This window comes from Pantherophis guttatus, chromosome 2, assembly GCF_059756535.1.
Source record: "Pantherophis guttatus breed Tessera chromosome 2, ASM5975653v1, whole genome shotgun sequence".
Lineage (NCBI taxonomy): Eukaryota > Metazoa > Chordata > Lepidosauria > Squamata > Colubridae > Pantherophis > Pantherophis guttatus.
In genome coordinates this window covers 197,105,346-197,234,667 of record NC_142064.1, presented here as the reverse complement: position 1 = coordinate 197,234,667, position 129,322 = coordinate 197,105,346, and the positions used below count along the sequence as shown (strand labels likewise).

Below are 129,322 nucleotides of genomic sequence, written 5' to 3'. Positions count from 1 at the left end.
AATAAAAAAAAAATTACACCCTTGCCTCTACCAAGAAAACAAGACGTGTTTTTAAGCAGCTCCTGCAATGGTTGTTTTGAGGAAGGAATCAAATATACCCACAATGCAGGGTTATTATACTTCAACCTTCCAAACAGAAGTCACTGGAGAGATTTGTTTATGTAATGGCACCATGCAAAACAGTTCCCTGAATCAGTTACAGTTCTTTTCGTTTTCCCTGTTAGAGCCAGTCTTGAAACAGTATTTTGAAATTAAGCATCTATATGCCCTATTAGTGCTATGAAAGCACAAGCATTGGCCAGCTACCAATCAACATTTATATTTGAAATCACAAGTCCTTACCACCAAATCAGTGCATGCTAGAACTTCACGGGGCTTCAAATCAAAGCAAAAGGGGGTTTTGGAGCATGAAAGAGCAGACTGTTGTTTCAGGGAGGTGCCAGACATGCATCTCCATACATTCTAAAACACCTTTTTTGCTATTAAATCCAAAGTGCTGCACTGTTCACCCTCCTAGCAAAACTTGTTCTAACTAAAAAGCCAACAGTGGACTATGATACCCCCCAAAAAACCTTGCATGGCCTGCCCAGACTCAACCTTGGGGTAGTTTTCAGTACCTATGGATGGCAGGACTGTGCAACTTTCAAGAGGTTGCTGCAAGCCATGAAATTTTGAGGACCACAAACCCTTTGGGGAGGGCTTTTCACAGATTGGAAGATGGATTTCTTAAATCATCTGTAAAATTTAAATCATCTCTTTTGTCCCTTAAAGCAACACTCAAAATGGGGGGGAAAAAAGAGTCTCATTTGGGAACCATATATCGACAACACAAGAGATACTGATAGCTTAGCATGAAAGTAAGATGAGAAGCAGTGGTGTAACATAGGGGCCCTTTGAGTATTTTACAGCAGCAATAAATAGGAATAAATTAAAAAATTGACTTTATCAACTCTCCCATTATTTCAGCTGACTGTGGGTAAAGAGTCAGGAGGCACTTGGAATCCTCTGACCCTATGCCACCATACATTCAAGAGAGCACTTCATTTCTCTGCTGTTAAATGATATGGGCTGGGGAAGGGAAGAGTAGCAAGGATTCTGCCCTGAAAATCTACCTACCCTACCTTGACTAGCTCTGCTGTCAATGTGTGGTCAAGCATAAGGCTGGGGGGGGGGGTTGCCATGTTTTTATTTTTTTTATCCCAACATTATTTCTTCCCACCCGGTACATGAATATAGGTTAGTGTCCCTTTAAAAATAAACAAAAATTATCTGCATGGCCCTCTTCCATCCTTGGAAGTGATTGGAGCAATCCTGAGGCATCACAGAAAGGGAACCATATGAGGACATGGGTGAGATTTTCTATCTTCCTAGAACCACAAATGCGCAATTCTGGGCAGCATATAACAGAGATAAAATAGTTAATACACTAAAAAATATATATAAAAATCATACTAAAAGAAATAATAACAAATGGATGCTAATAATACAACCATCTCACAAATTCAATCATGCCCTGGAGTTCCAGGCTTGCTGGCACAATCACTTTTTAAGAAATGGTTGGAAGCTCAACCATTCTACCTCAGAGGGTAGAAGATTCTACAGTGTGGGTAGCAAAAGCCCCACCACATGTGGCTCTCTAGGTAACAGAACCTGTAACATGCTCTCTCTGCTGGATCTGACAGGATGGGCAAATGAAATCAGGAAGAGGTGATCTCTCAAATAACCAGATCCTGTGACATAAAGGTATTTAAATATCAACACCACCACTTTGCACTGGACCTGAAAACAAACTGGTAATAAATGCAGCTCATGAAGCAGAGGTGTGGTATGTTTTCTACCAGAAACATACATAACTGCTCACACAGCTGTATTTTATACCTGCTGAGGTTTCCCAGGTATTCTTCAAGGGCAGTCTTAAGAGTGTGTTTTTCCCCTTTTCCATATATTTCCCCTTTTCACATCTTCTATTAGGTAGCTAGCTATAGAATTCAGTCCGAGGACTTTTATCATTATGAAGATTAAACATTCAACAAAGGCATACAACGTAGTAAAGAAAGAGTCAGGTTGGCAGATTGGTTAAGGCAGCATCCAAAACCATGTGTTCTTGTGCCACCTTAGGCACAAAGCCAGCTGGGTGACCTTGAGTCAATCACTTTCTCTTGGCCCTAGGAAGCAGGGAATGGGCAACCTTCTGAAAAATCTTGTTAAGAAAAGTGCAGGGACTTGTCCTGAGAGTTGCCAGGAGTCAACATTGACCTAAAGGCATACAAAGATATGACCTACTGATGTCTCCCTCATCTCTTCTGCAATAAGCATCTTTGGACAGAAAAACTTGATCTGCCGCATTGAGAAATTATTTCCTTTTTCTTTGCAGTTGATTTAATATTTGTTCCTTTAAGTGAGTCAGTTCTCCTTAATTTGTTCCTGGAAAAATAAATAGGGAAATCAAAATTATTTTTTTCAAAAAACCCCTCAATTTTGGAAAGTTGGTTTAAAAAAATGGTAAACCTGGCTCAAAACTATATACTGAGATCACCATTGGTAATGTACATAAAGATGTCTCCCTTTCCTCATATTTCATTCAATGATCACTTATCAGTCAACTCCCTATGTGGCAGATTCCCTCCCTAGGATCCTGGACATCACCGCGAGGCTAGTAATAGAGTTCCCCAGGCTTATACTGTAGTTCTGGCAGACTTCAATCTGCAATCCCTGGGTGTGGAGTCAGAGGTAAACTGGGATTTCATGGAAACCATGACTTCCATGGGCCTGATCCAGATTATCCAGGGCCTAAGAGAGCAGTGCCTAAATTGGAGCAGTGCCTATATGACCTGGAATTGGTGGACCTGTCTTTCATACCCCTGTCATGGTCAGATCAGTTGGTGGCAATGAGTTTCTTGAGAGCTGTATCCCCCTGCAAGGAGGCAGGACCTATTAGATTGGTCCACCCTTGGCAACTAATGGATCCAGGTGGGTTCCAGAAGAAACTGAGGATTATAAGTGCAGATCTGCTGCACAGTCCAAATGGTTCTATGAAGCCCTCAGATCCTTGTACGGACCTCAGCCCTCAGGGATCTCCCCTCTACTGGACCTCAGATAGTGCAACTCTCATTTATGAGAATACTGATTCTATAGCATTCGGTTGAGTGCTTCCAATCCATACTGAACCGCCCATCTTCCATCAACAATGAGCCAATTGACAGAATGCCCCAGGCAGATAACTACAGACAAATAAGTGATACAAAGACATGCTGAAAGCCTCCCTGGCACACCACCTCCTGGGATACCCTGGCACAAGATCAATCATCATGGCACACATTGATCCACCAATTTGAAGACAGAAGGACAACCATAGCACAAGAGAAGTGAATACTCCACAAAGCCAGAGCTGCAAATGCTGCCCAACATATGGCAGAACATTCCGTGCCCATATAGGCCTTACAGCCACCTGTGGGCTGTCCATGGTGTGTCCGCAACTCATTAGATGTCAAGGTCCTCTTCAGAAACAATGGATGAACATCATCTCCCTGCAGGGAGGCAGGACCTATTAGATTGGTCGACTCTTGGCAACTAATGGATCTACTCAGGTTTCAGAAAAAACTGAGAATAGTAATTGCAGATCTGCTGCACAGTACTGTCAATCTCTTAGTCACTGTTTAGAAAAAGGAGGCGACTGAGGGTCTGGATAGGATTGCACCCATGCAACCTCTTCTAACACATAGACCTCTTTGTCTTCTGTGATATATAGAGGGAATTGGATAAAAAGGACGAAGAGACTTCTAGACCATGTCTTGTGCAAGACAAGGGATGAACTTGATCAAATGGCTAGAAGCTTCTATTAAGGCCTACCTTGTGGTGATTTGGGTGGCGAAGTATAAGTAATTCTCCACACTAATTAAGTCTGCAGATAATTGACCACAAACCCTCTTTAAGGTGAGCCACTCCTCTCTGGGAGGGAGAATACAGAGGTCACCTAATGGAGCACATTGAGGAATTTGCTGATTTTCTGGAAGACAAAATCATTCAGCTTCATCCCCACTTATATGCCAGCATTGTTGCTGGTCCAGCAGAGGCACCTGGGGGAAGTTCCTCACCCTGTTATTTGGGAATGATCTGTTGTTCCTGAGGAAATGAACATTAGGGAATATTAGCGCCAGTACTTGCCTTAAATCCCATGCCCTTTCTGACTTGTGAAAGCTTCCTGGGAGGCGACATGCGCTGGGTTATGGTGGTGATTAATGCTTCCCAGCATTTTAAGAAGCTGTGGTCCAACCTATTCCTAAGAAGCCATTGCTGGATTCCACCCTGTTGGATAATTTTCAACCTGTCTCCAATCTTTCCTTTTTGGGGAAGGTTGTTGAGAAGGTAGTTGTTTGGCAGGACTAGATGAAATCCATTTCATCCAGAAACCTCTAGAGCCTCAGCAGTAAGGATTTAGGCCTGGATATGGGATGGAAACTGTATGGTTTGCGGACGATCTGGTTTTCATTCTAGAGGAACCATTGCAATCGGGTTTAGGTTTATGGAGGTACTGGAGGAATATGGAGAAGTAGCCGAACTAAAAGTAAATAAGAAGAAAACTAAAATGATAGCTAAAAATATGACAAACAGAAAGATGATTTGACCAAGGGAATAAATATTCAATTACTAAAAAAGGTGAAGTATCTAGGGATCTATTCGAAGGCAAGGTACACATCGATTAAGGAGGATATTTATACTAAATTATTAAATCAGATAAAGGCAAAGTTGGGAGAGATGGAAAACCATCAAATTCTCTCTTATGGGTAGAATAGCAACAATTAAAACGAGTGTTCTGCCAAAATTACTCTTCTTATTCCAAAATATATGTATAAAATTAGAAAGTACTTTGATAATTTGAATAAAATTGTGTTGAAATTTACAGTATATGGCAGGGGGAAAAGTCAAGAATTAAACTGAAACTACTTCAGGAGGCCAAAGAAAGAGGAGGGTTTGGTTTGCCTGATTGGGAATTATATTACCAAGCAGCAGCGATCACCTGGGTCAAAGAATGGATAACCGTAAGAAACAAAAGATTATTAACACTAGAAGGTCACGTTATTAACAAAGAAAATACTTGATTGTGCAGAATGTGATAGACTGATGCTAGAACTGAAAAATAAAGGAGACAGAGAATACTATGAGATTTGGAATAGATTTTATCAATGGTTAGATGTAAGGAATGGAAGTCGGAACAGATAAGAACAAGAATGTATAGATCAAAATAAAATGCAATATATGTAATATATTATGTAATTGTAAGCATGTAGAAGAGGTTAAGTATGTGTATATAATCAAGTAGTAATGTATATTGAATACATAAGAGACTTATGATACTTTTTGCATGGCATTGATATCACCAAGATGGTTCCACCATGCCCAACTTTTTTTTAACAATAAAGATTTTTAAAAATTTAAAAAAGAAAAGAAAGAAACTGCATGGTTACACTTTTTAATGATATCTGGCAGGACCTGGATGAAAGTAATGCATCCACTCTTATTCTACTTGACCTCTCAGCCACCTTCAATACCATCAACCATGATATCCTTCTGGAATGGCTTCAGGGGTTGGGAATGGGGAGCTCTGTGTTGTCCTGGTCTACTTCCTTCCTCTGTGGCCACTCTCAGTTAGTGTTGCTAGGAAGCAAGAAGTACAGCCCAGGTCTACTGCTTTGCAGGTTTCTGCAGGGCTTTGTAATCTTTTTACTTCTTTTTAACATCTACATAAAGCCACTGAGTGAGCTCATCCATGGACTGAGGTATCATCAATATGCTGATGATATTCAGCTCTATGTCTTGGCCCATGGTGAGTTAAGCAATCCCATGACCTCCCACTCAAAGTACTTAGAGTCTGATAAGGGCTAGATGAGGAGCAACAGGCTGAAACTGAACCCTGGCAACAACAAGCAGCTCTGGGTTTAGGGTTCTTTGGTCCAGGGAGAATTGTCATCTTTGTTCTTGGATGGGGTGGCATTGCCCCAAACAAACCCAGTGTGTAATCTGTGGTTTCGCCTGGATTCACAACTCCTGCTTGAGGAACAGGTGGCAGTCGTGGACAGAAGTGCCTTTGCAAAATTGCAGGTTGTGCACCAGTTACTGTACACCCTTTCCTGGTCCAACAATCCCTACTCATGGTTACACTCTAGTTACCTCTCATCTTTGATTATTGCAACACGGTCTACATGAGAATATTCTTGGAAAAAATCTGGAAGCTCCAGATGCTTCAAAATGCAGCAACCCACATGATTATGGACAGACCCAGATGTGCATATATGTCACCTCTCCTGCAGGAGCTGCAACGGCTGCCAATTTGCTTCTAGGTGCAATTCAAGGTGCTGGTATCACCTTTAAATCCCTTCATGCCTTGGGACTGTCTGAGTTATCTGAGGGACCATCTCTTGCTAGTTATATCCACCCAACCCACTAAAGCAGGAAGATAAGGAATATTGCAGGTCACATCACCTGAGGTGGTACATCAGGCAGGGCCAAAAACAGCCTTCTCCGTGTGGCTCTCTCCCATTAGAATACCATCCCTGAAGAAATTAAGTAAAATCATGCGGCCCAATTTCTTTTGAGCACTCAAGATCTACCTTCTTTCTATGCAAGGCTTCATTTATTGTCAAATGTCTATTTCCAGAAAAATTACTCAATTTGTGCAAAGGTTTAGAGAAGTGGTAGGTTATTCCGCATAGCATCATAGTGAAAACAAATTTGCTGGACTCCCATTGGTTTGGAATTTAAACATTAACACAGGACAGAAATAGCATTGAGTACTTTGTGTAATGACCTTTGTCGTCCCTGGATTGTGCCTTCACGGTCCTAGACCTCTCAGCAACTTTTGATTTCCTGCTGACTGCCTGGAAGAGCTGGACTTGGAGACAGTGTATGATGGTGCCTCTGCTGTTTAACTGGGCAATTTCATTCCGGGAATGGGGGTGGGAACAGAGAAAGAGTGGTAACATATGCGGTTTTCCCAATGTCCTTTTCCATGTGCTGTTTAATATCTACATGATGCTGCTGGGGAGTGAAATATGCTGATGACACCCAGAACATTTCACCATTCTATTTAAACAGGAAATGCTATGTTGCACTGTTCCTGGCGATCATAAAGGCTTGGATGCATCAAAATAAGCTCCAATTAAAATCTCTGCAGGAAGAGTTTGTGTTAGCTGACAACAGATCTGCTTGAATCAGGCTCCAGCTTTGCCTTTGGTTCTGGATGGAACAACATTTGAAACAGATCTACAATTTGAGGTCTTCCTAGATTTGGCCTCTTGCAGAACATGGTAGTCATAAATCAAGGGATCTTTCCCCATCTCTGGCTGGTACACCAATTATGGGCCTTTTTGGATTGAAATTAAGCAGAAGAAAAGTCAATCACTAATTCACTAGGTCTGCCCAGGCAATAATCCAGCAGACTGACTTGCTAGATATACTGTAAATATAAACTGTACTTTGGCATTAATATTAGATCTCAGAAAACCTCTAAGACACACACTCAATTGTACAGTCATTCCCTCCATTCCACCATGAATGAAAAGAGGGAAATGGAATTCTGAGTGTCTCAGCTGTATGAATTTAGGTTCCATTCATTGGAATCCTTAACAATGTAAAAAGAGGTACATTCTCTCAGGCATGTTTATCTATTCCTTGCTCAGTAAGGAAGGAAGAGAAGAGGAATTGTTCTGGTATAGATTTGTGAAGAAACAACCAGACTTGACCCAGCTCCTACCTCTCTTTATTCTTTTTAGCTTGGTGGATATTGAGTACATTTCATACTTCCAAGATCATTTCATACTGAGAACATCAGTTCATGTCAAATCCCATTTGTCAAAATTGTGTGCCTAATAACAATATAATCAAATATTATTAGGTCTCAAAGACCAAAAGTCATGTTAAAATTTATGGCACAGGCACAGTTAAACCAATGATTCCCAGTCTTTTCCTTCAGGCAGGCCACAGCATCATTAAAAATTTTGGAGGCTCACCACAGATGCCACAATTGGTATCATAATGACTATGGGTGGTATAATACATATGAGTTTCTTAGGTGATGTCAGCAAGGAGCCAAAAAAACCAAATCAGATATTTTTTTCTAAATAAAAATGTGACCTCCCAAAATTTTAGTAAGAATAATTTTTTGTAAGAATTCCTTATAAAATTTGAAGAAGTATTTTCTAAATCTCATAATTTTTCAACCAAGAACAATAAGAGCCACTGCAGAATAGTGGTTAATGTGAACATACCACACTGGCATGTGCAAAAAAAAAAAAGCAATGTAGTTCCAGGCTCAAGTCCACCTTCATCCACAAAAATTCTCTAGGTCAGTGGTCCCCAACCTTTTTAACGCCGCGGCCCGCTGAGCGCGCGCAGGGGTGGGGCCACGGCCCAGGAGCTTTTGCGCACGGCCCAGTGCGCAAAAGCGGCCGGGGGACATGAACGCTGCAGCGCAAAGGCTCCTGGGCCGTGCGCTGCAGCGTTCATGTCCCCTGGCCGCTGCGCGGCCCGGTGCCAGGTACTCCACGGCCCGGCACCGGTCCGCGGACCGGGGGTTGGGGACCACTGCTCTAGGTGACTTTGGTCCAGTGACTCTTTCCCCTCAATATTCCTGACAGGGCGATTGTGGTAAGGAAGAATAGTTGTGGAGCACTCTAAAGCTATTGTATAACAAACAGCCTTTCTTTCCCGAATCATCTGTTGATGAACCATAGCAACTTTTGGTTAAATAGCTAACAAAATTCAGATGGTACAATGTATGTAAATATGCATTTATAGGAGTTATATCCTGACATTCTTATTCATTTCTGAACAAATACCCATAATTAAAATCTGTGTAATTTTCTTAGTAGAGTAAGTGCCTACATACAGAGCTGCAAGTCCCTTGGCTTCTTGAAACTATCATTTCTTTTCAAATGGCCATTATTCCACCTTTCAACTGTTTGGAAGGGCCAAGAGAGGTTTGGTTTTAAAGGAAGATCCCTCATAACTTGTAAAAAAAATGGTTAAGTATACATATCATAAATAAAACAAACAAGGTCACTCTAAACAATCATGCTTCCCATCCTCGACTTCCCATTTTCAGCTGCTGATAATGCTGAAAAATTCACCCAGGAAGGTGAAGCGTATTGTTACCCTATGTTTTTGTGTCCTTTGTTCCCCATCTTAGCCTTTACTCCCACCAGCACAGTTTGCCATAAATCCTCTGTGACTCCAGAGGAGGCTATATTATCATAGCTCGATCTTTCCACAAACTTCACATTTCATTTTATCATATAAGGTAGGGTTGACATCAACCCTCATTGCCCATGAAAGCTAAAAGAGGTACAATCCAATTGCCTTGGGGTGTTAGTTGGAGACATCTCAGTCAACAGGAAGTAGTCATCCCTGGTCATCACAAAGTTAGCTCAACAGAATAACAGAACAATAAAATAGGAAGGGACCTTGGAGATATTTTAGTCCAACCCCAAGCTCAAGCAGGAGATCCTATGTCATTTCAGACAAACAATAGCTATTACTTCCTGCCACTGGGGAAAAAAGTGATGGCTTAGCTGGGATTAATACTGTCATAGAGGAATCTTAGCCTTGTTATTAAGTGGTAACATTTGGCTTTGCTGTGGTTCAAGTAAAGCTTTTGTACAGGCCACACTTCTCATGTTTTAACCAACCCATAAAACTGAAGGGAGGAAAGGAAACTATAAAATAGAGCTCATAGAATTTATCTGTGCTGGAAGCAGGAAATTCTTTTCCCCTGTTTGGATGATATGGTAGATTTTAGAGATTTGTCCATAATGCATGACAGAGCAGCTCTACATAATGCATAGTCTAGAGCTCTATAATTCCCAGTGATAAATTTCCGCATACTATCTGTTCCATTTGGGCTGTTTTCACCTTTCTTCCAGAGACGCAATTGGGTCGACCTCAAAGTTGCTACTCCTCATTTATTCTCAGTGCCAAAAGTCTGGTTTCACTGTGGTTCACGCAGAGGTTTTGTACAGACCCTGCTTGCACCCCTGGTACTGAAGTTCCCATGTCTGTTATGACCAAAACTTTCCACTCAATTTCCACCTTTTTTTCTGTGCACTGGGAGCCCTTGGCTCCTTTTTTCTAGCTGGGCATATGAGACAGGTGGCATTTAATTTCAAGTAAACATTCACCTAGAGATGTTATTTCCCTCTATTTTGCTTCTAGTATTGGCTACCAAAATATACCTGTATCAGTGTATCAGCAAACAAGCCACCATGTGGTATACAGTCTGCTGCAAATTAACCTCTGTCATTTTAATAATGTAATAATTCCTAGGAATTCCTCAGCGTCCCAGGAAGAAGGGAAGGGCAGATTCACCCATATTCATTGAAAGATGATGTAATACCACCTGAAGATATAAGGTTGAGGGATGATTTTGGGGGGAATCACTATTCCACATATTTGGGACCTTACTTCATGCAGTATTCTCCACCTTTGGCATTGGCTGTTTGTTCCTAAATAACTAAGCAAGTTTAATGAGTATGTTCTGAATTATAGTCTTAATGTAGGCCATGTGCCACCGACTTGCCCAGACAGTGAAAACATCCAAAGATAGTACTGAAATATTAACCATTTTGGGGTGGGGGGGGAGATAGCTCTAGAAAAATTGAGAGATGGTGTTGTATAAATTTATATACTGTATTTTATCCCATCATATTCAAAATGCTCAGTGGTTTACAATCTACTTTGGCTGCTTTCCACCCTTCAATTCTTCTCTTTCCTATGAAGTTGAAAAAGGAGAAAAAATGAGGTATGGAAAAGTTATGGAACTCCTTTTTCTGTCATGTTTTCTATCTCATGAGGGTCACTGAAGCACTACAACTTGATTTTACCACAGCATTAAAAAAAAAGATTTTTCATATACAATGTATTGTTTTAAATGTGCATTTCTAAATTTCTCTTCTAATCTACAATAGTCTAGAGCTGAAGCTGCACATGCTAGCTCTGACCTCAGCCTCCACCCTGCCAAATTCTCACATGCATTGCAGCCATGTCCAATTATATGACAGATCACATGCATCAGAGCCTAATATAGATTTAACCTCAGCAATCCAGATTGTTCCAATAAACTTCAACTATATTCAGTTGTATGAACAATCATGAGCTTTCAGATCTCTTGAACATATGGTGGTTAGGTCAGGACAAGTAGACACATTTTGCACAGATAAACACATGCCCTCCCCCCTCGGCTGCATATTGTCTCTAGGTGAGTGCCTGAAAAGGAGGTGCCATTCACAAATTATCTTTTCTGATTGCAAATACAAGCCAGTACTATTGGAACATGATTGAATCAGTCTTTTAAAAAGTATTTTAAATGGGGCCTCCTTGAGCTGTACCCTCCTCTCTCTTCCCTTCTACTGAGTGTTCATGACACATTCTTTCTTGCTTGTTCTTTTTTTGGAGCTAGAAATTTCCTAACTTGTGGTCTTTTTCAGAAAACGAGAAGTATCTTCCTCCAACAAGCAACCAGGCACAAAGAATACACAACTGAAGGATTAGCAGCCTTTGTTGCCTCATCCTTTGTTTTCCACTAAGGAAGATTCCCTGAGCCAAGGCACTGGCGCTATTCTCCTAGCACACCACACCTGACTTGTGCTGGGTGGGATACCTTCACTCCAGGGCAAATGGGCCCTATTTTGGTTCTGATAGCGGCAGCTATCTGCCAAGGTAGGTCTTCTTGTTCATTCCATTCACACATCAGTAAACTGTAGCAACTGGGAAGAACAGCAACTTTTTCTAGCTGTAACCAACCAACCAGCCTATAATGGATTACAACTGTCTTCAGTCCCCTTCAGCCTTAAGGCCGTTTGCTATGTTGGTTGTTGGGATGGAAATTGCAACCTAATATCTCTAGAGGGTTCCAAATGAGGAAAGCTGGGTTAGAAAAGTAACAGTTCTTTGGTGTTTTTACATGCAGTGCAAAAGGATAAAGGATAAAAACATGTTTTTAAAATTTCTGTTGAAGGAAACTATATGGTCAGCCAAATCTGTTGTTTTGATTGGTATGGTTGCCAGTTTGATACATCCAATATTGCATTAACGCCTACAGTTTTACTTTTAAAACTGATCATTTTCTTCATTCTTTTTTTTGAATAAATTTACTAACGTGTTGAGTATTCAAGTGTAATGTTTATTTTGTTTATATACAATGCCCGTTTTGGAAAAAATAAGCTTTGGACTTGGGTATTTGTGTTTTGTTTTGTAATCTCAAGTGATAATTTTTTGACTAGGATACTAACAAATTAAACATAGAAGCTGAAGCGGTTCAGTTAGGAAAAATGACTAGTTTCTGCTCAGAAAATCTGTAATGTGTTTATTCCATTTGGAAGTGAGGAAAGTTTTTCTCCACCAAGAAGTATCTATTTTAATTTTTAGTTCATAACTGATTTTTAAGTGTACTTCATCAGTCCTTCAGCATTTAAATGAAGATTTGATCAAAATATTTTAAAGTAAGGATAAATTTTAGAAACATTTTACTTGACCAAAGCAGGTCTGTAATCTTTTCTTAAGCTTTAACCACAGGAGGTTTCCACCATAAATGGTACAACTAACTTGTACTATGATTGTTAGTCTGCTTTTTCTGGTAAATATTTTAACTAAAGGGAAGGGAGAAGAGTGAATTTTCAAGTATGTTCTCCCTAGTAAATTGGCAGCATCAAAAGTATACAGCCACACTGGGGTTAAACTGGAAAAATTCACACTGCACAAAAAGTTGACCGTACTTCTTTTAGTTTCCAAAAGTCAAGAGGAAGAAATTTCATGCTCATGCTTGGTGGAAGAAAAAGACAATATGCTTCAAACTGTAACTGAAGGTCACTATTATGCAACACAGTGATGTGGAAAAACCAGAGGCCAGTTGTTACTGAAAATATGAAGGAAGTAAGCCAGGATCCATCTTGGCAATGTTCTGAAACTCCATGCAAAGCTTCGTTTAACTCGGCATTAGAATTGGCAAGAGAGATTTTTCTTTCGTACTTTGAAGAAACTGAAAATTGGTTTTATATCAATAGGGTTGCATCAATGGTAACAACCATAACTAAAAACTAGTAATATAATTGAATATAAGAGTAATTGGGTTTAGATAATAGAGATGAGTGTTGCACACTTGATTTTGCTATGCTGCCACTGATTTTTGCAATCTTCATGCATTAGTATCAAGTACTATGTTTTATTTAAAATGTGCCAAGTCTACTGCCCTTTGATCCATTTCTGCTGTGTTCTTGCACTCAAAACCTCACTTTGGTAAGAATAGAAACTGTTCCAGAATTACTTCTATCACTTTTTCTTTGCTCCCTTTCATCTAGCCTCAACCATTTCCTGCTTATGTCTTCCAATCTTGCCCACAATTCATGAATCCCTTGTTATATGTGTAGCTCCTAACCATATGTGTAGCTCCTAAACTTTTGTCTATAAGTGTAGGGAATGATACCATGCCTATATAGGAATATCTTTTGAATATGGGAGTAGTCCATTATTTCTCTTGGTGGAAGACTACTACAAGCTCTCAAAATCTTTCCAGTTAAACATGGAGTATTCTAGTCAGCCATTCACCCTCGGGGAATTTACAAGAGGTAGCAAGGCTTTCAAACATGATAAAATAGGCTTCTCTGTCTTCTTTATCAGCTTGGAATTTTTTTTTTATTTGTATCCTCCCTATTTTCACAAACAACTCAGGGTAGTGAACATATCTAACACTCCTCTCCTCCTATTTTCCCCACAATCACCACCCTTTGAGATGAGTTGGGCTGAGAGTGACTGGCTCAAGATCACTCAGCTGGCTTTTACAAATTAGTTGATGTATTCCTTTAAGTCTATCAGCCCCCCTCAATTCCTCTCTTATCTCTTGTTCACTCTTTTCTTATTCTAAGAGTATAGAATTACTCCTTGCCTTCCTCCAAAGGCATTCTTTCTCTTTAACTAGTCAAAGCATTTCCTTTTACTATTGAGCGCTCCTTTAAGTCTATCAGCCCCTTCATCTCTTCTTGCCTGTTTTCTCATCTTAGCTTATCTTTACTTTCTGCCTCCCTCCAAAGCCGGGGGAAAAAGTGGGGATAGCTTTAGTTAGTTGAAGCCTCTCTTCTCTTTAGTTGAAGCCTTTCATTTTGCTGTTGCTTTAACATTTCTGAGACGTTGGCCCAAGTATCTGAGTCCAGCTCCATTTCTGGCTGGTCTATCTTCTTTGTTTTAACTACAAGCAGAGGTGGATACCTAAGGTAGTAGTTTTTTCTAAGGGAGAATCTATCCCTTCTACCTCTTTTCCATGTCTGTGTGGTGTAGGTTCTGGTTAAGAGGTCTGGTTTCTACAGCCAGGATTGCTGGTCATTTCCTGCAAAGTCTGACTTCTGTGAGGACCAAACTTTGTTCGGTCTTTTTCTTGATAACTTTTGTATCTAGGGTTCATTTTCCTTTCATGGAGTGTTTAATGAACTCCTTGTGTTTAAGACATCTCCATTTGTGTGGTTGCCACCCTAAATTAGCTATCCCCACTTTTTTTAACAGATATCCTACCCAGCTTTCCCCCCTTTTGTCATGGGTTCTTTTCAATATACCCATTTCAGTGGGCTCCAAACAAGCCAACAACAACATAGGTCCAACACACACAAGCATTCATAAGCTATTATGCACTACTACTCACCCCTACTCCACTCTTCCCCACTTCTATTCCTACAGCAACTACTATTCCTTCTGAAAACTACTACTCCTGTTTCTTCTGAGTATTGCTAAAAAAAATTATACCTCTCTGGCTGCTTTACTTCCCCACACACAAACAGAAGCTTATTCTCTCTCCCCCACAAACTGCACTCTGAGCTGTCTCTCAGCACAGCTTTTATAATCAAGGTTGCCGGCCTGGCTGGGGAGAGGGCTTAAAGAGACAGGCGGACAGCAACACAGGTGCTGGCCATTTTCTAGGCAGCTTGTTTCTTCAGACCTGTAAGGAGAAGATGAAAACTCAGAAGTTAATCACCCAATTCTCTTTCTCTAAGAAAGAGATGGAATTTTCTTCATGCCTAGCTAGTTTTGTTGTACAGATATATTATATATTGTTATACAGAAATATATTCCCTCTGCTGCTCTAATTTTCCCCAAATTTTACACATTCCCAGAGGATACTGTGGCAGCAAGCAAGCTTTAAAAGTCAAAAACAGGGTCTCATTTCAAGTTTTTGTTTCGTAATTTCTTCAATCATTGTTTTAATTTGTTGCCAGTATTGTTTTGCCCTTCGGCATAGCCACCAGAGATGGTAGTATGTCCCTTTCTGTGATTTACATTTCCAACACATCGAAGATGTATTTGGGAACATCTTGGCTAGACGCGCCGGTGGGAGGTGCCATCGGTAGAACATTTTGTAAAGGTTTTCTTTGTAGGGTAAGAGACCGGAAACCTTTTTATTGGGAATCATCACAGCAAATTATACCAAAGAAATAAAATATCTAATCATTCATATCCTCACAGCAGCACGTATACTCTTTGCCCAGCATTGGAAATCTGAACAGTTACCTACAGAAGACAAAATAATAACTAAAATTACAGAATGTGCAGAATTAGATAAGCTTACAAAAGAAATACAAGAGAAGGATGATACTGATTATTATTTAGTATGGCAAAAATGGTACGGCTGGCTGGAGGCAAAAATAGGAATACAAAGATAGTTTATGACTAATCAATAGAAATGTATAGAAGTAAATAAGGAATCAATTATATATATATATATATATATATAACCGTGTAAATAGATGATTATAGACATTAATATAAATACAAAAATGGAAAATACTCCACCGTTATAGTAACTTCTAAGAGTCAGTCATTGGACTGAATCGATGTTTGTTAGTTTTGTATGTTATTTTATGTATTTATGTTGGTTTTGTTTTTTCTTTTTATTATTAATAAAAAATTTTTTTAAAAAAAGTCAAAAACAGGGTTGACAAATGGACTTTAAAAAAAAAAGTTTAAACATTTTGTTCTTCTGTTCACCCCAAATTTCGGAGCTTTCACCTTTTAATATCAGCGATAGGGTGATCTTTGGGAATCGTGGTTTATTGTGTGCTTTTTTTAAAAAAAACAGACCATGCGAAGACCTTCTTTTTAATGAGAATATCTGAACACTTACTTCAGTGTAAGTGAAAATTATGGAACTAGGTATTGGAAAGGCAGCCCAGTTCATACCTCACAGACCATCTTTCCTTCCTCTTCAGATAAGCTCTACTTAATATCTTTTATAGCTATTACTATAGATAAACTTGTGATGAGAATAGATTTGATGGACAGATGGATAGAGAAAGCTGAAGCATGGAAAAGGATATGTTGTTCCCATATCAGTGTACATGAAGGCAGGAGAAAATCAAAGACAACATTAAAACTGTCTGGCTCTGCAGTCAGTAGCAGCTACCTACCCATCCACTTTTTTTACATTCCCATCTTACTCCACCATCATAACCTAATTCTATAACATTTTTGGACATGATGAAATGATAGCTGCTTTGTAGAAATATCCTGTTGCCATCCAGTTGATTTGGGGGGGAGAAAAGAGCCAATAGGAAGCCTTCCCTCAAGACCCAGAGGCAAAAATTCGTACCAGTCTATAACTGCTACTGAATTCGTTAGAGAGATTGTCACCAAAAAGTTAGCGTGTGTACCTCTATAATCCTAATCTGGTGTACAAAATCTCTAAATTGACAGTAGGTTCTAGTAAACCTTACTTCAGAATAAATGCAGAAATTCAATTGATGGATGATGGGGAAAGTTAGGTAGCATTTTCTAGGATATTTCCTATAAAGCAACTTCAGTGCTGATAAAAGATTACATGCAAATGTACACGTCTCCAAACACAAACACAAACCTCTTCTCTTTGAGTTCAGATTTGTTATTTGATCTTCATTAAATCAAACATTATCCTCCCCAACACCAAATTTCTGTGTCTACATGAAGAGGTTCTATATGTTACACTAATACTCATGAATATAAACGTCTGCTATGAGTCTTTTAAAATCATGTTTTATTAGATTGTTTTCTTTAAATCTTGAAGCTTATTTATTTATTACCCTATTGCTGTCCAAATATGTTCTTAACCATTTTTTTTATTATTATTATTATTTTTAATTTGATTTATATGCCGCCCTTCTCCGGAGACTCAGGGCGGCTTACAGTGCGTTAAGCAATAGCCTTCATCCTTTTGTATATTTATACAAAGTCAGCTTATTGCCCCCACAAACTGGGTCCTCATTTAACCTACCTTAGAAAGGATGGAAGGCTGAGTCAACCTTGAGCCTTGGAGAGATTCGAACCAGCAGTAAATTGCAGGCAGCTGTGTTAATAACAGGGTGCTTTAAACCACTGTAGTACCAAGGCTCTTTAATAACCCTTTCCAAATATAGCAAACTGATGTTGTTAGATAACAAAATGAAATTCAATGCAGAGAATGATAAAGTCTTACCCTTAGGCAAGAAAAACCAAAAGTACACATAAAGATTGGGTGAAGCCAGACTTAATAGCAAGCGAGAGGGATCTTGGAGTCTTAGTGGACAGCCAATTAAATATGAGTTAGCAGTGTGCGGCGGCAGGCAAAAAAGCCAATGCAATGCTAAATTGCACTAACAGAGGTATTCAATCAAGATCACGTGAGGTACTAATACTACTCTATAAAGCCTTAGTAAGACCACACCTAGAACACTGCATCCAGTTTTGGTCACCACTCTATAAAAAAGATGCTGAGACCCTAGAAAGAGTGCAGAGAAGAGCAAAAAAGATGATTAGGGGACTAGAGGCTAAAACATATGAAGAACGGTTGCAGGAACTGGGCATGGCTAGTCTAGTGAAGAGAAGGACCAGGGCTGACATGATAGAGTGTTCCAATATTTGAGGGGCTGTCATAGAGAGGAGGGGGTCAACCTATTTTCCAAAGCACCTGAAGGCCAGACAAGGAACAATGGATGGAAACTGATTAAGGAGAGATTCAACCTAGAAATAAGGAGAAATTTTCTGACCTTTCTGAGTTGTGGGTGCTTCATCACTGGAAGCTTTTAAGAAGAGACTGGACAGTCATCTGTCAGAAATGATGTAGGGTCTCCTGCTTGAGCACTAGATGACCCACAATATCCCTTCCAACTCTGTTACTCTAGTCTAGTCTAGTCTAGTTTATATTGCCAGTTTTTTTTTATCTCTGCTCTATTTTATCTGCTATACATGATAGCTCTACAAATTAATCTGTTGTATTCTAAGTGTCAATCCTGATCCAAATATTTGTTGGATTTCAAAATTAAACTGTGTCAGATTGTTCAATTCTTTATCAAAGAATCAATCTAAATTCAGTTTTTACTAGCTTTGTGATTTTCTGGACTGGTCTGAAAACTCAAGAGCTTTTTGGAAGCTGAAGAAATCGAGAACAAATTTCCCTAAATTTCCCTAAAAAATAACTTAAATGATTCTTATTGATGATATTGCAATGACTACTGCAATGCTCTCTACATGGGGCTCCCCTTGGGGTGCACCCGGAGGCTCCAGTTGGTCCAGAATGTGGCCACGCGGGGGATTATGGGAGCGACGGGGCGCTCCCATGTGACACCTCTCCTGCGCGAGCTGCACTGGCTTCCTGTGGTCTTCCGGGCGCACTTCAAGGTGTTGGTGACCACCTTTAAAGCACTCCATGGCTTAGGGCCGGGGTATCTACGAGACCACCTTCTGCTGCCAATAGCCTCCCACCGGCCAGTTCGCTCGCACAGAGAGGGCCTCCTCAGGGTGCCGTCGGCCAGACAATGTCGGCCGGCGACCCCCAAGGGGAGAGCCTTCTCTGTGGTGGCACCTGCCCTCTGGAACAACCTACCCCCAGAGATACGCACGATACCAGACCTCCGGACTTTTCGTCGGACCCTGAAAACACATCTATTTCATCTAGCCAGGCTGGCTTGATCCCATCCTTGCGGTTTTAATTTGTAATTGGTTTTAACTGGGTTGTTTTAAATTGATGGCCAAAATTATTTAATGTCTTTTAAACTGCTTTTAAATTTTATATGTTGTGTTTTACCGTGGCTCTTCACCGCCCTGAGTCCTGTTGGAGAAGGGCGGTATACAAATAAAATAAAATAAATAAATAAATAAATAAATGAATGAATGAATGAATGAATGAATGAATGAATAATAAATAAATAATAAATAAATAAATATATATATTTATATATATAGCCATTGGGGACTGTTCTGTTCCACTTCAGTTTACCAAGGGTTCCAAGATGACCTGTCGTTTTTTCTCAACAATCCATGGAATCTTAAAATGAATTAAGTGTTCCCTGGCAAAATAAATATGCAAAGATATAAGACTTGAAATAACTGAATGCGTAAGGTACCATTTAGGGTTCTGGTTATTATTTGTTCTAAAATTTTATATAACAGATTGGACTTTGCGCTTCGTTCAACTTGCTCAAAGAAAGATGCACCTGAGTTTTTAAACACCGAGTAACATTAAATGTTCTATGCCATGATTAATTTATAAATTTAGAGGCAACAATCTATGCTAGTTTTGGTTTCATATAGTCGTACTTCAATTTCAATTACTATACAATTTCTTTTGCTTGCTATTTTTTGACAGTTGGCAAATATGGTGATTATTTTTAATCTTGTATTATTGAAATATGGAAATTTGAGAAAGGTGCCTTGTTAATGTATCAGTTTATATGAACAAGTATGATCTCTGTTTAAATTCTTGCCTGAGTAGATTATTTGTATTGATTTGATTAGAACTCTATCAAATATTTGTTGTTTTAATCTGGAGATGAAGCAATTTTAAATGATGCAAAATATTCCAGTATTCTTCTCCTGGGTATTATCTGTGTTCTGCTTGTCATTTCTTCTCACACTAATCCCAATGATTTAAAAAAACATAAAATGAATGTGTAGGTGTCATAGAGATATCTCCGAATTGGTTATGTGATTATATCATGGAAATAAAACAAAGCTAAGTGTTAGTGTGGTCATCTTCACATATATACTTCCAAATTAAGACAATTCCATTAAGACAACTAAAATAATTCCAAATTAAAACAATGCCATTAAGACAACTAAGATAATTAAATTAAGTCAAGCTTGGAAGCCCAGGGAATTGATCTCTGAGATATTGGCAGAGAACCCACAAATTTTGGTGTTGAGGGATCTGGGTTCTAGGAATCCTGGCTCAGGAATTTATGTATTCCATAGCAATCATGTAATCTTGAACTCAACACATGGTCATTTATTGGACCTTATTTTTGTCTCAGAGAAGATGTTAGATGATGTGGAAATGAAGGTGATTTCTAGTACTCCATTGCCATGGTCAAATCATGCCTTGATCAAGTTGCAATTGTTAGCCACCCATGATTTCTGCAGGACCATATTCAGATAGTCCATCCCAGATGTGTATTGGATCAAATTGGTTTTCAGAGGCAAATTTTCCAGTGTTCTAGCAAGCAGTTCCGTGAAATATCTGAAGAATAACTGATAATGGGAGGCAAATTGTGTGCTGAACAGGATTTTTCATCCCTCCAAGCCACCTTTTTCTGGATCCCTCTCTCAGTTGGTGACCCTTTGAGACATGAAGCACCAGAAATAACACCTATAACACTGGTGGAAGAAGATGAGAAGTAAATTTCTGGAACATCTTGGAACAGTTCTTGCAGTTAGGAGATGCTTCCAAAATCTACCTCCTTACAATTTGTCTGTCTGAATCAGGCACCATAATTCAGGGCAGTCACGAGATATTTCACTTTATGCACCACATCACTTAATAACGGAGTTGCCAGTTCTAACTGTGGTCAGTAAGTGAGGACTATCTATACTGTATCTAGTTTTGGTTGTCACAATACAAAATGGATGCTGAGCATGGAAGAGCAGGCTGTTAAAAAATTGCAGGCACATGTTGACTGGAATATCCATAGCTTCAGGAAGCAGGCAGTTCAATGCCTTAGTAATTCTTAAAGTCAGGACATTCTTCCTTATTTCAGGTTTAGATGCCTCACTATAAAGCTTCGACCAATTGGTTCTTGACTTCCAAACCATGAAAGGATATCATAGGGAAGAGGATGTGGATTTATTCCAAAGAGTATCCAAAGATAAGAATTTTTTTACTGTTCCATCACTGGAAGTTTTCAAGAAAAGATTTGCCAACCATATGTCCAGGGCAGTAGGAGGATCCTTACACTGGGCAGGGAGTTGGATCAGACCTCCAAGATTCCTTCCAATGCAGTAGTGGGTTGCAAAACCTATCACTACTGGTTCGCTCATGCACGCACAGACGCTTGCGCACATGCGCAATGCTTCTGTGCATGTGCAGAAGTGTCTGGCATGGATGGGTGGAGCCTCCCGCCACCACCACTACTGGTTCATTGATCCGGGTAGAACTGGTAGCAACCCACCACTGTTCCAGTGCTATGATTCTATGTTGCTTTCAGCAGGCTGAAGAGCAAACAAACAAAAGCTGAAAGCAAGGAAGTGTTACTTGCTAAGATATTTAATTATAATTCCAATTCAAAGATACTAACCAAGTATATCCAGTTAACCATGTAAAACAAAATAGCGGAATAACAGAGTTGGAAGGAATCTTGGAGGTCTTCTATTCCAGTCCCCTGCATGAAACCCTATATCATTTCATAAAAATGATTGTCCAATCTCTTCTTAAAAACTTCCATTGTTGGAGCGCCCACATCTGTTGGGGACAAGTTGTTCCACTGATTAAGTGTCAGGAAATTTATCCTTAGTTGTAGGTTGGTTCTTTCCTTGATTAGTTTCCATATGTTACTTCTGGTCCTGCCTTCAAGTGCTTTAGAAAACAGGTTGACACCTCTTTGATATTGGCAGCCTCTTAGATATTGGAAAACTGCTATCACATCAGCCCTAGTCCTTCTCTTTGTTAGACTAGGCATACCCAATTCCTGCAACCGTTCATCATATGTTTTAGTCTCCAGCCCCCTAATCATCTTTGTTGCTCTTCTCTGCATTCTTTCCAGAGTCTCAACATCTTTTTTATATCATGGCAACCAAAACTGGACATTTTCACCAGTGGTGAGGTTCAAAAAATTTAACAACCAGTTTGCCCAGGGTCAGGTTGGCTGTCGTGGGAGGCGTGACCCATCCCATCCTCCAACTCCACCATACACCTCTCATGACAGCCAACCTGACCCTGGGCAAACTATAGAACCGGTAGTAAAACTGGCGGGAGGCTCCGCCCACTGACCCTGACATCATAAAAACGCTTCTGCACATGCGCAGAAGAGCACATGCATGCACGAGCAAAGCAAACGCACACGCTTGGCCCCGTTGTGAACCGGTAGTAAAGGTAAGTAGAACCAGTGGTGGGTTCCTCCCTGTTCGGCCCGGTTCAGCTGAGCCGGTAGCGGTGACGATATGACATCACCGAACCAGTTCTGCCCCCCCGCCCACCTCCCAGGTTATTCTTACCTTTTATTTGGCCCCACCCCCAATCTATTGCTGCCTCCTGAGTCCCAGTTGATGGCTAGAGGGAAAAAAATTGTTTAAACTCTTGCGGAGGGGCTTCAAAGGGCTGCCCTACAGCTGATCCGTGTTAAAAGAAAACAAATGAGTAGACCGGTGCCTGCAAAAATAAATGGGTAGACCCAGTGGTGGGATTCTACTTCCGTAGAACCGGTTGTTAAGTAGTTAACATGGGGCTCCCCTTGAGGAGTATCACATTAAAACCACATTTTTTTTCATTGGATTGCAGCCATGACATTCTGAGAAATTTTGTTTTTGCAGAACTTAAACTAGGGAATTTTGGTGTCCTCTTTGACACTATGTGAATCAGAGCTTACACATTGGTCAATGCTCATACTTATTCACTCTTTAAAAAAAAATATTGTTAATAATTGTAACTTATGTGTTTTACTTTTGTCATCAAAAAGGCTTAAGACATGTCAGGATGCAGTCAAAGCTTAATATGGACATAAATAATAAAAAGATCCAGCTGTTTTAAAAAAACCTTTTAAACACTTAAAAAGAAAACTAAAGAGCTGAAATCTATGGGGACACACCCACCCCTTGTCCCAGGTAATAGCAGAATTCATTTCAGGGGACTGCCATGAGCATATCATAGAGGCCCATCCCACCCCAGTCAAGTACTAAAAAAACAGAAGTGAAAGAACAGCAAAATTGAAGAGTTAAAATGGGGAGGGGAGGATGAGGCAGGGGAGACAACCACAGAAGAAGGATAGAGACCACCAGTCTCAATGTGTTTCCTCTGTTGCTGAAAGGGACTAAAAAGTTTGTTTTCTCTGATGCCTTCCTCAGCAGAACTGAGTCACTGAAATATTTCTCACTTCCCCATCTTTTTCTTATAAATATATGTGGCGATCAAAAAAATCACTGACGCTGCAAAAAAAAAAGTGCATGTTTGCGGGAGGGAGGAATAGTCTTTCGGCTCTTATAAAAAACTTGAAACCTTTTCTTCCTTTTGTTTCTTTTTTAACAGCCATTGAAGGTTGTCATTGATATTTTGGAATCTGGTATTTTGTTTCATTCTTAATGCTCCGTATACAATTTCAATTTTCCTTTCTTTATCTTTTTATGGGACACTGTTACTTAAAACAATGTTTTGCAAACTTGGCCACTTTAAGATATGTGGATTTGAATTCCCACAATTCCCTAGCCAACACACACATCCCGAACATGGAAGACCAGTCCCTGTAGCCAGAAAGGTTGTTGGGGGGGGGACACGCTGCTTTACAGCATTCTCTGAGTATATTGCCCCCAACAATCTGGGTCCTCATTTTGACCAAACTTGGAAAGACAGAAGGCTGAGTCAACTTTAAGCTGTTCAGGATCAAACTCCTGACTGTGAGCAGAGTTTGCCTGCAATACTGGATTCTAACCACTGCGTCACCACGGCATAGTAATAGTAATAGTAATAGTAATAGTAATAGTAATAGTAATAGTAATAATATATAACTATTTTATTTTCTTGATTCCCCATCTTGATTCCCCTTGATTGTTCCATCTCTCATTATCAAGCAAATTTATTTATTTATTTATTATTTTATTAATTCAATTTGTATGCCGCCCCTCTCCGAAGACTCAGGGCGGCTCACAATGCATTTAAAATCATTATAAAAAACATTTAAAAATTAAAAACATTAAAACTCATTCACACCATTGATGGCCGGATCTCGCCGGATCGCAAGAGCGAGATCAACGGCCCCAGACCTGCTGGAGATCTGTACAGCTTTTGACCAGGATTGTCCCAGAGTTGTCCTCTAGTCCTGCTATCCTGGCCACTCCCCTAGTCCTGGGGAGTAGGGATAGCCAGACCTGCAAAGAGAAAGGGTCAGGATCAGAGGTGGGTTTCAGCAGGTTCAGTCCAGTTCTGGAGAACCGGTAGCGGAAATTTTGAGTAGCTTAGAGAACCAGTAAATACCACTTCTGACTGGCCCTGCCCCCATCTATTCTCTGCCTCCCGAGTCCCAGCTGATTGGGAGGAACTGAGGATTTTGCAGTATCCTTCCCCTGCTATGCCCACCAAGCCACACCCACAGAACCGGTGGTAAAAAATTTTGACTACCACCACTGGTCAGTATATAGCCATCCGTTACAAGAGCTTTCCCCTTTGCCTGCCCAAGTGAACATGTGCATCATCTCTTTGCCCCTGTTTAGAACACCTGGGCAAATAACAAGACTTGGATAAGGGGAAGGGTCTTCCCAGACTGCCCCCCCCAGGTCTGTTTCTCACCTAGCCTGTCAATAGTTAAATGAGTCTCTGTCTTTGAGAGATAAAGGGAACTTCCTGTTTCTGGAGTCTTGCATCTCCCCCTCTTTTTAAGATGTAGTTAAGATAGAGCATAGAAGTGAGGCTTTTTTGTTCCTGTCCATTTTCTAAGAAATATTACTTTAAATATAATGGATGTCTTTTAGTGTTCCATCCCAAATGCATATTTATCAGCTTAGTCTAGCTGCCAATAAATGCAAAGAAAATAGGCAGATAGGACGTATTTTTTTTTAATGGACTATTTCTATTTTCATTTAACCTTTGGCCAACAGCTGCAAGCAAAAAAATAAAGCACAAAAGAATGTGCCTCAGACGCTTTTTATCTTTGAAAGATTAGAAACATTAAGCTCTTTTCCAGAAATTTTTGGGCTTTGGCAAGTTCTGGAAATGCAAAAATTCTCCGGACACAAAGAGCAAATAGTTTGGGAAGCCCAAATACAGAATGTCTGCGTATGTATGAGAAATGCGAGAGAGGTTTGGGACATTTTTTTTTACAAAAAAAATATATATATACAAAAATATTCTATTCAGAACCATAGGCTCTATCTATATGTCTGAAATAATGTGATCTTAAAGAATGTAGGCTACACATACCTCTCAGACCGACAGAGCCAAATTTGTAATTTAAGAAGGCTGTTGAAAATAATGAAGTTATTTCAAACTTAATTGTTTTCTTTCTGATGTCTCTTCCTTCATGAAACAAACTTTGCTATAGAAATAGAATAACAGAGTTGGAAGGGACCTTGGAGGTCTTCTAGTCCAACCCCCTGCCCAGGCAGGAAACCCTACACCACTTCAGACAAATGGTAATCCAACATCTTCTTAAAAATTTCCAGTGTTGGAGCATTCACAACTTCTGCAGGCAAGTTGTTCCACATATTAATTGTTCTAACTGTCAGGAAATTCTCTTTAGTTCTAAGTTGCTTCTCTCCTTAATTAGTTTCCACCCATTGCTTCTTGTTCTACCCCAGGTGCTTTGAAGAATAGTTTGACTCCCTCTTCTTTGTGACAACCCCTGAGATATTGGAACACTGCTATCATGTCTCCCCTAGCCTCATCAAACTAGACATACCCAGTTCCTGCAACCGTTCTTCATATGTTTTAGCCTCCAGTCCCCTAATCATCTTTGTTGCTCATCTCTGCACTCTTTCTAGAGTCTCAACATCTTTTTTACATCGTGGCAACCAAAACTGAATGCAATATTCCAAATGTGGCCTTACCAAAGCATTATAAAGTGTTATTAACACTTCACGTGATCTTGATTCTATCCCTCTGTTTATGCAGCCCAGAACTGTTCAAGCTGTTCAAGAAAGCCTGAATTTGGACCAGATATATCCAAAATATATTAGCAGGAATCCCATATGGGAACAGAAAAATTCCCATATGGGAATAGAAAAATTATCTGAGCAAACAGAATATTTCTCCTTTTCCTTTTCTCTAAGAAAAGGAAGAAAGAAACTGAACTGTAGAACTGAATCCCTATATCGTGGTTGGACATGTAACTGTCACAAAAAGGCATGAGATTATGGTTCTATCCACTGGAAGAATACCAATAATGACCATTGGCTTTTTTTGGTAAAAAAAATAAGGACAGCTGTGGCCCAGCGGCCATAAGTACTGTAGATAATAATATTTTGCAATTTCCTATCTCTAGTATCCAACCAGCACTATTATGTGAGAACATACAAGGGATAGTAAGTTGAGGTAGGGTGCAGAAGTGAATTTGCAAGAAGCAATAGCTGGGACAGCAAAATAACTAATGTATTCACGGAGATCTAGCAAAAGGAGCCCCACAGGCTGACCAAAAGAAAAGAGATACAGGAACTGTAGACCATATCCTTTGGCCATATCAAAAAGGAGCCAGTTCACAAAGATGAGAAATAAAATCAGACAAGAAGGAGAAAGATGAAACTGGACAACGTGTGGAACTGCTTGCTAGAGGAAAAGTCATTGCTGGCCTGAAGATGCCAGCACACAACAAGCTTCAATTAAATGGATACATTGATGAGATCAGGTTGATCACAGATCTGCAGGGGATACCTGCTCTTCTATGGTGGTGGAGCAATTGTGCCTATGAGAAGCAAGCCACCATGGCACTGCCTATCTTAAAACTGGCATTTCCAGTTGTTCTTGACCCTGACATGGTTTAATGTTTTCCAAATGTGGTAATTCAGAATGGTTGTGTTGAAGGTAGGTGGCATGGCATGTTCACATTTCATTCAGACAGTAATTGGTTTAGACTGGTCAGTTGTTCTCAAAATTTCCCTCAGACAAATCTCCTATAATCAGTCATGTCTACAGCCTTCTATAGCTTTGTGACCGAACAATGCCCCAGAGATTCAGATGGCCCTGATCCTTTTAGCCTTTTGACCCTGAAGACCTGACTGTGTCCCCAGAAGGTTAAGGAAGCTTGGCTGTTAATGTCATTTTAGGATTGGATCATTTACCTCATGAGACATTGCTTTTAAGTTTGGGTGTTGTTGTTTTTTCATCCTTGATTGCTACCCATAGTCACTATTGTGAGAAGGGCAGCCAAATTGTGTCTGTGTGTCTATATGAGTACAATAGCATTCCAGCCATCCTCACGTACTTCTCAAAATGAAGAATTGCAAAATCACAAAAAACAATATCAGTCTTTTTCTTCATTTTAGGATCAGCTTCTCCCACCATTTATCCTAATCTTGACATTCTGAGGGTGAAGAAAGGAGATTCAGTCACATTACTTTGCTCAGGGAAATTCCCTGTTGAGTGGATCGGAATCCAGAATGGGTCCACCCTGATGGTGTACGACAATGGAACCCTCTACATGCCTAAGGCTAGTTGCAACCAGATGGGAAACTACCAGTGTGCTTATATCAACAAACCAGAAGAGGAGATTAGAACTATATATGTGGCTGTGACAGGTAACCAGATTTCTCCTTATTATCTCTCATATGCTCTGAAAATAAATCATTGCAAATACTAAATAAACACTGACTGGGAATTGTGTTCCCCATACCTCCACTGTCAGCTGACAGTGTTTTTACCTGATGATGGAGGGGTTGTAAAGTGTGGAGTGTGAAGCCTGCTGTAGATATGTTAGCATCTTGCTCCATCAGGTAGTAAAGACACTTGGTGGAAGATGAAAAACCTAGGCCAGCAGGATTAGAAACTGACCCCTTGTATGAGTATTTTTTTTCCAGCAAGGCTTAACTATATAAATGTGTTTTTTTTTTCATATATGAAACAAAGCAATCATGGGAAATCCCTTCTGCAAATTTGTCTAGTTCAGCCATGGGAAATTAGCTCATTTGGATGACTCATAAAATGGAGTCCTTTCAAGCAAAAGAGGCAGTTGTTAATTCAGATGCCTACAATCATAGAACATTATCAACTTTGATTCTTGGACAGATTGTGTCCCAAGGAGAACATACCTGCAATTTGGGAATCCTTTTCATTTCACATCTGGAAGATTTGAAGGATAAGGTTGCCAAGCAAATTGTCCTAGGGAAAAATCTATTGATGTGTTTTTTTAAGAGCCAAAACTGGCCTGATGGCATAAATGACTCTGGATTCACAACTCCTGCTTCATGAGCAAATGGTGAAATTTGCTCTTGAAGACCACGCAGGGACTTTAGCTGCCATAAAATTCATTACTGCTACATTGCATTGCTGCTTTGTAGCTATTGCCTGTTACCTGACCAGGTAGCTATTACCTGTTACCTGGTTGAAGATGCTAGTTATCACATATAAAGTCCTATAAGTCTTGGAGCTTTGGATCAATTTAGGGCCTGTTCATTCAATGAGGGAGACCAAAACATGCTGAAGAGCCCTTCCTACCATGAAGCACATTGAGCGGGAGCTTTTCTCCTGAGGCAAGACTGACTTTACCAAATATTAGTGGAGTAATCACACAAAGCTGCTTGATATTGATTGGCTATTGTATACATTATCTTATTTTCTTTTACAAATGAAGGCAAATGTATCTGCCTCAAGATAATGTTGCAGGATTCAGTCTGGGTCACCAGAATGTGAGAGAGAAGCTCCCTGAGGATAGGCTCCAGTAGGAGTCCAAAAGCTCAGTAGACTAAACCTCTGTTGCTGGTGACTGACCCAGATTGGATCCTGTTATTACTTTTATTATAATTAATAGCTATACCTTGTCTAGAGTGTATGCTGGGTTGAGGCAAAGGATATACTGTATCTCATAAACAAACAAATACACAACAAATACAACAGAGGCGTCTACTGAGAGAGAATACCTGAGCTCAGAGATTTTGCACTCACCACCAAGTCAGCCTCAGGCAACCTTATTTCAGATTAATTCCATCTGTTTTACTATGCATGCCAAGCTACCAAGATTCCTAACATATTTCTTCTGTAGATCCTACAGATCCTGACTTGGTGTGGTGTGGCCTTAGTGATGTATATCCTTCTGTGGAAAAGGGCAGGGATGCCTTGATTCCATGCCTGATTGCTGACCCAGGATTCACAGGCAACATGATCCTCCTTAAAGATTATTCTCCAATTCACTCAAGAGTCTCGTTCAGTCCTAAGGAAGGAATGTGGATTCACAAAGTAGAGCTGAGTGATAAAGGGTTCTATGAGTGTAAAGCCCAGGTTCAAGGAAAGTGGGTGATTTCACGCAGAATTATCCTTTTGGTCTATGGTAGGTTGGAACTGCTCTTTTGTCATGACTTGAACATGTATTTCCAAGCCTTTGGGGATAGTTGTTGTGGCAGTACTTAGACAAAGTGCTTCAGTGCATGTGGTTCATTTTTTCAACATAGAGAGTGTTAGATCGGCGCAGGGAAAGCAAGACGCGACCAGCTCTGGTCCAGTTCAGTACTTTATTCAAGCACAGGAAAAAGACGAGCGGCTGGGCTGCCGGAGCTCCTTTTATACGCTCCGGCAGACTCAGCCGCCCACTGACAGTTATTTGAATTTCCCGCCGGAGGATTAGCCAATCCCCGGCGGGTGCCCATATAAGGATATAACAGAGAGGTTGATTCCAAATTCTCTATATTCATTCTGCTGTGCAGTGCTGGATCAATATTAATCAACAAAGAACAATTGTCCATCCTAGCAGGAGAATGAAGAGCTGCTTCAGTACACCAGTTGTTCTTTACTGTCACTGCCAAACTGGTTTCAAATAATGTAAAGTAAAATGGGAAATCCTCTCCATGATAACTTTTCAATCCATTGTGTCAATATTGCTGAAAAAGATACTGAAAGGTTTGGATAATAAATCATCATCAAGCAGAAAATAGGAAAGGAACAACATAAAAGATGGTGAAAGGATCAGGAGCTTTAAAAAAATACTCAGCCATTAAGCAGAAATAGCAAATGGATAATATAAGAAAAGATGAAGATGTTTGGTTTGTTTGACTGACAAGCCTTCTTGTTCAGTCTTTTCTGACAGACTCTTAATAGACTTTTCTGACTTTTCTTAGACAACGATCAGCCTTTGACAGTTACTATTGGAGGACTAGCAAACCATCTGCGGTTACAAGGAGAACCATTCAACATTTCCTGCAGAGTACAATATCACTCTCATGAATATAATGGCAAATGGATCTATCCCCTTACATCCCCTGCAAATGTAAGTCATTTCTAAGGGTTTTAGATGTGAGCCTTAGCTTGCATTGTTTGTCTTGAATGAGCTCAGAGTTACTTGTGGCTTGTATAAGCCAGTTCATGCAAGGACTCAGACGAGTCTTCCGGAGCTATTGAACAACAATGTCTACCATCCCTAACCAGCAAGACATTCAATGATCATCCAATGATTTAATATTTGCTGCAATGTCACAATGAAAACTCTGCTCCTTAGATAGTTGGGTGCAACATAGTGACACACAACTAAAAAATGACGGCGCTTGCAAAATGACACATGTGTCATCATTTTGGCATCATCATGGCTAGGTGCAGGCACCGTGAGGCTATTGACTGGCTGGGATGTCGGGAGTTGTAGTCCTCAGTGATTCAAATTGAAGAAAGCTGCTTCAACTGCATGTTGCACATTAACCTTCCAGTTCTCAAGGTTGATTTGCTTTTGCATTCTGATCGTTTAATCCAGCTTGTTTTTTAACTACTTCATTACAAGATTCTCTTGAATCTTCAAGATGCCTTGCAAACATAAACCTCAGTCATTTCTAATCAATAAGAGTAAGAGACAGAAGCAAACAAAGGATATTAATTTATCAATTAGATGTACTGCTGAATCTTATTTCTTTCTTTTCACCTACTTTAATTGCTTGTAAAAGAGTTTTTCTACTTAAGTAGACTTTTATATTTCAATAATACAGATGTCCTCATGGCTTATAATTTAGGAACTAGCATAATCTTAAATATATATGAATCATGAAATAACATGAACAACTGGTATTAACAAAATATAAGTAGTGGACCAGTGGGTTCTCAGCCCTATTCAAGGAAAAGCCCTAAAGTGTGGTAAAGGTTTAATTGGAGATAATGGCAATGAGCATTAGGGCTCATATTTCCCAATCAGCCCAATAATATCTGTCTTTTCTTACCACAGGCCAGCTTGAATTCAATGGATTTAGATACTGGATTATCTCAGTCATATGCCAGTGATTACAGCCTATTCATTCCAGCAGTGCAGTTACAAGACAGTGGAATATATACTTGCCTTGGGGAAGCTGCACAATTACGTGTAAATGTTTCGGTTACTCTCCAGGTGCTAGGTAGGTAAGAACACAGGGAAAACCTCCTGACCCATCAATAAAAATATATTCTGTGTATCCAAAACACCCCACCAGTTTATAAATAATATTGTCTTCTTTCAGTTTCTGTGGAATTTTTACATTGTGTTAGCCAATTAGAAGGCTTTTATGGATAGAAATATGGAATATTAGTTAAATCAATCAGAAACGAATAAACACAGTGCATGAGGACAATTACCATAGGTTGTCTATAATTTAGTATTCTAGTCTCTCAGTAATAAAGGTAAAGTAATAATGATAAAGACAGAAATTCTTAATATTTTCCGGAATACAAGTGTGTTATATAAGTATGTTTCTTTATGCTTCAAGAACTATAAAACACCAAAACTCAGAGTTGCTTCTCATTAATTAGTATAACTACTACAAAGTTTTCAAAAGAAATGTAGCATTGCTTTCTACTCTCTTTTAAAATTCATCAAAATAAGAATAAAATTTCTAATACTTTCAGAATTAGATGTTTAAGGACATGGAAGGCAAAATTCCATTCCAATTCTTTTCCCGCATCCCATATTTCCATTCATATCTCTCCACCATTTTGAATGACAAGATTTCTAGTAATTCAGCTATCTTGCTCCTGTTGAATCTTGTCCATCAAATCCATATTGGGCTTAAGTACAACATATTTACAACCAACTTTCCTTGCTTTCCGCATATACCTAAGGGAAATCAAATGCTTAGAAGCTCCTAAAGTAGAACTGAATTACCCCAGAAATACGAAGTTTATATTTATATTCTGTCCCAGCCCTTTTTTCAGTTCATGTTTGTTTCTTTTGTAAGCCCATTGATAGAAACTGTCTTTCTACTGGATTTTGTAAGCCATCTAGTACCCCCATCTTTGGGGTTAAAGATCAGATAAAAACTCTTTCTCTAACAGGGTACCTTCCAGTTGTATTGACCCATAATTCACGTGGAACTTTGGGAGTAATTGTCCAATGTATTTCAAGGCCACCAGGATGGAGATATGGTTTTGAATGAAGTCCTGTTTGTGGGATTTTTAAATTCTGCACACAAAAGTCACTATTTGCTGACCTACATACAAACATCCACGAAAACCTCAGAAAACAAATATATATATATATATATATATATATATATATATATATATATATATATATATGTAGGTCTTTGGTTATTCGGGTCTTCTCCCACGTAAAATTGGAAGTGTCTTGGCGACGTTTCGACGAAGTCTCATTCGTCATCTTCAGGCTGGTGTTCCCGGCTTCGTGCTTCCAGGAGCAAAGATTTGAGACTTCGTCGAAACGTCGCCAAGACACTTCCAATTTTACGTGGGAGAAGACCCGAATAACCAAAGACCTACATACAAACACCCGCGAAAACCTGAGAAAACAAATATATATATATATATATATATATATATATATATATATATATATATATATATAATATGTATGTATAAGCATGAATTGAATACATAAAATGAATACAATTAAAGGGAACATTAGGACAGGGACAGTAGGCACCCTGGTGCTCTTATGCACGCCCCTTACAGACCTCTTAGGAATGGGGTGATGTCAACAGTAGACAGTCTAAGGTGCTGTTTTGCTGCAGGACTCCTCAGTCATTATCATCATTATAGCTTCCACAATGGGGAACTCTACGAAGAGCCTAACTATTTTCCTCAAGGAAAAAAAATTCCCTTTACTTCCTTATGGATTAACTTTGTACTTTGTTTTCCAGAGAAAGGGTATCTGCGCTTGTCCAGATTACAGAACAGAATTCAGGAGATAAATTTGCATCAAAGCCTGAATCTTCAGGTGTTCATTGATGCTTACCCTAGACCTTCAACGTATAGATGGATACATGTGAACACATCAGGAAGGTCCATACTCACCGGCCACATGATTTTTGATCATCAAAGGTAAAGTCAATGCGGTGTCTTCCTTTCCTTCAGAGTTTTTTTCTCCTCAAATTACAGGTTTGTTTCCAGTCCTAACTTTCAGGGAGAGGTAGACTGTCCGATGAGACTGTCCCGAGGGGAACCTGGACTTCCCCATACTGATGCAGGACTTAATGAAAAATTTCAGGCATCTAAAACTCATTGATTCTGTCTATCTTCAAAGTTGATGTGACTTTCTGTTTAAAGTTGGATCTATAATGCATGAACTGGAATAAGCAGATAACAGTAATACATGAAATTACCCCTGCTTAGTTGATTATTCAAGGGTCAGTTTTGTCTTCTTTGCTTTTATGCATCTATGTTAAGCCCTGGGAGCTTAATGGTTCTATTTGGGGTATCACACACAATTCAATTGTGCATCACTAGCCCCAGCCATGAGGAGATGCAATCAATTTCCTTTCCTGGTGCTGGAAAGTTGTCAGGGTCTGGATGGGAGACAATAAACTGAAGCTCAGTCCTCACATGTCAGCGTCTCCTGCTACCACCAGGGGTATTCCTTGATGGTCAAACACTACCCAGCAAGAAGCAGGTTTGCAAATTGGGGGTCCTTCTTAACTCAGGCTCTTGTTGAATAAGCAAATGGAAACTATCCCTACAGGAACCTATGCCTAACTCTGGTTGATGCATCAAGTGTGCTTATCTTACCTGGGGCAGGAGGACTTAGCTACTGATGCTGTCATTCTCATCTATTTAGACTAGTGCAATCCACTTTATAGGAGACTGCTTTTAAAGAGTATTTAAAAACTACAGTTGGTTTCAAAATGCAGTGGCCTGTATAGTTTCAGCTTCAACATTGGGAGCACATAATATCAGTTTTGCAGTCCCTGCATTGTTTGTCATTTGGTTTCGCTGTCTAATCAAAAGTATTGGTTTTGAACTACAAATGCTATCCATGGTTTGCCAGATACTGCCAGGACTTACTTCTCCACCCAGTTTTGACTCTACCAATTAATTCTACCAGGAAGAAGCTCTGCAAGTTTCAATACAGTGTGCCCTGTATTAGTGATACATTGGAAGGTTATTTGATAATCATCTTATCTTATTATTTGAATGATGCTTTCTTTCACATTTCTGTTCAATGTATTTTGGAAAGCTAACATTGCTCAAGATAAAACTCACAAAATAATCATCTGCCGCTATGGAGATCCTGTATTACAATTGCTTATTAACATTTTTACATGCATATTTGTTCTCTCTTTTGGCAGAGACAACAATACACTGAGTCTGAATTGGCTGGAGATAAAAGACAGTGGCACATATACATTTTTTGCAGACAACGGGGAAGCCAGTGCATCTATTCATTTTCATGTCTTTCTGAAAAGTATGTTCTATGCTGCTCATCTTTTGTAACAGCATGTGGGAATGATCTTGGGAGACAGAGATGCAGGCAAGGAGATGGATAGATAAGTCTATCCAGGGGGGGGGGGAAACCCAGCAGGAATGTGGATAGGGCAAGCAAGTCAGAAGGGACCCTCCCTAGTTTCTTGGGCTGTAAAGGAGATAGGGGGAATGTGAAATTCTGTTAATGTACAATAGCCTTACAAGTAGTGTAGCATTGGTTCATCTGGCGATGCTTCCTGTATTTCTGAAAAGGCTGACGTTTTCCAACTCAGAGTGTTAGGAAACTCAAAAGCCACATTAAAGTCTTTTTAAGGGAAATCCAGTTGCCCTTAAAACCAAACATATCCATGGCTGCCCTTAACTATATCTGATCTCAGGGTAGGTAAGCAAGCGGAAATTATCTTCTTTTTTTTTTTTTGTGGCAAAGCAAACACCAGCTGTACATTTTCCAAAACCCTGTATCTTATGACTGTTGATATCGTCCTAGAAGTAATCCTGAATTCTTATCAGTAGTAACCTTTCCTAGTCACGATTGAATCAATTCACTCAGATGGAAAAATAATTTGACTTTATGCCCCTGTATAGAGAAAGAGATAAGCTGAAAAGAGAATATGCTGTTAACCTCTTTGATTTACTGCAAGTGAGATCTGCTCCCACCCTCCTAACCTTCCATAAGGGCCTGAAGACCTGACTCTAGTCGGCTTGTGGTCCCAATGGAGGAGTATCATGCTGGAGGTGGTTGGTGGACCAATAACAGATCCCACCTCACCCCCTGTCCACACTGTTCCATCCCTCCCTATCTCTTTTACCATTTTTAAGAACAAGATCTTTGTTGCTTATCTAATAATAAAACCCCACATAGAGATATAATGAATTTAGTTCACCCCAGATTCTATGATCCCATCCCTGTGCCTGTAAGGAAGTGTTCCTCAGTTTGATCCTTAAGAACTGAAGAGCAGTCCTGTTGACTCTGATCCTGAAAGGCCCAACTGGTTCATCACTTTGTTCCCACACTGACCAGTCAAATGCCTAAATGAAACCACAAACAGGTCCCTAGGACAACAAAGCAGTTTCTATTCATGTTCCCAGCCATTGATAGTTTTATCCTTTGTTTATTTGTGATTAATGTCCCTTCCAAGGTGGGAGGCAGTACCATTTCTCTTGGATTGCCTGGAGGAAGAAATGCCTCCTTTCAACTGAATTTTTCTGCAGATATTAGGATCCAAAGGAAGAAATCTGCACTGCATTCATTAGCTATATCGGATGGCATTTCTGTAAAATAGTTGTAGCTGCACAGATCTCAACCTTTTTGATGTCAGATGTGAATACAAGGAGGGCCCTATAAAACATGTCTGATATAATATTCTAATATTAGAGTATTAGGAGAAAGATTCTCCTATCTATTTTCTTTGCAGCATCGTTAATGTTGCCCATTTCAGTATGATCTCCTCTTGCCTACTTTTTTTTAAAATAAAACTCTGAAACTTTTCCTCACAGGGAAGTTCTTCCAATCCACAGATAATTTTGTTTGCATATTTTCTGCCCCTTTTTAAGCTGTGAAATCACTTCTGACAGAACATGTACAGCATGTCAAATGTACCTACACAAGTAGATTTTCATAAAATCATTGTGATTTTGAAATCTGATCTTTTGTTTTCTTCTTAATGCTCTACACTCATGATGCCACTTTTCCATTATCTTTTTACTGAACACTAGAATTTGACAAGTTTAAGATATGTGGATTTCAACTGTAATAAAATGCCCACTGAATGATGAAGTGACAATTGCTTTGCAGGTCAAGGACCCACTGAATTATCTGGGTATGGACTCCAATTTACTAAGTGTTAGTTATGCACAGCAAAAAAGGACATAGAGTGGTTTTTTTTGTTATGGAACTAAGAAAAGGAAGAAAGAAACTGAACTGTAGAACTGAATAGCGTATCGTGGCTGGATATGAAACTGTCACAAAAAGGCATGAGATTGTGTCTCCATCCACTGGAGTCCATTGGCTTTCTTTGATAAAACATTAAGGTTACCTGAAGACTAGCAACCATAAATAGACAATATTACTTTGCGATTCCGTCTTTAGTTTCAAACCAGCACTGCCATCAGAGAACTTACAAGGGATAGTAAGTTGATGTAGGGTGCAGAAGTGGATTTGCAACAAACAACAGCTGAGCCAGAACCACAGTTAAGATATTCACAGAGATCTAGCAAAAGGAGCCCCACAGCCTGACCAAAAGAAAACATACAGGAACTGTAGACTTAAGGACATATGTTCCCAAACAACTGGTGAGAAATAAAATCAGGCAACAAAGAGAAAGTTGAAACTGGACAATGTGTGGAACTGCTTGCTAGAGGAAAAGTCATTGCTGACCTAAAGATGCCAATATGTAACAACTTTCAATTAAAAGGATATATTGACGAGATCAGGTTGATCACAGATCTGCAGGGGATACCTGCTCTTCTATGGTGGTGGAGCAGTTGTGCCAGTGGGAAGCAAACCACCATGACACTGCCTATCTTAAAACTGGCATTTCCAGTTGATCTCAACTCTATCATGGTTTAATTTCTTCCACTTGTGGTAATTCTGCCAATATAGGATGGTTGTGTTGAAGGTAGATGGCATGGCATGTTCACATTTCATAAAGAGACCAATTGGATTAGACTGATCAGTTTTCTCAAACTTGCAGCCAGGTTATAACAAACACAAATTTCCTATAATCAATCATCTCTACAGCCTTCTATGGCCTTGTGGCCCAGAGATTCAGATGGCCCTGATCCTTTTAGACTTTTGTAACCCTTTGAAGGCCTGGTTGTGTCCCCAGAAGGTTAAGCAAGCCTGGTTGTTAATGTCATTTTAGGACTAGATCATTTACCTAGGGCATTATGGGATGTTGTTTTCAACTTTGGGTTTTTAAACTTTGTTTGCTACCCAGAATCAATATTGTGAGAAAGGCAGCCAAATTATCTGTGTTTCAATAAATCAATAGCTTTCCAACAAGCTTGACTTACTGGTACTTCCCCCCCCCAATGTGTTTCTCAGTACAAAGAATTGCAAGATCACAAAAAACAATGTCAATCTTTTTCTTCATTTTAGAATCAGCTTCTCCCACCATTCATCCTAATCTTGACATTCTGAAAGTGAAGAAAGGAGACTCAGTCACATTACTTTGCTCAGGGAAATTCCCTGTTGAGTGGATCGGTATCCAGAATGGGTCCACACTGATGGTGTACGACAATGGAACCCTCTACATGCCTAATGCTAGTTGCAACCAGATGGGAAGCTACCAGTGTGCATATATAAACAAACCAGAAGAGGGGATTAGAACTATATATGTGGCTGTGACAGGTAACCAGATTTCTCCTTATTATCTCTCATATGCTCTGAAAATAAGTCATTGCATATGCTAAATAAACACTGACTGGGAATTGTGTTCCCCATACCTCCACTGTCAGCTGACAGTGTTTTTACCTGATGATGGAGGGGTTGTAAAGTGTGGAGTGTGAAGCCTGCTGTAGATATGTTAGCGTCTTGCTCCATCAGGTAGTAAAGACACTTGGTGGAAGATGGAAAACCTAGGCCAGCAGGATTAGAAACTGACCCCCTTTTTGTGTATTTTTTTTTTGAGCAAGGCTTAACTATACAAAAATAAATAATTCATATATGACACAAAGCAATCATGGGAAATCCCTGCTGCAAGCTTGTCCAGTTCAGCTGTGGGAAATTAGCTCCTTTCAAGGAATAGAATAGAATAGAATAGAATAGAATAGAATAGAATAGAATAGAATAGAATAGAACAGAATGAGTTGACAGGGACCTTGGAGGTCTTCTAGTCCAACCTCCTGCTTAGGCATGAAACCCTATACCATTTCAGACAAATGGTTATCCAATCTCTTCATAAAAACTTTCAGTGTTGGAGCATTCACGACTTCTGGAGGCAAGTTATTAATTCAGATGCCTTCAATCCAAGGACATTATCAACCTTAATTCTTGACCAGATTGAGCCTCAAAGAGAAGACATCTGTAATTTGGGAGCCCTTTTAGATTCATCACCTGAAAATCTGAAGGATGAGGTTGCCAAGCAAATTATCCTAGGGAAAAATCTAGTGATATTTTTTAAAGAGTCATAATTAACTTGATAGTATATAATAAATGACTCTGGATTCACAATTCCTGCTTGATGAGCAAATGGTGGCCATGTCCACGACATTTGTCCTTGAAGACCACACAGAGACTATAGGTACTGTAAAATGTATTACCACTACATTGCTCTACTGATTTGAAGCTGTTACCTATGCATTTCTGAGCAAGGTGCTAATTATGACATATAAAGCCCTGTAAGTCTTGGAGCCTGGGAACAACTTAGGGCCTATCCATTCTATGAGGGAGACAGAGACCTGCTGAAGATCCTTTCCTCCCATGAGTCACAATGAGAGGGAGCTCTTCTCCTGAGAAACAACTTGCCCTCCTGAGGCAAGACTGGTTTTACAAATATTGGTGGAGTCAAGCTACATGATATTGAATGGCTACTGTATGCATTATGTTATTACTTTTACAAATGAAGGCAAATATATGTGTCCCCTGATAATGTTGCAGGATAATATTGCAGGATCCAATCCGGGTCAATAGAATGTGAGAGAGCAGTTCCCTCAGTTCCCTGAGGATGGGCTCCAGCACGTGTCCAAAAGCCCAGAAAACTAAACCTTTGGTCCTGGTGACTGACCCAAATTGGATCCTGTTATTACCTTTATTATAATTAATATCTGTACATTGTTCTAGAGTCTATGCTGGGTTAAGGCAAAAAATTCAGATTAATTCCAGCTATTTTTCATAGCATATTTCTTCTACAGATCCTGACTTGATATGGTGTGGCCTTAGTGATGTATATCCTTCTGTGGAAAGGGGCAGGGATGCCTTGATTCCATGCCTGATTGCTGACCCAGGATTCACAGGCAACATGATCCTCCTTAAAGATTCTTCTCCAGTTCACTCAAGAGTCTCGTTCAGTCCTAAGGAAGGAATGTGGATTCACAAAGTAGAGCTGAGTGATAAAGGGTTCTATGAGTGTAAAGCCCAGGTTCAAGGAAAGTGGGTGATTTCACACAGAATTATCCTTTCAGTCTATGGTAGGTTGGAACTGCTCTTTTGTCATGACTTGAACATGTATTTCCAAGCCTTTGGGGATAGTTGTTGTGGCAGTACTTAGAAAAAATGCTTCAGTGCATGTTCATTTTTTCAACGTGGAGAGATTGATTCCAAATTCTCTATATTCATTTTGCTGTGCAGTGCTGGATCAATATTAATCAACAAAGAACAATTGTCCATACTGGCAGGAGAATGAAGAGCTGCTTCATTCAGTACACCAGTTGTTCTTTACTGTCACTGCCAAACTGGTTTGAAATAATGTAAAGTAAAATGGGAAATCCTCTCCATGATAACTTTTCAATCCATTGTGTCAATATTGCTGAAAAAGATACTGAAAGGTTTGGATAATAAATCATCATCAAGCAGAAAATAGGAAAGGGACAACATAAAAGATACTGAAAGGATCAGGAGCTTTAAAAAAATACTCAGCCATTAAGCAGAAATAGCAAATGGATAATATAAAAAAAGATGAAGATGTTCGGTTTGTTTGACTGACAAGCCTTCTTGTTCAGTCTTTTCTGACAGACTCTTAATAGACTTTTCTGACTTTTCTTAGACAACGATCAGCCTTTGACAGTTACTATTGGAGGACTAGCAAACCATCTGCGGTTACAAGGAGAACCATTCAACATTTCCTGCAGAGTACAATATCACTCTCATGAATATAATGGCAAATGGATCTATCCCCTTACTGCAAATGTAAGTCATTTCTAAGGGTTTTGGATGTGAGCCTTAGCTTGCGTTGTTTGTCTTGAATGAGCTCAGAGTTACTTGTGGCTTGTATAAGCCAGTTCATGCAAGGACTCAGACGAGTCTTCCGGAGCTATTGAACAACAATGTCTACCATCCCTAACCAGCAAGACATTCAATGATCATCCAATGATTTAATATTTGCTGCAATGTCACAATGAAAACTCTGCTCCTTAGATAGTTGGGTGCAACATAGAGACACACAACTAAAAAATGACGGCGCTTGCAAAATGACACCTGTGTCATCATTTTGGCATCATCATGGCTAGGTGCAGGCATCGTGAGGCTATTGACTGGCTGGGATGTCGGGAGTTGTAGTCCTCAGTGATTCAAATTGAAGAAAGCTGCTTCAACTGCATGTTGCACATTAACCTTCCAGTTCTCAAGGTTGATTTGCTTTTGCATTCTGATCGTTTAATCCAGCTTGTTTTTTAACTACTTCATTACAAGATTCTCTTGAATCTTCAAGATGCCTTGCAAACATAAACCTCAGTCATTTCTAATCAATAAGAGTAAGAGACAGAAGCAAACAAAGGATATTAATTTATCAATTAGATGTACTGCTGAATCTTATTTCTTTCTTTTCACCTACATTAATTGCTTTTAAAAGAGTTTTTATACTTAAGTATACTTTTATATGGGGACATGGTGGCTCAGTGGCTAAGACACTGAGCTTGTTGATCAGGTCAGCAGTTCAGCGGTTCGAATCCCTAACCCCGCATAACGGAGTGAGCTCCCGTTACTTGTCCCAGCTTCTGCCAACCTAGCAGTTTGAAAGCAGATAAAAAATGCAAGTAGAAAAATAGGGACCACTTTGGTGGGAAGGTAACAGCACTCTGTGCGCCTTCGCTGTTTAGTCATCCCAGCCACATGACCATGGAGATGTCTTTGGACAATGCTGGCTCTTCGGCTTAGAAACAGAGATGAACACTGCCCCCTAAAGCTGGAAATGACTAGCACGCATGTGCGGGTGAATCTTTATTTTTACCTTATACTTTTATATTTAAATAATACTGGTGTGAACCCATTGTCCTCATGGCTTAATATTTAGGAACTACCATGTTTTCTCCGAAAATAAGACCCTGTCTTATATTTTTTTAACCCTGAAATAAGCACTTGGCCTTATTTTCCTGGAGGTCTTATTATTTTGGGGTGCATGGAGCAAGATGGGGTTCCTCTTGCCATCTTACCTGATTTCCAGCTCTGCATTTAAATATTTTTGGGGAGGGCTTATTTTCAGGGGGAGGCTTATTTTAGCGCATGCACTCAAAAGCCCGGTTGGGCTTATTATCAGGGGATGTCTTATTTTCGGGAAAACAGGGTAGCATAATCTTAAATATATATGATCATGAAATAGCATGAACATCTGATATTAACAAAATATAAGTGGAGGACCGGTGGGAAAAGCTCTAAAGCAGTGGTTCTCAACCTGTGGGTCGCGACCCCTTTGAGGGTCGAAAGACCCTTTCACAGGGGTCGCCTAAGACCATCGGAAAACACATATTTTCAATGGTTTTAGGAATAATTTTATGGTTGGGGGTCACCACAACATGAGGAACTGTATTAAAGGGTCGCGGCATTAGGAAGATTGAGAATCACTGCTCTAAAGTCTGGTAAAGTTTTAATTGGAGATAATGGCAATGAGCATTAGAGCTCATATTTCCCAATCAGCCCTATATCTGTCTTTTCTTACCACAGGCCAGCTGGAATATAATGGATTTAGATACCGGATTATCTCAGTCATACGCCACTGATTACAGCCTATTCATTCCAGCAGTGCAGTTACAAGACAGTGGAATATATACTTGCCTTGGGGAAGCTGCACAATTACATGTAAATGTTTCGGTTACTCTCCAGGTGCTAGGTAGGTAAGAACACAGGGAAAACCTCCTTACGCATCAATAAAAATAGATTCTGTGTATCCAAAACATCCCACCAGTTTATAAATAATGTTGTCTTCTTTCTGTGGGATTTTATATTGTGTTAGATGACCAGAAGGCTTTTATGGATAGAAATATGGAATGTTAGTTAAATCAATCAGAAACGAATAAACATAGCACATGTGAAGAATTACCAAAGCTTGTCTATCGTTTAGAATTCTAGTCTCTTAGTAAGAAAAATGCATGATAAAGACAGAAACTCTTAATATTTTCCAGAATTCGGAGTGTGTTAGTTTTGTGTGTGTATACACACAACTATAAAACACCAAAACTCAGAGTTACTTCTCATTAATTAGTATAACAACTACTACAAAGTTTTCAAATGAAATGTAGCATTGCTTTCTACTCTTTTTTAAAAAATTCATCAAGATAAGAATAAAATGTCTAATTCTTTCAGAATCAGGGACGTAGAAGGCAAGATACCTCCTTTTCACACATCCCATATATCTATTCATATCTCTCCACCATTTGGAAAGGCAAGGTTTCTGGGGTAATTCAGCTATCTTGCTCCAATCAAATCTTGTCCATAAAATCCATATCAGTGCTTAAGTCCAACACATTTATGACCAATGTTTCTGCTTTCCGGATATACGTAACAGAAATCAAAAGTTTAGAAGCTCCCATCCTAAAGAAGAGCTGAACTACCCCAGAAATATGAAGTTTATATTTTGTCCCAGCCCTTTCCTCAGTTCATGTTTGTTTCTTTTGTAAGCCCATCGATAGAAACTATCTTTCTACTGGATTTTTTAAGCCATCTAGTATCCCCATCTTTGGGGTTAAAGATCAGATAAGAACTCTTTCTCTAACAGGGTACCTTCCAGTTGTATTCCATAATTCACATGGAATTTTGGGAGTAATTATCCAATGTATTTCAAGGCCACCAGAATGGAGATATGGAATTGAATGAAGTCCTGTTTGTGGGATTTTTAAATTCTGCACACAAAAGTCACTATTTGCTGTGGCAAATATTGAATCATGGGCATGCAATAGTTCATCATGTAGCATCATGGTTGTTCCATGGTTGTGAATGTTGCAAGAATTAATTGGTGTTTGGTGTACCCTCCAAGATATACATGCCCCTTACAAATATTGAACCTCATTGGACTGAGTTTCAATAAACCATGAATTCTTGAACTCCCTTGTATAATATATGTCCGTTCCTAAAAATTACTTCTGTGATTCCCTGTAAGCCCAAACCAAATACATTCTAGTCATTCTTCCTTTCCACAGTCCAAACAGGCACTTCGTCGTTTCTCAGGAACTGAATTGAAGAAAGGGAATATCAGCGTTAAGTACCGTACTTTATTTTTGCTTTGGAATACTGCTGGATTCCTCAGTGATTATCATCATTATAGCTTCCACAATGGAGAACTCTGCTAAGAGCCTAGCTATTTTCCTCAAAGTAAAAGTTTTTTTCTCTTCACTTTCCTAGACATTAACTTTGTACTTTGCTTTCCAGAGAAAGGGTATCTGCACTTGTCCACATTACAGAACAGAATTCAGGAGACCAACATGCATCAAAACCTGAATCTTCAGGTGTTCATTGATGCTTATCCTAGACCTTCAACATATAGATGGATACATCATCAGGACTTTCCATCAGGAAAGTCCACAGTGTCTGGTGATATGAGCTTTGGCAATCACAGGTAAGGACTATGCAGTGTCTTCCCTTCCTTCAGTTTTTTTCTCTTCCAATTATAGTTCTGTTGTCAGTCCTAATTTAGCCTTTAGGGAGAGGAAGACTGTCCAGTAAGGTTGCCCCATATTATGCAGCAAATCCACTATGTGTTTTATTGAGTCTTTCTCTGAGAAATACCCCTGCTTAGGCATGATGCTTCAAGCATCAGTCTTATCTTCTCTGCTTTTTCACATCTATGTTAAGCCCTGGGAGAAGTAATTCTATACTTCAGTTTGTGATATCGTGCATATGTGATAATACCCAATTGTACATCACTAGCCCCAACCATGAGGAGATGCAATCAATTTCCTTTCCTGGTGCTAGGAAGCTGTCAGGGTCTGGATGGGAGACAATAAACTGAAGCTCAGTCTTCACTTGTCAGCATCCTCTGTTACCACCAGAGGTATTCCTTGATGGTCAAACACTACCCAGCAAGAAGAAGGTTTGCAAATTCTTAATTCAAGGCTCTTGTTGAATAAGCAAATGAAAACTATCCCTAGAGGGAGTTATGCCCAAGTCAGGTTGGTGCATCAAGTGTGCTTATCTTACCTGAGGCAGGAAGACTTAGCTACTCATGCTGTCTAGTTGAATTAGTGAAAGTCATAGTAATAGGAGACTGCCCTTAAAGAGTATTTAGAAACTACAGCTGGTTGAAAATGCAGTGGCCTGCATAGTTTCAGCTTCAACATTGGGAGCACATAACTAGTTTTGCAATCCCTGAATTGTTTGCCATTTGTTTTTCTTGTCTAACTGAAAGTGTTGGTTTTGAACTACACATGCTATTCATAGCTTGCCAAATACTTATTTCTTCACCCAGTTTTGACTCTACCAATTACTTGCATGCATATTTGTTCTCTCTTTTGGCAGACATAACAATACACTCAGGTTGAATTGGATGGAGGAAAAAGACAGTGGTGAATATATATTTTTTGCAGACAACGGGGAAGCCAATGCATCTATTCATTTTCACGTCTCTGTGAAAAGTACGTTCTGTGCTACTCATTTTTTGTAATAGCATGTGGGAATGATCTTGGAAGACAGAGATGCAGCCAAGGGAATGGATAGATTAATGGTGAGATAAAAGAGAAGCAGCAGGAATGTGGCTAGGGCAAGCATCTCAGAAGGGACCCTCCCTAGTTTCTTGGGCTGTAAAGGAGATGTGGGGGGGGGGGGTGAGATTCTGTTAACATACAGTAGCCTTACAAATAGCATAGGATTAGCTCATCTGATCATGCTTTCCATCTGGAATTTCCAGAAAGGCTGATGTTTTTCAACCAGTGCTAGAAGACTGAAAAGCCACAAAAATCTTTCTAAGGGAAATCCAGTTTCCCTTAAAACCAAATGTAACTTAACTGTATCTGATCTCAGTGTCTGTCTGTTAACTTTAATGATTCCTTTGTATTTGCTTTTTAGTTAAACCAAAAATTACAATGTTGACCAACCTTTCCAGTAGACTCCAATGTGAAGTAACTGGCTATCCTCCTCCACATATTCAATGGTACAAATTCCCCTCCCACGTTGATAGGTGAGTTAACAGAATCACAGCACAATCCAATGCATTTCTACTAAAAGATGCCTGCTGAGATTTAGGGGTGTAATGGCACTGCAGCTGTCAGATATCACCATTTTCATTATGGAACTGATACATCTCAGTTCTCAATACGTTGACTCTATTAACAGCTTAGAAAGGGCTGTAAAGCCCTGTGAAGCGGTTGATACTGTGTGTCTAAGTGCTATTGCTATTGTTATATTTTATATATCTATAATGAAGGAAATCCACTGAGCTGATTTGTTTGTTTTGATTTTGGTTTCTTTTGAAATGCAGCTTCCTACTATGTAATCTCTGGGGTAGTTAATTTACACTGAATTAACATTATAGAAGCAATCAATAAAAGACAAAAGAGCATAGGAAAAAATGGGTTTATGAAGCTGATTGCCATAAGAAACTGTTGCTAATTTGCAGATCATGCTTATTTGTGAATGATTCTCATCCATTGGTTGTTTCTTTTGGAGTGTTATGTTCATTGCACAGTTTTGGAATTGTGATGGTTGCTGCTAATTCAAATGATCTAAAGGCCAATGTCAGTGAGATCAGGAATGGTAGCGCCTAACCCATGTGTTAGACCAGGGGTCCCCAACAGGGGTGAAATGCTCCTGGGTGGTTTGGAGAACTGGTAGCAAAACTCCCTGCTCCCCCCCGCATGCCCAGCTGAGCCGCGCGATCATCAGAGGCTTTTTTTTATTTTTAAAAGCATTTTTTCCACAACCTCTTTGGCCAAAAAAATGCTTTTAAAAGTAAAAAAAAAAGCCTCTGATGATCGCGCGGCTCAGCTAGGATCGTCAGAGGCTTTTAAAAGCATTTTTTCTACAACCTGTTCGGCCGAAAAAATGGTTTTCAAAGTTAAAAAAAAAAGTTGGCCACGCCCACTCAGTCACATTACCCCACCACCACCAAGCCACACCCAGAACCTGTAGTAACAAATTTAACATTTCACCACTGGTCCCCAACCCTCAGGCTGCAGACCAGTAAAAGCACGCAAGCAAAGCTTCATTTGTGCATATGCAGCATCTAAGTAGTGCACAAAATCACTCTCCCCATCCCACCCCAGCTGGATCTATGGAAAATTTTCTTTTCCACAGAACCAGCCCTTGGTGCCCAAAAGGTTGGGGACCACTGTATTGGACAGTATCTCTTTGATGAATTAGCTATTTCCCCTGTTCTCATCATTTGGACAAGGGCAAGAAAAACCTCTGATACATCAATCCTTAGAAATTCCAGCAAATAAAATTTTTATCCATCTGTCATACTAATATCTCTGACATTTTTGTTTGTCTATCAGATGTGGTCAATATGGGGCCCTGATTTTGAATGACTCCCATCTAGAGATCATGAGTAAAATTCCCTTTGTCAGAGTGTCATTGAAGAGTGTCCTTAAGGTGGAGACGGAGGACAGTGAAACCATTTGCTGTTTTGCAGTTAATAGTGCTGGAAATGACTCCAGTTTCATTAAATTTTCTGTTGATAAGATTATTGGTAAGATCAATCTAAATATTCATTTGATTTTTAAAAAAAGTTTTCCTGAGTTATTTCAGTAATTTTTCAATATACTCTGTGTGATTTCACCACCATATTTTTTTTTAAAAAAAATATCATTTTTCCATTCACTTAAAGCAAACATTTGCTGCTATAATTTGGGGGGTTGGAGGGTTTGAGAAAACTAAACAAGAGTAGATTTATTCAAAAATTCAAATGTACAAAAAAATAAAAGAAAGAAAGAAAATCCAAAAAGGAATGGATTTCCACCTGAAACTTACACATTTTGGTTCCTTTTATTTCTTGTTTTTTGGTAACTTATGATACATTTTTAAAAAAAACTATTGGAGGTTTTTAGCAATAAATGCACATTTTCCATCTTTAATTTCTGCTCTCTGGGCTAATTTTTCATCTTTTTATAAAGGACTAGTATTTTCAAAAATTGGGGGAAAGAGCGACATGGTGGATGAATATTTAATTCCACCTTCCCCAGCTGTTTTGGAAGATACATCTCTACTACCTTATTGTATTGCACCAAAAGGAATAGAAAGCCAATGCTTTTCTTTTTCTTTTTTTCCCTTGTCCTACACTTTTCTCTCTTCTCTTTTCCTCCCTTATTTTCACCATATTTTCATTTTTCTGTATTTTTCTGTATTTTATATTTTGATAAACTAAAAAAAATACTATAAAAAAGGAATACACATCTCATCACCCCATCAATTTGTGAATTATTGTCCAAAATACCTGGATAAATTTTCAGCATGAATTAACTCAATACCATTCATAAAGGTATAAAGCACAAAGACAGATATAATAAATTTAAAAGAGTAGTTTGATTCATACATGCCAAATGATGGTTTGTTCAATTAACCACAATAGTCTCAGTTGGCATAACATGCTGTGCCAGAAACCAACAATTGAGTTCATTTTGCAAATTCAACAATATTTCAGACTGCTAGAGAAAAACTCTGGTGCATGCTATTGTCATGTTGTGATTATATTTACCCTAGTTTGACAAACTGACCACAGAACCTTCTCCTGTTGGTCTCAAGGATGTTGGAACTCCCTGCAACTGTTCTCTTCCTTCTGCACTTTGTTTTTCCAGGAAACGAGAATGAAAATTCCAAACTACTTTATGCAGGCTTTGGAGGCACAATGGGTTTTCTTCTTCTGTGTATCATCTTCTTAGTCTATAAGTATAAACAGGTACGGTTTTTTAAAATTTATGTATAGAAGGAAAAATAATCAAGAATTTGTCCAAGAAGCCAAAGGAGCTCTGAAACTCACATGACTTGGTGTCATTTGGATATGTTTTGAACCACAGTCTCCATCATCCCCAATGAATAAGGAAGCTGAGTGATTGTGGAAGTTGCAATTCAGAGAAATAATGTTTCTTTAAAAACACACATATGCCAATAGGCTGAAGGAAGGAAAAAAATAGAATTTTTCAATACGTTTCTTTCTACCACCTCCCAAAAAAGAGGGAAGGGAGAAATATATTCTGTGTGAAACTCAATTAAAGCAAACAACCTCCTTAAGATTAAGATTACAATATATAAACAGTCATTAGTACAACACCAGAAGTAAAATGTATAGAACAGCATGTTTGTGGCAAAAACAGGTTTTACCAAAGCCAGCCTAATTTCTTTTACTTGTTGCTTAAAAACCACAATTGGCCCTGCAATTTTGATCATAACTCAGGGCATAAGAACGTTACACATGACCTAACTCAATTTTCTGACCATTTTTTCCAACGGTCGTAAACTGAGTCACCATGATCATCAAAAAAAGTCACAAATCACAGTCATGTGACCATGTGACATTGCAACCAGTGGTAAATGTGAGCCTGTTGCCAAGTGCCCAATATGTGGTCATGTGACTGTAGGAGGCAGCATGACATTTTAGGCTGCTGGAAGTGCATATAACACCCTTTTGGAGACTGTCGTAACTTCAAATAGTCATTAAGAAACTGGTTGTTAAGCAAAGAGTATCTGTATATTTATTCTGGGAATTTAAAATCTCACTGCTACCACACCCAAATGATGAAATGTGGGAGAAATTCTTCTGATAGAATTTTCTCTCTTGTTGTCTCTTTTTCTATAGTGCAGGGAGAGCAGGGAATAAGGACCAATTCCTCAGGAACAATTTTAATTTTATTTGTTTTAATCTATGAAGTGATATTACTTCATTAACAATTACATTGTTGAACAGATTTTGTGAATATATGTCCTAGTTTTATAAGTCACCTAGAGTTACCCAGTGGTAAAATGGATGGCCAATAAGTTTGATAAATAAGTAATTTACAGAATAATAACTTAGTTTTCATAAAATGCATGTATGTCCTTTTTTTCCCAATATAATTATTATCTCTTGTTTTTCTTTTCCTCCCTTTTTTCCTTTTATGGGTATCTTTCTCAATTCTTATGCTATGTATTCAGTTACCGCTTCTCCTCTTTTAATAAGGAAATGCTCTGTTAATTCTTTATTCACATTTCAATGCAACAATCTGTCATTTTATTAGATTACCAAAATAGAATCAGGCCGTATAAGCATAATACCAAAATACTGTGAAACAACATATCCGTGTTTCCCTGAAAATAAGACCTTGTCTTCTATTTTTTTTGAACCCCAAAATAAGCGTTTGGCCTAATTTTCAGGGAAGTCTTATTATTTTGGGGCATGTGGAGCAAGATTGGGCTCCTCTTGCCATCTTACCTGATTTCCAGCTCTGTCTCCATAATGCTAACCAGATGAAATGGCGGAGACTGGCTGTGCATGCATTTAAATATTTTCAGGGAGGTCTTATTTTCGGGGGAAGTCTTATTTTGGGGGGGAGGTCTTATTTTCAGGAGAGGTTTTATTTTGGGGGAGCTTTTATTTCTGGAGGATGTCTTATTTTTGGGGAAACACAATATGATTCCTAAATAATTTCTTTTCTCAGAAACCAAAATATCAAGTCCACTGGAAAATTATTGAAGCCTGTGAAGGAAACAATTACATCTTTATTGACCCCACCCAGCTTCCTTACAATGAGAAATGGGAATTTCCTAGAAACAACCTGCAATTTGGTGAGGAGCACCTCTAAATGTTTATCTCTAACCAAAAGCTCATTTGGCCCTACAAGCAGAGTAGATACTGAAATTATACAACAGTATGAAAATATCTAACTATGGAATAGGATTGTAGCATTATTCTTGTTGAAAATGTTGAGGTTTTATAGAAGCAGAAAAATGAGGCCAAATAAAAATTAACTCTTGAATCCAAGAGTAAATAAGCTGTGGAATATATATACCATTGGAATGTTGTTGTTGTTGTTGTTTTAAAATTGAGATTGAATAACCAAAGCGAGGCATAATGGAAAAACAGAATTGCCTTTTGAAAATCTCACCTTGGCCATATTGACTTATTCACTATTAACAAACTCTGGTAAAAAATGTTTTCAAGATCATGTTTTCAAGCATATATTCTCACCCACACAGAGAGAGAATTAAAATCCTATTGTATTTCCAAATTTATTTTTATTTATTATAAATTTATTATAAAATTATAAATTTATTATTATCTGCAGCATGCCCCTTCGGCATGAGTGGAACGGGCCAATGCCAGTGGGGTGAGAAGGTTCTTCAGATAGCCTGATAACCAATACCTTGAATTCCAATACCTGGAAGCAAACCAGTAGCCATTGTAGCTTGTGGTACAGCAGTGTAACATGGGCCAATTTAGGCACCCCGAGAATTGGCCACGCCACTGCCTTCTCCAACAGTTATGGCTTTCCAATACTTTTCAAGGGTAGCTCCATGTAGAGTGCATTTGCAATAGTCGGATTACTTCAATTTGCATCCTAAATTACAACAAAATAAAGAACTTTTTTTTTCAATCATTCTTGAAAGTGCCGAAGGAAACATTCTGATTCTTGGAGATGTGAATTTTTTTTTTCTATATACATGGACAAATCTGCTTTTATTTTTGTTCATTTGAAATTGTATCTGACCTCAGGCTATAATAAATTTTGAAATCATTTGAAATGATTTTTCATGCTTACAAGTCTGCAGAAAATGAATTGTGGCTCCAACTACTTTTACATGGATACGGCGCATTTTTAAAAAAACTTAAGAAGCCAAGATCATGAATATTTATGACAGAAATGTACTTATCTAAGGAGACAGGAAAAATCTGCCTCCTTTCTCCTTTCTTATTTTGATTGGCATTAGAGTCTCTGGCAAAGAATGTATGCCAAAAAAAAAAAAACCAAAAAACTGGAATTAAATTGGAAACTCAGAAACTAAAATAATACACTATTTTTTTTAATTTTTTTTAATTTTTATTTTTTTTTACTTTTTTTTTATTGAAAAAGTTTTTCAAATACAAATTTTCCCCCCTTTCCCCCCCTCCTCCCTAACCCCCCCCTCGCCCTCCCCTCCCCCTGTGGCTTCTTCAAGATACAACCCAAATTCATAACAGGTTATATAATACTTTACCATCCCCTTGCTCCATCCCCCATATGCTGACCCTTTCTTTCTAATAATATTATTATATCCCCCTTATACTATACATTTCGAAATAACATTCTACTATAACATTATATAATAACTCCTAATTTAGCATAGTAATATTATTATATCCCCCAATTTAACAATTTCTACTCATAAACTACTCTTTTACTCCTCCCCCATACATATATCTCTTAAATCAAATCTTTTTTGTATATTAATATGACATTTCAAAGCAACCTTCCATTATAAAACTATATAATAAATCCTAATTTAACATTTATTCAACTCATAGTCTGCCCATTTCCTCCACCCCATAGATATATCTCTTAACTCAAATCTTTTACATATATTCATATCTAAACATAATATCCCTTTTCTTCAACGAAACAATCAATAAGCTAACCTATCTCCATCCACTTTCCTACAGAACTACCATACATAATAGTTCTTGATATCTTTATTCTTCTGCCCACACCACTAAGAAGTATTCCCTTATATAAATAAAATCCTCAAATGACTTTAAGTTTGTAATCTATATAATATCTTCTGTAGTGTCTTTCAGCTGGATTGTTAACTCCATCACCCATATTAGGGTAACATCACATCCTAATTCCAACAGTATGTACGGTATCTTCAATTACCATCTGCCCCCATCAACAATAGATGTCTTGATATATAAAAAACACCCACCCGAGTGACTTTATATTTGTATTCCATATAGTGTCTATAGTAGTGTCTTTCATCTAAATTATTAATTCCAACCACCGTAATAGGGTAACAACCAGATCTTCTGCGTGCCCCAATCCCATAACTCTCTTGCCTTGTAGCTCAACATAAACGTAATACATTTATCAAAGAATCCAAAATAGATAATTCCAATCCATTCAGTTTAAGACCCTTTTCACATGCCAAAAGTAGAGCACTGCAGAGGTCTGTCACTCTCCTCAAGATAATATAAACCAATACTTTGCCTCAGCTATCTTTTCATATATTCAATCATCTCTTAGATAACTGGCATTGCACTGTTGTTTAGTTTAAAAGTTTTTGTTTTTGTAAGACCTGCTTCTTCTTTTCTTGACTTTTTGTGGGTTAGATCTCCATCCTGATTTCCTTTCTATAAATTGTGTATATTTGGTTTTCATGCTGATCTATAACTTGATCTTGTTGGTTTTGCTTTTGTGGCTTAAGTCTCCATTCTGGTTTCTTTTCTTTGAGTTGTATGTCAACTGATTGATTTCTATGCTGGTCTGTAACTTGATGAATCATCACATTAGAATCCAAAGCCGCCTCTCTTGTATTTATAAATAATCCAGCTGTAACCTCTGAAGGAGAATCCAGAAGCTGCTCATCTACAAAGTCCTCTGTAACTTGTTGTTTTTCCATTACTTCCATCTCTTTCTGCTTATCCTGAATTTCTATCTCTTGTTGATTTTGCTTTTCTTTATTCCACTCATGTATTATACATGAAGATGTTGAACCCATTTTAAGAACCTTATAGTAAAATTCTTCCGCTTTTTCAACAGAATTTAGTTGGTATCTTTCTCCTTGATATCTCAATATTATGTCAACTGGGACATCCCACCTGAATGAGATGTTTTGTTTGTTTAGCTCAGTCACCAAAAATCCGAATTTCTTTCTATCTTTTAATATCTTGGGCGGCAACTCTTTATATGTCCAGATCTTTCTTCCATACAATTGTAGAGTGGAATTAAAAGATTTTTGCACAATATCATTTCTTATTTCTTTATCTGTAAAATAAATCACCACATCTCTAGGCATTTGCCTTTGCTTTGCAATCCAAGAATTTACTCTATAGGCCTTGTCGATCTTACAAGATACCTCCTCTGGATGAATCTTTAAAATCCCAGCCAGAACTTGAGCAGATATTTTTCTTAAATCATCTCTATTATTTTCCTGTAACCCTCTCATTCTAACCGCAAATTCTGTGAGCCTGTATTGCATCATTGTAACTTCTTTTTCAATCCCTTGTTTTATATTTTCTGCATTGTAAGTCTCGTGATCAGCTTCCTTTTTAGACTTTACTTCAGAGCTATTGTCTTGAATATTTATCAAATCATTTTCCATTCTTTGTATTTTATTGTTCAAATTATAAATCTTATCATCAACTTCCTCCATTTTAGACTCTAATAACTTGATATTTGTATCCATCTTTATAACTATTTCTGAAAAAGCATTAGTCACTGTTACAATCTTTCTTTGTAAGTTATCATACTTTAATTGTATGAATTCTTTAATTTCCTGCTTAAATTTTTCAAAATTCTGGTTCACAATCTCGTCATGTCTTGCCATTTCCTTCAAAACAAATTCTTTTAAATTAAAACCATTCTTCTGAGTCTGTAAACTCGAAACTTGTTCACATAATTGTAAATGGGGGAAACCCCCCCCCCGCTGCTTGTTTGTCTGGCTTTGTTAATTTTAACGCCATCCTGCCACACAGACAAACTCTTTTTGAAGAAAGAGGACTTCTCTCCAACAAGATCAATATCAGATCTCCAAGAAAAAAAAAAGAGACTTAGAATAGAGATTTTTTCTTTTCTCTATTCTAGCCAGCACTGTTTGCTCCGTTACTTTGTAACTTGTTACGGAAGGACTTTCACTTTCGGCTACTTCTCAAGCCTCAGCGGTCACCATTTTAAGCTTTTTTTTCCTTCACTTAGAAACACTTATAAAATCATTAAAAATACTTGCAATTTAGGGTCCCAAGTCCAGATCTCATCCTCTTTAATTAAGCTATCTGTTGTTTTCATTGAAAGGTTTGATCTCGTCGCCTGGCTCTGCAAGAGGCAGAGGTCTCCCGAAGCCCGGAGCAGTGGCGAAGGAAATAGGGAGCCTCATCCTGCTTCGTCCCCAAGAGTAAAAGAAAAACTCTGGGGACTTCGCAGAGGGCTCTACCTGCCCTCGCCTGCTCTATCTCACATTTCCTTATGGAAATGGAGTTTTTCGAGCCGCCTTTCAGATGTAAAGGCGGCTCTTTACGAGCGACGGGGCTAAATAATACACTATTGATGTTGTATTTCCAATTGCTTAGCTAAATGTTCTATGTTAAAACTGATAACAAAATACATATAGCAATATGTCTCAATATTAGATTATTTATAAGGGCAAAGGTTGGCATGGAAAAACTGAAGAAGAAAAGCAATATTTGTATTTGTCTATTAAATATTACTGTAAATGGTCCTTTCCCATAAAGTATACAGAATTAAATCTTCACATGGTAACTGCTGCAAGTATTCCCTTGTTGCCTATTAGAAAGTAAGCACAGTTCTTTCTGCAGAAGAATGAATAATTTAAATTTTTTTAAAGTAATTCTATGGATGCCTGTAAATTCCTTGTTTATCTACTTTGTGTTTCTCTACTCCCTTCTTTATTTTTTCTCTTTTTTCTTTGTCTAGGCTTTTCTTTACTTTTCCTGATCTTAAATGTGCATCATTAAAAAATAATACAGATGAATGCATATTATTAAAATTAATTTTAACAAAAATTTAAAAGACAGTATTTACTTCACAGGAAAAATCCTTGGAGCTGGAGCTTTTGGGAAGGTGATTGAAGCCACCGCTTTTGGGCTGGGAAAGGAGGATTCTGTCTTGAAGGTGGCAGTGAAAATGCTGAAATGTAAGTACCAGATCAGTCCAGCTCCTATGAACCAGAAAGGCTTTATTTTTTCTCTTTAGCCCTACTCATTTCATTTTTTTCATATTTACAAAGATATTTTTTAAATCTCTATTCTGTTTGGCGCTACCCAGTTCAGTTCTTTATTTATATTTACTAATATTTTTTCTTTTTTCTACCTGTTTTCTCTTCAGCCCTACTTATTGCATTTGTAATGTATACTTACTAAGAGTTTTCATATGTTAAAACAGGGGTCTCTAGCCCCCAGTCCATGGACTGGCACCGGTCCTCGCCATGCCATAAGCCAGCATCCCGGAGATGGGGCCTCATAAACAAGCAAAGCCCCATCTCCGGGATGCAGGCAGCACATGAAACCATGTCCCCTCTGGTCTGTGGAAAAACCTCTCTCCACGGAACCAATCCCTGGTGCCCAAAAGGTTGTGGGCCGCTGTGTTAAAAGACAAATCAAAAGAAGAAAAAGAAAAGTGCATGAAAAAAAGTGCACTAAAAATTTCTTTCTCTTTTTTCATGTAGTTTTCTTTTTAATTTTTTAATTTTGATTTGTCTTATAACATATAAGATAAGATACAGATAACTAAAGTTTCCTTTTTCCTAAAAAATGTATAAGTCACTTTGACCTCCTTTTCAACAGATGATTACACACTTATTGCCTTAAATATTTTACAACCCCACCCCCCTTTCTGGTCCACACCTTTCTTAATCTTCAAAACCATAAATCATCAATTAATTTTTCCTCTTTCAGCAAATGTTTAAGGTTTTCAGTCTTTCAAAAAAAATGTTTTTGTTGTTTGAGTGAGCAGATCAGTCTTGCCATTTCTGCAAGTTCTGACATTTTCACAATCCATTCCACCACCGTGGGAATCTCATTTTTCATTTATGTTTGATCCACCCACTTCAGTGACTCAGCCACAGAAGAGTATTTGGGAAGTATGCTTCCCTGATGTAATGTATGTGGATGCCCACAGTCACTCTTTCCCAACCATTACTGTTGCAGAAGTGGGCTTCTACATTGACCAAGGTTTGAACTATCTCCATTCAATTATTCTAAATGGTTCAAACCTTTCCATCATCTGGTGTTTTCATTTCAGGTGTCATGTCTACTTCCTATATTCTGCTCCCATATTTGACTTCAAATTAATTGTTCTCATGTTGGATTTCAGCAACTGCACATACAGATGAGCAAGAAGCTCTTATGTCTGAGCTGAAAATCATGAGCCATTTGGGTCATCATGAAAATATTGTCAATCTTCTAGGAGCATGTACCCATGGAGGTAATTATTCTTCTCATCATTTCCTTTCTGGTTCACAGAAATATTGTTTCCTTTCTTTTCTATCAATGGTTGAATCATAGATTTCAAAGTGAAGATGACAGTCACTGCTTGAATAAATATTTGTTTGAAAATATCAGATACCCATCAAACTATAAATGCCACCAATGGTTTAATTCCGGAATTTAAAACATATAGTATAGTATACCAGAAATTGAGCTCAGCTTGAGATATTCTTTATTTTTATATCCTCTTTCAGAGCTGTCTGAGTTGAATAAAACAGATTAAAAAATAATTCCACCTTCACATCTTGAAGTTGCTAAGGTTGAGAAATATGGCCTAGTAGTGGATCCTAGATAAAGGGTAGAAACAGATGACCCATAGGTCATTCTAATTTATGATTCTTTCAATACTGCACTTCGCTGATCAATGCTGCTGTTGGAAGAAATGTCCATCTGGGTTCAGTTCCAAGTGGAGAAAAAGATACTGGAAACATGGAGACTGCTTGGAAAGATGGTTTAATGGTGGACAGGATCACATGGGTTGAGTTCCTGAACAGAAAAGGGGAAAGATGCTGAGAGCCCCTGAGTTTTATACCCTCTCTGGCTTTGAACTTCCTGGCACACAGGAAGAGTATCCTGATTGGTTGCTGTCAGACGTCATAGCTAGCCTTGCTGGCTGATGTAATCTTCCCAGCTGCCATGTGGGGAGTTTCTGTTGCTAGATGGGTCCTTTGTGTTGCAGATGGGATGCTGAGGCCTTAATGTCCCATTGACAAAGGTGGGGGGAATGAGTTTCTGCCTCCCTTTTAGGGGGAAATATTCTGCCTTTTTAGTATACCCTAAAATATTTTATTTTTCTAGAAGAGGGGTGGGTTTTAACTTCCAACACTGCTATGTAGCAGAAAAACAATTGTATGTTCAGGTGATGTTTCTTTTCTGTTTTCTAGGGCCTGTCCTTGTAATTACTGAGTATTGTCCCTTTGGGGACTTGCTGAATTTCCTGAGAGAAAAAGCTGAGCATCTCATAATCGAGGGTTTAACCTTGGAATGCACTCTTGATAGCATGATGGCTGATTACAAAAATATCTACCTTGGAAAAAAGTATGTCCAAAGAAGGTAATAAGTTAGTCATCAGTGATATGAGATGTAAAACTGTGTTAATAGTTTGTTAATACACTGGCATCGAAAGACAGCATATTTATTAAGTGTGCAAAAAGTTGCCCAGAATGACTTCGGAGAGTGAGATGGATGGCATATATATTTAATTAATTGAAATAGTAAGCAATTATTCTATTGCAATCTCCAGTAGAGACTCCAATTTCTATTTTAAGACAGATGGGTAATCTGAAGTTCTAGGCCCACATGTCAAACCCAAATCTCCTTTTTTTTAGATGCTGGAGATCATTCCAACCATAATTGACAAGAATCTCTTACTCAGTTCCCCAACATTTTAAGCCATGAAACCCACAGAAATTTTAACCTAAACCTGACTATGTACAATTCTGAAATATTCCTTTACTTACTCCAGGGAAAAGAGAGAAACTCTTGTTTGTCCCTGTGTGTTAACCAGGTCTATTCAGTTCCTCAGTAGACCTTCTATAATTAAATCAAAGCTTATTAACTATTTGGCGGGACAGATCTGCTCTTAAGACTGATAGAAACTATTAATGTTTTTTTTTCTCTTTTGATCTCTTTCATTCAGTGATAGTGGACTTGGATGCCAAAGTGTTGACAGTTATTTGGAAATGAAATCAATCATAGCATCAGTGCCTATGCCATCACAAGGTAATGCTCAAAGATCACTGCCAAGAGAAATGGAAAGACACAGCAAAAAAAAATCTGTTCTAGAAATTTAGCAACATTACTAATATTTTGGCTAAAATTCTGTTTGCTTATTACTATGCATTTCTTTCTTTGGATAACTCAGTGCAACCTGGCCTTCTTATCTTCATAACGGTTATGTAAGGTAGGCCTAGCTGGCTGAGAGTTGATTCTGTGCCAGGGTGTAATCAGCCAACAAGAAGTTCCAATGTGAACACCACTTCCAATCATACCAATGTCTTCTCATTACTGCTGCCGATGATCCCACTGTCTCCCAGTTTTTCCAGTATCTTCCTATTGATGCCACCAATCTTTCCTCCTGCTTATCCTCTGATCTTTCCAGGGTCTTCTGGCTACTTCTGACACACTTCCTGTTTGTCTCCTCATCTTCAGTTCTAAAAGTTTTATGTACTATTTTATTCAGCATGGAACAACAAACGATTAGATATAATTCAGAAAAAAATGTGAATCTACTAGTTCAGTGGTCAGCAAACCACGGCTCGCGAGCCACATGCGGCTCTTTGGCCCCTTGAGTGTGGCTCTTCCACAAAATACCAAAAAGTCCACAAAGTGCCGAAAAGTTCTTCAGCCGGTGAGAAGAAAGCTGCGCATGCGCAAAGATGGTGGCAGTGGCCGGAGGTCTTTTTGGCACTGTGCGCCAGTGGCTGGGTAGCAAGATCAAAAGGCGCAGAGCAGCCTTTAATTAGGTAAAAGAAAACAAACCACTGAGGGAAGGAGCCCACTGAAGCTGCTGGCGTTGCAACCGCTCCCCCTCCCCGCAGCTTGGAGCTCCAAGCGGAAGAAGTCCTCGGTTGTTGCAAAGAAGTGGCAGCTCTGGGTGAGCCATGCGCGCTTCTTTCTCTTTGAGAGCTGCTTTGCAAACAAGGTGCAAAGCAGCTCTCAAAGAGAACAAAGCGGGCGTGGTGCACCCAGAGCTGCTGCTTCTTTGCAACAGCCGAGGACAGAAGAGTTCGCTCAGGAGTGACGCCAGCAAGGAAGGCGGCTGGGTCGGAGGAAGGCGTAGCCCGAGCTCTCTGGAACGGGTAAACAAGTGTGGGGAGGTGAACGGGAGCGGACTTGGCCCTCCGCGTGTTACATCCCTTTCCCCCTACTTTTTAATTGTAGTTAAAAAGAACTAATTAAGTTAATAACAATGTACCTACCTATATAGTTTAAGTTTAAAAAATTTGGCGCTCTAAAGAAATTTCATTCATTGTACTGTTGATATTTGGCTCTGTTGACTAATGAATTTGCTGACCACTGTACTAGTTTAAACAGGTTGATATCATACCTATCTCAGTGACCAGACACCCTCATTTTTGGAATTGGGGGACAAAACTTCCTAGTTTAAATCTTAACCATGTCATGACTTATTAGCTGAAGTCAAAAAAAAATATTCTGATTTCCAAATAGCTCTTTGTAAAACATAAGGATATGTCATGGGCTTATCAAGAGCTAAAATTCCATATAGTATTTAAATATATATATTTAAATATATAAATCTATATATATATTTATAAAATCTGGCAATAAGTGATTAAGTTAAATATTAATTTTATTACAAATTTAGTATTATTATTTCTCTTAATATCATATTCTGCACAAGATATGATAAATTAGGGCTCTACTCTGATTTGACCAGAATAATAGAGTTGGAAGGGACCTTGGAAGTCTTCTAGTCTAACCCCCTGATCAAACAGGAAACCCTATACTATTTCAGATAAGTCCAAATTCAGCTGCATCATTTGAGACAGGATGGACTTCTCTTAATTCAAATCCTATCCCTAATTCAAATTCTTCTGCAGAACTTGGTCTTAGGTGAGTCAAGTGGGAACTCTGTAAACTAAAAACAGCATCCATGTCTTTTAAAAAAAAAAAAAAGTATGCTATGGGGATGCAGGGGTTTGCCTTTGGAGGAAGGCAAACTCCATGCAAGAGTGATAATTATGTCCCCAGCTACCCCCTTTTGGATTAGTATCAAGATTGTGGGAGTTGGACCACCAGAAATGTGTTTATTTGCTGTTCTGGCACTCACCACTTCATTGTATCTGTCAGTGTCACCAGACACTGTATCTGAATTAGGGGTGGGTTTCAGAATTTTTTACTACTGGTTCTGTGGGTGTGGCTTGGTGGGCGTGGCATGGCTTGGTGGGCATGCCTTGGTTGGTGTGGCAGGGGAAGGATCCTGTAAAATCTCCATTCCCACTCCACTCCAGGGGAAGGATCCTATAAAATCTCCATTCCCTCCCCAATCCAGGGGAAGGTTACTGCAAAATCACCATTTCCTCCCGATCAGCTGGGACTCGGGAGGCAGAGAATAGATGGGGGCAGGGCCAGTCAGAATTTTTATTACCAATTCTCCAAACTACTCAAAATTTCTGCTACCGGTTCTCCAGAACTGGTCAGAACCTGCTGAAACCCACCTCTGATCTGAATAGTTCAGTTTCTGTGTGATGGTGTCTCTCTTGCAAGGAATCTTTTTAAAGAAGATCCTTCAGTTTGTCTATCCAACTTTCCATTCCTTTTTTTTAATCTTCCTGTTTCTTCCCTTACTTTCACACTATATTATTTTCCAACCTTTTTGTTGTTGTTGTTGTTTAATCATGTATCAATTGAACTAAGTTTTATTTACTCATTCTCCCTCATTGATCCTTCCTGCAAATATTTTATAAAGTAGCATCTATCTAAACCAGGGGTGTCAAACTCAAGGCCCGGGGGCCAGATTTGGCCCACGGGGTACTTAGATCTGGCCCACGGAGCTGCCCTGGAAACAGGGAAGGACCGGCCTGCGGTGCTTCTGCCAGCAAAAATGGGCTCCCGGGCTACCCTATTTGGCTGCCACAGCCTCCTGCAACCCTCTGCCAGTGAAAATGGAGCTTGGGAGGGCTGCACCCAAGCTCCAATTTTCACTGGCAGAGGATTGCAGGAGGCCGTAGCTGCCGAAAACGGAGCCTGGGAGCCTGTTTTCACTGGCCGAGTGCTCAGGCCACCACAGGCGCCCCCGACCGGCGACATGGCCACACCGATTCTGGCCATGCCAACTCCACCCTGAGGTGAAACACAACCCTGATGTGGTCCTCAATGAAATTCAGTTTGACACCCCTGATCTAAATTGTAAATACCATAGGTCTGTGCATTTAGATTCTCCTTCCCCCTCCTTTTTTTCCCTTTTGCCTTATAAGCAATGTTCCCTCACAGCAGAAGATTTTTATAGAACCACTCCTACTGGTGGCTCATTCATTGTGGTCTTTGGCCAAGGACCCTTATTAGTGGAATGGCAAGCAGTGGATAAATATGTGCCATCTGGAGAACACTAAAGCATTACATTTGTCTTCCAAACCATGCCAGTTTAGCTGTTCTCTGTTTGGAACACTAAAAACAGGCTCCTATTCTGAATGATTTACTTCTGGAAAGTTTTCAGGCCAGCCAACTCAGTGTGATCCAGGAAAAAGGAAACATTTCATCTCTGGAGTGACTGGAATGTTTAATTCACAGCTACTACCTATAATTGCAATCCTTAAATATTCCCAGTAATGCAGACTACTTATAACAATAATACAGCAGGTTTAGAAGTTAAAGGTATATTGCCATAGATAAAGCTTGCTCTTTGTTGTAATGTTCTTTGTACAGCTATAGTTAAATTCCTCAATTACAGACATGACACAGATTTCAATGTGTGCAGGGTCTATATCAAATCATTGCCCTCACACCCCTATCAGAAAAGCCAGATCTGGACATGATCCTTCTATATGCTGGGGAAGGGAGTGTGGGGTATTTTATTACTTCCCTTTTATTTTTATTTTGTAATATTTATAGACTACACCCAGGGTGAAATCCAGCAAGTTCTGACAGGTTCTGGAGAACCGCTACGGAAATTTTGAGCAGTTCAGAGAACTGGCAAATACCACCTCTAGTGATCCCAGAGTGGGGTGGGAATGGAGATTTTGTAGTATCCTTCCCCTGCCATGCCCACCAAGCCATGCCCACCAAGCCACACCACACCCACCAAGCCAGGCCCACAGAACCAGTAGTAAAAAAAATTAGATTTCACCACTGGATTACACCATTCAATCAGTCTTTGCTTTGTTCCTCAAGTTTCTTATAGGATCAGCTTGTTTCATGTTGTATTAACTTTAATGAGAGGTTTTCTTAAAGAGGCTACAACTTTTTTTTTCAAACTTATGCAGAATACAATTTTAAAAATGACAAGTTGCTTTAATGAAAGCCGGTCACACAAAATTGAAAGCACCTTTTTCAAATTATTTTTAAATCAGGCATAACCTTACCATTTTCAGCTGGAAGTCATTTTGCATGCAAATAATTGTCCATGAATTGTATCTTTACCCCTTGCATCTTTGTCATTTATATTCTTTAATCATCATACATTAAGGTGAATTTCACAATTAAAGCTGCTTGGGTGTATATATTTTCTGGTCACAAATCCTTTCCAAATATAAAGCAGCTCCAATAAAGGAGAATATTTGTAGGTCAGAGTTGAAATGAGGGGTCTTTGGTGCTCTCTCTGAGGTTGGCTGTTTTCTTACAGATATTTCATTACCCAAACTAGATAGCATGACCTCTCATAAAGCAGTTCTTTATATGTAAAGTCCATAGATAAGCAAAACCAATATGTAGATAGAGCAATTATAGATGAACAAAGAGCCATTAAATCTTCTTCTGCTCCGCAATTTCCAGTTCATTCTCGGAAATGGCTACCAAAAATTCATTCCATTAGTTTCTTGGGAGTTACTTATATTTAGTCTCTAGGTAGGGAGGCCTTTGTTATCATGGGTGATTTCAGATTCAGAGAGTTCACTTCACTTGAGGATTATGCTTTTTGACCCTTCTTATCTTACTGCTAAATGCCCTTCAAGGCCCTCTTTGTGGCTATTACCTATCCTTTGTGGCGGTCACCTATCCTTTCAAATGCATACCTTCAGTGACCTCTGTGAACTTTCTCCTAATCCAGGAACAAATTTGGTATCAACTGAAGGAAAAGAAGACCTACGTTCTCTTGATCTCTTTGACTTGCTGCAGTTCTCCAACCAAGTGGCCCAGGGAATGACTTTTCTGGCTTCAAAAAATGTGAGGACGTTTCTCCTGACAATGTACATCATCATCACCATCCTAAAAGGAATTCAGCCCCAAGCTTGATTTCCTGTATTATCTTCCTACCAGGAAGGAATTTTGTTGTTGTTACACAGAATAATATACAGGTAGTCCTCAACTCACAACAGTTTATTTAGTGACCGTTCAAAGTTACAGCGGCACTGAAAAAAGTGACTCATTACCATTTTTCACACTTATGACTATTGCAGCATCCCCATGGTCACGTGACTTACACTCAGATGCTTGACAATTGATTCATATTTATGACGGTTGCAGTCATAAGTTGATCATCTTTTGCGACCTTCTGACAAGCCAAGTCAATGGGTGGTGGCGCGACAGCTTCCCCAGTACCTGGATGAAGCTGTCTATTTGGTTCCACTCCAGTCCGGCTTCAGACCTGGGTACAGCACGGAAACGGCATTGGTCGCGTTGGTGGATGATCTTTGGAGGGCCCGGGATAGGGGTTATTCCTCTATCCTGGTCCTATTAGACCTCTCAGAGACTTTTGATACCATCGACCATGGTATCATGTTGTGCCGGCTGGAGGGACTGGGAGTGGGGGGCACCGTTTTGCAGTGGTTCTCCTCCTATCTCTCTGACCGGTCGCAATCCGTGTTGACAGGGGAGCAGCGGTCGACCCCAAGGCGCCTTGTTTGTGGGGTGCCACAAGGGTCGGTCCTCTCACCCCTCCTGTTCAACATTTATGTGAAGCCGCTGGGTGAGATCATCCGTGGTTTTGGGGTGGAGTTCCATCAGTATGCTGATGATACTCAGCTGTACATTTCCACCCCAGACCATCCCAACGATGTCTTGGAAGTGATGTCCCAGTGCCTGGAGGCCGTGCGGGTCTGGATGGGGAGAAACAGGCTTCGACTCAACCCTTCCAAGACCGAGTGGCTGTGGCTGCCGGCATCCCGGTATAGCCAGCTGACGCCATCGCTGGTTATTGGGGGCGAATCATTGGCCGCCATGGAAAGGGCCCGCAACTTGGGTGTTCTCCTGGACGCACGGCTGTCTTTAGAAGGGCATATGACGGCCGTGGCCAGGGGGGCTTTTTATCAGGTTCGCCTGATTCGCCAGTTGCATCCCTTTCTGGATCGAGACTCCTTACACATGGTCACTCAGGCACTCGTCACTTCTCGCCTGGACTACTGTAATGCTCTCTACATGGGGCTCTCCTTGAGGAGCACCCGGAGGCTCCAACTGGTGCAGAATGTGACCACGCGGGGGATTATGGGAGCAATGGGACGCTCCCATGTGACACCTCTCCTGCGTGAGCTGCATTGGCTCCCGGTGGTCTTCTGGGTGCGTTTCAAGGTGTTGGTTACCACCTTTAAAGCGCTCCATGGCTTAGGGCCTGGGTACTTACGGGACCACCTTCTGCCACCGATAGCCTCTCACCGGCCAGTATGCTCCCACAGAGAGGGACTCCTCAGGGTGCCGTCGGCCAGGCAATGTCGGCTGGCAACCCCCAGGGGGAGGGCCTTCTTTGTGGCAGCACCTGTCCTTTGGAACAACCTCCCCCGGAGATACGTTGGATCCCAGATCTCTGTGCTTTTCGTCGGGCCCTAAAAACTTATTTTTTTCAGTTAGCCGGTCTGTCTTGATTTTATGATTGGTTTTAAAATTTGATACGGATTTTAAATTGATAAGTTTTAAATTACGGGCGAAATTTCTTTAATTATTTTAAATCTATTTTTTAACTGTAACTTTATGTATAAATGTTTTTATTTTGGCTGTTCACCGCCCTGAGTCCGAAAGGAGAAGGGCGGTATAGAAGTTTGAATAATTAATAAATAAATAAATAAATAGGGAAGCCAGATTCACTTAACAACCATGTTACTAATTTAACAACTGCAGCAATTCACTTAACAAATGTGGCAAGAAAAATAATAAAATGGAGCAAAACTGACTAAGCAATATAAATTCTGGGCTCAGTTGTGGTTGTAAGTTGAGGACTACCCTATACAACCCTATCAGTTCATAGTGCTGTGATTCCTGAGATGATCCTTGTATAATTTAAGAATTTGTTCTTAGAGAGTATACTGCTCGGAAGTATTCTTTTGGATTATGTCTTTAATCGCACACAACTCTATGTGGCTTTTGAGAACAATAACTTTCTCTGTGTGAAAATGAATATATAGTCCTGTTAAAGATAATATGAACACTGTGTTCTCTCTTTTCTAACCAGCATAAAAAGAAGAAACATTGACTGGTTGGTTGATTGATTGATTGATTGATTGATTGATTGATTGATTTAAAAAATGTTGGTTGACCATTTAACATACAAACTTTGGGCATCCATTTGAATATATATTTGCTTAGCTGCTGTAGGAAGCAAGGAGTAAGTAGTCTGACATAAACATTAGCTTTAGCAACCTCAGTCCTTTCCAATGGTAACAACTGAAAGTGACAGTTGATGATTTTTGACCCTGTCTTATAAATCGCGTTGACAAGAGCACTCTCTTTGGTTCTTTATTACAGCAGAAGTTGTCCATACAAATTATATTCAACAGAAAATCCAGTGGCTGAGACACAGATTCTATAAAATAATAGGCCTTACCTTCTCTTCCTATACAGACTTTGTACAAGTGTTATGTGGTTGGGGGTACTGCCTATGTGGTATCCTAATAGCTCTGTCAACTTTTAAATAATGGATGCACTGAGACAGGAAAAACTGTAAAGTAACATTTATAAGAAAGGAAAGAACAACCAAGTGTATTTTGTATTATTTTGATCTTTTAATGTCAACTTCATTTCAAGAGAAAAAGACAATGGAAGAGTTCACAAAAATAACTTTGCAGTAGTCAATTCAAATAGTTGAATTAGCCAAACGCATCTGCAGATGATTAAATCTTTTGTAGATATATTGGCACAATCAGTAAGTAGATTTTTTTTTTTGCACAAGGTGTCCTAAATGGCACCTTTTTCCATTACTATAGGTAATGGATTACTATAGCTTGGTATAGGCCATAATAAAGTTCCTCCCTTCCCCATTACTCTAGATTGTATTAATTCCAATGGCCTAGAGTCTAGACCATATAAAAACATTTGTAAATACCATGTTGAAGACTTTTGACTGCCCTTGCACTGGCGAAACTGGACTAAATCTGCCTTGCTGCTAATCAAATTATAGGATCAATAAATTGAAACAAAGAGCTTGTGAGTTCCCGTTCTGCCTTAGGCATGAAAGCTATCTGAGTGATCCTGGGCCAATCATTCTCTCTCTTTGCCCAGCCCACCTCACTGGGTGGTGGTTGTGGGGAAAATAGGAGGAGGAAGGAATGTTAGTTGAGTTATTTATAATTTTAAAAAGGTAAAAAATAAATAAAGAAAATGAGAAGAAAATAAATTTGACCCTTTCCTCTCCCCCCCCCTCATTCTTGAATCCAGTGCATCCATCGAGATTTGGCAGCACGGAACGTACTAGTGGCTGATGGACTAGTGGCCAAGATCTGTGACTTTGGGCTGGCCAGAGATATTGTGAATGACAGCAATTATGTTGTCAAAGGCAATGTAAGTAACTGCAATGAATCTATACATTTACATCCCATGAAGCTGAATCAAACTCTAGCTTTACTTGGCTCTGGAATGTCTCTATTGATTGATAGCAACTGTCTAAGCATCCCTCTGAGGTGCACCTGGACACAGGGATCATCTTCGTGCAAAGAACGTGTTCTTATGTTTAACCTCTAAAGAGTCCAGGTGGAGAATGCTAAGCATAAGAGCTTCCTCCTGAGTTTAGATCATATCATTCCAGGCTCGCCTCCCAGTGAAATGGATGGCACCAGAGAGCATCTTTGAATGTGTCTACACAGTACAGAGCGATGTGTGGTCGTATGGCATCCTCCTCTGGGAGATATTCTCCCTAGGTAAGTGAAGAACATTTCTATATTTGTTTGTTTGTTTATACCTGCCTGTTTGCTTGCCTTTTCTATGTGGAAAGGCTTTGTCAGAAATGCAGCTTTGGGATTCATGCCTGTGCATCCACATCATGATGCAAAAATATGAATAACAGAGTTGGAAGAGAATTTGGAGGTCTTCTAGTCCAACCACCTGCACAAGCAGGACACCCTATACCATTCTGGACAAATGACTGTCCAATTTCTTCTTAAAAACCTCCAGTGATGGAACATCCACAACTTCTGAAGGCAAGCCATTCCACTGGTTAATTGTTCTCACTGTCAAGAAAATTAGTTCTAGACTGGTTCTCTCCTTGATTAGCTTCCAAACCATTGCTTCTTGTCCTGCCTTCTGGTGCTTTGGAAAATAGGTTGGCCCTCTCTTCTTTGTGGCAGCTCCTCAAATATTGGAACACTGCTACCAAGCTACCCCTAGATCCTTCTTTTCATTAAATAGAAATACCCAGTTCTACTGTTTTTCATATGTTTTAGCCTTTAGCCCCCTAATCATCTTTGTTGCTTTTCTCTGCACTCTTTCCAGAGTCTCAACATTTTTATATTGTGGCGACCAAAAGTGGATGCAATATTCCAAATGTGGCCATACTAAGACTTTATAAAGTGGTACTTCATGTGATCTTAATTCTATCCCTCTGTTAATGCAGCCTAGAATTGAATTGGCTTTTTTGGCAAGACTTACAGGTTTGCATTGTTTATAGGGATGCCAGTATATCAGAGCAGTTTTTGACTATATGTGTGCTATTATTTCGGTGTAATTTTGGCTTGCTGCAGACAAATAGCACTTCATTTGGGAGGAGTTGAGAAAAGTGTTTAGGAATGAAAGGCTTTTATAGCATTCCTTAAAAAATCTTAATACCTTAGATCAGGATGATATGTCCCATTTTTGGTGGGTTTTAATGGGCAAAGTTTCATCCCTTAAACCCTGCTCTAAAAATTAAATATTTTTACTCTTAGAAAAATCAGAAACATTCATCTCCAAACACCATGACCACTGCAAAGCCCAAACAGGTTGGGATGAACAAGTGTAGTCCCATGCCTGAAAAATGCTTGTCTATTGTCTTCGTAGCTCGGTTTCCTCCTATTTTGCTCTCAAACTGCCTGCAAAGAATGAGCAAGGTGAAACTAGTTCCTAAGAAATTTTAGCTAGTTCTATAGGGAGCATTCTAAAACTACAGGGTCCTTCCTCCATATGAGCATTAACCATTTCCTTGTGTTTATAGGAAGAAGTCCCTATCCTGGTGTGAAAGTGAATAATAAGTTTTATAACCTTGTGAAGGAAGGATATCATATGGGGAAGCCAGATTTTGCTCCAGATGATATGTAAGTAAAAGTACTGCAGCTCCAGGTATCCAAACCATTCACTTACTCATTCATTCGTTCGTTCATTTGTTCATTCGTTTGTTTGTTCATTCATTCATTCATTCATTCATAAAAAAGCTGAGGGAACCTTGATATCTTTCAAGATATTTCTCAGGATGCTCAGGATTTGCTCTGTCAATCTGCCCACCTGTTTACAGATTCTTCTGGTCACATGGAAATCATTTGTGTACAATTGAATTCCATTCATTTTGTCCACAACATGCGAATCTGAAAAATGATCTATTCAGGGCTGATTATATGGGATTCCCTCCTTTCCCTCAGTTCAGAAAGGTTGATGTTTATGCTGAGGAAAGTCTCCCAGCCATCTTGGTTAGTTGTCTTTGGCAGCACAATGGTACATCTACTCAGACATTCAGCTCATTGAATTTAATGGGCACACATGGGAAGTCTGGAATAGAAGCTTTATGATACCCATCAGTAATCTAATTGCTAATTTCCCATTCATTCATAATATTTTTCAAAGAAAACTCAGATGGGTCATGGAGCCTGAACCATGCCAAAGGAGGAATGAGATGGCACAATAGTGCCCAAGGAGATCAAAGATGCAAAATTATAGACCAGTAACTGTCCAATCAGCTGTCACATATTATCCTGCAATTTGCTTCTGAAAGTATCAAACTCAGATTTTTCTTCCTTTTCCACCTCCCATCTCCATACAGGTACAATATAATGACGGCATGCTGGAAATTGGAGCCCACTCAACGGCCAACTTTCAGTGAAATCTGCACCTTAATTCAGAAGCAGCTGGATGCCATTAAGGAACAGGTGAATGGTTTATTTTACAAAATTCAAAAACAAGAAGCTGGCTCAGCCAAGATTGTTTTCACATTTTTTTCATTTTGTGATAAAAGTTGTTGTAGAAAAACCTCCAAAACATCTTATGCTTTTCCTTTAAACCCTGTACTCCCCATATACACCCAAATAGTGTCATTTATATGCATGGCAAAATCAAAAGAGTAGAGTAGAGTAGAGTAGAGTAGAGTAGAGTAGAGTAGAGTAGAGTAGAACGGAACGGAACGGAACGGAACGGAACAGAACAGAACAGAACAGAACAGAACAGAACAGAACAGAACAGAATAGAATTCTTTGTTGGCCAAGTGTGATTGGACACACAAGGAATTTGTCTTAGGTGTATATGCTCTCAGTGTAAATAAGGAGAATAAAATACATTCATCAAGAATAAAAAGATACACTTTGTGATAGTCAAGGTTACTAATAAGCTATCAAATCGTACTAGGAAACAAATAAAAAACAATATAATTGAAAGATAGATGCAGCAGACTGATAGCATTGTGATTAACACTAGCTGTCTGCAATTACTGTAAGTTTGAATCTCACCAGGCTCAAGGTTGACTCAGCCTTCCATCCTTTCTAAGGTAGGTAAACTGAGGACCCAGTTTGTGGGGGAAAATAAGCTGACTTTGTATAAATATACAAAAGTATGAAGGCTATTGCTTAACGCAGTGTAAGCCGCCCTGAGTCTCCGGAGAAGGGCAGCATATAAATCAAATTTTAAAAAAAAAACATGGTTATAGTAATAAGTGGGAAGAGATAGATACTAGTAAGGAAGAGAAGAATAATAGTAATACAGTCTTAGTAAATTATTTGACAGTGTTGTGGGAATTAGTTGTTAAACAGAATGATGGCATTAAAGAAAAAACTCTCCTTGTGTCTAGTTGTTTCGGTGCGCAATGCCCTATAGCGTCTTTTTGTGGGTAGAAGTTGTAAAATGATATAAATCACAGCTTGTGTACTCTATGTAGATAAATATATAAATAATGCAACATTGACCCCAAGGCCAGAGTAAATTAATTTAAATTAATTTAAATTGAATTTACCTTTTGCAAAATAACACATTTCAGACTCTGAAGCATGTTTGTATTTCTCTTTCTCTCCTCCTTCATATCATATGAAGGATTATAAAAACTTGTCCTGCCCCAGAGAAGAGGAAGACAGTGGATGTGAGCCTGCCAGCTACTTTGACGAATCCTGTGAGTCAGGAGAAGTGGAGCAACCCCTTCTTAACAGCAACAATTATCAGTTTTGCTAGGGTGTGTGTTCTGGGCCTTCTGGATGATGGAAGCCCAACTGAGCTTGGGCTTGGATTTCATGCAACCCCATCCCTTTTTGAGGCTTTTCGCATCAGAAAAACAAGACAGTCATTCGTAAGTCACAGACTGGGATCATGCCTTGCACTGACAGCAGATTCCTAAATTCTCCATTCTATCTGATTCTAATTACTGGCAGGAGGGCTTTATCACAGTTGACAGCTTAAGGTAGGCTATGTAGGACGTTGGAGAATCGGTGCATCAATTTTGCAGAATGGGAGAGATTGTTAAGCGCAATCGCAGAAAACAAGGCTTAACAAGGCAGATGGACTTCTTTTCTTTTCTCCACACACTTTCTTCTACAAGCTATCAAACCTATAAAGTATAATACGTGAGAGGGAAAAGAATTAGATTACCCACATTTTGAACCAGACGGGGGTTGCGCAGAGCAAGAACAGAGAACAGAAAGAATTAGAGGCATTCCCATTGTAACCTGCCGTTCTACAGTCATTTCTTGTAGCTTAGGTGGGCAGACTGAAATCCATAGCAGATAACCAAACCAAAAGGGGACATCGCTGGAAGACATCGCCTTTGGCAGTAGGAGGGATTGTTGAAGATAAGGAGGATTGTGGGAAGATTTCTCGAGACACACTGCATTCATCTCATCCTTGAAACAACCTCCAAACCTGGAAAAAGAACCAAAATTGTACCATTCTGTCACTGAGTTTTGGCATGGGTTGAAAGGATGGGCCAAATGTTGTCCACCTATCATAGAGAAGAAAACTGCTGGGTCTATAAGAAAATTAATCTAATTCTCCTACACTTTTTTTTTAAAAGCTTCAAGAAGTGGCAACTCTATTTTTCTCTCATTTGGGATTACCATTTCAGAACATGCAAATTACTTGGTATTAATTGTTTTGCTATCTGAATATTATTACTGAAAGAAGGGAGTATAAGCCACTCACTGTCGCTCTGTATTGAACTGGCATAAAACCCCCAATAAATTAATTACAGATAGTCTGCAACTTACAATCATGATTGAGCCCAGAATCTATGTTGCTAAGTGAGAAATTTGTTAAGTGAGCTTTGCCCCATTTTTCGACTTTTCTTGCCACATTTGCTAAGCGAATCACTGCAGTTGTTAAATTAGTAACGCAGTTGTTAAGTGAATCTGGTTTCCCCACTGACTTTGCTTTGCTTTGTCAGAAGGTCACAAAAGGGGATCGCATGATCCTGGAACACTGCAACCGTCATAACTATGAACCAGTTGTCAATCATCCAAATGTAAATCACGTGACCATGGGGATGCCGTAATGGTCATAAGTGTGAAAAATGATCATAAGTCACTTTTTTCAATGCTGTTGTAACTTTGAATGGTCACTAAATGAACTGTTGTAAGTCGAGGACTACCTGTACTATGATTTTCAGTAAAAAACAGTTTGTTAGCTAAGATTAGATTTAGATATAGGTTCACTTGTTATTAAAGAGTACTTTATAATATAATCTTACATATGTTTATTTCAAATCAAAGACTATTAAATGAAATCAAACTTATTTCCAGATGAACATAATAAGATTGTTGCCTTTACATTTACTGATTTTCAATGTTTATCTATTAGATGGGAATAAAGAATAAGTGTAAATTACTTTGGGTCACATCTTTTTGACCCTAGAAAATTTTTTTAAAATCTGTATTAATGTGGTTGGGAATGGGATGTAATTTCAGACATGGAAGATAGCTAGCCTACCGTAAATAGATGTAATTTCTCCTCCAGCAATGCAGATTTTGTTCCTGTCTGTTAAGAACATTTTGAACTGTGTTACAAAGTATTACAGACAAAATAAAAATCCCACCTGACTGCCATCTCCAACTTAATCTAGGCTGGATCTAGGCCTCCTCTCATCCATGAGATCAAGTTTCATTTCAGAAATGAATTGTGTGAAAAGAAATGGAGGAAGATAGAAGAAAGGTCATTACTCCGTTTTGGCTGTGGCTTTGTCCACAATTAATTTCTAGCCTGTACAAGAGTTAACTTTTCTCATGAGTTAGCAGTCCTTCTTGGTTAAAAAAAAAAAGAGTTGATTCCAGGTTAGAACTAGAATACCAAGAATTTGATGAAGTAGAATTGTTGTTGTTGATCTTTCTAATCTTTTTGGGATTACCCATACCTGGTATGCAAAAAAAAAAAAAAAAACCCACTAGCGATTACTCTATTAAATGAATCATGTGCAATGCCAAGAGTTTATATTGCTGAGCGTAAAGCGAGGACTTATTATTCAGTAGATGGTTTACTGTTCCTCACTATACTATTACCACCTCATTTTTCACTCCTCTTTTGCCTAGCCTAAACCTCATAACAGACACAACTACATCTGCAACAATAGGGGGCACTGAGGTTTAAAGGGTACATTTAGAAATGAGATTGAAAGTATTGTTGTAGCTCACATCATCTAAGGAGCCTTTAACACCAGAATAAAGTTCTGGGAAATTTTGAAATTAAGCTAGTATTGTACACGTGCAATAAACTTTAGAATAATTGGTAAAATGGAAACTTTACTTTTCCTCTAGTTTCCGTTTTATCAATTATTCTAGAGTTTAACGCATATGTTACAATACTAGCTTAATTTGACTACTAGCTTAGTCTGGAAAATACCATCCATCTCTTGATGGACAGCTTATCTGATGGGATGATGCCACTCAGTCCTCCCACCAAGTGTAAGGAGAATGTAATCATTCACATAATGCTGAATTAGAGTAATGTGAGTGCAGTAAAAGAGTAGTATCTGAAATTGTAGCTCAGTGAAACAATAGAACTGTACACTTTTTGAGTTAAGAGGATGCAGCTACATTCTATCTTCATATTAGATTATTGTAACATATTAGTCAGTAGGCAGCGTTTTAAGTCTTAATTAGAACCTCAGTTACACAACACAGCTTCTGTTATGAACTGGAAGTGGTCATAAGAATCGTCTTGCTACTTCAATTAGCTACCGAACTACCATTCCATTTCTGAATACCATTTAATGTGCTAATGTTTGTTTTCAAAGAGCTCAGCAGGATCAGAAGCTTACATGGCAAAATTCTAATATTATTTGAGTCAGGCTTTCTAGCATATTATATATAGTCTTTATTATTATGTAGGATTTTATCAATATCATTCCTTATTCTGTGATTAAACTGATCTTTTAGTTTCTTGTATTTATCTGCCCTTTGTATTACTGAGAAAAAGTATAGTTAAATAGTATTCTGTAAACTCAAGAGGGGAAGCAAACTACTGGCAACATAAGACTACTGACGTTAGGTATTTTTTCCAAGCTGTTTTTATAAATAAAGGATTTAAAAATATCCTATTAGAGGACAAATGGGCAATCGGTGTGGGACATTTAACAAGTATTTGTTTTTGTAGCATGCATTACACACGGTATACCTGAAACACTGTGGCAATTGTACGTATTGTAGTTCATATGCACAAACTGCTAGGACAGATATTTTACTGTCTTTGAGCTGCACTTCTATTTGAGGAGGCTGTGCAAAGCATCACTCTTTAGAATTGTTAAAGCAGAACAATTGTTTACAAAGTTACAAAGACCATAAAGCAGAACAATTGTTTACAAAGTCCATAAAATTGTTTACAATTTTTTTTGTAAATTGTTTATAAAGTCCATGCATTCTTTATCTATTTAAAAAAGGTTCTCCTACATTGCACTCTCTTTCAGTTAGCACAGTCCTGTTTATTTCCCACAGTGAAGGCTTTAAACTTGTAGTAGATCCGAACAGCTCCAAATAACTGGAACAATTTACCCACTGTTTAATAATTGCTCTGTTTAATAATTTTTAGACAGGTTTTATGTAAAAGATTATTCACTTTGCTAAGCAGTCACCCCTGAAGCTCACAGAAATGAAATATTCATGATGCTTAGCCATAATTGTCTTATGTAAATTACAAAATCCATTGATAAGAGTTACACAGGGATCATGCTTTTTTAACTGCACAAAACTCCAGCTAACAGAGATTACTCGTGCTCACCAGATCATTATTAAAAAAAAATAACTGCTGTTTCAAGCATCTTAATGTAACAATTGCATAAATGTGAATTTATTTGTAATTCAACTATCTTGAAAAATAAATCAATTTGATCAAGTAACTTGCAGTCTTTTTTTAAAAAAAAAAATCAATTTATTTTTTTCCCCGTGTAAACTTATGACTTTACAAAGCTGATTTTTACAAATTCCCAATAGTAAATACCAGATTACATTAATTGCAGCACTAGTTATGTTAATTAAGAGTTATGTTAAGAGTTATGTTATTAGTTATGTTAAGAGCCTTGGTAGTACAGTGGTCTAAAGCACCCTGTTATTAAGACCAACTGCCTGCAATTACTGCAGGTTCGAATCTCGCCAGGCTCAAGGTTGAGTCAGCCTTCCATCCTTTCTAAGGTAGGTAAATTGAGGACCCAGTTTGTGGGGGCAATAAGCTGACTTTGTATAAATATACAAAAAGGATGAAGGCTATTGCTTAGCACATTGTAAGCCGCCCTGAGTCTCCGGAGAAGGGCGGCATATAATTAAAATTAAAAATTAAAAAAAAAAATTAAGTTAATTATGTTAAGAAACAAAGTCCAGCAACTTAATTGTCTGATTCTACGAACTCTTGTATAATATAACTCTGCTTAATATGGCTACTAAGACCTGGGGGAGGAGGGAAAGAGAAAGTCTGTCATTTTTTAGTTTTGTGATGGAACTTTTATGATGTTTGGTGATATGAGAAAGTTTTGTATTGTTATTTGTTTACCTGTTAGCCACCCAGAGTTACTTTATATAACATGAGCAGCCATACGGATCCTTTAAATAAATAACCAAGCATATAGAAAGCATTATTCTAGCCTGAATGTTGAAGCACTGGTATAGCCCCCTCTGCTGTTTGAGCAGTGAGAAGGGAAATACCGGTAGTTCAGTACTATAAGAGTGGAATGATTAATAGGTGAAACTCAGAAAATGGTTTCTTTAGTTTAGAAACCATTGAAATTAATAATACTATTTCAGATAAACACAATAAAACAAAACCATAGATTAAAAGCACATTTAATTTTTTGAATGAGAGAAAAAATAGAAGCATAAGCAGTATGCATTGCCTGCGAAACTAGATCTGCAAATCATTTGTGGAGTGTATTAACCTGTCATAATAAATGAGATTTGCAAAATCTAATTGAATATTAAAAATAGATACAAATCATCCATATTCTGGTTTTATCCTTCATAACATCTAAATGAGCTCAGATTATAAAGTTAAGAAAACAAAACGTGTTTATGCTGGCCGAATTACCCAAATGTTAAGTGTTATAATGAAAACAATTTAAATTCAGCACCAATGGATTCTATAGGGTTGTTTTCAAAGACAATAAAATATTAATACTGTTTCAATACATCTAAAATTAATATTTTCCATGCAAACATTTGATAAAGAAACACTTCCACCATATGGATTGGTAACTATTCTTTAGCAACCAGAATGAGGCGTCTTTCCCCACATCTTTCAAATTCCTGAAGCTACAAAATAAGGAAAACTCATTTGTCCAAATAGTTTTACTCTCCAACACAGGAAGAGATAATTTATTAAAGTTTACCACTGACTTAAAAACTGTATTTCATAAATTAGCATTTTAAACAGCAAGTCATAAATTTTGTTCAGAACTTTAATAAATTTCTTTTTTGTTTTTTGTTTTTTACAGCACAGTACACACTAGAACTCTTCACAGAAGAGAGTTTTAAATCCACACCACAAATCTGAAGAAAACATAGTGGATAAATTTACCTCAGTCAAGAAATGTTTCCCCACATTTCAGTGGTAGCAGAAATCTTTTTTTTTTTACTTTGTAGATTTATGGATGGCTAAGAATGAACACAAATCAGTGAACAGTGTAGAGCTTACACATCATGGCTCAGCACATTACACAGGAAAAACAATATAATAATAATTGACTATGACAGTATGAACTCATACAAGTCAGATTTATAACACTGGAATAGTGGAGTATGTAGTGGTTTCCAAGTGGCCCTTAAAGGTAAGTGTTATGTTGCATGCCTAACAATTTTAGCCATAGAAATAATTAGAAAAAACATCAGATTGTATTCATGGAACCCAACCATTATTCCACAAATACCTTTAGTAGCATCTGTGGTCAGAGGAATAAACAATCAATTAAGTCCATTAACTGGATTATAAAGTAAAGTGCCTGAATATCCCCGCCTGACCCACATCCTTTATCTAAAACATATAAACCCCTGAAGAACCTTTGAAATAACCATGCTAGTCAGGGCAATGATGCTTCTAGCAGCTTATAACTTAATATGCAAGCTAGTTTAGCTTTCAACCATTAAATAATGTATGGTTTTCTCAGATTGACGCAGAACAAGCTGAAGAAGCAGATAAATTCTCAAGCCTCCAATGCCAAGTCAAAGTTCAAGTCTTTTCAGAATAGAAACTTAAAGAGCTAGGTTCCAAATATTCTTCAATCTATGATGGCCACTTCAGAATATTGGAGCAGTCATACATGTTTTATGCTGGGTTTTTTTTTCACTTTTGTGCATTTCCAGCAACATGCGCACTTTAAAAAAAGTGATATTCTGCGTATGTATTTTATTTCTCTTGTCAGCAATAGAAAATTCTTCTGTCTTCGAACAATTATCCTGGGTTGCTTCTAGGTTTACCCAGCCTTTTGTAAAGAGAAATTTGTTCTTCAATAGCAATCTGTCTATAGATCAGAAGCCCAATCAATAAGCCATGACTCTTAGCTTAACATAGTCCTGTGCTGGATTGGAACTTTCTATCACAAATTGCTTAGCTATTATGTATGATTCAGGGATGATCATCTCACAATACATTAGACAACACCTTCTTCTTCTTGTATCTCATCTTCATCCATTTCTGTCTTGATCTGGGCAACACCAAGACGATATAGATTGTCCCGGATTACAACCTCACCAGGTTGGCAGCTTTGAACAATTTCGTGGATCTGCCTGTTCACAACCTCACGACTGGAGAGGAAATCTATCAAACGATTGTAAAGATAATAGTGGGTTGCACTGTCAAATGCTATAGGGTTTTGGCGGACATTATTGGTTTTGCTGTCGTTGATGGCTGTAATGATAGCACTGTAGGGCTCCAATTCCCGGCACAAAGAGAGGGAACGGTGTCGAGCCAGTGGATCACTTTGAGTCTTCTGCTCTGTCCCAGTGTGAACTACAAAGCGAGATGTTGATTTAGTGATTGGATGCTCAACAGAATGTTCATCAGTGGTTGTATCCACATTGTAGTGCCTGTCAAGGAGTTCTGGGCAGGACACATACTGATGGAGGGGAAAAAAGCAAGACAAAAGTGATGTATGTATTAGAAAACTGTATTTATAGTCTTCAAAGTTGGCTTAGCAATAAGAAAAATATGAACGTAATTCAAAATAATCCAACAGAGAGCACAATAGATTTGAACTCAAGTTCAAAACTGGTGGCTGAAAGCTGTTTGAATAACCTGTACATTCTCATACCATGCGTACTTCTATAAAATTCAACTGAGGAATTCAAAATTCCTAAGGAGGATATTTCAACCAAGCAGTCAAGAACAAATGATAATGACATAAATACACATCTTGAATATATGAATTAAATGATGTAATTTTTAAAACTTGGAATCATATTTATATAGCTTTTTTGCAAACATTGAAAAAGAAAGGGGCAGTGACCCCAAATTTTCAGACGGAAGAAGAAGGCACTGTAATGATCATCCCTAAAAATATTCCTTCATGCTTGGTGATTAAGGAAAACATATCAGCCTGTCTTTCTCATTCTTAACAATATATTAAATTTTGAGAATCAATACAGATCCATTCTTGGTGTCAGGAAAGGTGACATGTTTTTCACTCTTTGGCTGATTTAAAAAATGAACTTAAGAGGGAGACAATAGATAAAATCCTTGCTTATTCCAATACTGTGTTCTAAATAAATAGGACTAAGTACTGTCGAAGGAGCTATATAGATCATCTAATAGCATAACTTTTAGAGAATATCATTTAGAGAATTATTATCAAAGTTATCAACAGATTTAAATAAGCCATGATTTTGTGAAAGAAACAGAAAAACTATGCATGATAACTATTCCAGATATGTCAAAGTATCAGTAAGAAGCTTAATCTTCAAAGAAATACATGGCAACTAACCCTTAAAGGTTCCATAGGGTCAGAGAAGCAACCCTGGTTTCTTCCCCACATCTGAGCAGTCAAGTCAGGATAACAGATATCTGCACACAATGCTACAGAAGTGGCCACATCTACTACATAGACTGGTGGCCAGTGACGTGAGGAAGTTAGTAGATCCACATGGTCTCTGGGACTTTCCCCTCTGACAATATATTTTGAACCACACACAACCTGTAAAGAAAAAAAGATGAAGAAAGATTATAGAACTATAAAAGACACACACAACTGTAAAGAAAAAAAGATGAAGAACTACAAAAGAACCTGGGGACAAACCCTCACTCAAATTTCCAAAAGTAAACCTGGTAATTTACACTTGTAATTCAAACTTTAGAATGCTCAATGTAATTTTCATCACATAGAAGCTTATTCCTTTACACTCTGTAAAAACTATACTAATACATCTTACAAATAATGTTTTTCTAGGCAAGCATCAAATTATAGCAAAATACTATTAATATCAAATAGGGATAGAAGAGAAGAAAAAAGGCACCTTATGGGATCCATTATTACTAGTAGTGGGTTTCAATTTCATTCGCTACCGGTTTGCTTGTGGGCGCGGGTGCACGTGATGCTTCTCGCATGTGCAGAAGTTTCTGCGCATGCGCAGAGACATCCGGGTGGGTGGGCAGAGCCTCCCCCCACTGCTGCTACTGGTTCACCCGATCCGGGGCAAACCGGTAGCAACCCACCACTGATTATTACACTAAAGTACTTGGCTAAAACAGAAAATATATAATTTATTAAAATACATTCATATTTTATATTTTTAAGCTTTTATATATTCAGGTAGAAGGATGTGATGGGAGCAAGGTTAGAATGGTAGCATGACAATACAATGAATGTCAGTTTTAAACTAGATTTAGTTAATTTTCTTTTTTCTTTTCCCTTCTCTCCAGACTTAGTTATTTTGCTTACTTGTAACACTGTTCACCCCTGGAACAACACAAAAGTATGTGTCCATGCCTGTTTCACCATCCTTAAAAGTACATTTTCTGCTATAGGAATTATCCATACCTTTTCTGGAATGATATATTAATAAGAGATGGGCACTAAGTAGAAAATGTGATTTGTTTCAAATTCAGATTAAAACAACTGCATTCAACATATTCATTAAAACAGATGAAATTGATTTTGTTTCATTTAACTCAAGTGGCTTCCAGAGTATTTGTTTCTCTCTCTTTTTTTTCTTTTTTAGCACAGAAAACACTGGGACCTTGAGAGCAGCAGTTGCTATTACTTTGTTTTATATTTCAGGGTCAAAAAAGAAGAGTGGTAGTAGCCCATACTGAATAATAATAATAATAACAACAACAACAACAACAACAACAACAACAACAACAACAACAACAACAATTTTATTTCTATACCGCCCTTCTCCCGAAGGACTCAGGGCGGTGTACAGCCTATTTAAAAACACAAGACAAACATCAATTTAAAATTTAAAATTATTAAATAAATTTGGCTCCATTTAAAACCCCAGAAATTTAAAATACCCAATTTAAAATTATCATGTCGATAGCCCGGCCTGGCGGAACAACAGGGTCTTCAGTGCACAGCGAAATACCCGGAGGTCGGGGATCTTACGTATTTCCGGGGGCAGTTCATTCCACAGGGCTGGGGCTCCCACAGAGAAGGCCCTCCCCCTGGGTGTCGCCAGCCGACATAACTTGGCCGATGGCACCCTGAGGAGACCCTCTCTGTGGGAGCGAACTGGCCGGTGGGAGGCTATTGGTGGCAGAAGTTGGTCTCGAATGAAAATTACCTACCAAATCACAGAAAATTACCTACCAAATCACAGAAAATTACCTACCAAATCACAGAAAATTACCTACCAAATCATAGAAAATTACCTACCAAATCACAGAAAATTCAATCAAGGAAACCTTTTTAAGAAAATTGAAAACCTTCAAATAAAACCCCACAAGAAACAATGAGAAAACAAATGTGCAATCTCGTAATTTCTTTACAAGACAAACAGCAATTAAACTTAACAACATGCCTTTCCATTATCATCTCTCTCCTACAAGTATTTACTAATGTAAACACTTATTCTTAAAAACTGATTCTTTAAAAAAAACCCATTAACCAATTATTTCTTTTCTTTTTCTTGCAGCCTTCCTGTTAGGCCCAAACCCAAGGAAGCAATTGGCAAGCTTCCTGATATATGTTGTCTTATAAGCATTAGCAACGTATGTGTGAAGCAAGGCTGTGAAGTATCCCTTTGCATTACAGCCACATCGTGAGTCACAAAACACCTCAAGACTAAAGAACAGCCGGAACACTCAAAACTAAACCTCTTCATTCTTCCATGTTCCCAACAGAACATTGGGTTTGACTTCATGTTTTCAACAAAACCTCTAAAATACATGGGTTTGTTTCCACTCTTGGAATATTCACAGTGGCCATTTTCATTACGAATATCCTTACATATTAGTATCATTTTTTTTTGTCAGCCTCACCTGATGTGGACACACTTTGTAGATTTTTCCTCCTGTTAGGAATGCTGGAGGCTGATTGATTTGTGTCCCATTCTGTACAAAATCATAAAGAGCCAGAAGAGAGAGACAAAGCTGCTCCTAAGAAACAGAGGAAAAAAAGACAGCTGAATTTTTCTAACAGTCTTAGCTTACAAATAGCCAGCAGCATGCAGAGTCAAGGAGGATAGAGACAAAATGTGGCACAACTGCAGGTCATCTAACAGAGTTGATTAAGCAGTGTCCCACAGGCTTTATTTTGCTTCAGAATGCCACAAAAAATGGGCAGCTTTATGGTGAAATGCACTTCATCATTATTAATCATTTGTGAAATTAAAATAATTTAATTTTACAGATTTAATAAATATAGAAAGAATCCGTGATGGCACAGTGCTTAGAATGTAGTATTGCAGGTTGACTTTGCCCACAGCCTGGAGTTTGATCCTGATGGGTCTCAAGGTTGACTCAACCTTCCAGTCTTCCAAGGGCGGTTAAAATGAGGACCCAGATTGTTGGGGGCAATATGCTGACATTGTAAACTGCTCAGAGAGGGCTGTAAAGCACTGTAAAGCAGTATATAAGTGCTATTGCTGTTATTATAGAAAGAGGGACATTACATTATTTAGGCACTGGACAGAAGTAGTGTTTCCTTCAAAAGAGAAGCATGACTCTATGCTTGAAGAACATTGTGATTACCTTGGAGTCTCCATCCTCCCAAGGAATGCTGCACTGTGTCAAGAAATTCTGCAGTTCTTCCTCACTGTAGGAACCAATCTGTTCCACTTTACAAATTTCATCCTGAATCAGCCTCACTAGAGCACTTGCATTACCTGAAAAAGCAAGATACAATTCTCAGTAATTGCACTTACCCAGATCAGCATCATCTCCACAAGGGGAGGTCACAACCTTAATCCCATGTCTGAAGGCCATATCTATGTCATGTTTATCAATCAGAATTCACAGAAATAAAACCGTGTCTAATATAAACACTGGAAGCGCTATTATGAGCATGAAAGTGTTGCTTTAAAAGCTGTACCTACATCGATATTCCCCAGGAAAAAAGTAACCATTACATATTTATCCCTATGCAGCCCAATACATGCATATTTGGGGCTAGTGTGCAATCTAAGACGGCACACTCCTTTACAGCAAAGCATACTGAGTTTTTAATCTTAGTGCCACTTTGGATACCATCAAAACTACTGCTTAAAAAGGTAAACAAGACAAGAATTTTGATTGCCACCTGGGATTACATGCGATTCAAGATTCTTCTCCCTTTCTGTGTTGACTACTATGGTGCTCCTCATTAGTGGTGGAAAGAAGGGAGCTATGATGGAGGCATCAAACTTTGTGATAGGTATACTGGAGGGAAAGGCCACTTGCTCTATGACTTCTGTCTCCATGGTTGACCAAAAATCTTCCACATTTACCTCACTAGATGCCAAGAACTCTGGCCAGGTAAACTAGCATTGAAAAAAAAGGAGGAAAGAAAAGTATCAATGTTTAATTTTTATTGTACATATTATTTTAATCTTTCTTAAGAAACTGTTATAGCTTTTTGTTCTTGTTTCTTTCATTGTTGCATTGCTTTTTATTTAAAAGGTAGTGTTAACATAAAACCAACTCATGAATTTTGCTGAACTAAAAGCCCCCCTTTGTAGATTCTATAGTAGAAGGATGGTGTTTGAACAAAATATGCACATCAACATTAACAAACAAGTGCAGCTTTTAAAATAATGCATTCCTGGTCTACCTCAATGTTTTTCAGTGACAAAACACTTTCCGCGTTCCTCTGAGCTATTTCAACTTTTGGTGCAATGCCACAGACACCGCAGATCATATCATTGTAGTCTCGGACAGTGAGGCACTCAAAGGCCCAGTATCCATTGCACAGCAGTTCCTCAAGCTGATTCACCTCTTCAGTGCTCAGGTTTCTCTCTGAGGAAGTGGGGGGGCGGGGGGGGAGAACAAATGAGAATAATTTCTATCAAGAAGGCTCATGCAAATCAACCCTATCTGTAATGACAAACCACCAATATGGACTTTTGAACTTTTGCTTCAAATAGAGAATCACAGACATTACTTTAATTATAACTTGCTCAGACTCACCCGCTTACTCATCAGGTGAATTAGTACTGATCACTCACTCAGGTCAGGAGCCAAAACTACAATGCTCTAACAATGATTTGAAAGCTATGCCTGAACCACAGGCAAGCCAGTATAATTCAGTAACTTTCATATGCCACACTTAGAACAAGCAAGGAAAAACTGCTTCAAGAAAGGAAGTTTTACATTTCAGTAATTCTCTATTCAAGATTCACAGATTATCCTAAGAAATAAGACTTCCATAATATTATATATTGTTTTTACTGGCCACACACAAATTATAAACTGCCACTCTTTGCACCCAGCAGTCACAATATGAAGGTATTCCGTCTTAAATTACATCATCACCAACCATCTGTCTTAAATACTGACTTTCTCACTTGGTTAAATAATATTTTTTTGCAATCTCTCCATTCTCCCATTCAACCAAAGATTCACATCAGCTTGTTTTAAGGCTTGTTCCTTGTTTCTGAAGGCTGAAATATTAAATGGCAGTTATATCACAATCTCTGGGTAACTTTTTAAATGATTCTTTTCTCAAAATCATCAAATAACCAGCATTTTGGACAGATTTGGTTGGAAAAGCTTTCTATATTAAACTTCACTTTGAGCAAAATTAATGTATTACAAAGTAATGTGTGAAAGCTGTAGCAAAGGCAGAAAAAAGTTGTAATATGAATACCTGTGTGTTCCTGCACAGTTTCCAAAATCTTGCTAATTGTCACTTTAGGATCCTCGCCAAGTTTTATATGGTTTCTTATTGTAAACAGAAGGTCTAGGCTCACTAAAAGCTTATTACCAATATTAAACAACCCTATAATTTAAAAACAGAACAGTTATTATTATGGATTTGAAAAAGCTACACAGACCATAAAATAACCTGATCTCAACTCCAAGTTAATAAATTAAAACGGCACAACCCAGCTTCACCAGGGAAATAAAGGAAGAAAATGGACACCCTAAATGTATTCTGCCCTTCGAAGCTTCCAATTTTATAAAAGCCTCAATGCTTTTAACTCACCAGTGTAGATATCACTGAAGCTGTGAAGGGCCAAGCACTGCACATTCACACACACCTTGAGCTGGGCGGTGACGACTTGCAGCCGATTAGCTGTTAACAACCAGCATTCCTGAGGGCCTGCAAGAGAGCTATGGAAATGGAAGAGAAAAATGCATATTGACCCATGAAATGCATGGAAGAGGGGTCTTTCTATAAAGCTGACTTTGTATAAAATATACAAAAGTATGAAGGCTATTGCCTAACGCCTTATAAACCACCCTGAGTCTCCGGAGAAGGGCGACATATAAATCAAAATAAAATAAAAATAAAAAATAAAAAAATGCTTAACTATGTAGAAGTAAAATCAAAGCATTTTCAAAGTAGCTATCTTATTGATCAGGCAGGCAAGACTATGTACTGTTGGAACACATCTTGATTCCTATATGTATGTAATTTTGTGGGAATGCTGTAGAACTAGGCTTTTTTTTTTCATTCCCTAGTGTTAACAGTCTTGGAATTTCCAGGGAGTCTACCACCACCACCCCATTCAAACAATAACCATGGCCAATCCTGCAGAGTTTCTGGTATCAACCAAGCATCTTTAGATACAGCTGCCTACTAAGTCTCAACTAAACACAGTTAAATAACCATCTATCTGAATTTCCTCCTGACAATCTAAAGTGGAAATGGTTGATTCAAGGTACAAGGGCAGTGATGGCGAACCTTGTCGCACAGAAACACTGTGTGCGCGCTCGTCGGGGCTGCGCTCTGGAAGAGCCAAACTTTCGGGTTCTAGCATGCATGCACGCCTGGCACATGCACAGGCCAGTTTTTGGCACTGCCGCGTGTGCGAAGGGATCGTGCTCCAGAAAAGCCAAACTTCCAGGTTCTAATGCCCATGCATGCCCAACAATCAGTTTTCGGCACTGCCGTGCATGCGAAGAACAGCTGATCATCACGCGCGCATGCACACTAGAAGACAAACAGGTAAGGTTAGATGTGCCAGGCGACATGGCTTCATGTGCCATAGGTTCGCCATCACGGACCTAGGTCCTCAGATTAATATTATTTATCTGAAAGAAGGTTAGGGTTAAAACACAAGAATTCCAGGAAGAGCTCTACTTTCAAATAAGACACCCATACATAGTTGTCTTGAGGACCACACAGCTCTTATCTGTTTCTTCATACTTTTTAAACATTTAAGGGTGGAAGTTTGCCTCTTTTGCTCCCTATTTTGATCACCGTCAGCCTTTTGATCAGCTTGGGGAAAAAACCAACCACCTCATCCCGCTAATGCAGTTGAAGAGGGAAATTGCAAAATAGCAGACATAATTAGATACTAAAATTATCTTCTATTCCTTTCTGAAGAAAAGTGAAGTGTACCTCATTGACATAAAGTCTGTTCAGATTATATTTCCTGTATTGTGGTTGTATGGCTCTTAAAAGCTTTCTGAATCTCTATTAACAAAATTAGACTACCCAGGTAATTTTCTCAAGCTACAGGATAAAAAAGATTTAATCAGGTTCTGGGATGAAGACACGGGGAAAAGAGCAAATAAACATAATAGCCTATTCTTGACAGGTATGGAAAGTAGTTCTTTTGACAATTTCATTTCATTTCATTTCAGTCATTAATGTGACAAAAATACAAATGCAACAGCAACATCTTTTCTGAGTTTCATTGCGGAGAATTTTCAAAAGGAAATGTACCATGGTAAGATTCAGAAAAGTGGCAATAACTGTAATTTCGCTTACTTTGGCCCTCCTTTGAATAAAGGGCTGTTGCAGAGAAGGCATTGGGAAGAAGGAAACTCATAATAGTTTGACCAGGAAGTCTGCTCAATGGTAACCGTTTCTTCGTTCATGTTAGACAGGATAAGTCGTGAGCTATTGAGTTCATGAATCAGTGCAAAAACATCTGAGAGTTCAGATTCATTCTCAGGGATCTGAATTACTTTGCGTAGAAGTTGCAGAGTGGACTGACGCTGGATCTCTTTTTGAGACTGAATTAGAGGCTCATTGGTATTCAGTACATGTGCAGGGCTAGAAGTGACTTCCTACAAAAAAAAACACATTATCTTGATTATCTGTCAAGCCACCTGTTGATAATTATCTTACTGTTGGCAGGGTAATTTCTGCCATCTTGCTGATGTTTAGAGAAAACCGCTAATGCATACAAAATACAGTCAAGCCACTGGCAGTGGTGCAAAAGATGATACTGGAATAACAAAAACCACTGATCATAATTAAATTTTATTTTCTTTAGTTGGAAGTGTTAGTGAACTAAAGCTCAGGCTGTATGCTTTATAAAGAGAGGGAGGTAATTATTGCACTATACTGTAGCTATATCAATTTCCTTCCCCTTCAAGGAAATGTTGTGGTCCACCAGCAGCCTGCGGAGCTGGCAGAGGAATCGGACAGTGAGGACGCTGGGGAGGACAATGGGCCAGTCCTGAAGTCAGGGGAAGGCCCAGAGGGCTCTGCGTCAGAGGCAGAAATGGGGCCAGGGCCATCTGGGAGCGATGCGCGGACTCCAGAGCCTCCAGAGGCGGACAGCAGAGAGGCAGAAGAACAGAAGGAGCCTGTTCCTAGTGCATGCATGCGAAGAGCTGCCAGAAGGCAAGAGCAGCTAAAGCAAAAAGGACGACTTGGGAGTAAGGCCAGGAAATGATTGGCCCCTCCCATAAGGCTTAAAAGAGCAGCAACGGCTCTTGGGCTCTTTGTAGGAAAACAACGTTGCTACATTTGTTTCTTGTCGGAGTCTCGTTTCTGAACTTCGTGGGGCTTTGCCAAGAAAAGCCTTTGGCAGGGTACCAAAGAAGACAAAGGTTTGTGATAAGGCCGAAGGACTTTTTCTGAAGGACTTGTTTTGGAATTAATTTGGACTAAGCTGAGAATGAAGTAATTCTCAGCTGTTCTAATAAAATATGTTTGTTTAGGACTGATTGTGTCTGGTAATAACTACTTGGGCCTAGGTCACAACAGAAAAACTAGTTAAAAAGTAAATTAAGAAAGATAAGAATTTAAATCCAGTTGCTAGAAAATCAGAAGTTCCTACAACCGCACTGCTACTGAATTCCCAATTCCTGTTAGCCCAAGACTTCACAAACTGAACTGTTTCAGTAAACTAACTGAAAACATTCAGTATTAGACAATTTTGGCAGTGATCTGTATTTGTCACAGATTTCTGAACTTATGTACTGAAAACTCAAAATGAGTCACTGGAAACATTTGAATAAAAGAGGTATACAGGTAGGAAAAGTTCAAAGGTGAGATAGCTCACGTACAAGTCTAAATTCTAAATACAGGTAGTCCTCAACTCACAACAGTTCATTTAGTGACTGTTCAAAGTTACAACAGCACTGAAAAATGTGACTTATGATTGTTTTTCACACTTATGACAATTGCAGTATCCCCCTGCAATGTCACGTGGTCCCCCTTTGGTCACATGATCAAAATCCAGATGCTTGGCAACTGACTCATATTTATGACGGTCACAGTGTCCCATAGTCGTGTGATCACCTTTTGCGACCTTCTGACAAGCAAAGTCAATGGGGAAGCAAGATTCTCTTAACAACTGTGTTACTAATATAACAATCGCAGTGATTAACAACTGTGTCAAGAAATGTCGTAAAATGGGGCAAAACTCACTTAACAAATGTCTCACTTAGCAACAGAAATGTTGGGCTCAGTTGTGGTCCTAAGTCAAGGACTACCTGTACATGGTCACCTTTCACTGTTCACAATGATTTCTATTACAATAAACTGCAAATTTCCATTCAATTTGTGAGGCAGAAACATCTCCATTAAATTAATAACTTCTCAGCATTATCGGTCTGATTCTTTCTATCAATTATTATTTTAAAAGGATAGAATTCCAAACCAACAAAACTGGCATAACGTAAGTCACATGGGCACAATTAGTCTGAGAAATGCATTACATATTTCTATATGTATAAACTATATGCCATCAAAGAAGATATCATTAAAAATGAAGAGGAAAAAAGAAGGGGTTGTTTCAGGACAGTAACATTAGATCAACTTGCATTGCTTAGTTTCACACTCTGCATTCCTATCTTTACAGCTGCAATTTGGCACTAAATTACAATATCGTAGCTGGACTAAGGGAAGAAAGGCCATGATTTTGTCAGAAGAACTGTTAACTGAACAGGAATAGGAAAGAAATTTTTCCTCAGACAATCAATGCAGACTCTCACATCTTGAAAATATGTTAAAGACCAGCCCTTTCCTGCTTGCAAATTAATGCATCCATGAGCTAATAATTCCAAGTGATCCAACTGACCAATGAAAAATTGGTCAACACAGAGGCTTTCGCTTTATATTCATGCTACATCTCTAAATGCAACAGAAGGTCAGAAGAAAATCCTGTTTCTTTGCCTCATCCTCTTCAGCACCAGCGAAAGGGGAAGACCAGCTCTTGCCTACAACAAAGTCAAACCTTGCGGGGAGGCAGAGATTTGCCTTGTCTCTAGGCCTATCCTATACAGATTTATTCAGAAATAAGGTCCTATGGACTTCAAAATCACAGACTCAGTTGAAGGAAGCTTAAAGTAATCGTAACTCACCACAGATTTTGCTGCTTTCTCAGTTCTGTCTTTGGCAAGGTTGTAGCCACAACGGGGACAGACTCTTGGCTTGTGCCGATTAGTATATACATAAGTGCAGGAAGGATTCTTGCATTTCCCTCTACCACGTAAGGTTGCCAATCCCAAATCCTACATAGAAAGCTCAAATGTTTATCCACTCTTATTTTAACTGTACTACATTTTCCAGAATATCTTTTCAAATACCAGCGATACAAAACTATGGAATTGGTCGCTATGCTGTCAATCAGGGAAAACTATTCATCCGAAACCTAGTTAACCAGGAGGTGGTCATGCAAACAAATCTAAATTATTAATATTGGTATAAATATAGAGAAGTATTAAAATTTCACCAAAATACCAAGACAAAAAACATTATTTATGGATTAATATCAAGTCAGATAACAATTTCCATTTCACTGCATTATTATGAGACACAGGTAGGTAAGAAAAACACATCAAAGTGGTTTTCTTTGTAAGAGGACTAGTGAATAGTGCACTAGATTGTTACACTTCCTTTTTTTCTTGCTTTACACTTTTGATTTCTTTGGTTTCTCTTTCTTGGTAGCCAGTTTGGTAGGCTGGCTAGGCTGGCTTGGTCGCTCAACAGTGAGACGCTGGTGAAGCGGGCATGGCAGCCCCTGCATCTTCTGCATTGCATAAGGAAAGTACATCTTCCGTCCCCTGCCCTTACCACTTTCTACAGAGGGACGATCGAGAGCATCCTGTCGTATTGCATTACTGTCAGGTTTGGAAGCATTACTGCTTCAAACAGGAAGGCGGTTCAGAGAGTGGTGAGGATGGCAGAAAATATTATTTGGCAGTTCACTCCCTTCTATCCAGGACACAGCACATAAGCGATGCTTGTCCAGGGTCCGCAGTATTGTCAGGGACACTACACATCCTCTTTACAACCTGTTTTCCTTGTTACCTTCTGGGAGGAGGCTTCATGGTATCCTAAGCAGAACGTCCAGATTCAGTCATAGTTTTGTTCCATACGGTATCAGCCTTGTGAACTCTCAAGCTTCCTCTTTCAGATATGTATTCAAGATGGACAGTGATTAACATTTATATGTATTTATATGTATGTATCTGTGTGTCTTTCTGTCTATGTATGTATATAGCATGTGTATGTGCGTGTGCATGTGTGTGTGTGTGTATGTATGTATGTATGTGTATACTTTTGAGAGAAGCAAAAGTTTCATTTTTAATGTGTGCCAGTGTGCCCACAGTAAAAAATGACAGTAAAGTTATCTCTCTCTTTCAGGCCTTTCCATAAATTACCCTAAACAGGAAGAACCTGGTGGGTATGTGTATAGTACATACCAACATCTAGGATGACAGCACACAGTCCCCAAGTTCATTTATTAGACAGCATTTAGGTACTGCATTCTTACAGATTTCCAATTATCAATTATTCTTACCAAGGTTACAGTGCAGCTATATTTATAAGAAGGGAATACATCTGGCTTGACCTCCACCACTTTGACCTGAGATGTTGAGCTGTTTGTGCTGCAGTGAAGCTTTAGACAGAGAACAAGAAGGCAAGACAGAAACATGAAGTGAGGTGTACTGTGAAGTTTTCTGACAGAAAAACACATCAGCATAGTCAAAGTTCACAATTTTTTATGTTACATTACTTGCTCCACTCAAAACTGCTAAATCCCAAGAAGTGAGGGGTTTCACCGAACTAGGTCAAGATTCCATGAAGCATGGAGAAATCAATTCAGCCCTCCCCCATTTGGTACTGTAGAGAAATACCTACAGTATAAACTCTCTGAACTGGTTCTAATTGCTTCCCATTAGAAGACTATATTCAAACTAATTAACTAGTAAACTGAAGAACAGAAAAGCAAGCATTTTGGCAAAATCTAAAATTACCTTCTGATCTTCAGCACTGGCTGCTTGAACAGGATTCTGACCCAGCTGCTTCAGAGTATTTGGCTTTAATCCTGAGATTCTTATTGGGGAATTTTCTTCTTGGAAAAACAGGTAAATGGACATTTTAACATCAGTAAGCAATGTACTGAATTATGTCAAGTTTTACAATAAGTGCTCCAGGAAAGATGGAATTTGGCAAGTCATCTCTAAATCTCATTTGATTTTCTAATCTCTTCAACACCAAATCAAAACTTTTTTTTGGGTTGTTCAGGCATTTAGGCACAAATTTTGAACTTTAAATTAATTAATGTTTTTATGTAACTCGGCTGTAATTTTTAAAAATTTTTTATGACGGTTTCATTTTGTTACCTTGATTTTTGTAATTTCAGATGCACTATTCATTAGCTCTAGTGATGAAAGATTTTAAAAATAACTTTCTGAGTCTAAATCTAAATTACATCTAAGCTTTACCCATCAAATATAATGAATCACAGCCTACAATTCAGAAACTGTAGCATAAATTGAACTTATTTTTTACCACTGTTTCTAAATGACTGTCCGCAAGAAATCTGTTCTTGGTTAGTTTCTCTTGCCAATCTAACAGGAGCGGGCAAAATGGCTCTCATGGGTCTCGCAGCAGCCAGCAAGGAAGGCTTGGGTTTTGCTTTGCTCTTCTGCTCCAGACCCTTAGGTACAACACCAACTGCATCACCGCTGAAAAGGAAAGAAATGTAATTAAGAATCTCACAGGAAATTCCTGTCATAACAGTCACAATTTACTTAAAGGGCAAAGTTGCTTGACTCTTAATCTACTTAGGAGTCACAGGAAAACATTTTTTTTAAAAAAATAGCTAGCTTTAACTCATGGGTATAGATTCAGAACCAGTGATGGGATTCAAATAATTTAACAACCGGTTCTCTGCCCTAATGACCGGCTAGATGGGTGTGGCCATGGTGGGGGTGGCCAGGGGTGTGACAGCCTCCTGCACCCTCCTGGGAGCGAAAATGGGCCATGGAGGGGGTGCTGCACCCCCGCACCCCATTTTGGGCCTAAGATGCCTCTGTGAAGCCGTCTGGGCACAAAAATGGGTCGCGGGGGGGTGCGCCACATCCCCCCCGTGCCCCATTTTGAGCCTAGGAGGCCTCCCTGCACTTACCTGGGAGCCAAAATGGGGCATGTGGGGACTCCTAGAAGGGGCGGGGCAGGAAGGGGCGGAGCCAGCCATCAATTTAACTACTGGTTTGCCCGAACCGGCCCAAGCCAGCTGAATCCCACCATTGTTCAGAATTAAAATTTTATCTGAAAAGGTTGGAAAAACAAAAGATCTTGGAGAACACTGAATAAAACATTGGTTTATTTTAATCTAAGTTATGCATTGCACTCTAACACCATGTTAACCTGTACCCCATTTTTGGTCCACATGAATTTGACTTACCCTGTTGTATTTTTCACAGTAGAAGTTGGGTGTGAAATAGGACTGGGAACATTTGCTGTCTCAGCAGACGGCTCATTTTCTCTCTCCTTCTGTTCTAACGATGGCTCTATCTGTGCAAGGCTCTCTTGAAGCTGAATAATGGTAGTGGCACCTCCTTGCTCTTCTGACTGTACATTGTTTGCAAGAATATGAGCCTCAGAGATTATCACTTCTTCCCATTCAGTCTCCTGCATTTGCCCCTCAACAGGGGATGCATTGAGAAGCTGGGTAACTGCTTCTGAACTTTCTAGCACACATTTAGCAGGATTGTCTTGAACCAATGCCTGTCCAAAGGTTAATGGTAGTTGATTCTTTTTCAGGCCCAAGGTTTTTATTGGTAGCCCAGAACCTGGTTCAGATTTGCCTTTTAGAGGTTTCTCCTGCAAAACAAAAACAAAAAACTCTCCAAGTTAGTTCTGGAGTTGAAATTCACACATCTTAAAGTTGCCAAAGATGAGAAAAACTGGGCCACATCAACAATAGTGCAATGAAAACATCAAACTCAGAACTCTTCAGAATTCTTAACATTATGACAAATTAAAACAATTCACTCTTCACAATTTTAATCAAGAAGTTAGAGAAATAAGAAACAAGCAGATCTAATCATGCTTTTTAAACTTCTCTAACATCTCAATTTAGCATTAAATATGTAATATATGAAGCTGCTACAGATACTGTACATGGCACCCTGTGAAAATTAACTTTATCGTCTGAAAAAAAGGCAGAAATCTTTTAAATTTTAAGAATCAAACAATGACAATTATATTTTGAAACAGGATTTTCTCTATTGTTATGACTTTGATTTTAATTTGTATTAAGTAATTGTAATCATTTTGTAAATCATTAGAGTGAAATACAAAACTTTGAATAAAAAAATCAAATCCAACTTCATAACCCATTTAAATACCCAAACAATAAGCTGTATTTTTAAAATAAACCTAGAATTTCAAAATAATAATTTATTTCATAATTAAATTTAGTTCAGTTAAGGTAGAAGACATCCTAAAGCATTTTTCCCTTAGAAATTAGCTGTAGTAGCAAATTAATTTTCAATGCTACTTTTATATATGCTATATTTATGTAATGTATACTGTATATTTAAAAAACATTACTTATACAAATAGTAATTTTGTAACACATAAACATCTTACAGACCCAACCCAAAACAAACAAAAGTCCCTCAATGCAATGTCATATTTTTAAAATTAATTTCACCATACCTTAGGGATCCATTTCCCTCCCAGAAAGTTTCCACACATGGGGCATTTTGGTGGCTTATGTCTGGTAACGTAAGTAAAGGTGCAGCCAGGATTGGTGCAATTTCCGTGCCCCCTACGAGTGTAAGTAGTTGTCTAAAGTGAAAGGATATAGATTACTTTACAAAACTGAACGGCATAATAAGGCACAACAAGAAATTTTGCTCCAATAGAACAGAATATATGTAGCTTTGTTTCTACCTCAAATGTCATTATGAGTTATTGCTCAAGACAAATATTATATGATCTAGGATAATCTCATATTTAAGTATTATATTGCTCCTTGTATATAGCAGGAATTAGAATTTTATTCAAGATTTGGGAGCAGAATAAACAAATACTTGAGACAGCTGCTTTTATTACATCTTATTAATTATACTTGTATTATGCTGACTGGGTTTCATTATCTATATTTTATTTCCAGTTGTATTATAATGTCTCGTTATGTTTTCAAAAGGTTGTATAATTTTAACAATCTAAAATTATCTAAATCTAAAATCTAAAATCAGAGGTATTATTAGAATTTTATTTTTTATAAACACAAATCAGGAATATTTAACTCAAAATATTGAGTCAGCAACTGCAATGTAAATTGAAATTGTTTTATTCATGAGAAAGGGAGATAGTATACTTGCTCTGCATGTAAAGCAGTCAAATGCAAAGACATGATTATTGTTGAGCACCAAGGGGAAAAAGAGGTTACATTGCATCAGCTATGCAAATCACATTTATTATGGAGGGCGACGGGTTTCTATTTAATATCTGAATACTCAAATTAAGTAACAACTTTTTCTTCCCTTTCTTTTTAAAGTTTGCATGACTGGTATTAATTGGGACAAATCTTGTATCAGAAAGAAACTCTTATTGTCTATTTTGATTTGTTATCATATAGGCTTCTTTTTTAATTACTGTGATTTTGTTTCATTTTCATATTGGTGTAAAGTATCAGAATGATATAAGATCACCTTTATATGTACTACTACAATAAGTGTTATTTTAAGAATCTTACTCAAATTAAGCTAGTTTGTAATTTTTTCTATTTCTTTTCTTTTTCTTATATTTTTAAATGTTAAAATAAAAAAGAATTTTAGTTGATCATAAATCATTTTAATTTTTTTCTAGATATGTCTAGATATGTCTTTCAAGTTGATTCTGGTGATTCAATAAAATGTTGTTTTGTATTTATAGTGCATTAACTCTTTCTTAAAAAGTAAACTCATGTTATTCGATAATTTACAGTAACTGTTAACAAATCTAGATCTTATCTGGTTCCAAAAAATAGCCTTGCTTTAAAGTCAAAGTTGCAATGATGAATGATCCAGATAAAAATGATGGAGAACCACTTCTATCATACTCATCACTGCCAAAAATATTAGCCAATACTACTAGAGAGCAGGAAGGATCTAGGAACAAACAGCAAAGAAAAGTAAAACATTTCTGAGAAAATTTGACTGCATCCTTTGCAGATTTGATACATTGCTTCTTTCATGAGGAAAGTATATGTTTACTTCTTCCTGCCAAGATTCTACATTAACCGAAGTAAATTCTTTACAAATAAAGCACTTAGAAATATAATAAGGTTAGGCAAATATATGGACTTATTTTATGATCTCACCAGTCTTTTACTGATTTATGAATTGGAGAATAATCCTAAATGGCATTTGAGGTAGGGGAAAAAGCACTCACCATTTAAAAGATTGGATGACAACTGACTACAGCTAAGGAAGGAAAGTTAGCTTTATCAGGAGCCTGAGATGCTTCATATGGAATATAAAATCACCTTGCTTCCAGATGACAAAATGATACTAGCCTGACTCTTTAATAGCAAAATCAGTAAAAGTCATGGATAATTTTGCAGTCCTTTTGGAGTATAACATTAACTATTGTAAATCAGAAATTATGCTTTTGGAGACTATCAAGATATTAGCGTCATTTTTTCTTGGCAGTTGATTTTACCTGGCTGCAATAACTTACTTGGATTGGAAGTAACTAGACAGATGCTTCAAATGATCAAATTGAATTTAAGCATCAGAAATATCAACAACATGGATTGTGAACTACAGAACCATCAAAATAAACATCTGAAGTAAAATAATTTAAGAGTGTGTGTATCATATGACATTCCTCTCTATAGTCGTAAATGTTCATTTTTATTTTATTTTAGAATCTACTTTTCAATAGAGATATATGATATAATTAGAACTATGGTTCTGAAGTTTTATGTATCAAAGACCAAGGCTATTGTATTTCATAGGGAGAATGGAGTGAAGGATTGCAAGTTACACACAAATGGTGCAACACTAAACCTAACAAATGCAGGCTAGGATAGCCAAGACATTCAATCCGCAGTCCCAAACCATTTTCGTTCTATTGCCCATTCACGATCTCATGCACATAACTAATGGGAAATAATTAAATATAATTATTATATTCAGGATTAAAATTTCCATTCTTTTTTCCTGCTGGAGTTCATGGGACCAAACTATACCTGGTCATACCTGGACCAAACTATATTGCCTACCCCTTCATTAGCACATACAATGCATTTAAAATGCTTTTTCATTTTATTTGTGAATGCTTATTCCTAATAAGAGTAGAAATGGAATTTTTGTTTATTGGTTGAACTATATCTCTCCTCGGAAACCTTTAAAACATAAAACAAGCTGTCCATTTAAACTGTTTAAAGATAAGGGCTTTTAATATAAAGTGGGATATAGCACCAGAGGATACAGTCCACCTGATAATCTGGTCTGTCAGCTCCTCAGGGAGGAGAAAAACAATCCAGGAGGCAGTCTTGCTTAATCTATATTAAACATTCAGGGAATGCATATTTCAATATAAATTCAAATGCACTCTTCTTTGTAAAATGATGAAAGTAAATGTTTGGTTTCAGAACTTATATATATGGGAAGTTTGAGACCACAGAAAAATGCTTCAAATTAAAATTGAGTTCAATTTATCCTAGACATATTCAATGATCTATTGATACATTATGATTCAGTTACTGAATAATACATAGTTCCAAGACACCTGGTGTCAGCATTTCTTTTACTGACCAGTTTGATTGATGCTGGATTTTCCAAAACAGAATGGGCTGTAAGAGGCATCATAATGAACTGTGCAGTGGGGGTTGCAGAATTACTTTCTTGTCTATCCTAGAAATAAAAGATAGAGGTAATGAAACTGCTTGTTTTCTACATTGTAGTCGATTTTAAAATTCTGAGGACACTTTGTAGCAAAACAGCTCACAACAAGCAGTTCATTAAGATCTCAAATGCAATTCTTTCAAGGGAGCACTTTACTTACTCTCCTAGTCACCACTGTTACCACAGAAACGCCATGCGAAGCCTGTGGCTCTGCCACAGTCACGCTCCCATTTGGTGCCTCTGAGGTGTTAACCAAAGTTTCTTCAATAACCACACTGGTTGCTTGGCAGGGATACCCATCTCCTGCTTCTAAAGGGGCCTCCTCATCCAGGAAGATATCGCCAGACACTTTATGTGCAGCAGGTCTGACATAACGAGACAAGATCTCTGATGCGACAACTTCTTCTATTGTATCTGCCTGAACAAATGAGGTTGAATCTTCAGATACCCCTTCAATGGCAATGCACTGCTCAGAAATGCCAATTTGGCTGGAGTCCACTGAAAGTATGTTCTGCACAGTACTATGGGAAACACTTGTGACATTAGTAGCAGCTGTTTGTCCTTCCAGTGCTGTTTGGCCCTGGGTCACATGAAGTTCCACGTGTGGCTTATTCTTCTCATCCTGCAGGCTTCCTTTAGGAATAATTATGTAATCAGAACGAGGGAGGATTTTACGAAAACCTGGAATATCTGGAACTACAGCAGTCAGGGAAGACAACTTTGAGTTCTATGAAAAAAGTTAAGACAGAATATGGAGTCATCAGCTTAGCTGTACTTCAGTGGTTTCTTTGCCAGCTTTCTAATGCAAAAAAAAAAAAATCCTATTCTAAGCAAAATTTTCTCATCCTCTCACCTTCTCTAATTTTAACAACATTTTTCTGGCCTTCTGTAAGGAAGGCCAGATAAATATATATAAATATAAACATTGTGATTGGCACCTTTTATCTTTTTAATATTTTATTGTTTTTATTGTAATTTGTGAGCTACCCAATGATGTCGAGAGTCAATCAGCATACATGTTTAATATATTATATTATGTTTACTGTTATTAACAATTTAAACCATGAAACTGATGGAATTCCTGAGATATATTAGTCATCTCACACATAGTACTCTTCCAGCATTAGTTTTCCTATCTGGTAAAGCTTCCTATAGAGAACACATATTTGCCAAAATCAATCTTCAATAAATACTGAATTCAAAATATAAAATATTGTAATGAGTTTACTGTTTGCTATTAATTCGCTCTTTGACACTGCAATCAATAATGAAGAATACTAGTATCCAATATTGCAGATGTTTAGATTCCTATGAACTTGGAATTTTCCATACAGAAACATCCTATGACTACAAATCTATAATAGAAATTCATGGAAATGTAATTATCCTCCTGAGAACAGCATTCTATTTGTTTTTGAGATTCAAATACATACAGCACATAAAATATGCATGTACACACACACATGCACACAAAAGACCTGCAGACTTACAAGCATATTTATAAACAATTTAATTACCGGGTCTAGACCTTCTTTTTCTAACTTAGCCTTCTCCAAATAATAACTTTTCTCAGCTACACTAAGCAGCCTCCAACTCTCACTGATCTTCTTGTTAATTGCAGACTGAGGAAGGTGTGGGAGCTCCTGCTGAACTTTCAGGTATATATCATAATAATACAGAAGATATGCAGATCTGAAAAACAAGCAGAATACTTTTCTAGTTTCCTCTCAAATTATAATGCAAGCAAATTATCCATCTACTCCTGGTATGCATTTTCATATGAATTTTCAATAAACAATGATAAAAACTTTTTAACAGAATTATACAAAGACTAGGACTACAAGCTTTGTTCAATTAACATCCCAAAACTATGTGTGCAAGCAAATTCTAAAGAACCATATTCCCTTGCAAGACCTATTGATCTCAGAAAGTCTTGTTTTCAACTTACAGATGTACCCAAAAGTATGGGTACATCTTCTTCCCTTCCCCCCCAAAAAATTACAATATGGCATGAAATAAATTGAAACAGACACAAGTAAATGGCATGCACCAATGTTTCGTCCATGGTCCATCGAACAGACACTTTGCTTTTAATATATTCTTGTAAACAATAAAACAAATGATAATGGCTTGTTTTGCTATCTAGGATGAAAAGCACAGGAGGGGGACTCTTTTCAGGATACTGTTGAGAGCAATAAGAATGAGAAACTCTTAAGCAGAATTTCTTGAAAAAGAATGGTGATTTTTAAAACAGCCACATCATCCAAATTCTTCTTGAGAAGAATCTTGGTGAGTTCTTGAATACAGACAAAAATTGACATGAAAAAAGTTTCTAGAGCATTCTTGAAGCATTACTGCTTCAGACAGGAAGGCGGTGCAGAGAGTGGTGAGGATGGCAGAAAAGATTATTGGCAGTTCACTTCCTTCTATCCAGGACATGACATATAAGCGACACTTGAGCAGCGATTGTCTGGGTGGGACGCTACATATACTGTTCATGATCTGTTTTCCTTGTTACCTTCTGGGAGGAGGCTTCGTGGTATCCGAAGCAGAACCTCTAGATTCAGTCAGTTTTGTTGCATATAGCATCAAGCTTGTGAATTATCAAATTTCCTCTTTCCACTATGTATTCAAAATGGACAGTGATTAATACATGTGTATTAATGTGTGTGTGTGTGTGTGTGTGTGTGTGTATAGCATGTATATGTGTGTATTCTGTATATGTTTGGGTAGATAAATACTTTCTCTTGAGAGCAGGCAACGGGACTTCATTTTTAATGTGGACCAGTGTGCTCACAAAAATGACACTAAAAGTTATCTTAACTTAGGTATCTCTCATTCTTTAAGAAAATGGTCAGTTGGCCTAAATTCTGTTGTTATTATTATTAACTATGTCTTTAATCTTGCCTTTGTAAATGAGCAATTATTTTGAAACACCAACTTTTAGAGCACCTTTAGACAATTGCATGCAAGTCAGGTCCATAGAGAATGTGCTTTTGTAATATAGCAGTCCAAGAGTAGTCCATTATTTTGCTATAGAGCCAACTCTGTCATTTGACAAAGTGTAGTGGCTGCTTCAGACAGTTGATCTGGGGAATCATAAAAGCACAGAAGAGTTTTAGATGTTTAATGTATTATTACTGCAGTTTTGCTAAAGAGGTAATAGGATTTATTTCTCATATGTATACCTTGATCTGCTTCAACTCAAGTAACAAACAGATGCTATTCCATTAATGTGTCTGTCATTACTGCAGATGCAGGCAATCTGATGGCTTCCAGATGCTTTGCAGAAGTTTTTCCCACTCTTGACAATGACCATGCTCTGTGAGCTAATTTGAATCTATTCAGTGCCCAAGTGGAAACTCTGTGAGAACCCCATATACAGGTATTTCTCACAATTGAGAAAGCACAATTGTGATTTCAATCACAATTGAGTCCAAAATTTATGTTGATAAGTGAGAAATTTGTTAAGGGAGTTTTGCCCCATTTTATGACTTTTCTTGCCACATTTATTAAGTGAATCACTGCAGTTGTTAAATCAGTAAAATGGTTGTTAAGTGAATCTGGTTTCCCCATTGACTTTGCTTTTCTGAAAGTTGCAAAAGGAGATCACATGACCCCAGGACACTGCAACTATCATAATCATAGACAGTCAATTAGGTATAGCAGTTAAAGGTACTGGGCAACCATGAATTCTAGTTCTGTCTTAAGCATGAAGCTAGCTGCGTACATTTAGGTCAGTCACTCACTCTCAGCCATAAGAGAAAGGCAATGGCAGAACAATTTCAAAAAATGTTGCCTAGAAATCTGCAAGGATTTGCTGGATGAGATGGGCAGCATATAAATCCAATAAATAAATAAAAATAAATTCAAAGGTACAAACACATATCTTCATAAGAATAAAGATACATAAAGTATACATATATATTTCCATAATCATTTCTCTCAAAAAGTTCCTTAAGAAGCAAAAACTATAAGCACAATTTTTACGTGGAATGCTAAAGCTATTAAGTAATTTAAAGCATGACTAAATTATTAATTAAAAAAACAAAACTCTTCAAAGAAACTCATTATTGCCAAGTAAGAGTATAAGACTACTCACTTCTCAGTTATGGAACTATAGCTCAACATTTTAACATTTTAAACAGGGTATCATTTATGAAATGTATTTGCCGCCTCTGGGTGTATCCAAAAACTCAATTATAATTTCACAACACTCTCCATTAATTCTGTAATAAATGCCATTAGCCACAGAGCAGGTTGATTTTTGCTGAGCATGCATGTGTGTGAAAGTATCATCATAGATTGTAAAGTATCTAAGACAAAATAAGGAATAGTAATTCCTAAACAACAATTGTTTAGGAATTACAACTGATTATTCATGTAGAAAAATCACTCACCTGGGTTTTTTAATTTTTTCCCCTTGATCTCCAGGACTTCTATATTTCTTCTTCTTTTTAGATGGCACTGGGGATGAATAAGTGTATGTGCTTTCTATCTCTTCCATGACTACAGTTACTTCACCGCCATCATATGGAGCATCCATTGCTAGACAGAAACTCTAGGAAGTTATATTCTCCAAATCATTATATGTCATATATCCCAAACAATGAACCTTTGACCTTTGGCAGAAAGATCCAGTACATTTTAATATTGCTAGAATTTGAAGCATTGATTTCAAAAGCATACAGAAATGTAATATGTAATTATGTATATAGTGTTTTGCTGCAAATCTCCAGCTTAGAAGTCATTAAATGTATGAAATATGCTTCTTGAAGCTGGATTTAAAAACTTAAAACTTTAAAATCATTGTATGCTTTTTAGCATACCATACTTCTAAAGACTTTTCATTAATATTCCTCTAGCTATTACAAGTTTCTTTTTATTCTACTCCTATAGGATCACAATGGCTGCTTTGTCCCAAAGGTGCTTTTTTTTTTCTTCCAAAAGGCAAGTGGACTTTGTTTTTCCAATAGCCTTTTGCAAGGAGAAAAAAGCACCTTCGGGAACAACCTTGATCTGGATGACTAAGAAATCTCCATAGACAGTGGCTCTTTTGATAAAAAATAATAATAAATAACTGAAGGAGAATGAAAAAGAAAACAATAAACGCATCCAAGCACAAATTACGGAGATGGTTCAAAGATTCAAAGGATGCTCAAACTGTCATAGGAAGCGAATCTAGAATTTAGGCACAATAGAGCGTTGGTGGAGCAGCGGACTAAAACTGTTAAGTAGCACTTAGCTGCCAGCTGCCTGCAATTACTGCAAGTTCAATTCTCACCAGGCTCAAGGTTGACTCAGCTTTCCATCCTTTCGAGGTAGGTAAAATGAGGACCCGTTTTGTGGGGGCAATAAGCTGACTTTGTATAAAATAGAACACCGCTTACGGGGGGCCAAAAAGCCCTACTAAGCAGGTATATACAAAAGTATGAAGGCTATTGCTTAACGCATTGGAAGCCGCCCTGAGTTTCTGGAGAAGGGCGGCATATAAATCGAACCAAACAAACAAACAAATAAATGGAATAAAGGAATCGCGGTTTTTTGTTTTGTTTTGTTTTTTGTTTGTTTGTTTTGATAACTTGGGACAGGAGACAGAATTTACGTCCTGGAAACAGATGAGCTTTTATAGGACCCTGAAGCCTTTTGTGGTGCCGCAATACAGCTCCCCCCGTGACATCTTCGCCTTCTCCCCACAGCAGAACCTGGGAAGTGCTAACCAACCGACTCGCTCTCCTTCCTTCTCTGTTTAAGGGCAACTAAGGAACCCGAGGGAAAAAAGAGCCCTAAGACTTTTATGGATGAGACGCCCCGGGACTTACTTGAGAGCGCAGGTCATACTCTGGGAGAAAAGACCGCCTCTGCCCGAGCATGCCGAGGAGGAAGGCCAAGCCAGGCCACTCACTCACTCACTCACACACACACGCCTCGCAAGGAAGCTGTAACGGCCGGCGAGGAGAAACAGCCGAAGACTTTACACCTTGCCGGGAATGGGCAGAATGATTCTTAAACAAGGCACTGTACCGGAAGCTTTACCTCGACAACTCCTTCCTGGTTTATAGGTCATCTGGTCTGTAATCGTTCGATGGATGGAGTCTAGACTGAGAAGGGATCGTGGAGTAAATCATAGAGTTACGAGGATCGACGGGGAGGCAAATAAAAGCCTACCTAGGAAGAAAATATGATAGAGTTCTATCTCATCTTCAGGGCGGGACGTGTGTTATTCGGCTGCGGAAAGAATTTTGTGCAATTTTTTTTATCGAATAAGTGTATTTTGGCGTATGGTTTCGCTAATATTTCGGGAGGGGGGAGGCAGAAAAAAAAGAGGGGTCATAGAGAAGTAAAAGGTATGAAATGCAGAGAGTGGCATTTGTAAATTGAAGCTGTTGTTTGGAGACCCAGATGTTTCTGCGTAGACGAGCTGATAAGCTTCCTTTTGGGGTGGGGAGGGAATTGCGGTGCTATTCCTGCTCTGGTAGGAGGAAGATAAAATGCTTTTAGCTTGCAATAAGAAGATCCTGGTTTTGAACACCTGCTTTTACGTGGGCGTTTGTTGTACGGGTAATCCTTGACTTATGACCACACTCGAGCCCAAAATGTCTCTCACTTAACAACTGACTCACTTTGCTAAGTGAGTCAGTTGTTAAGTGAATTTTGCCACCCTTTGTGACCTTTCTTACCACAGTTGTTAAGTGAATCATTGCAGTTAGTAACATGGTTGTTAAGTGAATCAGGTCTCCCTATTGACTTTGCTTGTCAGTAGGCCGCAGAAGGTGATCACATGACCTCAGGACACTGCAACCGTCATCAGTATGAGTCAGTTGCCAAGCGTCTGAATTTTCATCACCTGACTGGGGGATGCTGCAATGGTCTTTAAGTGTGAAAAACGGTCATAAGTTCACTTTTTCAGTGCCATTGTAACCAGTGCTGTGGAGTCGGAGTCGGAGGAAATTTTGGGTACCTGGAGTCGGAGTCGGAGTCGGAAGCACAAAAAACTGAGGAGTCGGAGTTGGAACATTTATCTCCTGACTCCATAGCCCTGACAGTGCTGTGGAGTCGGAGTCGGAGTCGAGGAGTCGGAGTCGGAGGAAATTTTGGGTACCTGGAGTCGGAGTCAGAGTCGGAGTCGGAAGCAAAAAAACCTGAGGAGTCGGAGTCGGAACATTTATCTCCCGACTCCACAGCCCTGAAACTGAATGGTCACTAAGTGAACTGTTGCAAGTCGAGGACTACCTATACTTTTATTTTATAGAAGCAAGATGATTAGTTACACAACAGATTAAACTACAAAGTAAACAATTACATTTTGAGTTTAGGTATGAACCAAGCCACTGTGGTTAGTTTATTATTACTATTACATTTCCTTGCTTAGTCATTCATTTAAGAGCCGCGGTGGTGCAGTGGTTAGAGTGTAGTACTGCAGGCTATTTCTGCTGACTGCCAGCTGACTGCAATTTGGCAGATCGAATCTCACCAGGCTCAAGGTTGACTCAGCCTTGCATCCTTCCGAGGTGGGTAAAATGAGGATCGAAATTGTTGGAGACAATATGCTGACTCTATAAACAGCTTAGAGAAGCAATTGTGAAGCGATATATAAGTCTAAGTGCTATTGCTAGTGACTGTTCAAAGTTACATTACAAAAACTGACTTAAAACATGGTCCTCACATGACTGTTGCAACATCCCTGAGTCCATGTGATCACAATTCAGATGCTTGACAACCATCATGTATTTATGACATTTGCAGCATCCTTTGGTCACATGACTACCATTTGCAGCCTTCCCAGCCAGCTTCTGACAAAACAAGGTCAAGGGGGGACCCAGCAAGAGGTTGCAAATCATATTCATATGATGTGTTGCTTAACAACCACAACCCGTTGTAAGTTGGCCCGGGCATGCAATATTCTGCTTAGTGACAGAATTGCTGGTTCCAATTAGGGTCACTAAGCAAGGACAATCTGTATTATATTTTTATCCTATTAATATTTCATCAATTCAAGATGGCAAACATACGTAATATGCCCATCTTCTATTTTCCCCACAACAATCCTCCGAGGTGATTTGAGCTGAGAAAGAAGAACTGGTCCAAAGACGCCAACCAGCTTTCATGCCTAAAGGAGGCCCAAAACTTGGTGATTTCCTTCCAATAATATGATGACATCATTAGAAGGAAAGGGAGTGAATATTGTTTTCTTTATTTTTTCTTTATTTTATTTTATTAGGCTTATATGCCGCACTATCTCCAACAGACTCAGGGTGGCTCACAACAATAAAACCACAATCCATAATGCAAGTTAAAATGCCTAATTAAATCTGATACAATTGAAAGCCCATAAAAAACCCCATCAGTCCAGGCCGGGGGACTCGAATAACCAAGTTTTTAATTCGCGGTGAAAGGTGCGAAGGTCAGGAGCCAGCCGAAGCCCCAAGGAAAGTTGATTCCAGAGGGTGGGCACATTCACAGAGAAGGCTCTACCCCTGGGGGCTGCCAGCTGACATTGTCTCGCTGACGGCACCCTGAGCAGGCCCTCCCTATGGGTGCGAACCGGGCGATGGGATGTTGCTGCTGGCTGCAGGTGGTCCACCAAATATCCTGGGCCTAAGCCATGTAGGGCTTTATAGGTCATCCCCAGTACCTTGAATCTCACCCGGAGGGCAACAGGTAACCAATGCAGGTCGCGCAGGAGGAGTGTTACATGGGAGTATCAGGATTCTCCCATCACAACCCGCGCGGCCACATTTTGCACCAGCTGAAGCCTCCGAGTGGTCCTCAAGGGCAGCCCCATGTAGCCCCAGTAGTCAATACGGAAGGTGACTAGCGCATGAGTAACTGTGTGTAGGACATCCCTTCTTTGCTGGAATCTTAATGGTAAAATTAGTATCTAGAGCTCTCCAGGAAACAAGTGCCTTGTTTCTTTCCTCCCCCTGCCAAAGGTCACTTCAAACCATTTTTCATTTTAGAAAGTTTAATGTTACAGACAGGAGTGGTTTTCCTTTCCATGGGTTTCTGAATTCTCAAAAAAAAGACTTTTAAGTCTTTAATCTTCAAAACGCAGCAAAATCGCCAAAAATAGGTAGAGAGCCAAGAATTATCAGGTGTTGTGTATATGCGCGCAAGTTTTTTTTTCTAAAAAATAATCATTGCTGATTGTAATTGCCCTTAATTGACGCATTTTCTAGTTTTCTACATCAAATAAACCAGATACTATTAAATCTAAGTTTGCATCACATATTTTGCTAAAGTATGTAGAGTATGTATTATGCTAGAGTATGTAGAGTATGCTAAAGTATGTAGAGTATAGAGTATGTAGAGTAGAGTATCTACCTCTTCATTTATTTTACCTCTTTTATACTGGATATATGGCGGCATAGGATGCTGATGACTGAAAATATAGTTTTTCCTCTACTCACCTGCTCATTTCCTAACAGCCTTGCAGGTGAGAATTAGTCTTAATTGGCTGAATTAGTCCTCTGAGCTGAAAAAGTGTGTATCATCTAGCGGTCTGTTCTTCCTGCTACATTGCTCAAGAGAATGGGTCATGTTTGTGGAAGGATAAGCAATATTTTGCATTGGTGAAACCCATTCACTTCCACTCATGTTGTATTTTGTTCTTTTTCAACTGCAAATCCACCACAATAAAAAAAATCAGGCGGTGGTTTTGAAGAAGAACCAATGATTGCTTACTTGCTGCTTCCTTGGTCAGGAAAAAGACAAATGGGTATCTGGAAAAAGCAGGAGTTTCTGTAACAATTAACCATTAGAATTATTTCCAGTGGTGAAATCCAATTTTTTTTTACTACCAGTTCGGTGGGCATGGCTTGGTGGGCATGGTGTGGTTTGGTGGGCATGGCTTGTGGGCGTGGCAGGAGAAGGATACTGCAAAATCTCCATTCCCACCCCATTCCTGGGGGAAAGCTATTGCAAAATCTCCATTCCCACCCCACTCTGGGGCCAGCCAGAGGTGGCATTTGCCGGTACTCAGAACTACTCAAAATTTCCTCTACTGGTTCTCCAGAACCTGTCAGAACCTGCTGGATTTCACTCCTGATTATTTCCATTCATCTACTGTCAATCCCTCAAAACACTTTCACATCACCCTGCAAGTATCTTTACTGCTAATTTTCCACAACGGGTTACAGCATTTATTTTCCCAATGAGTTAAAAAAAAAACAGTCTCAAGGAGAAAGAGCTGCAGAGATTCTCCCATCTCCAGTTTTTAAAGGAAATTATGATATTCTGGTGGCCTACCAACTTACAGATCAGGAATGCCCCACCATGTGAAGCCATTCAACCCCTTCCAAAGGATATTGTCTATGCTACAAACTGCATTCACAGCATTTCCTTTTATGTCACTGTTGAGCCGGTAGATAATTGGTTGCACAAGGACAATTATGGGTTGTATCAGATCAGCACAAAGTTCACGTTCACCCTTGGATGGAATGTTTTTCAGTTTTTAATGCTAAATCACAACAGCATTTCAATGTTAGTACCTGGCATCTTTAAATTTGCATTGTTAGGATTGGTATGTCTTCTAATTGAGATGGTATCATATCTAAGAAGAATGAAGATGACATCTAATTTTTGTTTGTTTTGTTTATTTTTGTTATTTTGCAAAGTTTAATTTCTGGCAAGAATCCATTAGTTTATGTAATTGTTTTTTTTAAAAAATTAGCCAAAATGTCAGTATATGTTAGCAAATATCTGCTGGCTTGATTATGTGGCAGAGAAAGCTGAGAAGGCAGTGGAATAGGTAAAGGAATGTGTGTACAATAGTAGGACAAGAAGAGATAGGATCAAAAATGGATGGGGAACAAAGGGATGTATATTTAGTAGATGAGTACCAAAGTACCAAATAAATAGATTAAGGTGATTTGGTCATACGAATCAGCAGTCAGATAAAATCTCATTTATAAATGTGCTTTACATGTATTTATTTGGAAAGCATGTTAATTTAAATCACTTTGTGCTTCCCATCCCCCCAAAAAGCTTACTTGTGTCTTTTAAATATTTTAGTTTGCATTCTAAATCAGCATTTAGACTAGACAGTATAATCTATATTTCCCAGAGTAGGGGCTTTCTCTTGGTAACAGCTTGTTCTTTTCTTTTTTCCCTCCCTTGCCTTTTTTTTTCCCTTCCAGGCAAAAACATTACTTCTTTCGCAGTGCCAGCTACCAAATAAATAAATAAAATAAGGTAATTCCAAAGGTGAAACTTCAAGGATTGGGATGGAAAAAGATATTCTATGGTCCTGACTATGTGGTTTTGGGTCATGCAACCTAAGAGGTTTACTTTAAAACATTTTTGAAAGAAACCCCATTTGTGTTAATGGACTCTCTGGAATTAGTTTTCTGCCAGAATGTAATTCTGCCCTAGAGGAGGGAATTGATATTAATGGAGTATATGAGAGATTAAAGTATCTTTTCTTCTTTTTTTTTATTAAAGAGAACTACAAAGTAAACTCTTGTCACATTCCTTTCAATGTTCATATCCGTAGGCAAAGCAAGGAGGAGACCCTGGCATTTGAACTCAAAGAAGATGGAGTAGGAGGATGATTAAATAAGTGCTCTCATAATAAGAGTTTTCAAGCTTATTGTAATATTTATTTCTACCAATTTTTTGCCAGCTAGTAGCACTCAGCAGGAATTGCTATTCTATTCATTCTTGCAGTCCTGAGGTGAAAAGAAAGGATCGATGGACATTTACAATGTACTCACTCTGTCCTATGGCTGAAACACTCAATTTCAGTTTTGTTTCGGTGAAACACAAAGCATGTCGGTTTAAGTTTTCTTCTGCTGAAATGTGGCTAACTGAAAACATTTTATTGGAAGTTTCTAGATGATGGGGGTCATTTCAAGCTTGGAATAAAGAGCATTTATTGCTTTATTCGTGTCCATGTTTACTAATATGGGGAGTGCAAGTAGTTCTTTGTCTGCGGTTGGTTCCAATCAGTGGTGATGGGACAAGAAGGTCAAGTCTAGGATGCCTCAGGGCTCAATAGTCTTACCCCTTCTGTTTAACTTCTATAGAAACGATTGGGTAAAGTCATCCATCAATTGAGGGTTTGGTACATGCTGGTGATACCCCGTTGGATATCTCGACACTGGACTTTCCAAGCAAGATCATTAATGCCCTGTCCCATTGTCCTGTCCCCCCGGAGGCTATGCTGGTCTGAATGGGGAGAAATAGATTAAGGCTCAAACCTGACAAAATTAAGTGTCTATGTTGTTTGCCCCTCCCCTCCCCCCAGGAAATTTCTATCGCTAGTCTTGGATGATTTCTAGAAATTTCTATCTCTAATCTCCACCCCCATCACCTTTATAGCCCAAGAAACTAGATAGGGTTTCTTCTGAACCTCTTGCCTACCCACTGTCCAGCTGAATCTTGTCTGACCATTCCCTGGCAGTATCTCTGCCAGTTTCCCAAAGTGTTTATGGGTAGTCCTTGCTTAATGACCATTTGTTCACCAACTATTCAAAGTTGCGGTGCATGGAACGGATGATAGTTACAACTGCTTCTCAAAGTTACAGCTATTGCAGTGTCTCCACAGTCACATGACCAAAATTCAGGCACTTCACAACCAGTTTTCATTTACAGCCACAGTGTGCACTTCAACTTCCACCCAGGGGGAAATGAGTGGATTTCTGGAAGAAATGGCATTGATGTTTCAAAACATTAAGGACATTATGACAAACAACTCTAGAGAGAGAAAGAAGCTAATGCATGGCACAGACGGGAAAATAGAAAGCATTCAACAAGGGACAATAAATAAAAATCACTATGTCCAGGAAAGGGAGGAGACAACAGAAAGAATGGAGGAAAAGATAGAACAGACAAATCAGCAAATAAAGCAAGAAGACAAGAAGGAGAAGACAGTAAAGATAAAAATGACTGATGAAATAAAGCAAGGGAAAAGTATTTTAAGAGATTTAAAAATGGATTGGGATAAGCAGGATGATACATTCGAAAAGGAGTCGGAAGAGATAGGAGCTTGGGCAGAGACTCTAGAGGCCTGGCAGTATAAGATGGGAATAGTAAAGATGTAGAGGTTGATAGAGACAAAGATCCAAGAGAGACATATGGGAGGCAACCCAAAAAATGAATAAGAATTGAAGCATTAAAAAGGGCAAGAGATGATGGATAGAAAGGAAAGGTCTTTTAATATAATGGTGGACTGACTGAAGCCTGTCTAAAAGTTAGAATAGAGGTAGAAATAAGAAATAGAGGGAATATTAGTATGCACATTTTTATATAACAGAATAAAAGTAATAACTAATTTGGAAGATTAGAGGTTGGAAGAGGGTATTACTATGTATGTTTAAATAATATTGTGATTGGCATTAGAATGGCACCTTGAAACAGTAAACAATTAAATAATGATTATATCTTAATACAAATATGTGTATTAATACTAAAATTATATAAGTTTGATTAATGTGATAAATATTATTAACATTATCGTTATTTGTATCAAAATGAATGATACTCAGATGCCACACTGTTCATGTATTGATATTGATGTATATATATGTATGTGTATGTATGTATGTATGTATTCAGGTAGGTGGTGGGGAAAAAACCACTAGATCCAAAATAAAAGCCTCCCCCATCAGCGAAGAGATCCAGCAAAGAATCATTCCCAGAGAGAAATCATCCAGATGCCCTAAGCTCTATGAACTCCCCAAGATACACAAAGAAGGAACCCCACTTAGACCCATAGTCAGCTCCATAGGCTCACCTCTACAAAACCTAACCAAATTTCTCACCAAACAACTACAGCCCTATGCAGAATCCATCACCTCACACATAAAAAACTCATTCCAGTTCATAGAGATCATAAAGAAACAAAACTTACAGCCCAGTGACCTACTCGTGAGCTTCAATGTCATATCCCTCTTCACCCAGGTGCCAATCAAAGAAGCCTTGACAGCTATCCAAAACAAATATAACCCCCCCCCAAGCACATCCTAGATCTGACCAACCACTGCCTATCCAACACATACTTCATCTATAACAGACAAAAATACAAATAAATAGAAGGAGCACCCATGGGATCACCCCTCTCACCTGTCATTGCAAACCTCTACATGGAACACTTTGAAACCCAAGCTCTAGAAAAATCTGATCACAAACCCAAACTCTGGCTCAGATACGTAGACGACACCTTCATAATCTGGCCACACGGGAAAGAAAAACTGGACATCTTCCTCACACACCTCAACAGCCTACACCCCAAAATACAGTTCACCATGGAAACAGAAGCTAACAACCAACTTCCCTTCCTGGATGTCTTAGTATACAAGAAATCCAATGGCTCCCTAGGCACACCATCTACCAAAAGAAAACACACACAAACCGCTATCTGCACGCACTCTCACACCACCACCCAGCACAGATCAACTCCGTAGCCAAGACACTCATCTCCAGAACAAAACGCTTAGCTGACGAACAACACCTAAAAACCGAACTACACACTCTCACTAACGTACTAACATCCAACGGATTCCAAAGAAATAAGATTACCAACCCAATCCAAAAAGAAACCCCCACTAAAATCCAAGACAGAGAACAAGAAAACGGCAAAGCCCTCCTCCCATACATAAAAGGCACCACAGACAGAATCAGCAAGATCCTCCACAAACACATCAAGACAGCATTCTGCACAAACCGAAAAATATCCACCATCCTAAGAAACCCCAAAGACAAAATTGAGTTAGAAAATCAAGGAGTATATGAAATCCCATGCACCGCCTGCCCCACCACATACATCGGACAAACCAACACAAGAATAAGTGCACGCATTGAAGAACACAAGAACTCAGTCAGAAAAGAGGAACCAACTTCTTCCCTGGTCCAGCACCTTAGAGCCACAGGACCCGAAATTGACTTTAAAAAGACCAGAACTGTCGCCAAAACTGAATACTTTAATAACAGAATAATCAGAGAAGCCATCGAGATAGAAAAACGCCCACACAGCATGAATAAATGAGATGATACCTCCCACCTACCAGCCATTTGGAAACCTGCCCTTATTGACAAACGAGTCCCCAACACTAAGAATGACACTAGACCCACACTCACGAAAACCACACAGGATGTCACCACCACACATCCACGCAAAAAACAAACCCAAATCCACACCGATGAGGCATGACCACAAACCAGAAGCCAGACCACAGCTGCATCATTAGCCACTTTAAACCCCTCCAATCCATACATGAAGCAAACTGACACCCACCATGAAGATGTGGCACGACCACAAACGCTGTTGTTAAAGAATAATCAGAGAAGCCATCGAGATAGAAACACAGCATGAACAAACGAGACGATACCTCCCGCCTACCAGCCATTTGGAAACCCGCCCTTATTGACAAACGAGTCCCTAACATGACGAATGACACCAGACCCACACTCACGAGTGCCACACCTGATGTCACCACCACACATCCACGCAGAAAGCAGACTCAAACCCACACTGATAATGAGCCACGACCAAGGACCAGAAGCCAGACCACAGCTGCATCATTAGCCACTTTAAACCCCTCCAATCCATACATGAAGCAGACTGACACCCACCATGAAGAGCTCACAAGGCCACAAACACGAAGCCAAACAATAACAACGCAGCTCACCAGCTCAAATCCCCCTGCAACTCAGACTAAGCTGAGCACAGCCAAGCCCCTAACCAATCAGAACACACCTCCACCCAATCAGAACACAGCCAAGTTCCCACCCAATCAGCTCACACCCCCACTAGCAGTTAAAAGGAAGAGACAGCTGTGATCTCACATTGCTCCTGGAAGCATGAAGCCGAGAACACCAGCCTGAAGATGACGAATGAGACTTCATCGAAACGTCGCCAAGACACTTCCAATTTTACGTGGGAGAAGACCCGAATAACCAAAGACCTACATACAAACACCCGCGAAAACCTGAGAAAACATATATATATATATATGAAAAAAGAAAAAAAAAGAATTAGCATCATGATTGTGAAGTAAATGAGTCAGCCCCAGAGGCCGAAAAAATGCCTGCTTTTTGAAAAGCTCATTTGGTAGCCATGTTCTGAAGTAGCAAATGTTGGGAATATTTATTTTCTCTTTCCATTTAGATAAAAAAGTGACAGGTCTGGATGGCCTAGACATCCATCTTATGCCTGCTCACATTTTTATTCCTAACTTTCTGCCAACAACGTTGGACATCAGAATTGACTTTCCTTATCACTTTATTCAGCTGGAAATTGATTAAAATAAGTCTTAAAAGGTTTATAGGCACTCTGCTCTACTAGGTCAGCTAAAGGCTCCCAAAGCACAATAGTTTAGCAAGACTATAATATAGCAGACCGATATCTCTTCAGATTGGCTTGGGGATGTCTGTGGGATGGAACAATAATTTTTTTAATACATGTACAGTCTTTTACCTTATGGTAAAGCCTAATATATTACAGTAGTGAGTGATATCTGTCATTCCTGAAAGTCTGTTAAAATGAGTTATATTTCATCATGGCCACACAAATGATATCATTGGCATGGAAAGTCATCATAGAGCTATCATTTTTGTAATGCTGTCAGGCAAATGATACAAATTACATTGTTTCTATAATGATGTAATAATGTGTTAGCGAAACAGATTCTAACCCCATGTCATCTGTTTTATTTGTTTATTTCAGAAATTTATATGGCTCTCCAGCTCAAACAGTTGCAAGTCTGGGTGATGTGTGTGATCTGATCTGATGGTTCATTTGCCCACCCAATGAGTGCCTCAGAAGAGTTATGCTGCTGGTCCCTATACCTGAAAGGATTAAAAGACAGAATTTTACTGCTATGGTGCCTGCCTTGTGAAATATCGTCTCTTCCCCCTTCCCCCCCTCCCCACCGGAAGTGAGGTTGGCTTCATCCCTCTTAGCATTCCGTAACTTTCGTTATGTCATCAGGTCTGGGGGGAGTGGGTGTCCCATGGGAATGGTGAGTTGCTGAGTAGCTTTACTGTTATTAGTATTGGTGGCTTTCTCCTTGCCTTTCAATCATAATATTTTTAAATTTGTTTATTGTATTTTTATACAAGGGTGAAATCTACTTACCTTCCTTACTGGTTCGCTCGCACACACGCGTCACAGGCGCACACAGACCTTCTGCGCATGTGCAAAACCTATGCATGCGCAGAAGGTAAAAAACACATTACTTCCTGGTTAAAACTCTGCCGTCGCTACTGGATCACCGAACCACCGGCCAAGATCGCTACCGGATCGGGTGATCTGGTCTGATCCAGGAGCATTTCACCCCTGGTTTTATATAACTGTTTTTAATTCTTATTACATGCCATCAGAGTCACATTTTGTGAGATGGGCAGCTATACAAATATGATGAGTACATAAATAAATAAAATAATCAATAAACAGGATGAAAACAATGCAGTTGAAAACAACAAGAAAAATGTCTAGGTGTTTAGAAGACAAGTTTCTATTACAGCCCTCCAAGTCGGAATGCCAATAGACTTGCCCCATACCCAAGGGGTGGAAATGTTTTAGAGTCTTTGTGAAGATTGAGACTAGAGTAGGCTGCTAATCTTGTAGATCTTGTAGATCTATTCATGAGGACAGGAATAGATGTTAAATAAAAGTGGGGGGAGGGCAGAGCCCGAAGACAAAAGAAGCAGAACCCCCACAGCGCTGAGCTTCCCACTCCCAAACTCCTCAGGTGGTCCAAAAGAATATCATGGTTGATGGTACTGAGGGCTGCTGAGAGGGCCTGAAGGGACACACTGCCCCAGAGATCATCAGCAAGTGCAACCAATGAACATTGGTTATGCCATGGTCTGAAATCAGACTGGAAGGGATCCAGAGAATGTGAAATCCAGAAAATTGAGATTCATTATACACCAGAAGTTCATAGACATTTTCTTGAAACATATATGACAAAGAGCAAGTAAACGCCTTAATACAGGGATGAAATCTAGCAGGTTCTGACAGGTTCTGGAGAACCGGTAGCGGAAATTTTGAGTAGTTCGGAGAACCGGCAAACACCACCTGTGGCTGCCCCCAGAGTGGGGAGGGAATATTTTGCAATATCCTTCCCTTGAAGTGGGGTGGGAATGAAGATTTTGCAATATCCTTCCCCTGCCACACCCACCAAGCCACGCCCACAGAACCGGTAGTAAAAAAATTTGGATTTCACCACTGCCTTAATACCATAGGTCTTCCAAGTCTCTTTCTCCTTTGCAGGCCAGTTGCAGCACGTTCATTCCTTTTGTTTTGTAGGTAGAAAAAAGAACAATCACTTGTTTCCACCACAGGCAGTTCTGATTCCCGTTAAAGCCATTCACCTGAATTTCAATTGCTTTTTATCCATCTTAGGAGGCAAACGGCACCCACTGAGTGACAACTTAACTCATCAAACTTTTAAGGGTTAACCTTTACAGAGCTGGAATATTATAGTACAATATTAGATTAAGAGTTGCAAACCTGTAGCATTATGTTTCAAAAATGTTTCTTGAGTACATGAAGAGATGGATTGGGGAAACACTAAGTGTCTTTCAAGCTTTTGGTTTCATCTGAAATGCTACCATTAGCTCACTACTACTTTTTAGCACTCCACTTTTTAAGAGGATTTATGGATCATGAAATCATGAGTCATAAAAATTTCATCGTAAACATCCCATCTAGCATAATGTCCCTTCAGCTAGTTTTTATAAGATGTTGCAAAAAGAATAAGTTAAACTTTGCTTAGGAGACATCACGCTTGTGAAACTAATGCTACAACTAAACAATATTAATCCCATACTTTTCAGAAAACTCAGGTATATACAAAACCTAGTATAGTTTTATTATCACATGTGCTATTTCTTTGCTCCATCTAGAAAACAATTTTCCTGAACGTTTTTGCCAGTATCCTAAGACCCAGACTTAATGCTCATGCACATGCACATGAAAGTAAATACTTTCTGGTTGTTTAATGCCCAAGCATTACTTTCACACTTTTTAATTGCTCAATAATTGGACAGAGTGAAAATAATTAGGGAAATCTACACTAGCTTGCTAGTCAAATAATCTGGGTCAATTTGTCTCAGCAGGTCTTATCAAGGAAAACCTTGCACGACCAAGCCCCGGAATGGAAGTTATCTTGGTGATCTTCTAATCTAATCCAATGCCATGCCTAATGCAAAGTCCACTGGTCCACTCATTTTCACCTGATGGCCATCCAAGCTTCATTTATGATCTCACAATCTGAAATAAGTAAATGAATTCACACAACAAAGAACATTTTAAAATATGTATATTTTAATTTCATTTTTTTAGAATCTTCACTTATTATTGTCTGTCTTTGCAAAGCTAAGAATTGCCTTAAAATTTCTAGCCTTCCTTTTTTATTTTATCCCACAGTTCCCCAGACTCATTTATTTCAATCCTCTAATCAGGCATCGAACTTCTATTCACCTTCTCTCCCTACCATCTTTTGCTGCCCTCATTATTCCCTCTTTTATCCTATGTCAACAGGCAGCAACCATGGAGACAGATCGAAAGGCCATGAACCAATAACCCTCCTCATAAAAACAGAGGCACAGCTGTCTGCCTTCCAGCAAACAAATCTGGACATGATTAATGTTATTCTTCATAAGGTCACCTATCTTCTGCCTCTAAATTTCATTTTCCATCATTGCTGATTGCCAAGATATGTTTGTGCCATTATAAGCTGCCTTTATAACAAGACCGCTCCATTTTTCTTCTCCAGGCCCTCTGTTCAGGAGTCCATGAATTAGCATTTATGTTCACAGTGATTTCACTTAAAATGTCTTTGATTCAACAAAGCTATGTTGGTAAAATCAGTGATGAAAGAAATGAAAAAAAGAAGCAAGACTGACTAAATCATTTTAATAAGACTCAATGTTATTTTTTTAAACAATCTCAGAGTCCTAGAGCCATTTAATCTAAAAAGTGTCAGATATTGCAATTACTTTTATTCCTCTGGCAAAAACTTAATTTAACAGTTCCGTCAGTAAACATGAAGCTGAGTTATCAAAATAAGCATACTGGCATTCTTTACAAGATGTTCATATAAATGTTTCGGCTTAAACATATGAGCATCTAATATGTGAGCCTTGGTAGAGAAAAGTTGCAGGTGGCACTATTGCTCCACTAAAAGCAAGCAATATCTGGTAAACCATCAGTATAAAGAAATTAATAAAGTTATGTTGGGGTGGATTAATCTACAGGAGGCTTAGACTTTGATATCAGGAATTTATGTTCCAAATGAAGATAAAACAGCATTTTACAAAGAAATTATATATAAACTATTGGATTTTACATATGAAATCCTGGGGTCCCCTGGGTGGATTGTAATGGAATAGTTTTCCCATAAAAAGATAGAACTTCTTAGAAAAATATTAAAATAACACAAGGTAAATTATCAGGGGTTTTTTTTTAATTTAATGGATAATTTGGAGCACGTGATGCATGGAAACATAAACCTGGCAATTCAAAATAATATATTTATTTTTCTAAAAGTTAGAGATCTTTTTCAAGAATGGATACATGACATAATGTTTATAAAGTGAATTGTCAAATCATAATCCAGTGATTTTAACTTTTAAAAGGAAAAAATGAATTTATAGGTGAACATTGAATGAAATATTATTACAAAAAGAAATGGTGATAGAGAGCTATAAAAATAAGTTAAAGGAATTTTTAAAGGACAATATCTTATCAAAGGTACAGAAGTAAGAAAGTTTTGGGATGCAAGTACAGCTTTTGTAATAAGATATTTATGCCACATAATAGTGAATTTTCTCTACATACTCTGGCAACTGGACTTCTGGTTTTTCTTTAAAGACATTTTGCTTCTCATTTAAGAAGCTTCTTCAGTGCATCTTCAAAGAAAAACCAGGTCCAGTTGCCTCTTGAAAAAGCACCTTTGGGTTAGAAAAAATACTACTTTTTTCAGCATGGGCTACAGAGGGGGGTGTATCTCAGAGGAGACTGATAATACTCAGGGCACATCATCCTGATTTAATATTTTGATATATAGAAAGTAAACAGAGAATATGTGTCTCTAATATAGTAAAATCTCACTTTAATGGACTATTTGGGGTAAAGAATATATTAAATCCAAATGTTCATTAAATGTGATTTTTTTGTATAATTAATAAATATATGTCAACATAATTAACATATATTTATGCAAATAACATAAGTTATGTGACTTGTCCAACAGTTGTCCAGTATTTGGCAATGAGGTCTATAGTAAAATTTTGCTCATTGCTTCTGACATCTGCTAAATGGAAGCCTAGAGAGTTATTGTTTTACTATAATTCTATAAAGCAACCAGCTATTTTTTTTTCAACAAATAAATAAATAAATACCAATAGATAGGACACTGGAAGTGCCACGCTATGGTTTACTTGCAAAAGTTCCTTGTTTAAAAATATGCCAGAGATACTTTCTAATACTTTACATGCCTCTACAAAAACTGTTGACTCAAATGAACTTTCTTCAGGGCATGTTGGTTGGATAGGTTAATTTGATCCTATTCCTCCTTTCTATGCTGTGCTATAGTTTACAGTACATTTCATGAGGCATAGGGCATATCATCCTTTCACAATGCTTTTCATGAATTCCCAACTTCATTAACACTTAATCTGAGAAAAGACAAGAAGGATTCTTTTCCTCGGTCAGTCCAACAGCCATTCATTCCATACAGTTTATTCCCAACTACATCCAGTCAAAATATTTTATTTCTTTCTCCATGGATTTAGTCTGGAGCACAAATTTTGGTGCTGATGATGACTGGAAAGGTACATAGTGGGAAATTACAATGGTGAAATATCTCTGCCAGATGAAATGACACAACAGGGATAACAAGAGATGGCCTATCAATCCTGACAGAATAAATGTTAGCAATTCAAGCTGGTACATGAATTTATGAATGAATTGATGGTTGAAAGATAACCGGAGCCAATTCCAAAAAGTAGCATGAAGGATTTCTCAACAATTTCATGATATTTGAATGGCTAAATGTTTCTTCATTTATATAAAATTATTAGGTAATGTCATTGAAAAGTTTGGAGAGAAATGTGATTTTAGCAGCAGAATCAGTTTAGTACATTCGTTGGATATGGGCGGAATGAAGGCTCAATTTACTAAAATAGAATTTAGATAAAATGGAGGCACCACCTTAACAGTGTGACCCTAATATGCAAAATTCAAGTTGTCCTTAAAGATAATTAAGAAACTTTACTTAGTGTAGGATTTTATTACTAGATGTCTTGCTACTTTAGATAGGAAGTGTCATGTTATAAAATTGTGGCGAATTTAAAATATTTAAATTATAACTTTCAGTGTTTGGTGTTTTTATTTTGTCAAGGATTAAAGGGTTTGTTCTTCTTGCAGTCCAAGTTATTCTCAACAATTTTCTTCAGCAGCAGAATTTAAAGCCATCTATTTTTTTAATTTATTCAGCTTTTTTGATGGCCTGTTTCACAGCCATATGTTTTGACAGGGAACACTAGGGCCTTGACTATGTGTACTTTTGTTGTTACTGTTTCTGCACTTTCATATTTTGTTTCTACCTGTCACAGTTTTTCTCCCTGGTATGACTCATAGCTTTGGTTCATAGCTTCAGTCACCATTCTTGTAAATGCATGAGCCAACAAAGTTGTATCAGTGAGATGGGCAGCATAAAAATTTAATAAATGTATAAAAATAAGTAAAAATATTTTTTTTAAAAAAGTGTTCACTTCATCCTCCTTTTGCTTTGTATTTGGTGGACATTGGCCAAATTAAAGGTTACAGTTTGTCAAAGCTCTTTAAAGTTGTCTATGGAGATTCTCAACCATCCAGGTCATGGTTGTCCCAAAGGTGCTTTTCAAAAGGCAACTCGACTTCCTTGTTTTTGTCCTTGAAAATGTTTTGCTTCTTATCCAAGAAGCTTCTTCAGTTCTGAAGAACTTAACTGCAGAATTGAAGAACCTTCTTGGATGAGAGGCGAAATGTTTTCAAAGAAAAAACTCAAGAAAGTAGAGCTGCATTTTGAAAAGCACCTTTGAGCTCTTTAGAGTCATATGTGGCTCTGGAGTTTCTACTCGCATCGAAGTAAATTCTCCTTGAACTTAATTTCTGTTGATTCATTGGGACAAAGTCTTCTTGATATCTGTAGAGAAGAAATTTGCTACTGTCTTCTATTCCCTGGAGGTGTCTCTTCCACGCCAGCTTAGCTTCCAAGTTTAGACAAGCATGGCTTTCCTGTGGATTAAATGGTTGTGTGAAAAACTGCTTCTTTCTGCTATCTATAATCTGGAGATCTTTGGAACAAATAAAACACAACTTTAAAAAAGAATTGTTATCTGCAGATGCCAGGGGGAGTAGTTTTTTAGTGAATAGGTCTGTTGGAACGTTGGTATATTTTGCTAAATTAATACTTTATAAAATGTATGATGACTGCATCCTTTACTGAATAAAATTGTAATATCCAATTGCAAGAGAGCTAATAAAAGCTTTCTCATCATACCATGGACAGAATGCAACATATATGCATTTACTTTTCTGATCATCACAGAGAAATATGTTGTATTAAAACAGATTAATAACATTTTTCTAAGGTAGAGGACCATGAGCATAAATGTATTATGAGTATTGAAGGGTAAATACTTCCCTCCTAAAGAACTATGGTCTGTTTCTATATATTGTATATGTAACTGCTCTGAGAGTTAAAAATATGGTGCACGCTAAATTAATGCAATTGTACATAGGCTAGAATCTATTTCTTTTGGGTTGATATGTGATGTAAGAGATCATTTAAAAGAGCAAATGACACAGATAATGTGATTTATAAAAGCATAGTTTTGAACCTGAAATATTATTTTCATCATAATTGGCATGCTATATTAGAAAGCAACTTTTGACTAAAAATGTCAAGGTCAGAAAGTTCAGTCGCAGACTTTTCATTTCTCCTGTAACATGGAACTCAACAGAGGTTAGGGGCCCCAGTCCAGCAAATACTGGCTGAAGTTTTCAGCTGCTTTAATTCCCAAACTATATATTGAATTGTCACCCATTGGCTGATCTCAGGAATATTTTGAAGGCAACAGTTGGTAGATTGGAAACTCTATCGGTCATTTATCATGTAACACATACAGTATTAAGATTTAGAAAGAACTAAACTCTTTATCCTGTCCTTTGCCAAGTCTCTTTTCATTCTATTATCTCAAGGGAAAGATTAATATTCTGACAAGTATATGCAACATTGTATCTGGTGCCCAGAGATTCTTAAAATAAATACAGGATACAGTGAGAGGAGAAACTATAGCTCAAAATCCCTTTTCTCAGTTGAAAGCCAGTTTCCAAAACTTTATCTCTGGGATACCCAAATTTGGCAAAAATGCTTTCCCCCCACCCCCTCCAAAGCAGGGTACCAACTCACCCCAATGTCCTCTGCATTGTTTGTCAATGAATCACAGACACAATGAATCACACACACACATATCCCATATAGATAAGATGCTGAAATAATCACATGTCTTGCCCAGTCAAAAATGTATTGCCTTGACTTAAATTAGTAATAATAATAATAAAATGATGTATGCCCAGTCTTGTGGAAAGCGGGTGGCCATCTGTGACCTCTGCTTGGCAAAATTCTTTAATTAACTTATATTAGAAGAACAGATCTTGTCTCCTGATATGGTATTCATATTACTTTTCCCCACCTTTTTGTTATTATTACATCAGCAATGTATCTTGTAAGATGTCAGCTAGGAGTCTCTACATTTTTGCAAACCCTTAATAGCTTCAAAAAAAATGTGTGAGACTGTTTTGAATATCACTACAAAATGACTGCCATAAGGGGAATGATCTACTCAAAAATGGCTATATTTCAACTCTCTTATCACTGGTTAACTTAACCATGATTTATAGAATAAGCTTTCTCTTGATTTGCACAGCGTTGAACTATAAATTAAGCACATGATTGATGCACTATTGATGCAAAATGCAAAACTAAAATTTGGCTACTGGTCTGTGGTTCAGTAGGTGAGATGCTGTTTTTACATTGTAAAAGACAGTTGGAATCTGCAACATTGCTGTACTGTTTCTACCACCCTTCAATGCCAAGTCATTACAGGTAGTCCTCAATGTCCAATTACAATTGGGATCAGAATTTCAGTCACCAAATGATGCAGTCATCAAGGGATCATGTGACCAGACCCAATGTTATGACCATGGTTGTTAAGTAAATCATGTGATTGAGTGAATCCAGCTTTCCCTGTTGGTTTGATATGTCATTTAGCAAATTTCAGTCGCTAAATGATGCAGTCATTAAGTGATTGTGTGACCAGACTCAATTTTACAGTTCATGGTTGTTAAGTGAATTATGTGATTGAGTGTATTCAGATTCCCCATGTTGATTTGGTTTGTTGGATGCCAGCTGAGAAGGTCGCAAATCACAAACACGTGACTATGGATTCTGCAACCATTGTAAATGTGAGCTGGTTGCCAAGCACCCAAATCCTGATCAAATGACTGAGATGGTAAACACTTGTAACTTTGAAAAAAGGGGTTGTAAATCACTTTGTTTAGGACTAAATGTCTATAGAGATTCTCAGTCATCCAGGTCATGGTTGTCCCTAAGGTGCTTTTTCAAGAGGCAACTGGACTTTCTGGTTTTTCTTTGAAGACGTTTCGCTTCTCATCCAAGCTGACTGGATGATGGGGAATGGAAGGATTTATACTCCTTGCAGACAGCTGTACATTTGCATTCTTTTTAGCAAGTCGTTGAGGCCACCTAGAGGTTTATCTGTGTCACCTGAGTGGTGCAAATTGGTGTGGAACCTTCTTGGAACTGTTGAAAGGACTGTGTTGTAGATTTGTTCAGGGCTGTTTTAATTTGCAACCATTGTAAAATGAGTGGTCACAAGGGGAGAACTATCTGTACTGTCTTCTGTTAGAGGACTTTGGGAGGATTCAGCTGGGGAAAATAATAGGTACTTGATCTGTCAATCTGCCCAGCTCTGAAATGCGATTGCAAAGGGGGAATCCTAACTGCACTACAAATACACCTGGTTATTAGTTTTTCATGCCATATCCTCATGCCATTGCTTTTCATCTCATCTTCAATCCACAGCTAATGGACTGCCTAATTATCCATACCTGCTCCAGTTTTAAAGTAGTGTTTTTCCTGTATCTTCTTATTGTGACTATTATCTAATATTTTATGATGGATGGCACAGGAGTAGGATCTGTCCAGTACCAACCGACCTCTTTAGACTTCTGCAGACATGGCTACTCCATGAAGGTTGGTGGGTGTAATTCTGATGGCATTTTTCACTGCAGGAAGGACTAGACTCCTGACTTCTATAGAAGAACCTGCCTACAACCCCCAAATATTGGCAAGTCTTGGGTAGGCTCCATAAAAAGGTAGGTTTAGTGTTGTTTTGAAAGAGTACTAGACTTGTCCTTTAGTGTCCTCCTGAGAGAATATTAGTCCTGTGCCCTTCAGTCAGGGTTATGAATAAAACAAAGGGATGTTTTAAAGAGAAGAGGGTGAGAGTGACACTAAAAAGATAGGACTGACAAAATGGTTAGGATTTTTGTTTACTATACAAACTAAACAAAGAAAAAAATATCAACTGAATTATAAGAATTGAGTTGGACAGCCAATACATTTAAATGATTAAATAATAAAACCTAAAATATAGAGTCTTTCAAAACAGTTTTCAATACAGTCCCTGACATTTTAAAAAATATGCATCTTCCCTTTTTCCTCACTTTTCATTTCAGTTTAGAAAATCATGAGGCAGAAGAAAGAGAAGGCTGCTTCTCCACAAGCATATATTTAAAATATATGAAAGCATTTTCTCAAAAGAGATGGAAAAAAATGTCATAGCTTTTTTTTAAAAAAAAACAAACAAACCTAGAGTTTAAAATATAGGTGTTCTCTTTCTGCATCTGGAAGGCTTTAAAAAAAACATCAAAAACAATGTTATTGTATGGAAGATGATAAGATACACAAAGTAAGATGGTAATTGATTCCATATAAAGATTTCCTCAAAATAGCCCAAATATTTTCTCATGTCAGGATCTTGGATTCACTCTTCTGTTTGTGCCTCCATGATTTCCACTCTGGCGATGGAAGATGAATATATAGTACCTCTTTTATTTAACAGCACTTTTTACAGGAGTTCACAGTGCTCATTTGTTTTGAGAAGAGTTACTTCTGGTGATTTCCTTCCTTCCTTCCTCCCCTCCCCTCCCTTTGTCTATCCCTCCACAGTGTGTGTGTGTGTGCATATTGAGTAGCAAGGTTCTAAATTAAACAATATTAATTCCCTCAAGCTTTCAATCATACTTTAGCACGGGAAACAGAATTGCTTCTCGATTTCTTCTTCCCATATCAATAATTTATGGGTATAATTAATGTTAATGTTAAATAAACAGAAGCCCAAATTAATTAAAGACCCTGCTTAATTAGTTTTGCGGCTTATGGTATTATCTGTCAGTAGCAACTCCTGCTCCAAAAGGTAACATATATATTTAAAGTGAAGTTCAAGTCTAGCTTTCTTGGCAAAAAAACACAAAACTGTTTATTTCAACAAATACATTCTGTTATTTTCTTCACATTTCATGTGCCATTCTGTGTCCAGCTCTTTAAGAAAAGAGTAACAGGTTGGGAGTGGAGAAGACTGACCAAGGACTAGAAAGGAAGGACAGCCCTGTATTTTCCTGAAACACTGTGCACCTCACACATCCCTCCCCCACCTCTCACCTGACTTTGTCTCCAAAATAATGGGTAGGGAAGCCCAACAGATTTTACATACCCAGAGTATGTCTTGGAAAATATTTAATTATCAGTACAGCTAAAGAAAAATTAAAGTGATTTCACTCATGGACTGAGGTAGAAATGAAGAGAATGTCATGGAGTCAAAGGGGGAAATGGATGTTGCCAGGGCATAACTGCTCTGGGTTAAGGGAAGATGGAGGCCTAGAGCTTCAATGCAGAAATTAGAATAGACTAGATCCCAAATGAGTAATAATAATGAGTCTTCTCTTTTTAATTTATATATTTGTATCTTTATACATTTTTGATTCTCATACAGTTTCTGAACTACAGACCAGGGATAACCACTATAATATAGGAGCCAGGAGGGTACTGAGTGCTTTTGGAGAAGTTGGCCTGGATAAGGATACTTAGAAGCTTGTTCAATTTTGACATCTATGTCAAAATTGAACAGCCCTTTCTCAACAGAGGGGGAGGAATACAACATCATCTATCTCCAGTCTACAACACAGTCCTTTCAACAGTTCCAAGAAGGCTCCACACCCATTTGCACTATTCAGGTGACCCTGATGACACAGATAAACCTCCAGGTGGCCTCAGCAACTCTCTAAAAGAATGCAAATGACCAGCTGTCTGCAAGGAGTATAAATCCTCCCATTCCCCACCATCCAGTCAGAGCTGAAAAAGCTTCTTGGATGAGAAGCAAAATGTCTTCAAAGAAAAATTAGAAAGTCCAGTGGCCTCTTGAATAAAGCACCTTTGGGACAACCATGACCTGGATGACTGAGAAGCTCCATAGACAGATTCCTTAGAGACTTCACTATAGGAAGTGAGAAAGATTTGAATTAGATAGAACTCTGTATTGTTCATTCTCAGAAGCCTCTTGTCCTATTTCTATCCTTAAAACACTGAAGAAAATAAAAACAACAGGCAAACACGTCAGTCATGTCACTGACTGGCCTCCTGTCATCCTTTAGAATATCAGAAGGCTGAGCCATGGCCTCTGACTCCTCAGGTATTGTTCATTTTGAACAGAGTTATCCAGATAAACAATACATCTCACTGTATCCATCAATTTTCTTTATAAAGTAAAAATAAGACAAGACACAGGGGCAATCGGAAAAAAGTAAAATAATTGTTCAGCTACATGTGCATAGTTTAATTGCTTTTTGTTGTACATTCATCTTTTTTTGTATATAATATGAAAGAACAGAATCTTTGGTTCACTCATAACAATCAGGTTTTGTTTCCCATCTCTGCTTTATAGATGTGTCGGAATACATAGTTTTATTTTGACAAGCACTAGTGAATATTAAATCGCTTTGCAAAATGTTTATGTGTGGAACAGAGAATAGTTTCCATTTCTCTTAAATGTCCTTCAAAAAAAAATCATCGTCCAAGGTTGAGAAGAGACAGCCATGTGAATAGAATTTTGCAGGCCGAGCACTTACATTTAGCTCTTTTACCATTCATCAGATTGCATTAAATAAAAAGAAGTGCCTCCATTCACTGTGAGATAGAATGAGAGAAAGAGACAGAGACAGAGATAGAGACACAGACGGACGGACAGACAGGCAGACAGACAGACAGACAGAAGTTATTACCAGCCAAAAGCAATTCACTGTAGAATAAAATCTTTTTTGGGAGGTAATAAAAGTGAGAGTCTGGCCCAAAGTCACCCAGCTGGTTTGTGTGTTTCCCCACTCTTGGTCCAGCACCTTAGCTGTTGGCTTATATATAACTTACCATATTTTTAGGGAGGAAAATAAGAAAAAAGTTAATTGGCAGGTGGATCAGCCTCCCGGAATACCCCCAATCAGCTGTTCCTAGAGGTGAATTTTAGCAACAGGTTCCTTGGTTGTGAGCTCTGTGCCTTGCTTTTTTTTTTTTTTGCTTTTTTTCCTGCTTCTGAAACTGTTTCAGAAAAAACTTTTTTTTTTTTTTTTTTTTTGCCTCTGAAAGCCTCTGAAACAGAGATTCAGGAAAAAAAACCTCTGAAGCTCTGTTTGGGGGCTTCTTTTCTGAAGCTTCGTTTCTGATGCTTTTTTCAGCCTCTGAAACCTCTGTCTGAGAAGCTGGGCGGGGCTACATTCGGAGTATAAGACGCACCCAGATTTTCACCCTCTTTTTGGGGACAAAAGGGTGTGTCTTATACGCCAAAAAATACGGTAACTATGATTGTCACCTATTATCTCAGAAATACAAGATAAGCACAATTTTCAAGATCATCCAAATCAGGGGTGTCAAACTCACATCGGCACTGTGTCATCAAGGGACACATCAGGACTCTTTTCCCCTTCACTAAATTGGGCGGGGGCAGGGCCAGCATGTGACGCATCCGGCCTGTGGGCCGCAAATTTTACACCCCTGATCCAAGTCTTTTCAGAATACTGTAAGTTTTATTATAGTGACACATGGACCCACTGTAGAAACAAGTGATGTCACCTAGCTAGATCCTGAGAAGCACCAAGAACCTGATTCTACAACTGTCTAAAGAGGGACATTTTTCAGACTGAAGTATACAACGGGAACTGATTGATGGGAAGGTCAATGGATGATTCATACTGTGGTAACCTAAAGGTTACATAAGTGCAAGGTGGTCTTCATAAAGCTGCCTTTCAAGGTGATCTGGAAATTATAGCTACTTCAAAATGCCATAGGTAAGTTACCAAGGGAAGAACCTGTTCCTGAACATATCTTGAATGAATACATTTTTTTCATTTCATTTTTCATTTTATTAAATCTGTATACCGCCCTACTCCCGAAGGACTCAGGGCGGTGAACAGGCACAAAATAAAACATATAAGTACAAAAGTTAAAACATGATTAAAACCCAATTAAATAATTTTTGCCCAAGACAATTTAAAACTCCCAATAATTTAAAACGAATTAAAATTTCAGTTTAAAAATTTAAAAGAAGGGGAAAAAATTAGGCCAAGCCGGCCTGCTGGATTGCCTCTGTGCTGGCTGGGGAATTTTGGGAGTTGAAGTCCACTCATAACTTTCCTGAGGTTCAGAAACACTGGTATAAAGCCATACACAATCTGGCTTCTAGGTATCTCTCCATCAAATATATCTGCTAACTTTTGAAGGGGGATGTCTTTTTTTAAGGTGCTCCCTTGCTCAACATTCACTATAGGGCAGCTCAACAAAAGGTGCTCTCAATGTAGGCTTCCCAATTATGATATATCTTCCCTGTCCAATTATAACTAGCTAGCTTTCCTTGTCAGTAAAGGCTTGCCTGTACATGCAGGTATTGGAGATCTGAATTCAGCAGGAGCCCTTGTTAGAGGAGGGCTTCCTTAAATGAAAACTGTAACACTGAAAGAACATTGAGTCCTTAAATAATTAAGTGTTCCACTGAGGGAGAAAAAGGCACAGTCTATATAATTATTTTATTTTATTTGAAATAAAAACAGCTTTATTAGAAAAATGCATAAGGATAGAAAAGCAAGAGGGAAGAGGCAGTTCCCTTTTGACTCATTTCACTAATGGACCAGGTGGGAGCAGGGACTGTGTGTAAAGAGCTTTCTCTTCATCTATGCCTACATTAGACCTAATACCATAGTAGGAAATAGTTCATAAGGACAAAGAGATGAGATATAAGGCCTTTGGATAAACATATGATGCTGTGCGATTTAAGCAGTTCTGCACTGCAGCCTGCACTCTTTGCCTCCTGTCTTATTCCAGGTTGTTTCTTAAACCAACTTCAGAAAGTCCAGATCAGACTGCAGCGGATGGCAATGGAGACTGGCGGTCTGGACTAGGGCTATTACAAGACTTCACTGGTTGTTTCCCTGTTTCTTGTTTTTCCCATCCATGTAGGAAAGACCAACTTATCTGTGGCCTTGTCTCCCACTCTCTGCCTTTTCTCTTTAGGGGTTGCTCCTTCCTCACTGCTCTCCTTTCCATACTTTTATAGATGTTTACCCATCAGGAAGCCTAAAATCCCCTTCCCTCATTTCTTTAGATACCATGAAGGAATATGAGGATGATTGTAATGAAGGAATAGATGAACTATTAAGTTAGGACAACTCAGTACTACAAAAGGGAGAGTGTGGAAAAAGAAAGTCAACATAATCCTGCCTCAATTTGCTTTAGTACAAGAGTGGGGAAAGAGAAATTCAGGCACTTAGACTTATATACCACTTCACAGTGCTTATACAGCCCTCTCTAAGCCATTTACAGAGTCAGCATCTTGCCCCCAACAATCTGGGTCCTCATATTACCCACCTTGGAAGGATGGAAGGCTGAGTCAACCTTGAGGCTGATGAGAGTTCAACTGCCGAATTGCAGGCAGCCGGCAGTCAGCAGAAGTAGCCTGCAGTTCTGGACTCTAACCACTGTGCCACCATGGCTCATAGAAATGC

General features: G+C 38.5%; 2 protein-coding genes across 8 annotated transcripts; one reads left to right on the top strand and one right to left on the bottom strand.

Moving 5' to 3' along the window:
* Positions 1–11,250: 11,250 nt before the first annotated feature.
* CSF1R (colony stimulating factor 1 receptor) lies at positions 11,251–72,599 on the top strand. 2 transcript variants are annotated; one of them, XM_087887495.1, is made up of 27 exons: positions 11,251–11,709; positions 27,433–27,684; positions 29,145–29,429; positions 30,214–30,362; positions 31,299–31,464; positions 33,202–33,382; positions 34,627–34,742; positions 37,863–38,114; positions 39,617–39,892; positions 40,468–40,610; positions 42,360–42,525; positions 44,061–44,247; positions 45,147–45,262; positions 45,693–45,804; positions 47,120–47,313; positions 48,419–48,519; positions 50,255–50,381; positions 55,335–55,439; positions 56,618–56,728; positions 57,675–57,828; positions 58,430–58,512; positions 63,518–63,633; positions 67,051–67,173; positions 67,418–67,529; positions 68,798–68,897; positions 69,617–69,722; positions 70,873–72,599. In XM_087887495.1, exons 1-27 carry the CDS (start codon positions 11,667–11,669, stop codon positions 71,005–71,007), a joined length of 4,011 nt encoding a protein of 1,336 aa, XP_087743621.1. In that variant the 5' UTR covers positions 11,251–11,666; the 3' UTR covers positions 71,008–72,599. The 2 variants fall into 2 exon arrangements, with proteins under 2 accessions (XP_087743621.1, XP_087743620.1); XM_087887494.1 differs by having other exon boundaries at positions 57,675–57,843.
* A 3,473-nt stretch (positions 72,600–76,072) lies between these two features.
* On the bottom strand, positions 76,073–103,266 carry HMGXB3 (HMG-box containing 3). 6 transcript variants are annotated; one of them, XM_034402552.3, is made up of 20 exons: positions 103,020–103,266; positions 101,598–101,745; positions 98,715–98,889; positions 97,358–97,924; positions 97,108–97,206; positions 94,016–94,147; positions 92,757–93,175; positions 91,859–92,034; positions 91,321–91,418; positions 90,864–90,962; positions 89,422–89,571; positions 86,591–86,892; positions 84,857–84,984; positions 84,518–84,649; positions 83,483–83,667; positions 82,973–83,192; positions 82,426–82,559; positions 81,715–81,831; positions 79,217–79,426; positions 76,073–78,352 (listed from the first exon to the last, which is right to left on the bottom strand). In XM_034402552.3, exons 2-20 carry the CDS (start codon positions 101,741–101,743, stop codon positions 77,888–77,890), a joined length of 3,954 nt encoding a protein of 1,317 aa, XP_034258443.1. In that variant the 5' UTR covers positions 101,744–101,745; positions 103,020–103,266; the 3' UTR covers positions 76,073–77,887. The 6 variants fall into 6 exon arrangements, with proteins under 6 accessions (XP_034258443.1, XP_034258451.1, XP_060544504.1 ...); XM_034402560.3 differs by having other exon boundaries at positions 91,321–91,415; XM_060688521.2 differs by having other exon boundaries at positions 101,598–101,664; positions 103,020–103,246.
* Positions 103,267–129,322: the final 26,056 nt, after the last annotated feature.

Bases quoted from the DNA above. Each gene is read 5' to 3' on its own strand.
- CSF1R (XM_087887494.1), top strand. From the start codon at position 11,667: ATGGGCCCTATTTTGGTTCTGATAGCGGCAGCTATCTGCCAAG. The intron at 27,685-29,144 runs GTAACCAGATTT...TTTCTTCTGTAG, and splicing joins TATATATGTGGCTGTGACAG to ATCCTACAGATCCTGACTTG. The intron at 56,729-57,674 runs GTAATTATTCTT...TCTGTTTTCTAG, and splicing joins AGGAGCATGTACCCATGGAG to GGCCTGTCCTTGTAATTACT.
- HMGXB3 (XM_034402552.3), bottom strand. From the start codon at position 101,743: ATGGATGCTCCATATGATGGCGGTGAAGTAACTGTAGTCATGGAAGAG. The intron at 93,176-94,015 runs GTATGGTGAAAT...TTTGTTTTGCAG, and splicing joins GAGGGAAATGGATCCCTAAG to GAGAAACCTCTAAAAGGCAA. The intron at 83,668-84,517 runs GTATTCATATTA...CCACTTCCTCAG, and splicing joins AACTGTGCAGGAACACACAG to AGAGAAACCTGAGCACTGAA.